The sequence below is a fragment of the Diabrotica virgifera genome, chromosome 3 (genome assembly GCF_917563875.1).
Source record: "Diabrotica virgifera virgifera chromosome 3, PGI_DIABVI_V3a".
In the NCBI taxonomy this organism is placed as follows: Eukaryota; Metazoa; Arthropoda; class Insecta; order Coleoptera; family Chrysomelidae; genus Diabrotica; species Diabrotica virgifera.
The window spans coordinates 178,625,570-178,769,748 of NC_065445.1; the positions used below are offsets into that span (position 1 = coordinate 178,625,570).

The window sequence follows — 144,179 nt, forward strand, 5'->3', positions numbered from 1 at the left end:
TGATGTATAATACCATTTACAGTTAAATATTCTTCAAATTCTTTTGAACAAAACTCTCCACCATTGTCACTTCGCAAAGTTTTTATATGGACACCCTTCTGGTTTTCTGCCATACTTTTAAAATTTTTAAAACAATTAAAAACTTCACTTTTTGTTTTAATAAAATAAATGAATACCATTTTACTAAAATCATCTTGGAAAGTAACAAAATATTTAGAGCCACCTAATGATTTGTTTTCCATGGGCCCGCATACATCGCTGTGAATAAGCTGTAATAAACTACTGGCCCTGTGACCTTTTTCTGGAAACGGTAATCTCGTTTGTTTCCCCTCACAACAAACTATACAGTTTTGCTTGTTAATATCAATTTTCCCAGTCACATTCAGTCCATCTACTATTCCATCTTTCATTTTATTTAGATATAGGCTATTTAGATGACCGAAACGTCTGTGCCAGGTATCCCCAGTTACAAATAAACAATTTTTACGATCTGAAATACATTCAGTATTCAATTTATAAACACCATCTATCAATTCAGCTGTTGCAATAATTCCATTTTTATTGTATATTTTGCAACCTGCATTTTCAAATATAACTTCATTTCCATTTTTAATCAATTGAGAAACAGATAAAAGATTTGTCGTCAGATCAGGAACATATAATATATTATTGATGCTTACCTCTAATCTCTTTTTATCGACAATTGTGGTTACCATCATATCACCAGCACATTTCACTTCCAAACTTTCACTGTTAGCCACAGTTATATTGGACGAACTTGCATCTCGGATATTTGTCAACCAATCTTTTCTCGCTGTAAGATGCGTGCTGCATCCAGAATCGACATAAAAATCTGTAGATTTAAAGTTTCCACTTAAGAATGTTGCACTAAACGCATTATTATTAGCACTAGGGCACTTATTCATATAATGACCTTTTTGTTTACACCGGAAGCAGGTTATGTTTTTCTTGTTAACTTTTTTGACATGCTTAGTGCTAACTTCACTCGACTTTGACATAAAAGCTGTCTGCTTTTCACTGTTAGTGCTGTCTATCTGCATATCTAGCAATTTAGATTTGATTACATCAGTGGTAATAGATATCCCCGAATGTTCAATTGCCAGTAACATTGGAGTATACTGTTCCGGAAGTCCCGCTAGGAGAAGCGATCCCAACCACAAGTCATCAATTTGGAAACCAGTCCTATTCAACTTCTGTGCAGTTTCGATCACCTGATTCACATAGGATTCCATGGAACTGCAATTTTCCAACCTTAGTGATATGAGTGTTCGAAGCAATCCTATTTTCCTCGAAAAACCTGAGTCTTCGAATAACTTTTTCAGCTTATCCCATACATCTTTCGCCGTTTCAGCTTCTTTCACATGCAAATATATGGATGGATCCAAAGTCAATATTAACTTCGCTTTGGCTTTGGCAACAAGCGTTGTGTCTTGTTCAGTTCCCTGAATACACTTTGATAGTCCTTCTAGAACAAAGACATTCTCAACCGCGAACGACCAGTCCTGGTAGTTATCTCTACCGGTTAAACGCGGCACACTTGTAAGATAATTCACCGCCATTTTCGATACTGTTAATAACCACGTTGTTAACCAACAAACCGACTAACTAACTTTTTATCGAATGAACACACACTGTTTTGATTTGAACGACCAGAAAATCTTCCACTTAATCGTTTGAGCCCATAACCTGTTCGTAAATTGTAGAGTTGAGGAACAAAAATGGGAGATTTAAGGAACAAATAAAACGTTGTTTACCCAATGGCTGTATTTTAAGGACTGCTTGTTAAACAAACGTTGAAAGCAACACACTATACAGTAAATAGTAAAGCGGCCAGTAGATGGCACTGCTATAAAAATATTTAATTTATTTATCTATATCCAACAGGTATGAGGCCTGGGTTCAAGCCTGGTGCCGCGTATGTTCAAGCAAATCACCACACAAGTGACATTACTGATACTATAACATTTAGAAATTTGTCTGAACCAAATATATCAACATTGCAAACAAGGTTGAATCTTGAGGATTTTAAGGGTGTTTATGAAAATCTCGACAACATTGATTCTGCTTATACTGATTTTGTAAATATTCTATTATATCATATTGAAATATGTTGTCCTATGGTTGTAAAAAAATTAGGTCAAAATAATAATAATAACTGGATCTCTAAAGAAATCTTGAAGATGGGAGTTGATTTAAAAAACCTTTTCTGGTTGACAAAAAATTCGACAGACCCTGATGTACATTTAAAATATAAAGAAGACAAAAAGAAATATACTCATAAAATTCAAGAAGCAAAAAAGCACTGGTTCCAGAATGTTTTTCATAACAAAAATAACCATCAAAAGCAAAAATTTATTTGGAAAACAGTTAATATAAAAACTGGAAAAAAAGGACAGTATAACAACATAGAAAAAATCGAGCACTCAGGAAGTTTTATAAACGATAAAAAAGAGATGGCAAATGCTTTCGGCGTATTCTTTACATCATTTTCAAAAAATGCATTAAATACCAAATATGGGGATTCACAATTTAAAAACTATACGACTTTAAATGTTGGCCAAACATTCTACTTCTATCCTATAGACTACAGCGATGTTGCTGAAGCTGTTTCATCCTTAAAAAATGTAAATTCAGTGGGTATTGATTGCATTTCCACAAAGCTAGTTAAACATATGAGCGTATACATTATTCAACCGTTAACTGATTTAATAAATAAATCTGTGGAGATGGGTGTTTTTCCCACTGATTTAAAAGTTGGTATAGTTTCCCCAATATTTAAAAAAGGAAACAAAACTATGTTAGAAAATTATAGACCAATTACCGTACCAACTGTCTTGTGTAAGGTTATTGAAAAATGCATTCATAAAAGGATGTTGTCATTTCTTAGTAAATATAACATAATAAGTTCATATCAAAATGGTTTTCTTCCGGGTAAATCAACTGAGAGTGCATCAACAACATTTTTTAAATTCATTTATAATTCATTAGATCAGAAGAAGTTTGTTGGAGCCCTCTTTTTTGATTTAACTAAAGCTTTTGACTCTATTAATTTAAATGTAGCAATTTGTAAACTAAACGGCCTTGGATTTCGAGGTAATTTTTTAAAGTGGTTACAATCATATCTAGAATGTCGACAGATGTATGTCAAAATTGGACATTATCAATCAGATTTGTATGACGTTGATCTTGGCGTTCCACAAGGATCAATACTGGGTCCTTTGTTATTTCTTTGTTATATCAATGATATGCCCAAATATATGAGTACGGAAAATATTTTTTTATATGCTGATGACACGACTTTAGCGACATCTGCAGAAAATGCTGAGGAATTGAGGTTAAAACTCAATACCTTTACGTCTTGGTGCGAAAAAAACTCCTTAATAGTAAATTCGAGTAAAACAGTATGTATGCAATTTTATATAAAAACTCCAATTAAGGAAAATTTCTCTATCAAAGTCGACAACGATTTTATCACTTTATCTGATACTACAAAGTTTCTGGGACTACATCTTAACAGTAATATGAGCTGGGAGGCACATATTAATCATGTATGTTGGAAAATTAATTCTGGATACTATGCTCTTTTGCAACTTAAATACTTATTCACAACGGAACAGATACTTAATGTTTATTACGCTATCATCTATTCACATTTGTCATACAATATTGTTCTATGGGGCAGTGCAACAAATGTCTCAAAAGTTTTTATAGCCCAAAAACGCATAATCCGCTTGATTTTTAATTTACCATATGGACATACGTGTAGAGACCATTTTAGAAAATACCAAATACTTACTGTTCCCTCAATTTTTATATACAGATGTATTCTGTACACAAAAGCTAATATTAATTCATTGACATCAAATTCAGATGTACACAATTATCGTACTAGACAAAAAGATTTCTTTAGGGCTCCTAAACATTACACTTCCATGTTTGAAAAAAGCCCTGAATATAGCGGCATAAGGTTTTTTAATCAGCTCCCATCCAAAATAAAAAGTGAGGCAGATGATGTTAGAATATTTAAGAATAAATTGAAGACTTATCTCTTTGAGTCATGTTTTTATAGTGTCTCGGAATTTATGCTTAGTATGTTGTTTCTATGTTTGTGTGTATGTTTATATTGTATAGGTAGTCTTTAACTTTTCTATTTTTTAAATGTCTATATTCTTTACTTTGACATGTCCTATATTATGTAAATAATCTGTAAGGATGAATAAAGTATTATTATTATTATTATTATAGACCATTTCAGACATTTTTTTAGTTTTGTTATGGTATATTAAGCCTTTATTTTGACTCGTGGTCTCTCAGATGCGCTCTGCCTGACTCAATCTCCACTACATATAAATAGAATGGGATCAATATTGAGAAAACAAGTGTAAATTAGTTGGGTTTCAATTAATAGGAATTAAACAAACAAATAAACAAAAAATATCAGTATATTATTTTTCAGTGCTAACATTACAGTATTGTGAATGTGATATCATCAGTATCTACTTTATTATTTAGTTCTACAAAAAACAATGCTAAACAATTTGAAGAAACTTAAGCATATGTACCAGCTAGAACTTTCGCCTTTGCAATGTATTGTTCTTTAGCGGAGCTAATAGCGATTCCTTTTTTAGCGTTCCAAGCCTCCCATTTCTTTACGTCTTCCAAGCCTGAAGGTTTAGCTAAAACAAAAAAAATTAATAAGCAAAATCAACGTAATAACTACGTATAGTCCATTCTTTCACGGTTTTTTGCTCTAAATTTTAAAGAACCGCTTGGATTGACATGAAATTTGGCATACGCATAGCTTACATATGTCAAAGAAAAAAAGTGATATTGTGCCGATGTGTGCTTTTGCCCTGGGGGTGACTTTCACCCCAATTAAAAAAATACAAGTCAAAAATAAGTCCGGAAATGGATAAACTGACTAATTTTAAGTAACTTTTTTTATATAGAGCTTTTTCGCCAAGTCAACGCTTTTCGAGTTATTTGCGAGTGAATATGTTCATTTTTCAACAAAATAACTACATTTTTAGACGGTTTTTCGCAAATAACTCAAAAAGTATGTATTTTGTCGAAAAAAACGTCCTTAGCAAAAATATAGCCTGTAAAATAGTAAAAAAAAGGTGTACGCGTTAGATCTCTGGACCTCGTAAAACCAGAGTTATAGCCAATGAAAAATCGATTCATATTCACCAAATTTCAAATAGAATACTTCGAAGTGAAATATCCAAAAAAATTAAAAAATTAAAAATATAGTTATATATTTCATATATATGTATCATTTTTGTAATATTATTTCTTCAGAAATGAAATTTCACATATAAAAGTTTATCAAGAAAAACAAATACAGTGGTAAATAGACTGTATATTCTCCTTTTCATGAACATTTTTCAGTGCGTCACAAATTATAGAAAAAAAGGTAAGTCCGTGATAATACACATTTATGACATTTATTCTAACGTGACATTTTTGTTAAATCTAACAGTTGCCAAATTTTATTTTCAATTTGGAATAAAACCAAATCAATTGTGTCTATTGCATTTATAAAATGGTATTTTCTTTCATTTGTATAGTCTTATAAATTGTACAGATTATATTGATAATATTATTATTTTATTTAATTAATAATTCTTTTTTGGTTATGGCGCCATCTATCGACAACTAGAATAATCACCGAACTAGAATAATTACCAAAGTATTCAAAGACGTGCCTTTTTTTCTGTCACATACAATTTAATGTGTTAGAGAGAAATCGAAAAACTGTGACGCACTGAAAGATGATCATGAGAAAAAGAATATCATAATGGTAATATTATTAAATTGTTTTCTGTCAAAATTTAATACAAGCTACGTAAAAATTTTCCGACCGCGCGGATTTGAAGCGAGCCGGGCGATTTGCAAAATTCGGCCGCTCGCAAAAGCACCGATTTTAAAAATAATTTTTAATAATTCAGTGTAATTATATTTTATAATAATTTTTATTTAAAAATTATATTAAAAAATTAAAAAATTAAAAATATAGTTATATATTTCATATATATGTATCATTTTTGTAATATTATTTCTTCAGAAATGAAATTTCACATATAAAAGTTTATCAAGAAAAACAAATACAGTGGTAAATAGACTGTATATTCTCCTTTTCATGAACATTTTTCAGTGCGTCACAAATTATAGAAAAAAAGGTAAGTCCGTGATAATACACATTTATGACCTCCATAAATATATTTATGGAGGATTTCGAAACTAATATTATTTCTAAACAAAATTTAAAACCCACAGTATGGTGGAGATATGTAGATGATGTGTTTTCAATATGGCCTCATAGATCAGAATTGTTGGATACGTTCCTGAATATTATAAACGATCAAGAAGAGACAATAAAATTTACAATGGAAAAGGAATACAATAACAGCCTACCTTTCCTCGATGTTTTGATCTCAAAGAAGGATATTGGATATGAGACTCAAGTGTATAGAAAACCAACACACACCAACAGATATCTCAATTACAAGTCAAATCACAACATCAACGTTAAAAAGGGAATCATTAAATCCTTATATGATAGAGCCAAAATTACTTGTTCTAACGAAAATTCCTTTTTAGCAGAAAAACAATTGTTAACATCTGTTTTATTAAAAAATGATTATCCTTTATCGTTTATAAATAAGGAATTGTCAAGATTGGATCGAATGGAACAGAACAACTTAGAACGGGATCCTACAACATTCACCAGAAATAATACGAGGAAAATATCAATACCATATATAAAAGGACTATCCGAGAAACTTAAAACAATAGGAAATAAATTCAACATTTCAACAACATTCAAAACAACAAACACATTGAGATCTATTCTATCTAAAACTAAACCTAACAATGATCAAGAAAGAACAAAGAATTGCATTTATAAAATACCTTGTGAATGCGAACAATTTTATTTAGGTGAGACATCAAGACCATTAGACGTTAGAATAAGTGAACATCAATCTTATATTAAAAATAGAGAATTTGAGAGATCTCAAATATGTCAACACGCATGGGATAATGAACATAGAGTTCAGTGGAGAGATTCAAGTATAGTCCTGAAAGAATCAGATAGTAAAAAGAGAAAAATCAAAGAAGCGGCTCTAATTATGCTAAATGAAACCAATTGTGTCGCAAATTCCTCGGTAGAATGCAGTAGGATGTGGTTACCCATACTGAAAGAGGAAGTCAATAGAAAGAAAATACCAAGATTAGTAAGTCAATAATATCGAGCTAGTACATATTTTATATTTTAGTATTACTTATATATCTAGTATTATTAATATTATTTATAATTTAAACATGTTACAAGTCAGAATTTGGTATTATTTTTTGAGAGTAAATTAATGTAAGACCAAATACTTACGATGTCGGGATAGTATCACAGGTTTTTCCTGGTTTTCCCTTGTGATTTACTATGAAGTCTCTAACGCGAGAATTTTACTGTCGTTGCATTTGGTTGTCTTTTTAAAGACATATCACATGCTATAATTTTTTATGACGGATATTCTTGAGTTGGGGTTAATTTCATGTAATCGAATGAACTATCTTTCAGTAAGTCGTCCCAGGAACGCAACTCATAAATATTGGCAATATCATTTTAAAGTCTTCTACTTTAAAATGTATAATATATGTCTGAATTGCCAATATAAATGAGTGAGATTAAATAAATTATTAGAAGAATTTTTTTTGCTTAGCAACAACACTTTAGTTTATTTTAGTAATATTTTGTATTTTGACAACGGCACCCGATTTGGGCGTCGAAACGTTAATAAAATTATTTTTATCATTTTAATTGTGGCTTATTTCCCATATAAATAATTAATCATAAAAATGCCACAAGGAAATAGCTTCAGAACAGCTTTATTTTCAGTCCTGTAACATTTTGAAAAAATGAATTTTTTTTACGAAAGCTGGATTGCAAAATTTATTTTGCAAAATCTATTGAACCGATCTTAACGAAATTTACAGTATTATTTTACTGTATCATAAAGTTTTTCTGAGTGAAATATGAGGGTCGTAAGTGTAGCATAAATGGTTGAAAAACGTAAAATGCGCATACTTGTTTTTGTATGGTTTTTTCGCAATTATTGCTATTTTGCAACAAGGGTGACTATTTTTTTAAATTTTTAGCCAATTATATATTGTAGGAAATTTAATTATGCAACTTTTATGTCAGTACAACTTTTCTCGGAAATGAATACTTTTAAAGTTATAATCAAAAAACGAAGAAAAAAATCGAATTTTTCCTTAATTTTTTGACATTTTGATTATTTAAACAATGTTCCGGACCTTTTTGAGAGGGAGGATAACTCAAATATTATTATTTGATTTATTTTCAAGCAATTTCTGCAAAAAAATTTGAGTCACCTCTCAACGTCCAAATGTATTAATATTTTTACAGATCCGCCCTGGTCTATAATACGATTTTTAGAATGGTGCAACTCGTTTGAAAAATAACCAATGATGATTTTGATTTAAATTGTCCAATAGGGCTTTTCATCGATTGTCATTTATTTCGAGCTTCTGTCATATGTTGTATAATCTGTGTATAGTATTAATATACACGGATTATACGACATATGACCGAAGTTCGACACAAATGACTGTGAATGAAAAGCCCTATTAGCGGTTATCAAATCAGTTGATAAACATCTGATGGTGCAACTGGGCGTAAGAGCAATGTCAGGGACCAACCAAAATAAATGAACATGAATTTAGACAAAGAACAAAGGTTGAGCTACTGGAAGAAATTAAGAAAGATATGGTGTGTAAAATAAAATAGCAAAGAGCAAAATAGCTACAAAATCTATCATCAGAAATCAGGATCATCTACGTCAATATTCTCAATATTGAAATAAACACAGGTTGCAAAAGAAGGCATGGAAGATCAAGATCTACTGGACCTTAAGCTAGCAACGTCGAAAAAAAGAGTATTTTAAGACAGCTGGTTCTTTAATAAACCCCATGCTTCCTCGAACACCGTACCGGGCAGCTGGCTACTGATACAGGTTGCGTTTATTACTGCGCAGCACACTTGTACAGGTAAATATATCGAATTTAAAATTATTGTAAAACGAAAAATTTTTTGTCATTAGTTTTTAAACATTATTAGAAATATGAACTATAATTTCCAGACATTTCTGTGGTTTAAAAAGTAATGACAAAACAATTTTTCGTCCTAAAATAATTTAAATTCAATGTACATGGTGATTGATGAATGTGATAAAGCTCAGTAGATCCGCTATAGTAATAGATAGCAACAAAAGTTAATAACAAAAATTGTAGCCAACTTATGTTTTGTGACAGACCAAATATGTTTTTTAAATAGCTATAAATAGCTATATATAGCTATAAATAGCTATGAATATAGACCCTATATTTTATTTTGTATTCGAAATCCTCTTAACTTTCCCATCACAAAAATATAAAGGTTTGTTATGTTATATAGGGCTTTTATAAAGTTATAACCAATTTTTTATGAAAATCGTAACAAGTTAATGTTACAGGTATGTATAAATAAAAATAAGCACAACAGCAATGGTTTATTGGTGCCATATTTTTTTATTGATTGTGAAAATTTTTAAGAATTGTTGATATTGCTAGTTTTCCTTATATCGAATACAGAGTGAGTCAAAACGCAAGTACATTCTTTTCTCAGAAATTTTAAATGCAAATGGTATTTTATATCACTATCAAAAAGTATCATTACCGTACTCTAATTTTTGTATAATATTCCTTATGCCTAAATTTGTTAGTTTTCGAGATATTTTCATGTTACAGAGCAAGTTTAATTTAATTAATTAGAGTATTCTATTTAAAATTACTGAGAAAATAATGTACTTCGTTTTGACTCACCCTGTATTCGATATAAAGAAAATTAGCAATACATATCAACCATTTTTATAAATTTTGACAATCAACAAAAAAATATGGTATTCTTGTTCTCATGATCATTTTTCAGTGCGTCATTAATTATGACGTCATATACTGTATTGGCTGTGTCGAGACTTATTTCATGTAATTATTGACGAATCTGACAGATGCCACAATCGTACTTAGCCATAGGTGAAAAGCTTGTGGAATTAGTAATTTAGTAGATTTGATTTTTACACAATATGTTAACATGTAGGTATTTTTTATAAAGGGAATAGAATTAAAAAGTAAACAATATTGTTAATTACATTTATAAATATGGAAACATTAAAAAATGACACAAAACTATCCATAAACTGTGTTTTTATCTTCTTCTCTAGGTGCTGTCTCCGCTTCAAAAGTTAGCAATCATCAGAGAGATCTTTATTTCTGAAACAGCGGCTCTAAATAATTCATTGTTATTACATCCAAACCAGTTCCTAAGGTTCTTCAGCCATGAGTTACGTCTCCTTACTATGGATCTTTTTCTTGCATAATCACCTGGAGTATTAGATGTACATCTCTCATCACATGTCCCATATATCTCAGTTTTCTTCTTATTTGTTAGTTCTCGTTCCTTATGCGTAAGTCTCATTACCTCCACGTTGGCTATTCTATCTACTCATGAGATATTTAAGCACTCTTCGGTACATCTCGAATGTCTCTAGTCTCCTCACGTCAATGACTAACTTTTAACAAACTAAATTCTAAACCAAAACACAAAATAATGCACAAAGACGTTGTGAAACACAAGTGAAGTCGAATTTGAAATTTCAAAATGACAGGTACACAAAATACTGACCTGAATAATAACCGTCACTTGACTCTTTGACACTTCTAAAAAATGGCCAAAAAGTGTATTTGATTGGCTAGAAAAAACGCGCATTCTAAATATCAACGAATCAAACGTAGGTTAGGAATAGACATCTTATGTATATAACCATTGTAATGCTGCATTATTTTTGTGTTTAATCACGGAGCTACCGCTTTTTCCGTCTCATCTAACTGAATGCATTAGAGAGAAATCGAAAAACTGTGACGCACTGAAAAATGATCATGAGAACAAGAATATTATATTCTTGTTCTCATGATCATTTTTCAGTGCGTCATTAATTATGACGTCATAAACTGTATTGGGTGTGTCGAGACTTATTTCATGTAATTATTGACGAATCTGACAGATGCCAGAATCGTACTTTAGATGAATAAAGCTAATTAGTAATTTAGTAGATTTGATTTTTACACAATATGTTAACATGTAGGTATTTTTTATAAAGGGGAATAAAATTAAAAAGTAAACAATAATGTTAATTAAATTTATAAATATGAAAACATTAAGAAATGACACAAAACTATCCATAAACTGTGTTTTTATCTTCTTCTCTAGGTGCTGTCTCCACTTAAAAAGTTGGTAATCATCAGAGCGATCTTTATTTCTGAAACCGCGGCTCTAAATAATTCATTGTTATTACATCCAAACCAGTTCCTAAGGTTCTTCAGCCATGAGTTACGTCTCCTTACTATGGATATTTTTCTTGCATAATGACCTGGAGTATAAACTAACTTCTAACGAATTAAAGTCTAAACCAAAATACAAAACTAACTTTTAACGAACTAAATTCTCAACCAAAACACCAAATAATGTACAAAAAAGTTGTGAAACACAAGGGAAGTCGAATTCGAAATTTCAAAATGACAGGTACACAAAATACTGACCTGAATAATAACCGTCACTTGACTCTTTGACACTTCTAAAAAATGGCCAAAATTGACGAAGTTTTCGTCAAATGTTCGTAATACGTGTATTTGATTGGCTAGAAAAAACGCGCATTCTAAATGTCAACGAATCAAACGTAGGTTAGGAATAGACATCTTATGTATATAACTATTGTAATGCTGCATTATTTTTGTGTTTAATCACGGAGCTACCGCTTTTTCCGTCTCATCAAACTTAATGCATTAGAGAGAAATCGAAAAACTGTGACACACTGAAAAATGATCATGAGAACAAGAATACCAATAACAAAGATCTTATACGCATAGATTTGGCCAACTCGGAAAAATAGCGTAAGGCGGAGCAGTTCGGGTCGGTGGTCTATCTATCTCCCTCTACCGGCGCTTAGCTTTCTCTCTCTCTAGCATATGATGGCCGCCGCCTGTGTGTCACTGTCGTTCCGTTACTCCCACCTCTTGGTAGATAAGCTCACACTCGCACGACAGACAAAGATAGCTAAACCACCGTACTTGATATCGACGTTACACCCTGATGCATTGAGTGGCATATCAGTAGCCAAGTCTATTTTCCTTACATGTCTCGGACCAATAAACCATTGCTGTTGTGCTTATTTTTATTTATACAGGGAGCTGAACTTTTACGATTTTCATAGAACAGTGATTATAACTATGTACATACCCTGTATAATATAACAAACCTTTATATTTTTATGATGGGGAAGTTAAGAAGATTTCGAATATAAAATAAAATATGGGGTGTTCCATTTAAAAAAACAAAAGTTTGGTCTGCCACTATATGTTATCGAACACCCTATACGCTCTGAGCTTCGCTGGTGTCGCTCCTAGCGGACTACTAATTCAACTTTCACCGGTAATTTTTAAATTTATTATTTAATTGTTATCGCTTAATATTTACAACGCAAAAAAGTAATTAAATTGTAATCGATTTTTTTAATATTTTGCTAATCATTTTGACGTTCTATTGATGAAATAATAATTTCTTACTTTGGATACTTTCACAATTATCGTGTAGATGGCGCTAAGATTAATAGATTAATTTATAATTACATATTACGGAACATTAAAAAAACTTAAATTCAGTATTTAAAACGTAAGTATATTTAAGGTAAAAATATATACCACAGTTTTGACCAACTAATATTTTTTATAATTAATGTTTTTAATTTTAATTTTAAATTAATCACTTTGACATTTATGTCAAATTTCCCTCTGTAAATATCCCCTCTACGTACGAGCTCACAGCGTATAACATTTTAACTAATTTTGTAATGTGAAGCTCAAAGTTGACTACAATTTTTGTTATTAACTATTATATTGCTATCTATTACTATAGCGGATCTACTAAGCTTTATCACACTAATCAATCACCCTGATTTTGTATTTACTACCTAGTACCTGTATACGCTCTGAGCTTCGCTGGTGGCGCTCCTAGCGGATTACTAATTCAACTTTCACCGGTAATTTTTAAATCTATTATTTAATTGTTATCGCTTAACATTTACAACGCAAAAAAGTAATTAAATTGTAATCGATTTTTTTAAGATTTTGCTACCTAATCATTTTGACGTTCTATTGATAAAATATGAATTTCTTACTTCGGATACTTTCACAATTATCGTGTAGATGGCGCTAAGATTTTTAGATTAAATTATAATTACATATTACGGAACATTAAAAAAACTTAAATTCAGTATTTAAAACGTAAGTATATTTAAAGTAAAAATATATACCACAGCTTTGACCAACTAATATTTTTTATAATTAATGTTTTTAATTTTAATTTTAAATTAATCACTTTGACATTTATGTCAAATTTCCGGTAAACGTTTACAGACTTGTCACTACTGGCGCTCGCGAATTTGTAAATATCCCCTCTACGTACGAGCTCACAGCGTATACGCTCTGAGCTTCGCTGGTGGCGCTCCTAGCGGATTACTAATTCAACTTTCACCGGTAATTTTTAAATTTATTATTTAATTGTTATCGCGTAAGATTTACAACGCAAAAAAATAATTAAATTGTAATCGATTTTTTTAAGATTTTGCTAATCATTTTGACGTTCTATTGGTAAAATATGAATTTCTTACTTCGGATACTTTCACAATTATCGTGTAGATGGCGCTAAGATTATTAGAATAATTTATAATTACATATTACGGAACACATTAAACCAGTGGCGACGCGTGAGTTTTTCTAAAGTGTTACCAAAACCAGATGTAAAAAAATCTTATTTAAAAAAATATTTTGAACCGCCCAAATATAAGTTTTTGTTTTCAATCCTGTGGGATAAAATTAAACAAATCACTATTCCCAAATTATATGTATGTAATTATGTATATGCAACAGGTATAACAATAAATAATAAACAAACTAAACATATTATTCTACCATAAAATTAACATAAAAAATGAACAAGTAGGAAAAAGAACAGATTTTGAAAACTATTGTTTATATTTTAATTCTTCCATTTTCAATAATATCATTTTTTTCTTTAAAATAATATATAAAATAAATATAGAAGTAGAATGACTTTTCAAGTAGTTGATCAATTACGCAATACGTAGCAACACTCTTCCATGTTTGAATGCACGCACACTGTAATCTGTAATAGGTACTAAACATACTAAACCAACGTTTTACCATTCTTCAAAATGGTAACAATACGATATGCACCGCGTGCCCGCGCGCCGTCTCTAGACCCGTCGGTTCTTCAAAATTTTCAGAGCTAGTCCCGACCGATAGCGAGGTTTCTCCTGCGTACCGTTTACCAGTGCCAGTATTGGTAACAGCATAATAATATTATGATAACGTGCCATGGATTCACATTATCTCGCCAATATTTTCGTGCGTCTAGTTGGCTATTTACTGAATTAGGTACTATTAACAAGTATTTCTGTTGGTAAAAAATATAAATGGAATTATTTCGTAGTAGTCATAAAATATTTATTTGTAAGATTTGTAACTGTTACCAATGGTAACAGTGGTTACATGGACGCTTCGCCACTGCATTAAACATTAAAAGTATATCCCACAGCTTTGACCAACTAATATTTTTTATAATTAATGTTTTTAATTTTAAATTAATCACTTTAACATTTATGTCAAATTTCCGGTAAAGGTTTACAGACTTGTCACTACTGGCGCTCGCGAATTTGTAAATATCCCCTCTACGTACGAGCTCAAAGCGTATAGGTGTGCTGCGCGGTAATGAAGGCAACCTGTATCAGCAGCCAGATGGCCGGTACGGTGTCCGAGGAAGCATAGGGATCAATATATGAAAAAATCAGCTGTCTTAAAATACTTTCTCGAAAACGTTGTTAGCTCTTAGATTATACTTGGTTAGAAGAAATAATAAATGACCTCGATAGGGCGGGTATCGGACAATGAAACTGGAGAAAAATATAACTGAGAAAATAGGAACTAATCTACCTCATAACATATTACCCCAGGCTGTGGGTGAAAAAACGTGATATAATTCAGGAATTTTTGAAACCTATCAGATGTTGTAAAGGACGATGCCCCAAGTAGCAATTTGTCGACGCGACAACGTTGTCTACTGCGTGGCAACGTTTTCTTACAACGTTGTTATTGCCTAGAAGACGACCCTATTCTGCACTGATTTGGTGGACGATTTTTGAGTTGTCTTAACGTTGCCTAGGCAACCTCCTGTAAGCAACATCGTTTCGTAAGCGTTGCATAAGACAACTGAAGCGACTATAAAAAGCACCTGCGCGTGCAATGGTTGCTCAAGGAGTCAGACTAGTTATGTTTTTTTACCTATATTTTTAACACCTGTATGGTGAATGCGAAAACCAAAAAGTAAACTGTTTTGACATCGTATTGGGTATTTAAATTTATATAAATACATAAAGGATTTATTACCTGATGTGAAATTTATAAACGCATCTCAGATTACCGTCAAATATGGATATTTCACCTTTAAAAAACACACGCGCTCCTTTTTTTATGACATTTTTGACATAAATATGCAAATTTAAAAAATCAAATTTTAATATAAATGTCAAAATTTATGTTAAAGATGTTCTGTATAAATTTAATGTATTGATGGTGCTTTTAAAGGTATCAGAAAATGCCTGCATTTTTTATATTCTGTGTTTTCATTTTCTTTACATCCCAAAAATCTCAAGTAAAACCAAAATGGCGCATTAAACAATATTACCAATATTACTAAAAAATACCTTATAACCAACCTTAGACGGACAATACAACTTAGAAGTCCAATCGCCAACCGAACCCGACCGCGCCGACTATCAAAACCATTTTAGAACGCACCCTCTTATTGGGCGACAGAGGTCATGTGACCAGTGTCAAAAGTGTATCATTCTCATTAACAGCGTTGCCACATTTAGTAGATTTCTACTTTTTTTAATAGATTTTTGATATTTTTTTATAAAATTCTATAGTTTATTTTTTAACCAGGAGGAGTAAACTTAAAAGGCAGATTCACGCCTAAGAAAGTCACTAGAATATCAACCAAATACATCTTATTTTTTGGTTGATCATGTCGGCCCTCAACGGTAATCCATAAATATTATATTATATTAATACGTCGCTAAAGAGTTCTAAAAATGACTGCTTTTTATATAAAAGCAGACTAACAATCATTAAAGGAATAACACAGTTAACACACAAAATCGCCGGTATAACTTAAAGGCTGTATGACACTATGCATTTTCTTGTATCATTTCTAATATCGTTTCTGATATCGTTTCTTGTATACATTTTCTTGTATCATTTCTTGTACGAACATTTGTGCCCTGTATGACACTATGCAAGTTCTTGTATCGAAAACTGTATGAAACTCGGCACGTGATTGGTCGAAATTTTGTTTGTCACCCTGTCACGTTACATTGGTATGGTAGTACTGCGTCTACAGCTGATTTTAAGGATTTTATAAAATTTATAAACTTTTAAAAACAAATATTTTAATGTTATAATAACTAGAATTTTTACGTTGACTGTTGATTATTTGTGTTTTTTATTTTGTTTTGATATTTGTGCTAAAATGTTTGCATTATTATTATCTTCAGTTTGATCCAAATTGGAACTATTGTATTTTCCTCTATTAAAAAATTATGCAATATGAAACCCAAAGATATTCTAAATATATGGTTATTAGTAGAACAGTAGTCCATACCAAACGGTATATTAAGTATCAATAAAATATTTATAAATAATACCTACAAAACACAAATAAATTCATCAAGACATAAATCATATGATCTCATTTTCAGCCGCCATTATGACATTTAGAAGTTTTACCAGCAGGTTTTACGTTTTTGCTCTTTGCGCAGAAATTGGCGCAGTTATTGTACAAGAATCTGTGCCTGACACAAATTCTTGTATCGTTTCTGATATCGTTTCTTGTATCTGTGTATGACACTATACATTTTTTTGACATATCAGAAACGATATTATAGTCTGTTCGCTAAACTCAGACGCAACTTTCTAGATATTTTAGTCGGTAATTTTGCCAATTTTAGTAAAATTGGCAAAAAATAATTACTAAATAGTTAATAATAACTAAATAGTTACTAATTTTGCCAATTTTTGCAAAATTGGCTAAAAACAAAAAAAAATATTGACTAAAATATCTAGCCAGTTGCGTCTGAGTTTAGCGAACCGACTATAGAAATGATACAAGAAAATGCATAGTGTCATACAGCCATAACTAACCTATGAAATTCCACTAGTGTCAAAATTTGATAAATGTCATTACTGTCAAAATTTTGAATTTGAATCACTCCTCTTGGTTAAAAACAAACCATTAGTAGGCAATATTTTTTAGTAGATTTTTGGTATATTTTACGCTGTGTCTAGGTACACGCTAACGTGTACGCAAATAAAAAAGTTAGGTACACGCTTAAACGTCATCAAGTCAGTGACGTCATTATTTAGCGTGTACTGACTGGGTTTTTTTGGTACACGCTAATTTGAGCCACGTGTATGCTGTGGTATTAAGTATCTGCAAGTATCGCGAGTGTCAGAGTGTGGTTAGAATTTGTCTAATCGCTTTATGTTTACACTTTAATATTGATTTGTAAAGAGTTTCCTTATGTTTTACTTGTTTAGTGTTTTTTTTTTAAATTAACTATATGGAGTGTGGACAATTATTTAGTTCTTTTAAGGAGTTTAACAACATTCTAAAACAGTATGAAAAAGATAAGAGACAAAAATTCGTGATTAACGGTAGCAGAAGTAATAAGATAAAATATGCGGGGCGATTGATTAGTCTGATAAAGCTCAGTAGATCCGCTATAGTAATAGATAGCAATAAAAGTTAGTATCAAAAATTTTAGCAAACTTTGAGCTTCATATTACAAAATTACTAAAATTAGTTAGAATGTTACACGGAGTTCGATAATATACTGGCGGACCAAACTTATGTTTTTTAAATGGAACACCCTATATTTTATTTTATGTTCGAAATCTTCTTAACTTCCATATCACAAAAATATAAAGATTTATTATGTTATACAGGGTATTTACAAAGTTATAACCAATTTTCTATAAAAATCGTAAAAATTTCAACTCCCTGTATAAATAAAAATCAACACCAATATAAACTGGTATAATTAACTTACGTATAAAAATTATTTTAGCAGTATTTTGTATATATCATGTTAACTAATATTTATTTTGCTAACCTGAATATATACTTTTATATGCATATTGTTTTCTTACAATTAAGCTTGAAACATCTGAATAGTTTTGCTTCCCTTCCCCTTCCCTTAATAAAAGTATATTTTATCAAACAAACAACAAACACTAAAAATATCAAAATAGCGTGTACCAAAATATAAAGTCACCGCGCACGCTAAATAATGACGTCACTGGCTTGATGAAGTTTAATTCGCGTGTACCTAACTTTTTTATTTGCGTACACGTTAGCGTGTACCTAGACACAGCGTATATTTTAACAGAATTTAATCCATTTTTTCGAATCATGAGGAAACTGTAATAAGTATTTTTGAAAAATTTAAACGCAGAATGAAAGACTGCATTATTTAGAAAAACCGAAACGTTTCTTTTGAACGAGATATTTGGAATTAAAAGTCACACTAAATTTTTTCTTTTTTTCACCCCTGTAACTTATCAAAATAAACATTATAGAAGTTTTCAGGGACTTTCGGTCCTCGGTAATAACGTAATCTTTCTTTGTGCGTTTAAATTTTTCAAAAATACTTATTAGTTTTCTAAGGATTCGCAAAAAATGAAAACATTTAAAATACATTGAACATTTTAACAGACGATTTGCGCCTATCCCCTTAAGTTAGCTGTTGTTTTTATTATAAAAAATCCCAAATATATCCCAAAAATCCTTAAGTATATTTTAGTTTTTGATTTAGTAGATTTTAGCTAAAAAATGGTAATTACCAGTTAGTGGTTTGGAATAATTAGGTTTCCAATTTTGTGGAATTCCTCTTGGGACATTTAGGACGGATGTGCATATCACTGTATTACTGTATATGTATTTACATGGCCTAAAAAGAATCTACTGATTTTGTGAAAACAAAACTACTGAAAGAGTAAAAACTGACCTGGCAACCCTGTCTACGAAAGCTGATACAAAGATTAAGGTTATCAAATCTCAAATCTACTGATAAAACAATGGAATGGAAACCAGCTATTAAAAAAACAAATAAACAGGTTGTTAAATAAATCGAAAATTTCCATCAAAATAAAATATATAATAATAAGAAAAAAATAAGGTTATACTAAAGTAAATTCTTTTTTCCTGTGGAAATTGCCGCAAACGTATCACACCTCTAACTCTAGAACAACACAGGATCGTGACGTGACAGACAATTCTACTCAAACTCAACTACAGAGTCGGCCAGGGCGTAAATTAGTTTAGCATTATAACATTTTTAAGTCGTTGCGATTGTTGAAAAAACTGAACTGTGATATGTAGTTGTCACAATGGTAATAAATTAGTTGCCCGTAAAACTAAAGGTTGTAACATCGTAATGTCAGTTGGGGTAGGGGACGTTGGCCGAAATAACTGAAAATGCTCTCGGGCAACGTTGTATACAGTGCATTTGTTTGTACTGACAACCAATGCGTCGAAAAATTGCTACTTGGGGCGAGGAATAACTTCTACTAAAATGTAACCAAAAATATTGTGCGCTTTTTTTTTAATTGCGATTTTCATTTGTTAAATTTGCAATTTTTATTGATTTTTAATTTTGTAGCTTAGGATATTGATTTTAGAGAAAAACTTTTTAATAGAAAGTTGTAGCAAATTAAAAAACCTACAATTTGAGCTAGGTAAGTTTAATTTTGTTAATTGGTTATTGCAAAACAGCCTGCGAAAGGTCCAAAATGGCCGTTTTTTACAATTGCATTATTTATTGTACAAATAATTTTTTTTTATTTTTTATAGCTTTAAATTGAAGATCTTTCAATTCCAAACATAAAAAAAATTGTAAGGCCGGATTAACGAATTTGTTGCTTAGATATTATAAATTGTTTATCCCAAGAGGTCAAATGTCGAAGGCTATAACTTTTTGAAAAAAAAATCGTAGAAAGTTGGTGAAACATCCAATCTCCTTCTAAAGAGTTATATTTTCATATTCTGATGTAAATAAATGCGTAAAACATTTTTAAAACTCTAATTTTTGGATTTGAAAATAAGGGGGGCAAATTTCGTTATAAACATTTAGAGCTAAAGCGGCCCTGTACATACTATAAGTTTTTAACTTACATATTATTGTTGCTGAAGATGAAATAAAGATTTTTAAAAAAATAAAAAATTTCTACGACCAAACGAAGCGGAGATAATTTTTGGGTTTGAAAATAAGGAGGCAAATTTCGTTATAAACATTTAGAGCTGAAGCGGCCCTGTATATCCTATGAGTTTCTAACTTATAGATTATTGTTGCTAAAGACGAAACGAAGATTTATAAAAAAATTTAAATTTTCTACAACCAACTGAAGCCGAGAAAATTGTTTTTTTTTTTCTTAAATCATAGTGCCTTTATTTACAACAATTAAGAAATTATTTTACAGTCATTGACTAAAGAAATACTTATACAATATAAGTACAGTAATACAGTGTAATGACTTATACTTATATAATTACATTTAATTATTAAAAATTATTTTTTAAATCGGTGCTTTTGCAAGCGGCCGAATTTTGCAAATCGCCCGGCTTGCTTCAAATTCGCGCGCTCGAAAAATTTTTACGTAACTTGTATTAAATTTTGACAGAAAACAATTTAATAAAATTACCATTATAAAATACAGTCTATTTACCACTGTATTTGTTTTTCTTGATAAACTTTTATATGTGAAATCCAAAAAGAATAGTCACTACAAGAAGAAAAAGTTTTATATTGTATATTATAGTAAGAAGTAACATTATTATTATTATATTTATATAACAATGAAAAAATTAAAAATATAGTTATATATTTCATATATATGTATCATTTTTGTAATATTATTTCTTCAGAAATGAAATTTCACATATAAAAGTTTATCAAGAAAAACAAATACAGTGGTAAATAGACTGTATAATAATGGTAATATTATTAAATTGTTTTCTGTCAAAATTTAATACAAGCTACGTAAAAATTTTCCGACCGCGCGGATTTGAAGCGAGCCGGGCGATTTGCAAAATTCGGCCGCTCGCAAAAGCACCGATTTTAAAAATAATTTTTAATAATTCAGTGTAATTATATTTTATAATAATTTTTATTTTAAGATAATATAAGTCTTTCTTTAGTCAATGACTGTAAAATAATTTCTTAATTGTTATAAATAAAGGCACTACGACTTAAGAAAAAAAAAACAATTATCTCGGCTTCAGTTGGTTGTAGAAAATTTTTATTTTTTTTATAAATCTTCGTTCTGTCTTCAGCAACAATAATCTGTAAGTCAGAAACTCATATGATGTACAGCGCCGCTTCAGCTCTAAATGTTTATAACGAAATTTGCCCCCTTATTTTCAAACCCAAAAGTTATCTCGGCTTCAGTTGGTCCTAGAATTTTTTTATTTTTTTATAAATCTTTGTTTCAACTTCAGCAACAATAATCTGTAAGTTAAAAACTCATAGGATGTACAGGGCCGCTTCAGCTCTAAATGTTTATATCGAAATTTGCCCCCTTATTTTCAAACCCAAAAATTAGAGGTTTAAAAATGTTTTACGCATTTATTTACATCAGAATATGAAAATATAACTCTTTAGAAGGAGATTAGATGTTTCACCAACTCTATACGATTTTTTTTTCAAAAAGTTATAGCTTTCGACATTTGACCTCTTGGGATAAACAATTTATAATATCTAAGCAACAAATTCGTTAATCTGGCTTTACCATTTTTTTATGTTTGGAATTGAAAGGTCTTCATTTTAAAGCTTTAAAAAAATAAAAAGAAAATATCTGTACAATAAATAATGCAATTGTAAAAAACGGCCATTTTGGACCTTTCGCAGGCTGTTTTGCAATAACTAATTAACAAAATTAAACATACCGTAGCTCAAATTGTAGGTTTTTTAATTTGCTACAACTTTCTATTAAAAAGTTTTTTTCTAAAATCAATATCCTAATATAAGCTACAAAATTAAAAATCAATAAAAATTGCAAATTTAACAAATGAAAACCGCAATTAAAAAAAAAGCGTACAATATTTTTGGTTACATTTTAGTAGAAGTTATTCCTGGCATCGTCCTTTATAACACCTGATAGGTTTCAAAAATTCCTGAATTATATCCTGAAATCGACCTATCTTTCACCTACAGCCTGGGGTATATATCTAGAGAGCTTAAACGGCGTAACCCGTAAAGTGGTGTTTAGCCACACACTTGGAGGTTTGCTTGATATGACGAACTTGCTAAAAATATTCCTGAGTGTCCTTCTTTGAGATCCTGATAAGCATTTTCAAAATACCTTACGTTTCTCTGTGTTTTCTATAACAGTACACAAATGGGTTGGATTCCTTTCCGATGTTATGGACACTGGTACCTCCTCCTTAATTAGCTGGAATGTATCTTGTCTCGAAATAATTTTATTAGTTTTTGGGACCAAGGCCTCTGTATGTTATTTTTGTTCATATTTTCCATTCTAGTTTCCAGAATATGGGGGAAATAAGGTTCTGTCCATATTAGAGCTTTCAATCTAGGTATGAGGCCTGGGTTCAAGCCTGGTGCCGCGTATAGACCATTTCAGACATTTTTTTAGTTTTGTTATGGTATATTAAGCCTTTATTTTGACTCGTGGTCCCTCAGATGCGCTCTGCCTGACTCAATCTCCACTACATATAAGTAGAATGGGATCAATATTGAGAAAACAAGTGTAAATTAGTTGGGTTTCAATTAATAGGAATTAAACAAACAAATAAACAAAAAATATCAGTATATTATTTTTCAGTGCTAACATTACAGTATTGTGAATGTGATATCATCAGTATCTACTTTATTATTTAGTTCTACAAAAAACAATGCTAAACAATTTGAAGAAACTTAAGCATATGTACCAGCTAGAACTTTCGCCTTTGCAATGTATTGTTCTTTAGCGGAGCTAATAGCGATTCCTTTTTTAGCGTTCCAAGCCTCCCATTTCTTTACGTCTTCCAAGCCTGAAGGTTTAGCTAAAACAAAAAAAATTAATAAGCAAAATCAACGTAACAACTACGTATAGTCCATTCTTTCACGGTTTTTTGCTCTAAATTTTAAAGAACCGCTTGGATTGACATGAAATTTGGCATACGCATAGCTTACATAGGGTAAACCATACAGTTATTGGACACTTAAGAAAATTTCAACTTTAAAAATTCGTAATTCACATTGTTCTCTGCAGATTGAATTGAAATTTATACAAAACGTAGTCTAAACAGTTTATTACAATATGGCTTAAAGGATTTAAAGAAAGGGTTAAATCTTTTCTGTCAATATATATTTATTAAAAATAGTTACAAAAATTATAGTTATTGGACAGTTTATTTAGTTACAGGACACTCAAAATTAGTTATTGGACAACTGCTTTAACACAATACAAACCTAAAAATAAATGAAAATTACAAGAAAAACCAAAATTTCTGTGCGGTATGGGGTACCTATTATGTACAGTTGTTGACACAATTAAATTTTATAATTGCTTCTGTGCTTCTTTGTATTGAGTGAAAAGTTCGTCAATATCTTCATCCTCACTGTCTTGGTTACTGTTATTAGCATCGGAATCACTATCCTGCAGATTGAAGCAGTTGTGACATATAAATAGATCACCATCGTTAGGTATATGCTGTCTATGCTTAACAGGAATACAACATTCGTGATAATAAAGACTACAGTCATCGCATTTTAATTTATTCGATTGAATATCATTTGAACAAATAGAACATTTGACTTTTTTTGAATTCTTTTTGTTGCTACACTGGTTTTTGGTTAATTTTTCTTCTCTTTTCCGTTTCCTTTCTTGTTTTTGTTTTTCCTGCTCTTCTTTTAACTCCTCCTTTTTTCGTAACATTTCTTGATATCGTGCAGATGTAATAGCAAAAGGAAGTCTTTCCGTGTTACGTTTATTTTTTCTTTCCGGTACAGTAGGAGAAGTTAAAAAATTGCCCAACAATTCGTGTTTAACAATAATTTTACTTGTAGAGGGTAAGTCATAAACATTAGTTTTATATTGTTAAATATGGATATCATTGGTACTATTACTCTCAGAAATATTTACATTTTCAATACCACTTTTTTCTGATGTTTTTATTTAAGTATTTTTAACCGGAGATGTGATAGCTATATTTTGAATAATATTAATGTTTGTGTCTCTATTTTTTAGAACCATTTGGTTATCAGAATGTTTTGGATCATGTTCAAAAAAATTCCAGATTTTGAACAACAAATTCAAATTATCGTCGCTAGGTAGATTATTCTTTTGATTTTCTTTTAAATTCTCTAAGCTATGAACTTTTTCAGGACCTAAGATATTTACGAAAGTATTATAGTCCATCTTGGGTTTCTTTTGATGATCCGAAATGATTAAATTTTTTACTACTTCTTTACCTAAACATTTTGTGTAGTCAATAGCATCTGCTTTAAATGGAAACAATCCGCAAACCTTGAAACCATTTACTACTGTTTCAGTTTTACAACTTTTTTTTGTAGCTTGCTCCAATATAGAAGCAAATACAACCTTATTGACTACCCCTCCTGGATGCTGTTCTTCCCATTCTCTTACTGACTACCGCCAAGCTTCTTTTAGTGGACGGAAAATAGAGACGTCACATGGTTGTAAAATCCTTGTGGCGTTAGGATAAAGTGCAATTACTTCAATTTGCAGTTCATTACACAATAGACTTAATTGGTAACTTAAGTGACTCTTGTGCCCATCTACAAAAAGAATAACTGGAAGCTTAATATTATTTTCAATTAGGTGGGGGTAAAAAACATTCGCAATATACTGATAGAATGTCTCTGCCGTCATCCAACCATTATCGCTTCTGCCCACACCCCATTTAGGATTAATGCCTTTAGCAACTTTTTCTGGAATACGTTGATAAGGATAAATAACCATAGGCACGCAAATTTTACCGTCTGCTGAAAACGTAAACATCACAGTGACGTTTTCTTTTGAACAGCTTTTTTCAACATTATAAACATTTTTTGAACCTTTCATAGCAAATACTTTTCCAGTAGATGGACATATTTGAAATCCTGACTCATCTCCATTAAAAATTCTTGATGGATCAGTTAGAACTTCTTCTAGATGTTTTTCTTTGACATAGGTTTCAATATTTTTAAACCAGTTTTTGATGTCTCGTTCAGATACACAAGCGCTAGCTGCCGTTACACCTTCACTTGTCCTTTTAGAAACCTCTGGATGTCGCTTCAAAAATCCCTAAAAAAATCAAACGATAAATACCGATTAAAATACATTTTTTTGGCGACTGACTTTTAACCATCCATCTCCAGGTCGATTATCTTTAAAGTTATTGGGGCGAGGATTTTCGGTTAAAAATTTTTGCACGCTGCTTTTTAAATCGTTAGCCTTTTTGGGGAAACCTTTTGAAGCGGTTTCTTGTATCCATCTGGAATATTGAATGTAAAATCAAATAATGCTATGGATTAAGATAAATTTAATGAACGTACCTAACCAGAGTATTCTCCTCCTCGCAAGTTAAAATAGGAGACGGTCCAAGTGTATCTTTATGTTCCGGATGTTTTAATTTAAATTCTATAGTGGACTTCGGAATTCCATATTTTTTTTCAGCTGTTCTATACGATTCAGTGCCATTTTGGACATCCTTAACAGCTTCTATAAGTTTATTCTTATCGTATTTTCTAAGTTTAGGCATTTTACTACAATCCTAAAAAATCAATTTAGTGATTGGACGGTCAAATTTAGTTATTGGACAGCTATCCAATAACTGTCAAATCGATTACTAAATTAATTTTACTGCTATCTCCAGTTAATTATACATAAACACGTTGAAAATTGTAGAAATATGTGGTAAGTATAGTTATCTAGTGATTGGACAGGTGTCCCATAATAGAATTCAGCAAGTTTTCTAGTTTAGTTATTGGACAGGCGTAATTAAATCCAAATTAAAATCCCTATTACTGTACGCGATCTACCTTAGGGACTATAAGTGTCTTAACTACACGCTTTTAAATAAAAATACAATCTTACCTTAAAAATAACACGTAGTTTTGAAAAAAAAGCCAGAGCAGATGCTTAACACAATGCTTAAATGTCACTTCACTCACATAACCTAAAAACATGCCCCGCTAACTCTAATAAAAAACATGTAATCGTATTTATTTTCCTTCCGTTTAGTCAGAGGCGCTGATGTCGGCATTGTGATTGGTGGAACATGACTTTTGACAAATCCTGCGCTATCTGTGAATCTGTAATCTGTATTCGTGTTCGTTCGTTCGTTGTCGTTCACTTATTTTATATGGTCGGTTATGTGATGTGTTTGGTGTTTGTGTTTAGTTTGTAAAAGCTGATATTCAGTCGTGTTTTTTGATATTTTTGTTATTTCATAATCGAGTACCTTTTTAAAGGTAAGTTTTTCTGATTGTAGGTACTGTTTATCCAACAGTTTTAAAATACACATTTTATTTCGCGTTTTGTTGTTGGCTCTAATGGCCGATCAGCTGTTGTGTGCAGCCGATAAATTCAACAAGTAAACATATATTTAATCGAAATTAAATACTCATATTTCTATGTAAAATGTCACATTATTGTATAAATAAATAATTAAGAAACAAAAGTTGTTTGTGTTTTACCTTTATTGTCCACTTGAATAAAATAATATTAAATATTGGAAGTACCGTATCGAGGCTATGGTGTACCTAGCGTGGAGGCTAGATAACGCTACCCTTCCTATCCAATCAACAGCAAGAACGTTTAAAATTTCACACCTATCATGTCGAAGCTACAGACCACTTATGTGGAGGCCAGATTTGTAGTATCCTTCCAATTTTCCAGGTGCTGAAATACGTGACATATTTTTTGAAGGATAAGATCGCATTCTACCAAATCACACAACACTTTTTTCTATGCCTAAAAATATTTACCGCCAAAATCACAGAACCCGTTAAAGGCAGAACATAGACATAAGAATGTACGTAATATAGAAGCGAGTAGTGCCACCTAGTGAAATATACTCTTATTAGCACTTGCAGAAATCTTATAATCGTAAGTTAACACTGTAATGTCCAATAACTGTCTCGTGTCCAATAACTGGCGTTTTACCCTATGTCAAAGAAAAAAAGTGATATTGTGCCGATGTGTGCTTTTGCCCTGGGGGTGACTTTCACCCCTTCTTGGGGTTGAAAAAATATAAGTCAAAAATAAGTCCGGAAATGGATAAACTGACTAATTTTAAGTAACTTTTTTTATATAGAGCTTTTTCGCCAAGTCAACGCTTTTCGAGTTATTTGCGAGTGAATATGTTCATTTTTCAACAAAATAACTACATTTTTAGACGGTTTTTCGCAAATAACTCAAAAAGTATGTATTTTGTCGAAAAAAACGTTCTTAGCAAAAATATAGCCTGTAAAATAGTAAAAAAAAGGTGTACGCGTTAGATCTTTGGACCTCGTAAAACCAGAGTTATAGCCAATGAAAAATCGATTCATATTCACCAAATTTCAAATAGAATACTTCGAAGTGAAATATCCAAAAAAATTAAAAAATTAAAAATATAGTTATATATTTCATATATATGTATCATTTTTGTAATATTATTTCTTCAGAAATGAAATTTCACATATAAAAGTTTATCAAGAAAAACAAATACAGTGGTAAATAGACTGTATATTCTCCTTTTCATGAACATTTTTCAGTGCGTCACAAATTATAGAAAAAAAGGTAAGTCCGTGATAATACACATTTATGACATTTATTCTAACGTGACATTTTTGTTAAATCTAACAGTTGTCAAATTTTGTTTTCAATTTGGAATAAAACCAAATCAATTGTGTCTATTGCATTTATAAAATGGTATTTTCTTTCATTTGTATAGTCTTATAAATTGTACAGATTATATTGATAATATTATTATTTTATTTAATTAATAATTCTTTTTTGGTTATGGCGCCATCTATCGACAACTAGAATAATCACCGAACTAGAATAATTACCAAAGTATTCAAAGACGTGCCTTTTTTTCTGTCACATACAATTTAATGTGTTAGAGAGAAATCGAAAAACTGTGACGCACTGAAAGATGATCATGAGAAAAAGAATATCATAATGGTAATATTATTAAATTGTTTTCTGTCAAAATTTAATACAAGCTACGTAAAAATTTTCCGACCGCGCGGATTTGAAGCGAGCCGGGCGATTTGCAAAATTCGGCCGCTCGCAAAAGCACCGATTTTAAAAATAATTTTTAATAATTCAGTGTAATTATATTTTATAATAATTTTTATTTTAAGATAATATAAGTCTTTCTTTAGTCAATGACTGTAAAATAATTTCTTAATTGTTATAAATAAAGGCACTACGACTTAAGCAAAAAAAAACAATTATCTCGGCTTCAGTTGGTTGTAGAAAATTTTTATTTTTTTTATAAATCTTCGTTCTGTCTTCAGCAACAATAATCTGTAAGTCAGAAACTCATATGATGTACAGCGCCGCTTCAGCTCTAAATGTTTATAACGAAATTTGCCCCCTTATTTTCAAACCCAAAAGTTATCTCGGCTTCAGTTGGTCCTAGAATTTTTTTATTTTTTTATAAATCTTTGTTTCAACTTCAGCAACAATAATCTGTAAGTTAAAAACTCATAGGATGTACAGGGCCGCTTCAGCTCTAAATGTTTATATCGAAATTTGCCCCCTTATTTTCAAACCCAAAAATTAGAGGTTTAAAAATGTGTTACGCATTTATTTACATCAGAATATGAAAATATAACTCTTTAGAAGGAGATTAAATGTTTCACCAACTCTATACGATTTTTTTTTCAAAAAGTTATAGCTTTCGACATTTGACCTCTTGGGATAAACAATTTATAATATCTAAGCAACAAATTCGTTAATCTGGCTTTACCATTTTTTTTTATGTTTGGAATTGAAAGGTCTTCATTTTAAAGCTTTAAAAAAATAAAAAGAAAATATCTGTACAATAAATAATGCAATTGTAAAAAACGGCCATTTTGGACCTTTCGCAGGCTGTTTTGCAATAACTAATTAACAAAATTAAACATACCGTAGCTCAAATTGTAGGTTTTTTAATTTGCTACAACTTTCTATTAAAAAGTTTTTTTCTAAAATCAATATCCTAATAGGTCTGGATCCCGCGTATGAAAAAAAAGTTGATTAATAGCAAGCTGAAAATTTGTTAATAGCTTAAGAGTGTCTAGTCGGACAAACTTTGATATATGGGAACACTGGAACAGGGGAAGTTTTAATTGTGGAACAGGTTAAAAATTTGGAACGGTCAGACCACGAAAACGGCACATGTATTTTGTCCGACAGAACAGACTTAAACTCTCCGAACAGAGATTAAACTCTCATGCAAAAATCCTACTGCTATTTATCACCAAATGGGCGTTTTACTTAGTGGAACATGTAGAATATGTCAAATGACAGGAATTATGACAGGTGATAAATAGCAGTCTGATTTTTGCATGAGAGTTTAATCTCTGTTCAGAGAGTTTAAGTCTATTCTGTCGGACAAAATAAATGTGCCGTTTTCGTGGTCTGACCGTTCCAAATTTTTAACCTGTTCCACAATTAAAACTGCCCCTGTTCCAGTGTTCCCATATATCAAAGTTTATCCGACTAGACACCCTTAAGCTATTAACAAATTTTCAGCTTGCTATTAATCAACTTTTTTTTCATACGCGGGATCCAGACCTATAAGCTACAAAATTAAAAATCAATAAAAATTGCAAATTTAACAAATGAAAATCGCAATTAAAAAAAAGCGTACAATATTTTTGGTTACATTTTAGTAGAAGTTATTCCTGGCATCGTCCTTTATAACACCTGATAGGTTTCAAAAATTCCTGAATTATATCCTGAAATCGACCTATCTTTCACCTACAGCCTGGGGTATATATCTAGAGAGCTTAAACGGCGTAACCCGTAAAGTGGTGTTTAGCCACACACTTGGAGGTTTGCTTGATATGACGAACTTGCTAAAAATATTCCTGAGTGTCCTTCTTTGAGATCCTGATAAGCATTTTCAAAATACCTTACGTTTCTCTGTGTTTTCTATAACAGTACACAAATGGGTTGGATTCCTTTCCGATGTTATGGACACTGGTACCTCCTCCTTAATTAGCTGGAATGTATCTTGTCTCGAAATAATTTTATTAGTTTTTGGGACCAAGGCCTCTGTATGTTATTTTTGTTCATATTTTCCATTCTAGTTTCCAGAATATGGGGGAAATAAGGTTCTGTCCATATTAGAGCTTTCAATCTAGGTATGAGGCCTGGGTTCAAGCCTGGTGCCGCGTATAGACCATTTCAGACATTTTTTTAGTTTTGTTATGGTATATTAAGCCTTTATTTTGACTCGTGGTCCCTCAGATGCGCTCTGCCTGACTCAATCTCCACTACATATAAGTAGAATGGGATCAATATTGAGAAAACAAGTGTAAATTAGTTGGGTTTCAATTAATAGGAATTAAACAAACAAATAAACAAAAAATATCAGTATATTATTTTTCAGTGCTAACATTACAGTATTGTGAATGTGATATCATCAGTATCTACTTTATTATTTAGTTCTACAAAAAACAATGCTAAACAATTTGAAGAAACTTAAGCATATGTACCAGCTAGAACTTTCGCCTTTGCAATGTATTGTTCTTTAGCGGAGCTAATAGCGATTCCTTTTTTAGCGTTCCAAGCCTCCCATTTCTTTACGTCTTCCAAGCCTGAAGGTTTAGCTAAAACAAAAAAAATTAATAAGCAAAATCAACGTAATAACTACGTATAGTCCATTCTTTCACGGTTTTTTGCTCTAAATTTTAAAGAACCGCTTGGATTGACATGAAATTTGGCATACGCATAGCTTACATATGTCAAAGAAAAAAAGTGATATTGTGCCGATGTGTGCTTTTGCCCTGGGGGTGACTTTCACCCCTTCTTGGGGTTGAAAAAATACAAGTCAAAAATAAGTCCGGAAATGGATAAACTGACTAATTTTAAGTAACTTTTTTTATATAGAGCTTTTTCGCCAAGTCAACGCTTTTCGAGTTATTTGCGAGTGAATATGTTCATTTTTCAACAAAATAACTACATTTTTAGACGGTTTTTCGCAAATAACTCAAAAAGTATGTATTTTGTCGAAAAAAACGTTCTTAGCAAAAATATAGCCTGTAAAATAGTAAAAAAAAAGGTGTACGCGTTAGATCTCTGGACCTCGTAAAACCAGAGTTATAGCCAATGAAAAATCGATTCATATTCACCAAATTTCAAATAGAATACTTCGAAGTGAAATATCCAAAAAATTAAGCACTTTTTGGGGAAAACCCATTAAAACTTTTTTAAAGTGTTTAAAAAAATCTTTATTTCTGTTTTTATAAAAAGTTTCTAGCCTTAAATTTAAGCAAGTTACGCTCAAAATAAAGTTGGTCCCTTTTGTTTTGGCAAAAAAAAATCGGGAAGACCACGCCCTAATTAGCAACTTAAATGAAATTAATCTTTACCGCTCCACAAATTATTTTACTTATAAAAAATGAATAACCATTTTCAATTTCGAGAGAAGGTTCCCATTGTTTTCATTCTGGTGGGATATGTTATATGCCATTAGAGTGAAAACTTAGTCTTTTTATTTTACTTATGTTGTGTTTATATGATCTGTAAGTTTCATCGATTCAAAGTGCTTATTTTGGAAAAAATTTGGGTTTAAAGTAAAATTTTTAAAAATTTTAATTTTGAAAAATTTGTTTTTTTTTCAAAATAACTTAAAAATTGTTAGAGATACCAAAAATCTCGAAAAACAAAAAAAGTCAGCATTGCTTTTCTGAATATCATGTACTTTTTTGGTTTTTCTGTTAGACAAAAATTGATTAAGATTTGATGTTTCTAAATTTGCATACATTCGTGATCAGTGACTTGTTCAACCCCTTTTGACTACAGCCCTTTCAAAAATAAGGACTTTGAACCGATGAAACTTACAGATCATATAAACAATACTTACACGAGTCAAGAAATTTGTGAAGTCGTAACGATTAAGTTCATTTAGTGGAGTCACTGAAGGTGGATATGAGCTATTACCTCCGATTTCGTTGAACCTCCATCGATTTGCATGAAAATTGGTGAGTGGTTAGAGGATATCTCAAGGAACAAAGGTGACATGGTGCCAACTTGCGCTTTTACCCTGGGGTGGATGCCACCCCTTCTCGGGGATGAAAATTATTTTATTAAAAATAACCCCATAATTTGATAGAGGCAAATTTCAAGCAAAATGTGTTATCTAAAGTTATTAAAATAAATCAAAACTTTTTGAGTTATTAAAGACCAAAGATTTTAATTTTTCTTGAGAAAAATGCATGTTTTTAACCAATTTTTCATCAATAACTCAAAAAGTGTAAGCTAATAAAAAATTAAATAAACCTCTTACTAGAAAAACCTTTTAATGTTAACCAAAAGTGAGTTACAGGTAGTTGAATGTATATTTTTTTCGGCGAGTAAAAAACTCATAAGTTTTCAAGATGAAATAACGGGACATTAATTTATGCATTTTATAACATAATCTTATTAAACATTTGTCAAAGTACTTAAAAATATCTATCAAATGAGCCCCCGAACATGTTGATAGGGTTAAAATGTATGCACCAAATTTTTTTCAAAATTTATCTTTTAAAAATTTTTCTAAAAAATGTTATTGTTTTCTTTAATAACTCTGTTTGTGTTTACGATATCAGGTTCATCTAAAAACTGTTTGAAAGTTAATTCCAAGTGCTATTTAAGAACGTTGAACATAATCTTTTAAACCCCTTGCTTTTTTAAAAATAAAAGGTTAAACGGCCCTGGTTGCACGGTTCCCACAGCAAAATTTAAGATTTAAACGTTTCTATCTCGGTTATTTTTGACCCTATAGAAATAGTAAAACAGGTAAAATATTTCGCACAAAAAAAAACTAAAATTTGGTTATATATAATTTTTACGTATATTGAGTATTTTTGTAGAATTATCAAAAGAATATGAGAATTACAATAATTTTAAAAATTATGACTCTTTTAAATATCTTTTTTTCAAAAATATGCATTTTAAACCGGTCAAAATTATCGAAAACATTACTTATGCTAATATGAAAAAGTTTTTGTAAGGATTACTATAAATTTTAATTTTTGTGGAAATGGCGTATGATTTATTTTTCGCTTTTTCCTAAAAAATTCGAAACGGTTCTTTTATTTTCATTATAACTTACTTAATTTTGACGCTATTACGTTGTACTGAAACTCATTTGATAGGTATTCTGAAGTAATTTGACAAATGTTAAGCAGGAATATTTTATACATTGCATCGTTTTCCCGTTATTTAAGCTTGAATACTTAGATTTGAGTACTCGTCGAAAAAAATACACATTCAATTGCCAATAACTCACTTTGAACTAACATTAGTTTAGTTCTTTATGGAAGAAATGTATTTAGTTTTTTATTGTCTTCAATTTCAGTAATAACAACTTTTTTGTAAAAGCTTACAGTTTTTGATTTATACGTGAAAAACCGATTTAAAACATGCATTTTTTACGAAAAAATAAAATCTTTGGTCTTTAATAACTCAAAAAGTGTTGATTTATTTTAATAACTTTATATAACAAATTTTGCTTAAAATTTGTCCCTCTATCAACTTATGGTATTATTTTTAATAAAATAATTTTCACCCTCGAGAAGGGATGGCATCCACCCCCAGGGTAAAAGCGCAAGTTGGCATCATGTCACCTTTGTTATTTCAGGTATCCTCTAATTACTTAACAATTTTCATGAAAATCGATGGAGGTTCAACGAAATCGGAGGTGAAAACCTTCAGTGACTGCACTAATTTGAGATACTAATTAGGGGGTGATTTTCCCGATTTTTTTACCAAAAAAAAGGGACTAACTTTATTTTGAGCGTAACTTGTTTACTTTTGATGCTAGAATTTTTTTTTTAACAAAAATGAACCTTTTTTAAACACTTTAAATAAGTTGTAATGAGTTTTCCCCGAAATGTGTTTCATTTTTGGTTATTTCACCTTAAAGTATTCCATTTGGAATTTGACGAATATGAACCTATTTTTAATTAGCTATAACTCTGCTTCTACGAGGTATAGAAACGTGATATATACATCATTTTTTTAAATTTTTTACAGGCTATATTTTTGCTACGAATGTTTTTTCGACAAAATACTTACTATTTGAGTTATTTGCAAAAAACCGTATAAAAGCGTGGTTATTTTGTTGAAAAAATGAACATATTCACTGGCAAATAACTCGAAAAGTATTGACTTAGTGAAAAAACTCTATAGAACAAAAGTTACTTAAAATTAGTCAGTTTATCATTTCCGGACTTACTTTGGACGAATACTTTTTCACCCATAAGAGGTGGTGAAAACCACCCCCGGGGCAAAAGCACATATCGGCACAATATCACTTTTTTCTTTGACTTGTTAGCTATGTGTATGCCAAATTTCATGTCAATCCAAGCGGTTCTTTAAAATTTAGAGGCTTTGCAATATTTTACCGTTAAAGAACGTACTAATATGGTTTAATAAAATATTGACGCTAGCGGTTACAGCCATAGATTTATAATACTCTAGATTGCGCCTTACGATCTTAAAATGGGTGACGGTTGCGACAGAGATAAATGAGCCTATGCCTATTTGGTCGGTAGTCTCTTTCTAATTCAAGGGGAGTATTGACGACGTCACTATCCTACTCTGTCGTCGAGTATTTTAGATGGTTTGACAGTTCGAGCGGATGGCGACGAGAACAGGGCCCGGATTACGTACACTCGATACGCATCGTATCCGCCATGTTTTCCCATAGCGCCTTACGGGAAAACATGGCGGATACGATGCGTATCGAGTGTACGTAATCCCTATGCTGGGCCCGGATTACGGACACTCGATACGCATCGTATCCGCCATGTTTTCCCATAGCGCCTTACGGGAAAACATGGCGGATACGATGCGTATCGAGTGTACGTAATCCCTATGCTGGTCGTTTGTCTTCGGACGTGGATAATCCTGGTTCGAATCCCATGCCAATCTTTACTTTTTTTTATTTTTAATTTAATCAATATTGCGTTTATTAGATATTATTACATCTCTAAAATAAATCTATGCAAAGAAATATATAACAAATAAGAAAAACTGTGTAGGTCTATAGATTTTTAAAAATATAAAAGCCAATGTTATTTTTTTTTAATAAGTTAATGGTAGAATAGTATAAAGTAATTAAAAATATTCGTAAAAAATTACCAATAATTAATATCAACATAATGTACTATCGATTTATTAATTGAATCGGTCATTTAAAAAACAACACGAGTCACATGTTCCTAATTTTACAGAAGAGCAAAGAAAACTTAACTATATAGTCGAAAGATGGATGAAATGGATGACATCAAAATTCAGAGTTATATTGTAGTTTTGTTCCTAATGTTTTTACTGGACTGGTGTCGTTTTTGCACACAACGTTTATCTTAAAGGAGTCTATTCCTCTCAAAAAGTTAGTTTCTCAAAATTGTGGACTTTGCTGTTTTTGAAATGACCGATTCAATTATAAGTAATTAGACATTATTTTTATTTATGAAACTATTGTTACAATTTTTTAAAAAAGTAGAAGCAAAACAAATATTACTCACATCATTCGAATAAGGACGAATTTATATTAATAACGAATGACTTTTATTTTACTATGCAGTTCACAAATTATGTATTCCAATATTAACTTACTATAATACATAGGTACATTTATTATCTGCTAGATTTACTTAGGTCCATTTTTCAGATGTAAAAATATCTAATAAACACAATATTGATTAAATAAAAATAAAAAAGGTAAAGTTGGTATGGGATTCGAACCACGATTATCCACGTCCGAAGACCTAAGACCATTTCCCGTCACCACCCGCTCCAACTGTCAACACATATTACTCGATAAAGTGGGATAGTCACGTCGTCGATATTCCCCTTAAATTAAAAAGAGACTACCGACCAAATAGGCTCATTTATCTCTGTCGCAACCGTCACCCATTTTAAGATCGCAGGGCGCAATCTAGAGTATTATATATCTATGGTTACAGCCGGTATTTCCAACCTCACTTAAGCCAAAGCTTACTTTGCCTTTGCTTAAGCTTAGATGCCTGTATTTCCACTTCAATTTGAGGTTTAAGCCTAGGCTTAAACCAAATAATTTTAAGGTCGCGCGGGAGTTGGTTTAAGCGTTTGCTTAAAATTTGTTTTCTGTTTTTTGAGGTTATTTCTATAGATTATCAATTATAGAGTTATTTTGAAAACCAACTTTTGAGTAATACCGTAATTATTAGATTATTAATTGTAATAACGATTAACAGAATTCTCACTACTTTTGGAAGGTGTAGGCACATGAAAATTATTTATTTCTACAATGCTTGGTAGGTATATTTATTTTACAAAAATAAACTTACATTCCAATTTGACATTTAGGAATATATGCAATAAACAAAATTACAAAGACGGATCTATTGCTTATGCAAAATAACAATAAAAATATAACCAGAGAAAATGATACAGATGACAAGATAAAATTAAATGTCAACAGTAGTGGTTTTTACCTCAGAACAGTAGTTAGTTCTAGCATTTTGACGTATTCAGAGGTACCAAACCAATTAACTTTACAGTTGAGCATCAGTTTAGTTAAGGGAATGATGGAAATACGGCACCCAGCTTAAGCTTCTCCTTAAACTTTGACACAGGCTTAGCTAAGCAAAAGCTTAAGTAGCTATTGAAATACCGGCCCTAAGTGTCACATCTTTTAATAATAAACTTATAAGACTTGAGATTCTGTTTAGAATTTTCCTTGATTTATGTCAAATGCAAATGTAAATAATTTCGACTGATCAGTTTGATAAGCCAAACCTAAAACACATCAAAAATGGTCTCGGTGCAAAAAAATTGATCCACTAAAAATTTGGTCATTTTTGATGTTTTGAATTTCCAAAACCTGTTGTCCGATTTCGATTTAAGTGTTTTTTTACCACGTTATAGCCTTATCCATTGACAATATCGACGTAATAATATTGTTGCTAGACAGTTAAACTGTCATTGTATACTAGGTGTACGAATCAAACTGTGTTTTTTTTCTCAAAGTTCGCATCACCCTGTGGACTATTCTAGCAGTGATAAAATACTGAAATTAAAACCCAACTATAGCCTCAGGTTTTCTTAACATTTTGTCTTTCGATTCATTCGCTTATGTTGAATAATAAAAAAGTTAGGTACTTTAACAACTGGCCATGTTCGTTATCAGTACAGGGTGTTTCTAAATAAGTGCGACAAACTTTAAGGGGTAATTTTACATGAGAAAATAATGACAATTTGCTTTATAATCATATGTCCGCAAACGCTTCGTTTCTGAGATACGGGATGTTCAATTTTTTTTACAAACAGACGATTTATTTATTGCTTTAAAACCCGTTGTGATATGCAGATCAAATTCGGTGGGTTTTAAAACGTAGTTATTGCACATTTTTTGAGATACAATTTATTAAAAATTTAATATTCACCAGTGGCGCGCAAACGGGTATTATGACCGATAATATTACCCGTGCGCACACCAATGGTGAATATAAAATTTTTAATTGTATGTCAAAAAATGTGCAATAACTACGTCTTAAAACCCATCAAATTTGATTTGCACATCTCAACTGGTTTTAAAGCAATAAGTAAATCATCAGTTTGTAAAAATAAATTGAACATCCCGTATCTCGGAAACGAAGCTTTGCGGGCATATGATTATAAAGCAAATTGTCATTATTTTCTCATGTACAATAACCCCTTAAAGTTTTGCGCAAATATTTTAGAAACACCCTGTACTGATGACGAACATGACCAGTTGTTAAAGTGCCTAACTTTTTTATTATCCAACATAAGCGAATGAATCGAAAGACAAAATGTTAAGAAAACCTGAGGCTATAGTTGGGTTTTAATTTCAGTATTTTATAAATGCCAGAATAGTCCACAGGGTGATGCGAACTTTGAGAAAAAACACAGTTTGATTCATTCACCCGGTATACAATGATAGTTTGACTGTCTAGCAATAACATTATTACAGAGATATTGTCAATGAATGAGGCTATAACGTGATAAAATATCACTTAAATCGGACAACAGGTTTAGGAAATTGGAAAACATCAAAAATGACCAACTATGACCCGGTATACAATATACCTATGTACAGAGTGTTCTGAGTTATGTTGATTTTCTTAAAATGTAAAAGAAGGCTTATTCTCAAGTTATTTACGAAGTTATAAAAAATATTACTTTTACATCTAAATAGTTGGATATTGGTTGAATGTATTCCATGATTAATTATTACACATTTGTCTACAGGGTGTTCAAAATTTACAGTTTTATTAGTGGAGTATTCAATGTGTCATATGATGCTTATTTTAAATGGAACACCATGTATATTAATAAATAATTATACTAAGCAAATTTACCTCTTTCGAATGGTATACGGATGTTCTATACCTAGGTCATAGTTTTTGCGTAATTTACAATTATTTAAATTCTTAATCTGTAAATCGATTTTAAAACAAAAGATGTAGTTAATTAAAGTTGTGTATGACATTGTCAGTTTATAACAGTACGGTCTGGTAACTATCTTATAATTAATGCATTCCATGCTTGATTATTACACATTTATTTACAGGGTGTTCAAAATTTACAGTTTCATTATTGGATTATTCAATATAGCATAATATGATGCTATTTTATTAGAACACCATGTATATTAATCAAGGATTATACTAAACACATGTTTTTCCTCTTTAGAATGGTATATGGTAATGTTCTATAACTAGAAGTCATAGTTTTTGCGTAATTTACAATTTTCTTAAACGGTACACCGATATTAAAAATATGTATAGTCACTCTCGATTTTTAACTCTCGATTTTTAAACCCATCATCTTGGCATAGTTGTTATAGAGTGTAGTTGTAAATAAATATGTAGATATATTTTTATTTGCTGATTTGTAAAATAAATTTTTTCGTTATTAAGTAATAATATTAAGAAAATAACTAAATACAAAAGGAACCTCAATTTATTATAAGTAAAAAATTATCAGTAGTAATTGCACAAGAGCTCTAAAATTATTGAATTTTTCCCGAGTGTCACTTTGACAGTTTTAATTTCACGAGCCAAAGGCGAGTGAAATTATTTCAAAGTGTCACGAGGGCAAAAATTCTATATTAATTTTAGAGATCGAGTGCAATTTGTTGCGATTATTTCAGGAATAAAACTGTTCAAAACCAAAATTGTATTGTAATTTATTTATGTAAGTACAAATTAGTAGAGCCTATTTTACTTCAAATCAGGCCCGACGCACTACATAATTTTCGAGTCCCTAACAAAAATTTAATAGTAATAATAATATTTTTTTAAATGTATTAATTATTTAATAGAAATATTGATGTTAACAACATGTTTGTAGACTTTAAACAGGCATATGACTCAGTCAAAAGGAACAGACTATACTACATGAACAGCTTATTTCAGAAAGGGACTCGAGTCATGTTAACTAACTTTCGACTTATATGCAAAAAACTGTCTGGATATGAAGTACTTTTCTGTAGTAACCAAAGAGTACGCCATACGATTTCTACCCGATCCCTTTCTACCATAAACGATATGTATACCATCATAGTGAATGAATCCACTCTTAACAAAGAATAACAAAATACTGACTCAGGTCCCTTTCTGAAATAAGCTGTTCATATTTTGGCTGAATTGGCAATACCACACAAGCTAATTAGACTCATTAAAGCCTAGCCACAATGTATGAAACTCAGGCATGTGTACGAGTACAAAACCACCGGACAGACTTTTTCAAAATCTTGCAGGGATTGAAGCAAGGAGATGGGCTGGCCTCAACATTGTTTAACCTGGCACTGGAGTATGTGGTTAGGCAAATACAAACTGGACGAGGAAACCTCCTGACCAACAGAACCATGAACCATTTAACTGGCCGCTTATGCCGATGATATTAATATTGTGAGTAGAACATGAACAGGAGTACAGGACACTTGCACAAAACACGCAGAGTTAACAACGCAAACGAAAAAGCTAGGTCTGGAAATTAACACAGAAAAAACCAAAAATAATGATACAGACGAGAAGAAATATAGTCCCACAAAACATTATACCTACATGAAGATGACATTGAAACGGTTGGAAAGCATACATACCTGGGAGTAGAAATATATGCCGAAAGATCGGAAGATGGAGAAATACGGAAGAGAATAACGCAGGCAAACAGAGCTTATTTTGCCCCCTCCGATATATTTCGGTCTAAAAGTGTCTACCGAAATACAAAGATGAGAATCTATAAAACCTTAACTCGACCAATACCATGCTATAGCAGTGAAGTATGGGTCCTGACAGAAACATCCAAAAACAAACTCGACACATTCGAAAGGAAAGTGCTGAGGAGAATACTAGGACTTGTGAGGGAAAACGGAATCTTCACAATTCGATACAACAACGAGCTTTATCAACTTTATAAGGAAACGCCCCTGTCAGACTTCATTATAATACAAAGATTGCAATGGGCTGGACATGTGATAAGAATGAAAGAGGACAGGCTACCAAAAAGAGCAATGAACGCTAGGATGCGGGGAAAGAGACCGGTTGGAAAGCCAAGAAAGCGCTGGGAAGACACAGTAACCAGCGATGCACAAGCATTTTTAGGAGTCCATGTATGGATAAGAGCAGCCACCGATAAAAAAGGATGAAGGCAACAAATAAAGGAGGCCAAGACTCAATTTGGGCTGTAGTGCGATAGAAGAACTGAATGAGAGGACGGACTTACTTTTTGCGCACAGTTTTGAGGTGTAAAATAAGATAATATTGCATCTTTTTGTGCCTGTCGTTCCTGTTCTCTTAATTCTTGCTTTTTTTCGTTTTTCACTGCCACTTGAATGATTGTAACTCATGATAATAACGAAACGATTACTTAGTTAAGAAAAATAAGTGTTTAAAGAAATTTAATAAAACGATTAATGATTAATGAATTGATTAGTTGAACTAACTTAAAAAGCACAGATGAAAACTAATACATACATGCAAGCAATACCTTATCTTTTCATAAAACGGCATCAAACTAAATATTAAATTTAAAAGTGCATTCTGAATAAGTGTTATGAAAATACTTCTTGCTAATCCTTCGGAGTGGTGTATAAATTTTGTTTATTGTTATAGGTGCCGACAAGGCAGTCTATTATACCTAATCTTATAGCAGTTTTATGATAAGAATGGTTTATGGTTTATGAATATAACTCTAATCTAATTTGTTATCATTTCTTGTTCGTAAAATGAAATAATTTTAAAATTTATTTTGTTTTTTCAATAAAAATTTTCTTTTAGTGATCTTTTCGGGCCCCATTAAAATACGGGCCCGAGGCAGGGGCCTCATGGGCCTAGTGGTAAAATAGGCCATGCAAATTAGTACAATTAAACACATAGTTGTTATAAATATTTCACGGTTGAAAGTCATCACTTTTATAATTTTAAAAAATTAATTGTCATTAATGTCACTGAATGTATTTTTTCGTAGCAACGAAGGGCATCTGACGTAATATACTTGACGACGGGAAATTATCAAAAACTATCGATTTAATTTAGATTTCTGTAGCTTTCTATTGGTCAGAATCTCCTATGAATGAAATAATCAGTTATGTAATACATGTTCAAAATGTTTATATTACAAAAAGCGATTTTAAATGATTTGTTTACTTTATATACTATTTACTTACACATAGCTGGTGTTATAGACGCAAAAGCGTTCGAAATTCTTAATTTAATAAAATTATCATCTGAAGTACTTAGTAGGGTAGGAAGTGCATTACAATATTTTTATTATAACCCCATTTAAAAAAATTCATCTTGGTCAATCCTGGTGACCTAGGTGGCCACATATATGGACCGAATCTATCTATCCATTTATTTCTAAATTTTATGTAGAGGTTGTTCTTAACATCACGTCAAAAATAAGCAGGAGCTCCGTCCAATTGGAGCCACATGTTTGTTCGCACGCTAAGTGGAAGATTTTAAGAAGGATCCAAAAAACTTGTTTTAAGAAATTTAAAAAAGCTGCTCTATTCAGATTTTCGTCAAAAAAATATGGATCGATAACGTACTCGCTCAGAATACTGCCCCAAACATTAACACTTCATCGCAGGGCCGTAACTACGATGTTGGGGGCCCCGGGGCACACGTAATCTAGGGGCCCCCTACCCCCCAGCGCAAGGGGGGTCCGGAAAAATGTTTGATATTTAACCCCTTGAAAACGCATTTTCCCTCCTGTGTGAACACCACACTCTCTTCTTTCTTTTTTTTTTTTTCAGCATGTCTTGCAATAATAATAAAATTGGCAGCGCTAATGAATACATCTTCATCTGTATCTGACATTGTGGACGGATCATCAACGAATGCGTTCGTACGCTACAATGTAAATGGTCTTACTTTGTAGCGAACGAATAACCAAGCAAACGTAAATGCACCTTAAGGTCCCTTAAGCAACTGCAATGTGAGCCAAGATGTGGCCTGGGAAAATTGGTTAAGACAAAGTAGCTGGGCACCTGGGGCCCCTATTCCTGTTACATTTTAATTTTTATTTCGCCAAAATATCTAATTTCCTCAGCAACAATTTATATCTTTACGAAAGGTCTCGGAGCCCCAGCTTAGCCCGGGTCCCCTTTTCCAATGGCATTTTAGGTTTTGTTACGCCGAAATAACTAATTTCCTAACTAATAATTTAAATTTTTATGTTATGGTCTCGGGAGTCCCAGCTTAGCTCAGGCCTCAGGGCCAATTGCATTTTAGTCGAAAAGACTAATTTCCGCAGTGAAAAATTAAGACTTTATGTTGCTGTCTTATTAAAATTGTGTCATTTGAAAATATTTCGTTGATATCGGCTTTTAAATTACATGTTTTTATTTTCCTCGTTAAAATCTATGCACGGCCAACCAAAAGGAGGCCTCTGTGGGGCCCCCTTGGTCGGGGGCCCCGGGGCACTGCCCCGGTTGCCCCAATGGTAGTTATGGCCCTGCTTCATCGGTGTTGGTGATCAACAGTAAAATGTTTGTTTACTATATCATAATAAAATGAAAGCTATGTCTATTAACTAGACGATTATTATGAAAAATAGGTAGATTCGTCTGTACACAATACATTCTTAAAAAAAATCAGGATCTTCTCCAAATTCTTAAGTCTATAAACGAAAAGTTAAACGTTCCTGTTCTGTCTTATGCTGGTGTAGTTGAGTTTTATTGAGACCGTGCAAGTTCGGCAAAGCGACACATGGTTTCTACGCTCTGAAACTTTATTCGCACTTTTAATTATTTCGGCCAATTGTATTAGTCCTGGTTACTGGATAATTGTCAAGGCCATAGTCCAAAAAAATGATAAGAAGAAAAAATAAGATTCAGGTTATGTTATTAAAACGTAAACAATTGTATGTAGTAAATAAAATTAGTTATTAAAATGCAGTACTGCAAACAAAATACAATTAATTATATTTACCTTTATATAATAATAATTGCATATCATATCAATATTGTGGAGCAAGATATAATTTTTCTTCTTCAACGATAGTAGGTATGAAATGTACGTCAATTTGACAATTTCAATTGACAACGATTGACAATATGAATTCTTTAAGAAAGTTGCAATATTTCTCCGCTATTCGCGCACGATCGTTTCTCGTATGCCTTCATTGCCTTCCAAGTACCTACTTGCACACCGCGAATACGGATGATAGTGGTTTTTCTTGTGTATTGTACATACACTCGTTTGACTGATTTCCAATTGACTCGAAATTTTTCACGTACTAGTATTTGGGTTTTCCGTAACAGAAAGCAGGATATCAAGTTCGTTGACGTCATTAAAAATAAATGGTTTATTTTTATTTAACTTTTCGTATCTATGCAACATTACCAGTAGCACGGAATCTATCAAGAAATCTCTCAAAAACGTCCTTTTTTGGGTGTCTTCTATCAGGATACTTTAAGCGTAAACTTTAGAAGCTAAGGGACAATTTTAAAAATATTCCCCAATGAAAAGTAGAATGTCTACTCTTTCATAGACATCGTGATTATTCATTTTTAGGAACAATTAAATTTGAATGTATTCTCCTTTTCATGAACATTTTTCAGTGCGTCACAAATTATAGAAAAAAAGGTAAGTCCGTGATAATACACATTTATGACATTTATTCTAACGTGACATTTTAGTTAAATCTGACAGTTGTCAAATTTTATTTTTAATTTGGAATAAAACCAAATCAATTGTGTCTATTGCATTTATAAAATGGTATTTTCTTTCATTTGTATAGTCTTATAAATTGTACAGATTATATTGATAATAGTATTATTTTATTTAATAAATAATTCTTTTTTGATTATGGCGCCATCTATCGACAACTAGAATAATCACCAAACTAGAATAATTACCAAAGTATTCACAGACGTGCCTTTTTTCCTGTCACATACAATTTAATGCGTTAGAGAGAAATCGAAAAACTGTGACGCACTGAAAGATGATCATGAGAAAAAGAATAATTGGCTCTGCCAAAGCCATTTTTAAGTAAAAAAAAATTTGAATATCATACACCGATGTTTATAGTTTTGATAATTACCAGACCGTACTGTCATAAACTGACAATGTCATACAATGACATTAATTAACTACATCTTTTGTTTTAAAATCGATTTACTGATTAAGAATTTAAATAATTGTAAATTACGCAAAAACTATGACACGCCTAGGAATAGGACATCCATATACCATTCGAAAGAGGTAAGTTTGTTTAGTATAATTATTTATTAATATACATGGTGTTCCATTTAAAATAAGCATCATATGACACATTGAATACTCCACTAATAAAACTGTAAATTTTGAACACCCTGTAGACAAATGTGTAATAATTAATCATGGAATACATTCAACCAATATCCAACTATTTAGATGTAAAAGTAAGTTTTTTATAATTTCGTAAATAACTTGAGAATAAGCCTTCTTTTAAAACTTTACATTTTAAGAAAAGTCAACATAACTCAGAACACTCTGTACATAGGTATAGGGAAGCCTTATGAAACTATACCTTATTTTTTGCTGACAATTAAAAATTTCAATAAAATACAGGGTGTTCCATAAGAAAAAATTAAACTTTGATACGTCGCCATTTATTGGGATACCCTGTATATTTCAAAATAATTTTAAAATGTAGCTTTTATCATTTTAAAACTATTCAATTTAAATTTTTTTCAAATCTTTTACCATTTTGCTGTAATCTTCCGTCGCGTTAGTGGTGACTCACCCTGTATATTGTGTATACCTTATACTATACCTACACATCGACGTACGTTTCACTTTATGTTTTGATTCAATTTTCTTGAAAATAAATCATGACGTATTTGAAAAGATAAAATTGAACTACTATATGTGGAAATTACTCTATAATTAAATAAAATATTACAAAAACGAATCTGTACCGCCATTAAGAAGAACAAAAAAATACAATTCCTTCGAATAAACTTTTTTATCCCATGCTTAGATTTTGTGCGATTTTGTTTTCGATTTTCTAAATAGAAGCGTTCTGGAGGTATTTTAAAAAAAAACTAATTAAAAGACGCCATCTTCAATGAGCTCTAGCTCCCTTAGGAAGCATTTCCGTACTAGGTCGAATTGGATTAAATTGTCTTAAAATTATCTAAGGAATCTCTAGTTTTCGTTTGTCTGGAGAGTTTCTGGACACCCTGTATACATAAATTTTTATTGATATGATGTCTAATACTTTTTTAGTAACTTTTAATCGTAGTTTACTAATTCATTGTAATAAAAGTCAACATAATTTTTCGATACTAATTTAAATTCCACATTTTCAAAATAAAGTACTTTCAAGTTTTATAACGTTTATTTTACTTGTCTCGTAATGTTTTCGTCTGTTTAATACAATTATTAGCATCTGTCTATTTTCAAAATGCTAAAATAAAATGCTAAAAATACCCTAAAAGCAATTTATAATGTAAACATCAATCATTTTTGGCGTGTGTACTAAAAAATGATAATTATTTTATTATAGTCATCGCGAAACGTTACATTCGTGTTATAAAGAAAAATTTCGAAGATATGTCCTCATAATATGTGGTTTTTAACCTTTCATTATTGTTAGAAATATGCTAAACTATTGTTTACAATAAAAATAACCTTATTCATAGAAAAAAATGTGTTACCGAACTGTATAAGCATTTGTGCGATATGACCAATGCTGTAATTTGCCGGTTGTTTTTTTAAATATATTATATCTTTTCAAAAATAAACGTTTTTGTTCATTTTTCCTTTTGTAAAACAATTGCTTGAGAAAATTGAGAATCATGCTTGATATTGATTGCATGATCTGCTATCTGCTAAGACACAAGCATTTAATTTTTTGGTGTTTATGTCACTTATGCATGCGTATATTATCCTATTATGTAGTATTCGAGATGTCTCTCCTATACAGTGTGTCAATTTTAAAACTTACAATGGGCTATACCTCACGAACAAAAGCTGATATTGAAAAATGCTTGAAACCGTTTCTAGGAAAGTACGGGGGAACTAAAATGACATGAAAGAGACCCCCATCAACCCCCTATGCCCCACCCACCACAACCAAAAAATTTTAAATTGCAAACCCCTACTTGTGATACATCATTTAAAAGACTATAAAAAATGCTATCCAATGGTATAAATAATAATTATACAGGGTGTTGATATCAGGCGGTTTACTATGACTTTTATATTTGTAGGTAATGCTACCTCCCGGACTATTATTTTGAATGATAAATGTCCGTCGGTACATTTTTTTGTATAAAAATTTAATTTGCCGTTTTTGCAAAATAAGTTAAAAACATCTGTTTTTTTGTTTCAAAACAAAGGTGTTGAAATTACATAAGTTTCACCCGTACAAAACACAAATTCTTCAAGAACTAGACGATGATGATCCAGACCGACGAATTGAGTTTTGTGAACTCATGACTGAAAGAATTCGCGTTGAACCGAGATTGTTAAAAAATATTTGTTTCACTGATGAATGTACTTTTATGCTGAATGGTAATGTAAATAAACAAAACTGTCGGTACTGCAGTGATGCGAACCCGCATCGATTCAGAGAAAGTCACACTTAATATCCTGAAAAGCTGAATGTTTGGGCAGGAATATTAGGCGATGCTATAATTGGTTCCTTGTTCATATCAGGCAATTTAAGTGGCGACATTTATCTCGATATGCTGGAAAACACCATCGAACCTTTAATTGTGCATGAATTAGAGAACCAAAGGGACGACCAAGGCAACCTAGCTTTAGACGAAGATTTGCTGCACTTCCAACAAGATGGAGCACCTCCTCACTATGCAGCTCCAGTTAGGCACTGGTTAGATACTAATTATCCGAACAAATGGATTGGAAGGAGAGGTCCTATTGAGTGGCCACCGAGATCACCAGACTTACCGCCACCTGACTTTTTTCTATGGGGTTACCTCAAGTCAGTTGTTTATAAAACTCAACCTGCGTCACTTGAGGAATTGCGAGAAAGAATTACGCAAGCATGTCGCGCTATTACAAGAATAACATTTGCCAAAGTTCGTGCAGAATTTGCAAATAGGCTGTATTATTGTTTACAAAACAACGGAAGCCACTTTGAACATTTATTTAATTGACATTTTTAACAAATTTGTAGTTCAACAAAAACCCTATTAAATTTTTCATTTAAGCCAAAGTTTCACAATTATTGCTTCACCCTGTATAATTATTATTTATACCATTGGATAGAATTTTTTATAGTCTTTTTAATGATGTATCACAAGTAGGGGTTTGCAATTTAAACTTTTTTGGTTGTGGTGGGTGGACCCTAGGGGGTTGATGGGGGTGAGTTCTCCTTCATGTCATTTTAGTTCCCCCTTACTATCATAGAAACTGTTTCAAGCATTTTTCGATATCAGCTTTTGGTCGTGAGATATAGCCCATTGTAAGTTTTAAAATTGACACACTATATAAACTCTATCACAATAATTCAAACATGCTATTTGACACACAATTTTATTTCAGGTGGTGAGGCCGCTCCCGTATGAAAAATGTTTCTGATCCGGTTTCTTTGCGGATTCCTGTTTAAAAATGCCCCTTAAATAAAAAATCTAAAGGGTGGTGTCGAAATTTTTTGACAGAAATTGTTTAATCCAAATTCCAAAAATCACCTTTTTTGCGAAAAATATTTTTCTAGATATTTTGAGTCATTATAAACAAAACATTAGAGCGTGGCACTTGCAGAGTGCCGACAGAAGTGAATGCTTCTTATAGATTTGATTATATTCGGTTCGATTTAATTCGATTCCATTCGATTAGATTTAATTTTATTTAATTTACAGGGTGTTTCATTGGGAAACGGAAATACTATAATGGTGAATAGAGGTCACCAAGCCGGTTCAAGATATACTACATTTTTTGCCCTACCGACTTTTATAACCGAGTTACAGGGTGTTTTATCGATTTTGCCCATTTCTTTCCTAATCCATAACTTTAGAACCACCCTGTAGATTTTTTTGATATTTGGTACACTTATGTCTCATTCAAAAACAAAACGACTGATATACTAACCATAAGAAAAATCCAGGTCCGGATTAACAAAAAATTATAAAGTAATTGTGACCTTAAAACAACACCCTGTATATTCAAATTTTGAAAATCTGTTTACATATTTAAAAAGAGCACAAAAAACTAAGTTTAAGGGTTCGCTTCAATTTTTCGGTCAGACAATTTTATGATTTTAATTTTGAAATTATATTGTATTTTTTAAGAACTCTGACATTAAAAAGCAGATATTATTAACTTTTAGTTATAAATTATTAAAGTTAATGAATAAATACTCAGTTTAAAAATAATCAATACTTATTTACTACATTGGAACGACCCAATTATTAATCACAAGAAAAATCCAGGTCCGGATTAACAAAAAAAAATATGAAGTAATTGTGACCTTGAAACAACACACTGTGTATTGAAATTTTGAAAATTTGTTTGCGTATTTTAAAAGAGCATAAAAAACTCCGTTAAAAGGTGCATGTCAAATTTTTTCGCAGATAATTTAATTACGGAAATTTTTAAATCATATTGATGATTAATTCTGTGAAGGTGACAAGAATCTGCCAGAAAAATTAAGAAAAACCCAATGTAATTAGAAAATCGATTCGAAATGTTTTAAAACGAGCAAGGAAATGCATCGAACAAAATAGCGGACAATTTGAGCAACTGTTTTAGTTCAAATATTTTTAATTTATGTTAAATTGTTGAATTTTTTAACGATTTCTTTTATTAGATATAGCTGTTTTTTTTTAATTTTGTACTAAATCATTAAAAGATCCCAATTCTCGCAATTCTAATTTTTAATGATGTGCATACAGCTACAAATCCAGAGAATCCATGAAGACAGCGTAGTAAATAAGTATTAAGTATTTTTAAAATAAGTATTGATTCATTAACATTAAATTATTAACAGTTAATAATACAGAGTTCTTTAAAATTTCAATATAATTTCAAACTTGATGTAATTAAATCAACGGCGCAAAAAATTAAAATGAACATTTAATCACAGTTTTTTATGCTCTTTTAAAATACTAAGACAAATTTTCAAAATTTCAATATACAGGGTGTTGGTTCCAGGTCACAATTACTTTATATTTTTTTGTTAATCCGGACCTGGATCTTTCTTGTCATTAGTAATTGGGTCGTTTCAATGTGGTAAATAAGTATTGAATTATTTTTAAAATGAGTATTTATTCATTAACTTTAATAATTTATAACTAAAAGTTAATAATATCTGCTTTTTAATGAGGTCCATGTCACCAGCCCCCCTTTTTCGATTTGAAGGTTGAAAAAAAACTCATTCGTTTGTATTGCGTTAGTACTGGATTGTATCACCCTTCATTCGTTTGTAGTGCCCCCACCCTTTTAAATCTGCCCGGAGGGGCTGGTGACATGCTATCCCCCCTTTTTCGATCTGGGAGCCCGGGATGGGTATGTTCGTTTGTACTGCGTTAGTATCGGATTGTACCACCCTTATTTTGTTTGTACTGCCCCCACCCTTTTAAATCTGTCTGGAGGGGCTGGTGACATGCTATCCCCCCTTTTTCGATCTGGGGGTCCGGGATGGGTATGTGCGTTTGTACAGCATTAGTATCGGATTGTATCGCCCTTATTTCGTTTTTACCGCCCCCACCTGTCTTGATTGGCCTTGGGGGGGGGCAGTGATATGCTACCCCTCTACTCTGCACTTTTTGCCATCTGACGTCGAAAATAGGTTATTTCGTTTGTACTGCGTTAGTACTGGCTTGTATCACCCCTCATTCGTTTGTACTGCCCCCACGCTTTTAAATCTGCCTGGAGGGGCTGGTGACATGCTACCCACCCTTTTTCTATCTCGGGGTCCGGAATGGGTATGTTCGTTTGCACTGCGTTGGTATCGGATTGCACCGCCCTTATTTGGTTTGTACTGCCCCCACTCTTTTAAATCTGTCTGCTACCCGTTCTCGGGGGTGAAAATATATTTTATTAAAAATAACCCCATAATTCGATAGAGGGGCAAATTATAAGCAAAATTTGTTATATAGAGTTATTCAATTAAATCAAAACTTTTTGAGTTATTAAAGATCAAAGATTTTAATTTTTTCGTGAAAAAGTGCATGTTTTTAACCCTTTTTTCATAAATAGCTCAAAAACTATAAGTTTTTACAAAAAGACAATCTTAATAAAATTGAAGCTAGTAAAAAATGAAATAAACTACTTACTAAAAACACCTATTTTTAACTAAAAGGAGGTAATTGAATGTAATTTTTTTTCGACGAGTAGTCAAATCTAAGTATTTAATCTTAAATAACGGGTAAATAGTACATTTATAACATAAACTTATAAAACATTTTTCAAAGTACTTAGAAATATCTATCAAATGAGCCCCCAAACAAATCGATAGCATTAAAATGTATACTTCAAAAATGTTTCAAAATTTATCTTAAAAAAAATCTTTTCCAAAAAATGTTATTGTCTTTTTTAATAGCTCCGTTAATTTTTACGATATCAGGTTTGCCTAAAAACCATTTAAAAGTTAGTTCTAAGGGCTATTAAACAGCGTTGAATTTAATCCTTTATACCCCTTACCTTTTTAAAAATAAAAGGTTAAATGGCCCCGGTTACATGGTTCTCGCAGCAAAATTTATATTGCTTTAAACGTTTCTATCTTGGTTATTTTTTACCCTACAGAAATAGTAAACAAGGTAAAATATTTGATACAGAAAAACTAAAATTCGGTTATATATCATTTTTTACGTATATTGAGTACTTTTGGAGTTATTATCAAAAGAAAAGAAAAATTACGATATTTTTAAAAGTTCTGATTTTTTTAAATAATATTTTATTTCAAAAATATGCGTTCTAAACCAGTCAAAATTGTTGAAATGGCTACTTATGCTAATATAAAGAAATTTTTGTAAGGATTACTATAAATTTTAATTTTTGTGGAAATGGCGTGTGTTTTATTTTTCACTTTTTCCTAAAAAATACAAAAGGGTTCTCTTATTTTCATCATAACTTGCATAAATTTGATGCAATTAACTTCTTTTGGAACTCCTTTGATAGGTATTCTGAAGTACTCTGACAAGTGTTTAGTAGGTATATTTTATAAAATTCACCGTTTTCCCGTTATTTCAGCTTGAATCCTTAGATTTGAGTACATACATTTAATTAACCGTAACTCACTTCAAATTAACATTAGTTTAGTTCTTTAAGTGAGGAGTGTATTAAATTTTTTATTGTCTTCATTTTTGGTAATAATTACTTTTTTATAAAGGCTTACAGTTTTTGAGGTATACGTGAAAAACAGCTCTAAAACATGCATTCTTTTTACGAAAAAGTAAAATCTTTGATCTTTAATAACTCAAAAAATATTGAAATGTATTAATAACTTTAAATACCAAATATTATTTAGAATTTGTTCCTCTATCGATTTATGGTATTATTTTTAATAAAATAATTTTCACCTACGTGAAGGGGTGGGTGGCATCTATACCACCAGGGTAAAAACGCAAGTTGACATCATATCACCTTTGTTCCTTCAGGTATCCTCTAAGTATCCACCAATTTCCCATGAAAATCGATGGAGGTTCAACGAAATCGGAGGTGAAAATCTTCAGTGACTGCACTATTTATTGCAGTCAACAATGAACAATACAAAACTTTCTAGAAAACACATTACCATAACATAGCAGCGGCAATTATTGTTATCTGGTGTCTGGCATTAGATGGTAAGAAAGATATTTAGGTATTGTGGGAATTTTTCGTTTAATGTTCCAAATACTTTTAATAATTTTCGATTCCAAGGAATTCTCCCGTATTTATGTTTCAGTTATTCAGTTATTTTTAATCGTAATTATCTCTTTCTTAAAATAAGTGTCAGTATGACCATGCGACGTCTCAAGGGGGGCGCCTGTTACAAAGTGGTTTTTACCCCCAATGGGAAGACACAGAGGTTGAAATTATACAACGAAGAGTTCATTTCGGGATGCGCCACATGAGATCTATGAGTTTCATATCGATAGGGTGTGAAACTGTAAATTTTTTTAAGGGGATGGATACATTTCTCCCTAGTAGGAAGAGGAATGTCGCTCCTCTGATTTCTGATCGAAAATGGTGTCTGACGAATTTACCAAAGTTACATCCGCGGTGTTACTATGTGCAAGGTTTGGCTGATTTTGTGTCCTAACTACTAGCACTAATCCTCCCCTGTTTTAAATGTAGAAGGGTACGGGTAGTACAAACAAAATGAGGGCGGTAGAATCGGATACTAACGCAGTACAAACGAACATACCCATCCCGGACCCCCAGATCGAAAAGGGGGATAGCATGTCACCAGCCCCTCCAGGCAGATTTAAAAGGGTGGGGCAGTACAAACGAATGAAGGGTGGTACAATCCAGTACTAACGCAGTACAAACGAAATAGCCTATTTTCGACGTCAGATGGCAAAAAGTGCAGAGTAGAGGGGTAGCATGTCACTTCCCCCCCCCCAGACCAATCTAGACGGGTGTGGGCGGTACAAACAAAATAAGGGCAGTACAATCCGATACTAACACAGTACAAACGAACATGCCCATCCCGGACCCCCAGATCGAAAAAGGGGGGATAGCATGTCACCAGCCCCTCCAGGCAGATTTAAAAGGGTGAGGGCAGTACAAACGAATGAAGGGTGATACAATCCAGTACTAACGCAATACAAACGAATGAGCTTTTTTTCGACCCTCAAATCGAAAAAGGGGGGGGCTGGTGACATGGACCTTTTTTAATGTCAGAGTTCTTAAAAAATACAATATAAAATCAAAATTAAAATCATAAAATTGTTTGGCCAAAAATTGAAGCGAACCCATAAACTTAGTTTTTTGTGCTCTTTTTAAATATGTAAACAGATTTCCAAAATTTGAATATACAGGGTGTTGTTTTAAGGCCACAATTTATTACTTTATAATTTTTTGTTAATCCGGACCTGGATTTTTTTTAAGGTTAGTATGTCGGTCGTTTGGGTTTTGAATGAGACATATGTGTACCAAATATCAAAAAAATATACAGGGTGGTTCTAACGTTATGGGTTAGTAAAGAAATGGGCAAAATCGATAAAACACCCTATAACTCGGTTATAAAAGTCGATAGGGCAAAAAATGTAGTATATCTAGAACCGGCTCGGTGACCTCTATTCACCGTTAAAGTTTTTCCGTTTCCCAATGAAACACCCTATATTATATTATGCCTATAATTTGATATTAGGGGTCACCAAGTTCTTGAAAATTTCAAGATCTTGTCTTGATTTCAAGACAAGATCAAGCCAAGAAGTAATTTTAGATTTCAAGATAAGACAAGAAATTTTATGTCAATACCAATATTTCTTGTCAAGAAAACAATAAATCTTGAAATATCTTGACCAATAATGAAAACTTGAAAAACAGGCGGAAAAAAGAATTTTTTCTGCCTGTAGTGTCAGCAAAGAATATAGACGTTAAGTAGAAGAGTACTGTCCTGTAACGTTTTGGCATGGGATTTTATATTCCCAATGAGTAGAAGCCACGTGACCTGACAACGACTACGGAGCTTATGCAGTCGTCCTCTACACGAGTATCAACGAGTATTTTGAAGTGACAAAAACGTGACCATCTGTTCCACATAAACTCTTCTTCTAGGAGAGTATATATTCTTTGGTGCCAGTATCGCCACCAGTATTACTACTATGGGTCATTCCACGAACATACGCCTGTTTTGGATTACTTCGACAACGAATATTTTACTGTGCAACATAAGAAGTACGAAAGTAAATGGCGCTAATAATTATTCCAATAAACAACAATGTAATTTGCAATTTACTTTCGTCCTTCTTATTTTACACAGTAAAATATTCGTTGTCGAAGTAATCCAAAACAGGCGTATGTTCGTGGAATAGGGTATACCACTATCCTGCAGTGGTAAGTGCTGCTGCCACTATCGCGGACACTACAGTACTACAGTCTCACTGGCCACTGGTTTCAGTTTTGTCATTCTCAGTTTTCACACTCGCACTAGTAGTCGCATTAGTCTCACTCATTTTTTTCATATTGACCGAAGTCTCAGCGCTTACATTTCTTTCTATTACGTTTTGGTAAATATTCTGAGCCAGGATCAGAGCCAAATGACTCAGCACTATTTACCGAAGAGCCGATGTTACTCATGGTAAAATAAGAGCTAATTATTTAATATATAATGTACCTACTATTTATCACCAATATTAACAAGCTCGCATCAAATATATAACGAAACCGATACAGATTACCACTTTGTAATATTAACCTAAACAAATGCAGATCGGGGACTCCCCGGGGTCGGGAGTCAGTAACAGTGAAAGCAGTGTTAGCATGCAGCACAATAAAAAGGTTGCCGAAGAATCACCAGACCAGGTAATCAAGAAATTTCAAGATCTTGAAATTTTTTGAGTCAAGACAAGATATAATATGTCAATAAATCGTCAAGACAAGATTTCATAAAATTTCTTGATTTTTTCTCACGATAAGACAAGAAGTTGTTATCAAGATAAGAATTCTTGCATTGTCGACCCCTATTTGATATACAGTATGGTGTAAATGAAAGGAATAAATTCGTTATTTCGTAAACCGGCACCTAACACGTCTTCTTCTTTTGGGCCTATTCGTTTCGAATATTGGCGATCCTTCTGGTTATAATTATTTTAATAACTGATGCTTTGAGTATGAGACTTTGACCTAACACTGTCTGGGGTAATTGCGGGGCGCATCGAGTAGCTCTGCGGTTACCACAGCCGGTCCCAAGCCCGGATAAAATGTGAAGGGTTGATTGGCAAGGTTAGCAGCCTACCAATTGTAAAAACGAATACTGCTCAAAGAAACCAATGTTAAGCCTCGGAACCGGATTGATCATATGAAGGCGACCATGGCAAGAAATAAGGAAAAAAGAAAAACATTGATGAGAATTACCATAATATGGAACATCAGATCACTCAGCACTATTAGAGGTCAAGAAATCACCCGAGTATTAAAAGAGAAACAAATAGATACATGCACTTTACAAGAAACAAATAAGAATGGAAAAGGAAAATCAAGATTAGGTAAATATATTCTAATCTACAGTGGAATAGTAAAAGAAAACAGGGCCAAAATAGGTGTAGCATTATTAATATATCAAAAGTACCAAAATCACATCAAAGAGTGTCAATATATATCAGAAAGAATTGTCACGCTTAATAACCTCACAGGACAGGCTAGTGGAAAGTGGAATGCCTCAGGGTTCTATCCTTGGACCCCCGCTTTTTACGGTTTACACTAGCGTTGTTCTTTATTATGTTTCAAGTAAAATATGCTGATGACACAAAAATATATGCCAATCCTATCACAAACCAGTTAATCCTGTAATATAGTGTGGACAACCTATATAAATTAAGTTGTAAATATCTTTATCAAAATATAATGTAGTGTATTAGCCATGCTCGAAGACAATGACTCCTGACCGTGAATTAATACGTGAGGTTTACATATTATGTCGTGTATAAAAATGCAGTGTAGGTAAATTCAAGAGTTGTTATAATTAGATACTTGATATGTACAAATGTGTGGTATAGGTAATGATTTGTATTTGTAAACAACTATGGTTGAATCACCGTTTATACGATGTAAATATAAAGTTATCCAAACAATAGAGTTTTAATTAGTTTGGACCAAAAAGACATTAACATCACACTATTTATTACATGGCGATCCTGCCAGGATAGCTACTGCCTTCTTGATAAGGTAGTACAAATCTTCTGGTAGATCAGGGGCAAGACCCATAGCTTTCATGATACGCAAGATTTTGTTTCCAGAAACAAACCTTACTTGGGCGACACCATATGAATCCCTGAGGATAACACCAATTTGTGATGGAGTCAAGCCTTTCTTGCCAAGTTTAAAAATATGGTCTTTTACTTCTTCTGGTGTGACTTTCAACCATGTTGGTACACTCCTTCTGTATGGCAATGCCGACTGGGCAATACCTTTTCCTGGTGCGTGCATACGACCCATTTTGAAAAAATTTAAGTTTTATTTCACGTTACTAACGTTTGCCAAGATGGCTTCACTGAGAAAAGAGTCAACGATGTTATACCCGCTTCTGTTAAGGTAGATTGTAGAGGTTTCGTGGCTAGTATTGAGTATTATGATTGTTATATGGAATATGTAGAAGAATTGGAACTTTTCTCTCGAGTAAAGCCACTTTGATTAGTCGAACGTAGGCATTGAGGGATAAGTAAAGGAAGTGATTATTATGATGTTATATTATGAAATGATATATTGATGATTAAATGACAAATGATTGTTATATGAAGATGTATATGAAGATGAATTATGTACACTGTAGAAGTGTTATTATGTGGAGAAAATGAAGAAATATAGTTGTAGTACCAGACAAGAAGAAGAAGAGAAAAAAAGATAATTTTTTTATTAAAATATGTGGGAAAAATGAAAGAAGACACATAAAAATTGCAAGAAAAGAAGCAAAATTAAGAAGATACTAAGCAAATAAGTAGCTAATCATTGAATTTTTGTCTAAGAATTAAAGTTGAAATTTTCTCTAAAGTAACGTAAACTATAAATAACTTATTTTTAAATGTATATAATGAATTCAGGTTAAATTTTCGTGGAAAATGGAAGTGTTTGAATTAAGGATAGACAATATCTTACAATAGTGTTAGTAGATAGTAAGCAAAGGGACACAAAAAGTGAAGTTCTTAGAGAGATTAAATCTTTATTATAGGTACAAGAGAGTTATTAGAAGTTTTTTTAGAGACACATATTAAAAGTTTTAGAGAGATTACATTTCTATTATAGGTACAATATTTTAAAGTTAGTAAGGCGTATATAAATAAATCAAAATAAGACTGAAATAATAAGATGAAATAGTAAAGTAACGTTAAATTCTTTTTTTATATACCATTTAATAGCAGTTTAGGTAATATTTAGCTTAGCTTAGGAAGTATTAAAGTCGAGATTTTATTACAATTAGATTAGTTACGGCTTATAGGCACTAAAAGACTATTTAAAAGTTAGGATCAATTTCATTCACTGTGGACACTGTTTTGATGAAGTGAATTAGTGAACGAAAAAAAAAGGACGAAAAGACACGACGTGAAAGTACGTGAACTAGTAATAGGTTATAAAATACCAGTTTTAGTATAGGGAAAATATGAACTTTTGTGTAAAATAGGAAAAAGAATATACATGTTTAGGGAAAAATTGATTGATCTGAAATGTACCATGTTACAGTTAGTTAGCATAGTTAGGAAATTTAATTTTTGAAAATAGTATTAGGTAACCATAAACATTTTGTAAAAGGGAAAGAGAAATATATCCCATTTTAAAACAGGGAGATGTAATATAGTGCGGACAACCTATATAAATTAAGTTGTAAATATCTTTATCAAAATATAATGTAGTGTATTAGCCATGCTCGAAGACAATGACTCCTGACCGTGAATTAATACGTGAGGTTTACATATTATGTCGTGTATAAAAATTCAGTGTAGGTAAATTCAAGAGTTGTTATAATTAGATACTTGATATGTACAAATGTGTGGTATAGGTAATGATTTGTATTTGTAAACAACTATGGTTGAATCACCGTTTATACGATGTAAATATAAAGTTATCCAAACAATAGAGTTTTAATTAGTTCCAAAGGGACTTTGACTCTATTTTTACTTGGTGTTCAAAGTGGTTACTACCTTAAACGCGGAAAAATGTGTAGTGCTTAGAATAGGTAAAAATAACTCACTTGTGCCATACTTTGTTAACTTGCAACCATTAGATTCAGTGTTCTCGTATATCTCAATGTTATCGTAAACAGCAGCCTAACGTGGTCAGACCATATTACCTCTATTTGTAAACCTGCGAACTCCAGACTATTTCTTATTCGGAGGTGTTTTTCGAGAGTTTCAATGCAATCATTCTGTAAATTTTAAACTACGTAAGACCGATTCTTGAATATGCTGGTCCAACGTGGTATTATGATTTGGTTCGAGACAAAACTTTGTTGGAGAACGTCCAAAGAAAAGCCACTTCAGTTCCATTGGGACTGAGAATACCTCATGCAGGGAGACTCAGTATGGCCAACCTAACTTCTTTAGAACTCCGCCGACAACGTGAAGACTTAATAACCACAATTAAAATTTTAAAATTCAATTTCGGAAATCTCGAAAAAATTTTTACCATAAATCAAGATGAACGCCTCAGAGGTCACCAGTTTAAACTTAAAAAAGAGAACTTTTTTACGAGATCAAGACAGAACTTTCTACTCGAGCGTAATGGGGACCTATTGAGTTGTGAAGATTAGGTCATAAAACCAAAAAAAGTTAAGTAAAGTTATCCATAAAGGGGGGGGGGACTTTCCATTTTTTAAATTAATTTTCCATTTCCAACAATCGTTTTTAAGTACCTATTTTTACGTAAAGAATCCAAATCTGCAATAAAAAATGGGGGCTCCTATTTAAGATTTTAAAGTCGCCCCCACCCCACCTCCGTAGGGGTCGTGTTTGGTACCATTTGATAGATTTTTGAAAAATATTGAATACGTGTTTTTTCGATAGATTTTTTTTTCGAATCCCCCTTAACGAACTTCCCTGTATTAAGAGCCAATATGTGATAATCTGACGCGCTTGAGCAACTGCAAAAATCCCCGCTTGGGCTCCCCTATGGGCTATTCCACGAACATACGCCTATTTTGGATTACTTCGACAACGAATATTTTACTGTGCAACCTAAGAAGTACGAAGTAAATGGCGCTAATAATTATTCCAATAAACAACAATGTAATTTGCAATTTACTTTCGTTCTTCTTATTTTGCACAGTAAAATATTCGTTGTCGAAGTAATCCAAAACAGGCGTATGTTCGTGGAATAGGGCATACCATTTATAATTTGATGATATTTTTTTCAAAAACCAAGCATTTCAATTAAACCAGTCCAACTTGTTGTACATAGAAATAACACTAGAATAAAAGGTATTGTAGAAGGATAACGATGTATTTAAATTCTGGTGGATGCGAGGTATATACAGTGATGAGTAAAGCTCGGATTATAGGCAAAATGCCTTTTTTGCCTATTTTGTCTATTATAATTGTTTTTTGCACTTTTTGCCTTTTTCGTAAATTCCGCCTATTTGTGCCTTTTTTAAAATTTCATGGTACTATCCATGATATTATTCTATTACTAAACCATTCTATAATAAAATTTTGGGTCAATAATAAAATATCAATGGTTTGTTTATATAACAGATTTCTAGGAAAATGTACCTGATCGAGACTTGAGGGTTAACTATTTGGAAATCCCTAAGCTTTATTAGTTTATTATCAGTTGTACAGTCGGTTACTGTATCAGAGTTTAGTCACAAATTGCTATATCCTAGTTTAGTTTTGTTGCGTATACCGAAAAGCAAAGAACACGTTTTAAAACGTTTTAGACATTTGTGTGAAAAGATGACATCTAAATTAAGGCTATGGATCGCACCTTATTCGGAACTTTCTCTAGAAGGAGATGGAGCATTTTGTAAACCATGCGGCAAATCGGTAAGTTTTATTTTTTCTCTTTTGTTCTCGTCCCACAACATAACTAAATTCTAAAGCGGTTTTAGAATTATAATTTTTTTTTAAATTCTCAGATTTCAAGTAGAAAAAAGTACTTTATTGACCAGCATTGTGGAACCCCACTTCATAAACGTAATTTGGAAAAATTAAATTCCTCTAAGTTAGCCCAAATATCTCTGCGGGATAGTTTAAGCAGTTAAAAAAAAAGGAGGAAGACGCATTTAAATTTGATTTATGCCAGATGATGATTCCATCCAACATTCCTCTATATCAGCGTTTCTCAACCTTTTACCCTTTGCGACCCAATCTTCCATAATTATTTTCACCGCGCCCCCCCTAGTTCAGTAATTTTGACAAAAAACAGTAAAATCTTACTTTTTAGTATTGAGTGCTCTTTATGATTATAACTCCTGTTCAGTGTTCATGTGTATTTCATTTTTTATTTTGTCAGAATTTTGTTTTGATTTGATTTTAGTAAATTAGTTAATGATGTTGGTATATTTTTTTATATGCTTACGCCCCCCCATTACAAAAAGCGCGCCCCCTAGGGGGGCGCGCCCCACAGGTTGAGAAACGCTGCTCTATATAAAGTTAATAACCCTAGTTTTAAATGCTTTTTCGAAAAATATCTTAATAAATCCTTACCGGACGAGAGTACATTGAGAAAACATACTGTGGAAAAATGTTATGTGGAATGTATTTCAAAAATTAAGCGGGAGTTAGAGGGCAATTTTTTGTATATAATCGTGGATGAAACGACAGATGTATGCGGCAGGTATATAGCTAATTTAATGATTGGAATTTTGAACGAAAACTTTGCGAGAAAACCTTATTTAGTTGCCGTTAAAGAATTGGAAAAAACAAACAATTTAACAATAAGTCGATTTATACAAGATAGTTTAACAAACCTCTTTTTACCCAACCCTATACCAGTGAATAAAATAGTTTTAATGCTTTCAGATGCTGCGTCATATATGTTAAAAGCTGCTGTTAATTTAAAGATTTTTTATCCTAATTTAATTCATTGCACTTGTGTAGCCCACGGGGTAAATAGAATTGCTGAAGAAATAAGAAATCTGTTTCCGTTGGTAAATAATTTTATAAATTTTATGAAAAAAGTTTTTGTAAAGGCTCTGTTGAGGGTGCAAATATATAAAGAAAGACTTCCCGGTGTCCCTTTGCCACCTAAACCAGTAATTACAAGGTGGGGAACCTGGCTCGAAGCAGTTTTTTTTACTTTGAACACTGCAATGAAATAGAATTAGTTATGTCAGAATTTGATGATGATATTTCCGAAGCCATTCGAGAAGCAAAAAAAATATTAAAAAATCCCAAATTGAAACAGGAACTCGCTTATATCAATGACAATTATAAATTAATAGTTACCACAATTACCTTTTTAGAAAAACAAGAGATAAATTTATGTGAGTCAGTAAAATTAATAGATAATTTAAAGACGAAAATTAAATCGGCACCTAAAAGTAACGGTCAATTAATTTTTAAAAAAATGAAATATGTTTTCGACAAGAATGAAGGTTTTTCGTTTTTATCTAATGTTGCTAAAGTTTTGAATGGGACATTTTCCGAGGAATTACAAATTATTCCAGATTTATTATCCGCTCTGAAATATGCTCCAATTACATCTGTCGATGTCGAACGTTCGTTTTCAATGTACAAATTAATTTTAAGTGATCGAAGACATAGTTTTAAGACCGAAAATATTGAAAAACATTTAGTTGTTTCTATTAATGATAAAATTTTAAGTGGTTATAAATAATAAGTTATATTCCTTTATTGCCTATATTTTGCCTAAATGTTAATATTCCTGCCTTTTTTAATAAAAATCTTTGCCTATATAGGCGCCTTTTTCTTCAATTTTTGTTGCCTATAAATCCGAGCTTTAGTGATGAGCGTGCTTAGAACGGGCAAAATAATGCAAAAGATGGAAAACATATGTTGTGAGATAAAAAGAAATGAAACTAGTAGAGATGGGAAATTTAGCGATAAAAACCTATAAACTTACATTCTATTTATTGTTTCCCACCTTCAGACGTATCAGAGGAGTATATCAACTAAAACTGTCACTCTCACAGTGGCAGTTGCTAAATTCGTTCGATACGTCTAAAGGCGGGAAACAATAAATATAATGTAAATTTATACATTTTTATCGCAAAATTCCCCACCTCTACTAGTTTCATGTCTTTTTATCTCACAATATGTTTTCCATCTTTTGCGGTATTTTGTCAGTTATTAAGGCGCTCATCACTGTATATTGATCATTTTTGCTTAAAATATATGAGTCATCAATTTTTTTGCACCATATCTCGCTTAGTTTGAATGTAATCGACATTTAACAAGGCTCATTTTAAAGAGTTTTTCAAGCACTACAAAAAGTGTTAGTAGCATTATACCCGTACAATCGGCCATTTTTCTGTTATTTCGAGTTGAGTGAAAGACTTACCAGTATTAACATTTCCAACTGTAGCTTGTTTGTAAAGCGAATACAATTCTAGAAGATCATTATCTGGAGGTCTTTTTGAAAATTTTCTGACTTGATCACAAGCCGATTTAAATTTCTAAAAAAAAAGAACAACACTTTATAATATTTCAACCTCATTCAAAGTAACAAACCGTATTGGGACCGTGCAAGTTCGGAAAAGCGACACCTGGTTTCTACGCTCTACACTTTTATTCGCACTTTTAATTATATTGGCCAATCATATGGTCCTGGTTACTGGATAATTGTCAAGGCCATAGTCCAAAAAAAATAATAAGAAGAAAAAATAAGATTTAGGTTATGTTATTAAAACGTAAACAATTGTATGTAGTAAATAAAATTAGTTATTAAAATGCAGTACTGCAAGCAAAATACAATTAATTAATTTACCTTTATATAATAATTGCATATCATATCAATATTGTGGAGCAATATATAATATTTCTTCTTAAATGACAATAGGTATGCAATGTACGTCAATTTGACAATTTCAATTGACAATATGAATTATTTAAGAAAGTTGCAATATTTCTCCGCTATTCGCGCACGATCGTTTCGCGTATCCCTTCCAAGTACTTCCACACTGCGAATACTATCGAAATATACAGTGCTAGTCAAAAGTCCGTACCCCCCTCTTATCTTTTGAACGGCTATACCTATAATAGTGAAATTTGGAGAGAGGAAATAAACGGACGTAAGCTTCTTAACTAGTCATGAGAGGTGACGTAATAGTGACAGATGACGTTACAGAGCCACTGTGACCGATAATTTTAAATGGGACCTTATGGCAAGTGATACCTCGTTTGAAAGGTATTCAAAATACCTATTCAGTCATACTAATTTTTTTGGGTTTAAGTTGATTTTGATTTTGGTGAATATATTAAATAAATATAATATTGTAGTTTCGCATTTAATTAATAAAAATTCAAATGTCCGCCTATGGTTTTTTTGTCAAAAAAGTTGACTTTTTCAATTCTCTAGTAGTTTTTATGTCAACGTAAACCTTTTTGACAAGTAATCATAGGCGGAATTTTTAATTTTTATTAATTAAATGCGAAACTACAATTTTATATTTATTTATTTATTTATCAAAATTAGCTTAAATTCAAACAAAATTAGTATGACTGAATAGGTATTTTCAATACCTTTCAATCGAGGTATCACTTGCCATAAGGTCTCATTTAAAATTATCTGTCACAGTGGCGCTGTAAAGTCATCTGCCACTATTACGTCACTTGTCATGACTAGTTAAGAAGCTTACGTCCGTTTATTTTCTCCCTCCAAATTTCATCATTATAGGTATAACCGTTCAAAAGATACCAGTGGGGGTACGGACTTTTGACTAGCACTGTATATTATGTAGTAAAGTATACATTTTAAGTTTATCTATGTGACAACTTCCGAAAATGTGACCTAAAAGCATAATATAATATTAGCTAATACCAGTTTACACAAAAACACTCTGAATAGTAAGAGATCCCACTGCAGACTCTCTACGTTCATATTAGTTTCCTAATTAAAATCACATTTTTATACACTGACCGGCGCGAAAAACGGGCACCCTACAAAATGGGTAATTTTTGATATCTCGAATTTTCTAAACCTGTTGTCCGATTTAAGTGATTTTTTAATATGTTATAGTCTTATTCTTTAACAATATCGTTGTAATAATATTGTTGCTAGACAGGTAAATTGTCATTGTATACTGGGTGCACCAATCAAACTGTGTTTTTTTCTCAAAGTTCACCACGCCTTGTGGAATATTCTAGCATTTATAAAATACTGAAATTAAAACCCAACTATAGCCATAGTCTAACGATTTCTTAACATTATGTTTTTTGATTCATTCGCTTATGTTGGATAATAAAAAAGTTAGGTGTCTACTTTAACAACTACCTCGGTCCTTCATCAATACAGAGGGTGTTTCTAAATAAGTGCGACAAACTTTAAGGGGTGCGACAAACTTTAAGGGGTGCGACAAACTTTAACTGCATGAAAACATATTGACCGTTTGCTTTATAAACATAAGCCCGCAAATGCTTCGTTTACGAGGTACATCATGTTGAAATTTCTCTTAAAAACTGACGATTTATTTATTGCTCTAAAACCGATTGAGATAGGAAAATGAAATTTACTCGGTTTGGCGGGCATACGGGTAACATGACGGGTCATATTACCCGTATGCACGCCAATCAATGGTGAATATAAAGTTCTTAATTGTATTTAAAAAAATGCGCAATAACTACCTCTTAAAACCTACTAAATTACATTTGCATACCTATCTCAACCGGCTTTAGGGCAATAAATAAATCGTCAGTTTGTAAGAAAAAATTCAAAATCCTTTATCTCGTAAACGAAACATTTGCGGTTATATGTTAAAAAGCAAACGGTCATTATTTTTTCATTCAGAATTACCTTCTCAATTGGTCGCAATTATTTAACAACACTCTGTATTGATGAAGAACATGGCTAGTTGTTAAAGTAGGTACCTAACTTTTTATTATCCAACATAAGCGAATGAATCAAAAAACAGTATGTTAAGAAAACATGAGGCTATAGTTGGGTTTTAATTTCAGTATTTTATAACGGCTAGAATATTCCACAAGGTGTGGTGAACTTTGAGAAAAAACAGTTTGATTAGTACACCTGGTACTTATACAATGACAATTTATAAATTGCCATTGTCATCAAATATTACCCACAAAATGGGTAATATTTGATTGTTCGAATTTCCAAAATCTGTTGTCCAATTTAAGTGATTTTTTAATATGTTATAGCCTTATTCTTCGCTGTATCACTGTAATAATATTGTTGCTAGATAGTATACACCCCATTTTGTGGGGTGCCCGTGTTTCGTGCAGTTCAGTGTACAGGGTGAGGCAAATAAAGGGCCTATTAGAAATATCTCGAGAACTAAAGGCAACAGAATCATGAAAATTGGAATAAAGGGGTTTTGAAGGATGATCTATTAAATGAAAATATTTTCATCTCTTTGCAACTTCCGGTTATACCGGAAGTTGCTTATAACTTCGTTTTTTTTTAAAGGGGACACCCTGTATATTTTTACATTTTTGGATTCTCTTCGATGTCTTCTTTATACAGGGTATTTTAAAAGATAATTACGTTTTTTTATTAATTTCGTAGCAAAATTAACACCATGTAGAATTGTAGTAGTTTGACATCTAAAACTCTACTTACGTTCAAATGATTTTTAATATACTCTACTATTGTTAAGAATCATTAGTATAGCTAAATTTTTTATTTTAGTATACAGGGTTGGTCGAAACTCGGAATGAGTATTTTCTGAGTTTTCTTAACCCTAGGATGCATAACATGAGTCTAAGAGACTCGAGCGTACATTTACATCTTCGTAAAATGTGATTAAATTCATACCAATCATTGCCGATTTAGGAATTCGTTTTTGACATGTATGACTGTTTGTTAGTGTATAAAAATTTAAGTAGTATGCACAAGAAAAACTAAAAAAAAAATAATTTCCATTCATACCCCCATAATGCATACCATGAGTCCGGGAGACTCTTATCGAATTACTGGTCAAAGGTTTATCGTGAATCACCGCGATCCTTCGGTACTATTTCATTACGCATATTTATCTATTGCCTAAACTGTAAAGCTAAGAAAAGGGATTAGTCACGTTTTGAAGTGTCAAGGTATTAGCGTTAGTACGTTGTCTGCTTTCATAGTATTTGTGTTATTAGGACATTATTCAAGTAAGTGCACTAATTTTGGATCAGTTTATTACTTAGTCAATAGTTTCATCCACAATTTTATTTTTATAAAAAAGTAAAATTTATTTTTATAAGTGAGATAGTAGAAAATTGATAATAAATATTGATAAATATTTTTTGGGCTCACTTCTTAGAAAAATCATTTTATATAACGAGTGCTCTTTCGCGACAGACTTCTGTGTTTTTGTTTTTACAAATTATCAAAACAGAAGTAGTATACAAAAATTGTATTTTCAAATGCAAAAAGTTGGCTTTCAAGTAAAATACTCTATATTTTCAGGCCAGCATCATGGCATCCTCGAGTAGAAAAAGATCCGTTCACCCCAACGATAATAGTTATGAGGAAATCTTACGTACGTGGTATGAGGAGGATGACAACGATTCCATAACTAGTGAAAGTGAAGTATCGGAAGCTGGTCAAGAATACGAGCAGCCTGCAGTATACAAAAATAGTTCAGACGAGTATTCCGAAAATTCTTCGAGTAGTGATGATATGAACTGGAATCAAAATAATTCAACAATTGAAATAGCAGGTACATCATTTATTAGCAGAAACAATTTTGAATGGAGATCCACGCCTCCTTTGCAAGGAAGAACAAAAATTCACAATCTATATCGTTTCACGGCGGGACCGAAAGTAAGAAACGAAATGTTGTCCATTTTTTGGCCTGCTGCTACTGGCTGGTGTCGAGAAGAACTGGGATACGCCTGTCAGAGAGTTGTTCTTATATAAATCATCAAATCCACTGTATAAAGCTACAATGGCAGTAAATCGTTTTGAAAATATAAGACGATTCATGCGATTTGACGACCGACGAACACGTTCAACTAGGTTGGAAACTGACAAATTTACTTATGTCCGGTATGTATGGGAGTTGTTTGTGAAACAGTGCCGAACAGTTATGGTACCAGAATTGGATGTAATCATTGACGAACAGTTACTTGCATTTAGAGGTCGTTGTAATTTTATTCAATACATGCCATCGAAACCTGCAAAATACGGCATTAAATTTTTTTGGCTTTGTGAAAGTGACACAGTGACTTAGGTCGTCAACCTGGTGAAAATATTCAACAAAATGTAGGGGAAAATGTTGTAAAGTCCTTGACCGCTTCCATAAAAAATTCTGGTCGCAACTTGACAATTGACAACTTTTTTACTAGCATCCCTTTAGCACAGCATTTACTGTCTATAGGAATAACTTGTGTTGGGACATTACGAAAAAATAAGAAAGAGATCCCCTACGAATTTCAAGCTTCAAAAGAAAAATGCGTTTTTTCCTCTATTTTTGGATTCAATGATAATTTGACTTTGAAAATAAAGCTGTCATTCTTCTTAGTTCAACGCACCATGATCAATCTGTAGATATTGAGAGTCAAGCAAAGAAGCCCGAAATTATCAAATTTTACAACCAAACAAAAGGTGGGGTTGATAAAATGGACCAGATGATCGGTAACTACACGGTAAAGCGTCAAACTAGACGTTGGACTCTTGTCGTTTGGTACAATATTATGGATGTAGCAGCTCTTAACGCGTTTCTCCTTTATACAAATCAAAATAAAAATTTTGCTGCAGGAAAAACAAATAAAAGACTATACTTTCTCAAAGATTTAGTAAGTGAGTTAGTTTTACCATGTATAAAGAAGGGCTAGACACCCTAAACTTACAAACACAATCCGAAGACATATGGGTAATGTTCCGAGTGCCCTTCACACATTGCAAGAATGAGCACACAAATTTGTCAGAAGTGTAAGTGTCCAATTTGCAAAGAACACAGTGTTTTAATATGCAAGAATTGTATTGAATAGTTCCTTACCAGGTATTTATTATTTGTTTATGCTTATATTATTATAAATAAAGAAATATTAAATACATATTTGACAACAAATAAAGAAAATGTCTATTTTAGTACTTTATTTACAAAGCGAGTCTGCGAGACTCATGTTATGCCATAACGTATAAAAATTTGCGTATGCATCCTAGGGTTAAATGGAACACCCTGTATTTTAGTATTGTAATGAAATGATATTTTATGGTACTTTTTTATTTCTTAAGCATTCCCTATACCTAAATTTCCCTGCATTTTTTCTTTAAGCATTCCCTGCTTTAATTTGTGCTTAATTGTTAATCGCACCAACAATCTTAACTAAGTAGGTATTTCGATAGCTAAACCATTATTGGTAATTTTAAGGACCAGTCTGGATTAATATGTATTTATTTCTGAAAAATTATTTGGGATTGAGTATTTTCACGGCCAACCTAATAAAATTTTACGTATTTTTTGTTGCAATTAATGTTTAGCTTGAATCAACAATAACTCACAAATTAAAGCAGTTAGGTATAGGGAATGCTTAAGAAATAAAAAAGTACTATAAAATATCATTTCACTACAATAAAAAAATACATTTAAGAAAACTCAGAAAATACTGATTCCGAGTTTCGACAAACCCTGTATACTAAAATTAAAAATTTAGCTATACTAATGATTCTTAACAATAGTAGAGTATATTAAAAATCATTTGAACGTAAGTAGAGTTTTAGATGTCAAACTACTACAATTCTACAGAGTGTGAATGTTGCTACGAAATTAATAAAAAAACGTAATTATCTTTTACAATACCCTGTATAATATTACAAAACCTTATATTTTAAGAAAGAAGACATCGAAAAGAGTCCAAAAATGTAAAAATATACAGGGTGTCCCATTTTAAAAAACGAAGTTATAAGCAACTTCCGGTATAACCGGAAGTTGCAAAGAGATGAAAATATTTTCATTTAATAGATCATTCTTCAAAACCCCTTTATTCCAATTTTCATGATTCTGTTGCCTTTAGTTCTCGAGATATTTCTAATAGGCCAGTTATCTGCCCCACCCTATATACATTTAAGAATATATTGATAACAGGTTGCCAGTCACAAAGTCACCGCAAATAGTTTTTAATTAAATTAATAGTAATTCATTTTTGAATCAAAATTTCGTTCATGGCGTACTTTCTTCTAGTGTTTGTTCCTTATAATTGTAATTATTTCCACAGTTTGTCCTTTCGATGGTTAATGGTTTTCTTCATTTATCGATTTTCTGTTGTGTCTGTCCATATTAATTTAAACATTTGAAGAAGAATTTATATTTTTCCGAAAATTAGTTTATAAAAGACGTGCCTTTTGGTGTTTCTGTTTACACTTCGTATAACAGTTACCTACCTAAATCTTAAAAAGTTGAGTTTCTGCGTGGGTATAAAACACTTTGGCATCTATTAAAATTTATATTTTAATGATTTCGATTATTAATATTTTTAAACATGATTTTCTTTTCGTTTTTATTTGTTGTTTTTAAAAACTAGAATATGTCTGATATATCAATGGAGTAATACCGGGTGTCCACTTATATTTTCCCCCATTTTAATTGCCTATAACTTCTAAACGGCTTAAGATAGAAATATGCGGTTTTCGATGAAATGTTTTATTTTAGTAAAAGTTTTGTCTGAATGGATTGAATTTTTTTATATCGCTTTCAAATACGACAAAAAAAATGGCGGATTTTTAAAAAAAAACGTTGTTGACTTTTTTCTTGATAGAACACTCAGTATATTTTTTGTAAATTGAAAGAAAGGTCATTCACCTATCCAGCGATATAAAGTTTTTCAAAATCGGTTGTCAAATCACTGAGTAATTAGTTTTTAAAATGAGCGGTGCAACGTGGATATCACACACCTAAATAACATACTACAAAACTGTAAGCAAAATGATATTATGTTATGTGATTTCCACATTGCATCTTTCATTTTAAAAATTATTTGCTCAGTCATTTGACAACCGATTTAAAAAAATTTAATATCGCTGGATAGGTAAATGACCGTTTTTTCAAGTTACAAAAAAATATACTGGGTGTTTCAATAAAAAAAAGTCAACAACGTTTTTTTTCAAAAATCCGCCATTTTTTATTTAAAAGCGACATAAAAAATGGTCATTTACCTAAAAACGGTCATTTCCCTATCCAACGATATAGATTTTTTAAAAATCGGTGGTCAAATGACTGAGCAATTTTAAAAATTAATTACTCAGTGATTTGACAACCGATTTTGAAAAACTTTATATCGCTAGATAGGTGAATGACCTTTCTTTCAATTAAAAAAAATATACTACGTGTTCCATTAAAAAAAGTCAACAACGTTTTTTTCAAAAATCCGCCATTTTTCTTTTCGTATTTGAAAGCGATATAAAAATTCAGTCCATTCAGACAAAACTTTTACTAAAATAAAACATTTCAGTGAAAACCGCATATTTCTATCTTGAGCCGTTTAGTTATAGGCAGTTAAAAAGGGGGAAAATATAAGTGGACACCCGGTATTTTGTATACAAGTATATTTAATTTATTTTAAAAATAATCATATTAGACTTGTATATAATTATTATTATAACAACTATTAGAGATATATCGCAAATGCATTTTTGTCGCAAGCTAATAGCGAAATACGCTATTTTGACATGTACGCAAGCGCAGTGTGAATTTTACGCTAATAGGGAGTTTTTGTAACTGCCTAACGTAACGTATCTCCCTATACGTAAAGCACTAACGTAACGTAAGAATGATAAACGTTAATAGAGAGTTTTTGTAACTGAGTAACGTAACGTAAAGCCATTTTTAAATTCCGTTGACATTTAAAAAATAAAACAAACAAAACAATATACAGTTAATATACAAATGTTAAAACAGTTCAGAGAAATAAGGAAAAAAAATATCGTGTTGGTGACACATCCCCCTCCAGGCTGAAACCAAATTTTTCGAGTAATATGGTCATCTATAATAATAACCTATATGTTTCCTGCTGCCGATTTTGATGATATACATAGTTATAAACAAATGAAGATCAAAAAACGGTAAATTTTCGCTTTTTTCGTCTCTTACTAAAAAATTGGGCATTCTAAACAAATTTGAGAGTAATAAGCTCATAAACCGTATAAAAAACTTCAATATGGCGTTCGCTGAATATGTCTATCCTTATTGGTTACTTAGAAAATTGCCCAAAAAATCATAAATTTTGAGTTTTTATAAATATTCATAACTTATGTAAAAATTAACTTAGAACCTTCTTGTTACATGGATTGCTGAGACTTATGGTGCTTAAATTTCACCCTAAATTCCAAAGCAATTGGTCAAATAGTTTAAAAGTTATTTAATTTGTTTTTCCAAAATTAATTTTTTTTGCAACACTGTAAGTCAGAAAATGATGAAGTTACAGTAATATTTTGGATAGTTTATGAAAGAAGAAAATTTACAGTGTTAATTTAATTTAAAAAAAATGACAAAAAATAATTATAGATATTGCAAAATAATTTTGCAAAAACATGTGAATTAAAAAAGTGGGGGGGCTAACTTTGTCCCTAAATGTCCTAGAACAGTTGTTTTTCTTTCTAAATATGTATAAAAATTCAGTCTTTCTAAATATGAAAAAATAATTTTTCTATGGGTAACGGTTAAAAAGTTATTCTAATTGTTTATAAGTAAACAAAAAATGGACATGTTTTTGCAAAATAATTTTACACTGTTTAAAATTATTTTTTGTCACTTATTTTTAATTAAGGTAATAGTATAAATGTTCTTCTTTCATAAACTGTCCGAAGTATTATTGTAACCTCATAATTTTCTGACTTATAGTGTTGCAAAAAAATGAATTTGGGAAAAATAAATTAAATAACTTTTAAACTATTTGCTTCGAAATTTAAAATATAATTTAAGTACAAGAAGTCTCGGCATTCCGCGTAATAAGAAGATTCTGAGTTAATTTTTACCTAAGTTACGAATATTTATAAAAACTCAATATTTATGATTTATTTTGCAATTTTCTAAGCAACCAATAAGGTTGGACATATTCAGCGAATGCCATATTGAAGTTTTTTATACGATTTATGAGTTTCTTACTCTCAAATTTGTTTAAAGTTCTTAACTTTTTGGTAATAGACGAAAAAAGCGATAATTTACCGTTTTTCGATCTTCATTTGTTTATAACTATGTATATCATCAAAATCGGCTGCAGGAAACATATAGGTTAATAATATAGATGTCCATACTACTCAAAAAATTTGGTTTCGGCCTGGAGGGGGATGTGTCACGAGAAAAACCTTATTTCTCTGGACTAAAAAAGATAAATGTGAATGATGAAATTGTATGGTTAATTGCTTCTATTTAAATATAAAAATATTATTTTTCCTTATAGTCGGAGACATAGAAGCGGATTTTGTGCGTGATAAGTAATATGGAAAAACTATACGGGGATATGTTGAATTAGTTGTGTACATGACTTTCACCAACGACCGGAAACCAGAGTGGGGGCCGAGGGTAGTTATAAGGGGTCAAAGTCGCGGTTTTTATTATTTTTTTTGTGACGCTCATGATCGAGATGCACCAAAGTTTGGGAATAAGTAGGTCATGACGTAACTAAGTAAAATCTCTAGGGGCGGAACGCTACGTGGTCGACAAAGGGGTAAGGGTAGGGGTGAATATAAAAAATATAAAGGGTTCTTTGCGACGTTCGTGATTGAGATAGCGGACCAAAATCTGGGAATAAGTAGATCATGACATTACTAAGTAAAATCCCCAGAGCCGGAAACCAGAGGGGGGACGAGGGTAGTTATAAGGGTCAAAGTCGCCGTTTTTATTATTTTTTTTGTGACGCTCATGATCGAGATAGTGCACCAAAATTTGGGAATAAGTAGGTCATGACGTAACTAAGTAAAATCTCCAGGGGTGACACGCTGCGTGGCCGACAAAGGGGTGGGGCAGGGATGAATACAAAAAATAAAAGGGGTTTTTTGCGACGTTCGTGATTGACAGAGTGCACCAAAATTTGGAAATAAGTAGACCATGACATAACTAAGTAAAATCCTCAGAGCCGGAAACCAGAGTTGGGGATGAGGGTAGTTATAGGGGGTCAAAGTCGCCGTTTTTATTATTTTTTTTTGTGAATCGAGATAGTGCACCAAAATTTGGGAATAAGTAGGTCATCAGGTAACTAAGTACAATCTCCAGGGGTGGAACGCTGCGTGGCCGATAAAGGGGTGGGGGTAGGTGTGAATATAAAAAATATAAGGGTTTTTTGCGACCTGCTAGATTGAGATAGTGCACCAAAATTTGGGAATAAGTAGACCATGACTTAGCTAAGTAAAATCCCCAGAGCCGGAAACCAGAGTTGGGGATGAGGGTAGTTTTAAGGGATCAAAGTCGCAGTGTGTATAATTTTTTTTGACCCGGCACAACATTTGTCCCCCCTGGAGATTTTACTTAGTAATGTCATGATCTACTTATTCCCAAATTTCGGTGCACCATCTCGATCACGAACGGCAAAAAACCCCCATATATTTTTATACTCACCCCTGCCTACCACCCCTTTATACCCCAAGCAGTGTTCCGCCCCTGAAGATTTTACTTAGTTGCGCCATGACCTACTTACTCCCAAATTTTGGTGCACTATCTCCATCATGAGCGCCACAAAAAAAATAATAAAAACCGCGACTTTTACCCCTTATAACTACCCTCCTCCGCCACTCTGGTTTCCGCCTCTGGGGATATTACTTAGTTATGTCATGGTCTACTTATTCCCAAATTTTGGTGCACTATATCAATCACGAACGTCGCAAAAAACCCCTTACATTTTTTTATATTCACCCGTGCCCCACCCCTTCGTCGACCACGCAGCGTTCCATTCCTGGAGATTTTACTTAGTTACGTCATGACCTACTTATTCCCAAATTTTGGTGCACTGTCTCGATCATGAGCGTCACAAAAAAAATAATAAAAAACGGGATTTTGAGCCCTTATAACTACCTTCCTCCCCCACTCTGGTTTCCGGCTCTGGGGATTTTACTTATTTATGTCATGGTCTACTTACACCCAAATTTTGGTGCACTATCTCAATCATGAACGGCGCAAAAAACCCCTTATATTTTTTATATTCACCTCTACCCCCCACCCCTTTGTCGGCCACGCAGCGTTGCGCCACTAGAAATTTTACTTAGGAACGTCATGACCTACCTATTCCCAAATTTTGGTTTACTATCTCGATCATGAGCGTCATAAAAAAAATAATAAAAACCGCGACTTTGACCCCTTATAACTACCCTCGGCCCCCACTCTGGTTTCCGGCCGTTGGTGAAAGTCATGTACACAGCTAATTCAACATATTCCCGTATAGTTTTTCCATATTACTTATCACGCACAAAATCCTCTCCCAGCTCTTAGACTATTAGTTTTAAAATTTTTATTTTTGTTTATACCTACCTATCTACTTTTTAGTCGTAAATTATTGTACCTACATCAGAATTCCCGTATAATGTAAAGATTTTGTTCATATTTATTTAAAAATTTTACTGAAATTAGGTCATTTGTTTATCTAGTTATTGTGGTGATCACTGTATTTCTTAAATACAAGATTTGTTTGTCTGGCTTTATTAATAGACAACTTAAAAAACAAGCAAATTATAAATTTATTCTGAAGTTCCAATTTCCAATAACAAACAAAGAATAATTTTACTCAAATAGACTAAACCAATATAACCTTAAATGTTTATGGCGGTCAGCTGATGAAATTAATGTTGATTTTGATTTGGTAATCGGGCAAGATCACGGGCAAGATGCAAGATCCTCTTGTGCATTCGGCAACTTTCGCCTCGATAGGGATGCGTTTTAACGTACGTATCAGACCGTTATGTTTCAATTATTTTATTAAGATATTTCAATTTTTGGTATTTTTTATAGGTACATATAATACAAATATAATGTGTTTAAGCAAACTAAGAAACATACCTTAGGTAATACGTATCGAGATATGCGAGTTCAACCATTAATGCGCATGCCTATACAGTCGAACTCGCTTATTGGAATAGCCTTCGTACCAAGCAAAAATATTCTTATATCCGGGATATTCTAATAACCGATCATTGGTGGCTAGCCGTAATAAGTGTACCGAATATACGTAATAATAGAACATACTATGTTAATATGTTTATGTATATGGTTTTAGGTTTTTTATGTCAATAATACAATAGCGTAACGTATTTATAAAATGAAATTACATTATTTTATGTGGATGCATACAGTAATTAATATGAAATGTATGCAATATATAGATTATGTAAATATTTTCGTATTAAAATACATAATATACTTAATAAGAAAATTATTTATTTAGTCATGAAAAATAATCGGTAATTGTAGCTTGTTTTTTTGTTACATAAAATACTAGTCACTTTTGTTGCTCTGTTATAAAAATTAGAAAAATTTACAATGGTTTGGCCATCCCGAAAACGTTTTATAACTTTACAAGCGACTAAGATGGCGAACTGTTTCTTAAAAATTTTATATCAGGCAACTGGGTGGCAATATGTATAGTTTGTAAACAAAGAAAATTATTTTACGACTGAATTTGTCGGTAAACGATTGAATTGGTACGCATAACAACGCAATAAAATATTTATTACCTATCTGACCAACGCAAATAATATAAATAAAACAGCACTACAGGCCTTCGAAGCCCTTGGCGAGAAACCATAGTACAAGACATAATTTAAATTTTTATGAAATTCGAAATTGTAGGTAAAAATTTATTCGTTGACCTGAAAAATATTCTAATAAGCGGTATTGCTTTATTAATATGTATTCCAATAAACAGATAAATTTATTAAGGAGTAAATGGAAACGTTTCGGGACCTCGAATTTATATTCCATAAACCGGGATATTCCTATAACCGGTACTCTAATAAGCAGGTTCGACTGTATGTCAAAAAGATACGTTACGTACACGTATTTGGCTGCACAAAAACTCTCTAATACCGGATAACGTGTCCCGCTATTTAGGTCGAAATAAGGGACGGTAATAACGTTAACGCTAATTTGACATTTGGGATGGAACATAAAAATAATTTATAGAATACAAATTTTATTAAGTAAAAACTGTGAATCATCTTGTTTCTTGTGTTCAGAAACCTGCGTGTTCTTATTTTGTCTACAATAGACTACTTTTTGTGGTTAGGGTATTAGTTATTCAGATATTTTATATTATTTTTATACTGATTAGGGTAGGTGGGGGCAAAGGTACGCATTTTCTAAATTTTCATCTCTAGTGAATCTCCAAATGCTTGAATTGGCACAGAGTATAGATGAAAGTGAAATTGATACATTTTATAAGCATATTAGACAAATTGAAATTCTTCAATATTATTTTTGTAGTGTTGATAACTTTTTGAAAAAAAAAATGTAAATGCGTACTTTTGCCCCACCCAGTGGGGCAAAAGTACGCATGTGCGTACTTTTGCGGATTTGCGACATTTTGCAATTGAGACAAAATTAGCTGATAGAGTATCAAGCTCAACTTGATATTCACTTTGAAGATTGACTTGAAACATGCATTTGCCAAGTCTACCTCACTGGGGACAAAGGTACCTACGCACTGCGAACGTTTGCCTCATTTGTGTGATTGCTTTTGCCCCATCCGGCAACCAATAATATATCTAACCTCAATATGAAACTATGCACATGTGAACTTCAAACTGTCATGTAGAAGAAGTCTTCTAACAATAAATTTTCAACATGCCTAACCAATAATAATCTGAGTTTGAAAGATTAAGAATTAGAATCAATCAATTTTTAAGAAAAATTAGATCAAAAGATACAAAATTAATTTTTCCACCTACCTCTACCGAAAGTAAACTTTTCCGGACCTGATTGTAGGGAGCAAAGTTGTTCTTTTCCTCCCTAGGGAGGAAAAGTAAAAGTGACGTCATGGTATTTCATTCATGAAATATAACTTATTGACGCTCTGTACAATATCTATTTTCTATTACGTAAGTATCTATACATTTTAACGTTTATTTATAAAAAAAAAATACCCTGTATTTTGCAGAATGGTAAAAAAACAGTAAATTGTTATTTTGATTTAACAATGTTTACATTAATAATTTGACTTATATTTGACAGTTGACAGTTATATTGCACCTACTTGTTAGTTTTAGATTTAATAGATTTTGTTGGTTAGTTACATAAATAAATTAAGTAAAAATGAAAAATGACTTGTTATTAATTTGAGGAAGGTCGAAAAACCATATGTGTAACATGGGAGTAAAGTGCCTTTTCCTCCCTTGAATGATTAGTCTCAGCATCCGTTATGGCTTGCAAATTGTAGAAGCCTCGAAGGTGTTACCAGAGAAGGTTCCCATTGTTTTCAGTCTGGTAGGATGTAGAATAGCATTTTTGGATGTTGTTTTATGTGCTATTAGATTGAAAACTTAGTTTTTTGATAGCAGTTGCCGCTAGGGCATCCCTGCCATTTCGTTCGTTGCAATCCGTGACTGCACGCCGGGGTTTGTCCTAGTTGGGTCAGAGAGAGCAGCATATGTGCCTCCTGATGAGAGACTAATAAGTTTCAAAACCGGTAGTGGTGCTTGCTGCACTCTCTGATTGAACTGGAATGATGATGCGGCTGTAGTTTCGTGTTGCAACGAAATTGAAAATGGATATTTATTTTTGATTTACATGTTTACTCCCATTGGAGTACGAAGGGAACCATTCTGGTTGGAACTTTACCGCGCTGAGCAGATGGGACGTGAATTATATATTGTCAAATTCCCGCATCTTCCTTAGTCTCAGCATCCGTTATCGCTTGCAAATTGTAGAAGCCTCGGAGGTGTTACCAGAGAAGGTTCCGATTGTTTTCAGTCTGGTATTATGTAGAATAGCATTTTTTAATGTTGTTTTATGTGCTATTAGATTGAAAACTTAGTTTTTTTTCTAAAAAATTTCGAACTTCAGGAAGAATACAAAGTTGGCTGTCATTACTATTAGTGAAGTAAAAAAAGAAAAGGCGAAGAACTTAGGTATAACATTTAGGTCGAGAGATATTACGTTTTCCTGTAAAGAAGCTTAGGATAATACAGTAGGCATAATAGGTATAGTCCAGAGAATTAAGCTTTTTGTCGGGACACTTGACCAGCCAGGTTGCAAAAGGGTTTTTTGAGTACTATATACATAGATTATAAATATAAAAATGCCCGTCACAGTTCGGACGAGAACTTTGATATTAACAAATAATAAAGGTCAAAATGGCAATTTTTCGATTAAATCGCTTCTTCTTCTAAAAGTGCCTATCTTCTGGAGATGTTGGCGACCACATTGAACCATCTTCTTCTATTTACGGCAGCTCGAAATAGATCAGTTGACGTTAGACCAGTCCACTTCCTAAGATTAGCCAGCCAGGATATACGTCTAAGCCCAGGGCCTCTCCTGCCCTCAATCTTGCCTTGTAGAATCAACTGTAGCAGTCGGTATTTTTCATTACGCATAATGTGGCCGAAGTAAGCCAATTTTTTGTTCTTTACGGTGTTAATTATTTCTTTGTCTTTTCTTAGCCTCTGGAGAAAAGTTATATTACTTGTGTGGTGTATATATGAGACCCTCAACATACGTCGGTAGCACCACAGTTCAAACGCCTCTAACCGTTTTATGGCATCTTCTGTCAGGCTCCAGCTTTCAACTCCGTAGAGGAGGACACTAAAGACGTAATATCTAAGTTACATTAAATCGGTACAGGTAAAAATTGGGTAATTAAATATTTTTTTTGAGTATTCATCTTTTAGTAGATGAGCAAACTTTAAAATTGCAGTTTCTGAATTTGTTTTTGAAATTGTAAAGTAAGACAAAGTTCGAAAATGAAAAATTTGCTGTAACTTTTGCGAAAATGAACTTAAGACTTTGTTATTGCACGAAAAGTTGAGCCAAATAAAAAATTTCAAGACGATTCGTCAATTTTATATGATAAATAATGACAGTTATTATTTTCCCCCACAACTCTGAAAATATCGACCGCAGGAAAAAATTTTAATGAAAGAAATTATAAACAATCACATTTTCAATCATTTTAGTTTTTATACTTTTTGTCTAGAAGTGGAAAATGGCGGAGATATTGAGCAAAAACCAGTGGCGGCTCGTCAGAGGAGGCTTAGCCTCCCCATAAATTTTTTACACACGCTACACTATTTTCTTTATCTTGAATCGTGAAAAACAACAAGCACACTCACTATTATACAACGTCTAAATTCCATATTATCACTAAATATCCATACGCACGGAGCATTAGCATTAGAACGCATGATTACGTCACAGTTCTAATGCTCCGCGCAGCCCAGCAGGCGTTTAAGGAGACCCGGTCTCATAACAGTGGCATCATACGCTGCCCGGAGATTTACCAACGGAGGCTAACTAGCTTCTCGGCTCCGTTGCGTGCATCTCGGGACAACGAATTTTAGGGTCCTGAGTCCTGACTAAAAATAATGAAAAAACTAAAAGTGCGAATATTGTTATGAAATTTGGTATGTGGGGTTAGAATAATATTTGGAACAACTTGTTCAAATAAGTTTTTCGATATCTGTAACGCAAAGCAAAACAAGTGATTGGACTTCGTAAGTCCTAGGTTTTCACCCAAAGTAATCGAAAGTAGAACTGGAAGTCGATACTTGAACGCTTCGTGTACTTTGCGCCGATTGATAAACGATTTTACTAATTTTGAGTCATTTTTACTAAACTTTGGGTCATCATTGTTTAAACAGAAATGACTTTAAAACCGAAACTAAAGATTCAAACTCAACTTTTCAATATGCTTCGATTGATGTGTCACATGTAATATTTCTGCACTTCTGGTTAGAACTTTTTAACCGGAAATGATATAAAAACCAAAATTTTACATTTGTTCTTATCTTGCTAAGGCACGTCGAATGATATATCGCTTATACTATTTCGGTGACTTTAAAACAGTTCATACGGTTGCAACTCTAAAACCGGAAGTCCGATGTCAAATTTCTCATTCTTAATACCATCCTTGGGTTATAAGCTTTTATTCGACACCTCATCTGTCCTTCTATCTGTATTAATAACGGAGGAGATAGACATACAGGCAGACAGTCATGAAACCGGAAGTATATATTTGTTCTCTTATTGTTAAGTCGCGTCGAATAATATATCACTTGTATTATTCCGGTAACTCTAAATCAGTACTTCTGGTCGCATTTATAAAACCGGAAGTCCTATGTCAAGTTTCTCAACTTTCTTGGCATTCTGCCTGTTATAGCGGAGGACTTATATTCGCAGTCGGACGGACATACAGCCTAGGTCAAATTTCTCACCTTTAGTTTAGTACCATCCTTGGATTATAAGATTTCATTTTACATCTCATTTGTCATTCTATCTGGTAAAATGACGAAGGAATTATATTCGCGGTCGGACGGACAGACGGACAGACAGCCTAGGTAAAATTTCTTACCTTTATTACCATCCTTGGATTATAAGCTTTCATTTGACACCTCATTTGTCATTCTACCTGGTATAAGGACGGAGGAATTATATTCGCGGTCAGACAGACCGACGGCCAGACAGCCTAGTTAAAATTTCTCACCTTTGTTGCTATCCTCGAATTATAAGCTTTCATTTGACACCTCATTTGTCATTCTACCTGGTACAATGAAGTAGGAGTTATATTCGCGGTCGGACAGACAGACAGCCTAGATCAAATTTCTCACCTTTAGTACCATCCTTGGATTATAAGCTTTCATTTGACAGCGCATTTGTCATTCTACCTGGTATAAAGACGGAGGAGTTATATTCGCGGTCGGAGAGACCGACGCACAGACAGTTTAAGTAAAATTTCTCACCTTTAGTACCATCCTTGGATTATAGGCTTTCATTTGACACCTCATTTGTCATTCTAGCTGATATAAGGACGGATGAGTTATATTCGCGGTCGGACAGACCGACTGTCAGACAGCCTAGGTAAAATTTCTCACCTTTAGTACCATCCTTGGATTATAAGCATTCATTTGACACCTCATTTGTCGTTCTAGCTGGTATATTGACGGAGGAGTTCTGATCACAGACAGACAGACAGACGGACAGACGGACGTGGATAATTCAAAGTTTTCACATTTTGTCAAAATTCGGTGAAAACAATATCGGTAATTTATCGTGTTTTTGGATTCGCAGTAGTCCGCGTTTAGAATTAAAAAAAAATCAGTTGAGTATCTTAAAAAATGTGAACCTTCAACCTATATGGACTGCAAAACTTCAAATCTGTATTTATTTTGATATGCATATCTACTTACAAAGATGGAATTGTTAACAAATAAACGACACAAACATTGGTATTAAACTTTGACAATTAGACTAACTATTTATAAATTGTTATGATATTATGAATTATGATGATATTATGAAATGTAAATAAAAAATTGTCAAAAAAACGGTGCCTCAAATTACATTTTTTGTCGCATTTTTTTGCTAATGTAAATTTGTCTAGATATTTTACAGTTAGGTATAGCCTCCCCTATTGTAAAAATCACGAGCCGCCACTGGCAAAAACGGTTCCCGTTTTCAAATCAAACTGATGGCTAACGCAACGGCGGAATTTAGTCGAGATTTTAAATTTACACTACTATTGACACTCCCTAAGGATTAAAAATACAAAATTTGGGCAGTGCCGGATTAACCATTAGGCAAAATAGGCAGTGTTGCCTGGGGGCCGCACTGAACCCAAAATAAATAATAATAATAATTAGAATTAAATAAAAACTATAAATCATATTATTACGTTAAAAAATTCAAATATCTAAAGATAAATTGGATCCTGAATTCGGAAACGACATAGAATTATGGAAGACCATAAGTGAAGAAGTACAAACATTTTGGATTAGGAAGGGTTATTCAGAATTTAGAATGTTGATCGAAGTTTTTCAGCAGCAAAAAGAAATTTTGAAGGCATTACAATATTTTTTTCCACCTACCTCTACCGAAAGTATACTTTTCCTGACCTGATTTTAGGGAGCAAAGTCGTACTTTTCCTCCCTAGGGAGTAAAAGTAAAAGTGACGTCATGCTATTTCATTGATGAAATAACTGATTGACGCCCTATACAATATTCTATTGTTATCTATTAAGTAAGTAGCTATAAATTTTAAAGTTTATGTAGTACCTACATCCTGTATTTTGCAGAATGGTAAAAACAGTAAATTGTTATTTTGGTTTAACAATGTTGAAATTTGAGGTATATTTGACAGTTGACATTTCTACTGTACCTACTTTTAGTTCTCTAGTTAGTTTTAGTTCTCTAATAAATTTTGTTAGTTACATAAATAAATTATTTAAAACTGAAAAATGACCTATTTGAGGAAGGTGGAAAAATCATATGTATAACGTGGGAGTATATAAAGTACCTTTTCCTCCCTTGAATGATTACTGCCCTCCGCTACTCGTCGGGCAGTAAACCACATTCTCGGGAGGAAAAGTAGCACTTTCCTCCCTTGTTATACAAATAGCTATTACATAAACTATGGTTTTTCGAAAACATATCAGTGGAACAAAAACTAAACAGATTATCTAACGTACAAATGGAAATGTTTACTTCTTTCCATGTATTCTTTTTGTTGAACATGACACAAACTTCACAACTTGTCACTTCACAAGTCAAGCTCACCGATTATGTGTGAAAACACTTATCGACAGGCAACGCCTTCATGGTCGAATTGACAGCTCTTTAAAAATTGAATTTAATCAAGAACGGGATTACTGGATGCAAGTTATAATAAGAGTAGTCTCTCTGGTTAAGTTTCTATCTTCTCGCGGATTTAGAGGTGTTGCAGATATCCTTGGTTCACAAAATAATGGGAACCACTTAGGCATTTTAGAGCTACTTGCAGAGGATGATCCTTTTTTTAAGCGCTATTTAGCTAAGTATGGCAATAAGGGTACTGGAAAACCTCTTACTTATCTTCAAAAATCTATAAAAAAAGTAATGGGAAAACATGTTTTGAATACAACTGTTAAAAAAATTAAGAAAGCCAAATACTAGTTCTTAAGTGTCGATTCAATACCAGTGTGCGATCTTTGATGTTAGGATCTCAAATAGGGGCTGATTCTTTGTTTTCTAAAGGAGTTTTGACACCGGTTCAATAAAAAAACTTAAACATGAGCAAAAAAGGAATAAAATGATGAATTAAATGAGGCGCAAAGAGGTCCACTTACCAATTCAATCCCTGCATTTGGTCTTCAAGAGGGCCCTCACCTGCATTTAACACTGCACCAAGTCCGTACACAAAAAAAGCCTTACAAGCTAGGCTTTTACACCGGCAAACTAGCGAGCCGTTGGTTGAGTAGCAACTTACGAGCTGTTGATTGTAGAGCAACTTGCGAGCCATTTATTGTAGAGGCACTAGCTTCTCTTACTTTTTGACGAACACTACCAGGCTCCAGTTTTTGCACTCATTAAAGCAAACCTCTTTTCTATCGCGATAAAAGGCAAAATAACTAGAGTTGGGACTATTTGCCTTCCTCGTGTAAATACGCTAATTCAAATTTAAATGAAAATACAACATTCTCCCCCACCAAAATGCAGCTTTGAATGGTGCATTTTAAAACTATTACAAGCTAATAAACAAAAAAAAAATAACTTAAATCATGGCACTTTGGAATAAATCCCAAAAAAAATTAAACAATATCATACTAATAACAAGATCATCAAAAAAACTAAGGAATTATTTAGATAGGCAGAGGACACAGCTTGACCAGGGGGCGTCGAAGAATTCCCTTTGTGGTCTTAACATCCGCAACTCTTATAATTCCATCCTGTCCCGGAAATACTTGGGATATTCGTCCCAAACGCCATTGCGACGGAGGGATATTATCATCCTTTATAAGGATCATCGTTCCTAGTTCGATAGGTTTTAAATTATCGGATGAAGTCCATTTACTGCGCTGATGCAAAGTATGCAAATATTCTTTACTCCAGCGTTCCCAAAAAGTTTTATGCATTTGATTTATTAACTTCCATCTCATCAAATGAGATGCAGGAATATACGCTCCATCAAGAGGTTCAAACACAGCCGTAAGAGGTTCTAGATTTAAAAAATGACCCGGCGTTAGAACTGACAAATCATTAGGATCAGAACTTATAGGGGTCAAGGGCCTAGAATTAAGATAAGATTCAATCTGAATTACGACCGTGTTTAGTTCCTCATATGACAAGATCTGATCGCCTATAACGCGAGCTAGGTGCGTCTTTACTGACTTTATTCCCGCCTCCCATAAACCGCCAAAGTGGGCAGCAGATGCAGCATTAAAATGGAAGGAAATATTTTCATTTGAAGCAGCATTTTTCATGAGGTTAAGGTATTTAGCAGCGCCAACAAAATTACTGCCACGATCAGAATATAAATTATCAACCCTACCACGACGAGCTATGAAACGCTGCAAAGCAGAGAGAAAAGTCTCACTCGATAAATCACTAGCTAACTCTAAATGAAGAGCTTTGGTGGCCATGCAAACAAATAGGCAAAGATACACCTTACAAGATTTAGCTCCTCGATAGCGATTCATCACAACATAAAACGGTCCACCAAAATCCATACCTGAATTCAGAAAGGGTTTAACCTGGGAAATTCTAACTAGGGGTAAGTTACCCATTGGAGGTTGGTAATTTCTAGGATTGGGCCTCCAACACTGTATACATTTTGACAAAACCGAGCGTATAGCACGCTTAGGAGACAAAATCCAAAATGACTGGGCAAGCAAAAAACTAACTGTACGCAGCCCAGCATGACAGTATCGTTTATGGTAATAATCAATCAGCAAATAAGTTAATGGACTTTCGCGAGGTAGGATGCAAGGAAATTTCTTATCAATCGAAACAGACAAATATCTAAGACGACTGCCAACCCGTAATACTCCTTGATCATCGATAAAGCAGGACAACTTTCGCAAAGGTTTGGAAAAAACATTTCCCTCGAACTCCCTTTCAAAATATCGATGTTGAGTATATTTAACTAGCATAATCAACGACTCATAAAGTTCCTTTGAACTTAAGGGACCTTATCTCTTATCATTGGGGAATTTTGAATTCCAAGCAAACCTCAAGATCCAAGCTATAAGTCGTCGTATAAACGAGAAATCGGAAATGTCATTCAATAGATTCTCAAGAAAATTATCATCATTAACACAAGCCAAAGTTACCGTACGCTCCTCATCAAGCATTTCAGCACACTCAGAAAAGCAACAGGAAGCGTCTGGAATGGGATCGGTGTTATACAAAAACTCAGGACCTGCAAACCAATGAGATTGCTCCAACATTAGAGCAGGTAAAACACCTCTGGAAGCCAAATCAGCGGGATTCTGAGCAGAAGGAACATAAAACCAACTATTAGGAGAAAGGCGTTCCTGTATATATGAAACCCGGTTAGAAACAAAAGTTTTCCAACGATGAGGAGAGGATTTTATCCAACTTAGAGCTACCTGAGAATCGGACCAAGCTACAAATTTTGCGATTTTAAGTTTAGGATCTAATACTCTGACTACAAACTGCATGAGTTTAGATAGTAGAACTGCAGCGGACAGCTCCAAACGTGGAATGCTTACAGTTCTTATGGGAGCCACTTTTGACTTCGCGCAAACAAAAAAGACACAAACCTGACCATCTGGTAGAACAAAACGCAAATAAATAACAGCGGCATAACCCTTTTCACTACTGTCACAAAACCCATGTACCTCACAACAAATATACCTGGACACGAACATGCACCTAGGTATTTCAAGCTGTGCAAGGGATAACAGTTGTTCCTTATACTGGTTCCAAACTTTACAAATTGAGTCTGGAGGAGAGTCATCCCAGTCGATTCCAGACAACCATAAACGTTGGATAAGGTGCTTCGTGAACAAAGTCATGGGAGCTAGAAACCCTACAGGATCAAACACTCGGGCCAATTCAGACAACATACTTCTCTTAGTACAAGATTTGTCCAGAGCTGTCACTTCAAAAGAAAAACAATCCAACTGTGCATTCCATACAAGTCCAAGGATTTTTTGAGGTGACGAACAACTATTATCATCAAAGGAATTAGGTTTCTTACCAATATGCGACTCCGGTAGACCTTCTAATAATCGCATATCATTGCTCGACCACTTACGCAATTCAAACTGACCTCGAGATAACAAGGATATCAACTCATTCCGAAGATCTAGCGCAATTTCTAAGGTATCACCACCACACACTATATCGTCAACATAAGTACTCGTACGCAAAACTTCAGCGGCAAGGGGAAACTCTCTACCTTCATCTTCACTCAGCTGCAACAAAGTCCTTAAAGCAAGAAAAGGAGCAGACGATACACCATAAGTTACTGTTAATAGCCGAAATTCCTGTAACTCTTCATCAGGAGAGAATCTAAAAACAATCCTCTGATAATCACAATGACTTTTCTCAACTCGTATCTGCCTATACATCTGCTTAATATCCGTGGATAAGACATATTTATGAAGTCGAAAACCCAATAAAATAGTTAAAATATCTTGTTGTAGTTCCTTTCCAGTAAACAAGCACTGATTAAGAGAATTCTGATTTCCAATTCGAGCAGAAGCATTAAATACAACTCGCAACTTGGTAGTCAAACTATCAGGTTTTAATACAGCATGGTGAGGAATATAGTAACAAGATAATGGACGAGAAGTTTCTGACACAAGCTCCATATGATGCAAATCCAAATAATCTTTCATAAAGGTACAATATTCCTGATAAACACTAGGATTTTTCAAAAGCCTCTTTTCTAAGGAAAGAAAACGATTTACAGCTAACTCAAACATTCCTGGAAAAACAGGAGATAATTCCCTGAAAGGTAGAGCAACGGTATAACGACCAGAGCCGTCTCGACAAACATTCTCAACAAAATTTTTCTCACAAAGAATATCTTCAGGAGCTGAACATTCTACTTCAGGAACAGTTTCTAAACTCCAAAACTGCTTTACAGACTCCTCCAACGAAACCATTTGATCCACGTGACAAAACAACGAGGTGGCAGATGTCATAGGAACCGAACTACAGGGACCCATAAGGACATAGCCAAAATCCGTAGGTTCAGAGTTCAAAAGATTTGTAACGATGTTTTGATGATTTTTATTAAAACTCTCCAAAACATCGTCTAACTCTGAGTACCGAACACGAAAAAGCGACTGCTTATGAACCTCTGTAAGAGAAGAATGGGATAAACGCAATAACGTTTCTAAATCGTTCATTGCCATTCTCCTTTGAAACGTATATTTTTTCAATTTATCAGCCATTATGGAGAAAAAAGAATAAAAATTTGTTTAACGTAATCAACGATAAAATTAAAAATACAAATAATCAACGATCCCCTGGTCAAGCTGCCACTGGCATAAAGAGAACGCAATTTTAACTATAATTAAATTCAAATAGCTAATATTTTACAAGTTTAATGACCTAAACAATTGAATTTAATAATTTATCAAAAAACAAGAATCCTTATCAAGCTGCCGTAAAGGCGAGGACTTTAAAATTTGAAAACTCACAAAATTCTGTGTATTGAATACCTGAAAACCATTCAAGGTCAACCAATTAACATTACCTGCTACACGAAATAAAGAGGCAAAAAACTGTAGGCAATGTTTTTTTTTGGGCGTTATTCCAAAATGCAAATTTTTTTATAATACTCAAAAATTAATTGTTAACAAGCAATTGCATACAAACGAGGAAAAACAAGTCACCCCAACAATTAATGAACAATTAATTATAAAAACAATAAAGTTTAAATTCTTTAAAAAACCGACTATCAAAACACCTCAAAAAAACAATATCCACGTTCGAAGTGACCAAAATGTGCGATCTTTGATGTTAGGATCTCAAATAGGGGCTGATTCTTTGTTTTCTAAAGGAGTTTTGACACCGGTTCAATAAAAAAACTTAAACATGAGCAAAAAAGGAATAAAATGATGAATTAAATGAGGCGCAAAGAGGTCCACTTACCAATTCAATCCCTGCATTTGGTCTTCAAGAGGGCCCTCACCTGCATTTAACACTGCACCAAGTCCGTACACAAAAAAAGCCTTACAAGCTAGGCTTTTACACCGGCAAACTAGCGAGCCGTTGGTTGAGTAGCAACTTACGAGCTGTTGATTGTAGAGCAACTTGCGAGCCATTTATTGTAGAGGCACTAGCTTCTCTTACTTTTTGACGAACACTACCAGGCTCCAGTTTTTGCACTCATTAAAGCAAACCTCTTTTCTATCGCGATAAAAGGCAAAATAACTAGAGTTGGGACTATTTGCCTTCCTCGTGTAAATAAGTTAATTCAAATTTAAATGAAAATACAACAACCAGATTTGTTTCATATTGACCAGTTGACTATTTTATATTAAGATAATAGTTCATCTGATGGTAAAGTGTATAAGTGTTTTCTCACCTTCATACCCATAAGTAGCCATACTGGAGAAAATCTTTTTAAACGACTATGGTATTTATGTAAAATATGAATCTGCAATCAATCACAAACAAGTCTGGCTAATTGGCTCTGCCAAAGCCATTTTTCAAAAAAAAAACATGAGGGGATAATCATAGGACAATGCAGCAAACATGTCAGGCTAATACAATAGTCTCCAGGCTTATTTATCTAACATTAACAAACTTGCAATTTACATTCCTTGTGCCGTACACTCGCTCAATTTAGTTGGAGTAAGTGCTGCTGAAAGTTGCGTTGAAGCAATTTCGTATTTTGTATTTGTTCAGTCTGTGTACATTTTTTTCCAGCCTCTACCCACCATTATAACGTTATGGCCATAGGCGTAACCAGGGGGGTTTTGGGGGTTATAACCCCCCTTTGGGATGGACTTTGAGCTCTATTCGCTTAACACCATACCCCTTAGAGACCTTCCAGTAGTTGTAACCCCCCCCCCTTTCCAGTAATTGTAACCCCCTTAGGATCATCCTGGTTACGCCTATGGTTATGACCAAATGCTTAAATGATACTCCACTAAGCGATCCTATTCGCCATTCCTTAAAACAATAGCAGCACTAGATAGAGCGCAAGAGCTCATGCAACAAGAGCTTTGTCTAAAGATTACAACCCCCTCAATTCTGCTCTTTATACTCTTGCTGAAGACGCTAATCAGAAAGCTGAAACAGTTCATTAGGCTACAAATTTGTTGGAGAAATGACAAAAAAATATTCATAATGAACGAGTTTTGGGCAACAATTTTAGAACGGATCAACACTGTCAGTAAATCATTACAGACAGAAGAGATCGAACTTCAAACTAGAGTGCAGCTTCTAAATTCACTTTTAGAGTTCTTAAAATCCCAAAGAGACAATTTTGCTTACTACCGGCGGAAGGCCTGCGATCTGCAATACTCTGAATATTCCGACGAGAGTAAACGAAAGCGAACAATAAAACTATGTACATTTTGATGATGCCAATTCCAATGAACGAATAACAGATGAAGAAATCCTGGGAAGAATTGGTACAGAACGACAACTGCTATTCACAATTAAACAGAGAAAAACGGGATACATGGGTCACCTAATTAGAAACGAAAGATACCAGTTTCTGCAAACCTTAATTGAAGGAAAAATCGAAGGAAGAATGGGAGTGGGCAGGAAGAAAATGTCAAGAAAATGACTCCGTAATGTCAAACAATGGACAGGGTTAAGAAACATAGAATACCTAATACATTCTACAAGGGATAGAGAAAATGGTCAAACGTGATCGCGAACATCCATTAGTAGATTGCATAAGAACACGAAGAATTCCAATGAAGCTTTTTATGGGGTGGAGAAAAGTTAAAGGTTCAAACGTGTCCACTACTTTTGTATTAGTTAATTACTATTCTGAATCGTCGGTTGCCATTGTACGAGTAAGTGAACTAAGTAAGTATTTGGTGTTTTGTGTGTTTTTCCAAAACTGAGTGATACTCAAATAAAGAAAAATGTCACAAAACTAGTAAAACTACATGAAAACTATCCTGATGATATATAGGTGAAATATATATATATATATAATTATATATATATATATATATATATATATAGATATATAATTTTTATATAGGTGAAACATCAAGTCCATTAAACGTTAGAATAAGTGAACATCAATCTTATATTAAAAATAGAGAATTTGATAGATCTCAAATATGTCAACACGCATGGGATAATGAACATAGAGTTCAGTGGAGAGATTCAAGTATAGTCCTGAAAGAAACAGATAGTAAAAAGAGAAAAATCAAAGAAGCGGCTCTAATTATGCTAAACGAAACCAATTGTGTCGCAAATTCCTCGGTGGAATGCAGTAGGATGTGGATACCCATACTGAAAGAGGAAGTCAATAGAAAGAAAATACCACAATTAGTAAGTCAATAGTCGAGTTAGTACATATTTTATATTTTAGTATTACTTATATACCCATGTATTATTGGTATTATTTATAATTTAAACAAAATTATAGTAAAGTCAGAATTTGGTATTAATTTTGAGAGTAAATTAAATGTAAGACCAAATACTTACGATGTCGGGATAGTATCACGAGGTTTTTCCTGGTTTTCCCTCGTGATTTACTATGAGATCTCTAACGCGAGAATTTTAATGTCACCGTTGCATGTGGTTGTCTTTTTAAAGACAGATCACATGCTATGATTTTTTTGTGACGGATATTCTTGAGTTGGGGTTGATTTCATGTAATCGAATGAACTATCTTTCAGTAAAGTCGTCCCAGGAACGCAACTCATAAATATTGGCAATATCATTTTAAAGTCTTCTACTTTAAAATGTATCATATGTATCTGAATTGCCGATATAAATGAGTCAAATTAAATAAATTATTAGAAGAATTTTTTTACTAAGCAACAACATTTTTGTTTATATTAATAGTATTTTGTATTTTGACAACGGCACCCGATTTGGGCGTCGAAACGTTAATAAAAATCATTTTTTAATAATATTGTGGCTTATTTCCCATTCTAAATAGTTAAAATTATAAAAATGCCACAAGAAAATAGCTTCAGAACAATATCCTGATGATGTTGAACCTGAAACTGAAAATGAACTAGTGCAGTTGAAATATTTTATAGCCCAGCTTCAAGACTTGCAGAAAATATGCTTCACAGTAATGTTGAGCTGTGTATGAGAACAAACTCGAATCGAAGCTTCCAAATGTGTCAGTACCTTTTAAGATTTATCTTACGCTAATGATTACAAATACAACAAGTGAACGGTCTATTTAAAAATGAAAATGATTACATTTGTCACAAAATTAAACAAAACTTAAATTTCGGTCTACAAAACGTCCACTAGTATATCTAAGGAATACCTATCGGTGATGGAGGGGTTCTCCGAGGTTTTGGATGGAGAAAGTGGAGGTTTCTTAAGGGGCCTCATAGCTTGGGTTGCCTAGCGGCCTCAAAATTCTTAATCCGGGACTGCATTTGGGGTAGCTCCGCATGCAAGGTTAGACCTCTTATTTGTCTAACCCGACTGGACTATCCCTGCTATCTTTGTTATCTACCAGGGCGCATCTGTAAAAATATTAGTACATTTGGACGTTGAGAGGTGACTCAAATTTTTTTGCATAAATTGCTTGAAAATAAATCAAATAATAATATTTGAGTTATCCTCCCTCTCAAAAAGGTCCGGAACATTGTTTAAATAATCAAAATGTCAAAAAATTAAGGAAAAATTCGATTTTTTTCTTGGTTTTTTGATTATAACTTTAAAAGTATTCATTTCCGAGAAAAGTTGTACAAACATAAAAGTTGCGCAATTAAATTTACTATAATATACAGTTAGTTAAAAATTTAAAAAATGGTCACCCTTGTTGCAAAATAGCAATAATTGTGAAAAAAACATACAAAAACAAGTATTCACATTTTACGTTTTTTAGCCATTTATGCTACACTTAGGACCTTCATATTTCACGCTGAAAAACTTTATGATACAGTAAAATAATACTGTAAATTTCATTAAGATCGGTTCAATAGATTTTGCAAAATAAATTTTGCAATCCAGCTTTCGTAAAAAAAATTCATTTTTTCAAAATGTTACAGGACTGAAAATAAAGCAGATAGCAAGTTGAAAATATTTTTGCGTATAGAAGTGTACCGTACCTTTCATTTGCAATTTTGTAAAAATAAAATCGATTAACACCACGGCCTCAGGAATTTTTTTAAATAAACATTAGTTATTGGTGCTACGCGCAGGACAGCGGATAGTTTGCTCTGATTGGGCATTCCAATGACCTTTAATAATGATTGATACATTTTAATTTTTGTTACATTTCGATATAAATAAATAAATTTGTTTATTACAAAATAAAAACACATACTCTATCCTTTGAAATAACACTTTTATTAGCAAAAACTTTCTTTGTTCATATATTTTAACTTAAATAATAAAAGTTTATTATTTTTAAACATATGCAATTGTTTAAACAATATTTCACAAACAATAATAAAATTAGTTTGGTTTTTGTGGAATTAAAACATTAAAATACAACAAAATATAGAGTAAGCAAATAATATATTAGATAAAGATTGGAAGAAATATTGATGGAAATCAACTTGTGTGAATCGAACACCGCTGTCCTGCGCGTAGCACCAAAAATTATTGTTTATTTCAAACATTTTCTGACGCCGTGGTGATTAATCGATTTTAATTTTGAAAATTGCAAATGAAAGGTACAGAACACTTCTATAAGCAGAAAAAAATTCAACTTGCTATCTGCTTTATTTTCAGTCCTGTAACATTTTGAAAAAATGAATTTTTTTTGCGAAAGCTGGATTGCAAAATTTATTTTGCAAAATTTGTTGAACCTATCTTAATAAAATTTGTAGTATTGTTTTGCTGTATCATAAGTTTTACTGGGTGAAATATGAAGGTCCTAAGTGTAGCATAAATTTTTGAAAAACGTAAAATGCAAATACTTGTTTTTGTATGGTTTTTTCGCAGTAATTGCTATTTTGCAACTAGGGTGACTATTTTTTAAATTTTTAACCAATTTTATGTTGTAGAAAATTTAATTATGCAACTTTTATGTCAGTACAACTTTTCTCGAAAATGAATACTTTTAAAGTTATAATCAAAAAACGAAAAAAAATATCGATTTTTTCCTTCAATTTTTGACATTTTGATTATTTAAACAATGTTCCGGACCTTTTTGGGAGGGAGGATAACTCAAATATTATTATTTGATTTATTTTTAAGCAATTTCTGCAAAAAAATTTGAGTCACCTCTTAACGTCCATCTCAAAACAGATGCGCCCTAGACTAATCTACCACATACGGAATTTGTTGTAAGGAGAAAAGCTGTTCGTCTCGTCAAAATTAAGCTAAATGGTGAAAATAGGCCTGGAATCCCTGATCTAGATTTCTGGGAACCTAAGTAAAACTATGGTTACCACAATTACGTTAAGACTATTGCTGGTAAATGTACTTATTTGAAACCTAATTAATTCAAAATTCATTAAAACTTTTTGCATAATATAAAGAATATTTAGTCGGACATTAAACGTTGAAGGTCCCACCTCCCACCGGTATTATGGATAATTAAATAACGCTCTCGGTCAACGTATCAACACACCATTGACCTCAAGCGTTATTATATTTTTCTATTTTCATACTCCCTAATAGCACACGACGTCCTTTGGACGTCCAAAATAGGTCCATTTTTGGTCCTTACGTCCATGGACTATAAACGGACGTCCTTTGGACGTCCCGTGTTGGACGTCCTTCGGAAGGAATAAATATGGACGTCCTTTGGACGTCCGACGTTGGACGTCCTTCGGACGGAATAAATATGGACGTCCGACGTTGGACGTCCTTCGGACGGAATAAATATGGACGTCCTTTGGACGTCCGACGTTGAACGTCCTTTGGACGTCCATACTGGACGAAATACGGACGTTTTATGAACGCTTATATATTATATTGGACACATTATACCAATTACGGGATCAAATAGCAAAATAATTCAATAAAATATTAACTTACGCGTTAACTTTACGTTAATGAAATACAGTCAAACCTGTCAGTAACGGCCACTAAAATGAAAGAACTATTGGCCGATATAGAAAGGTGGCCGTTATTGCCAGTTTTTGTAGTCTAGATATACAGTAAAACTTGTGTTACTGGCCACCTGATAAAATCGGCCACCTGTACTAACGGTCAGTTTAAATATTCCCCAAACCAATTATATCTAGACTACAAAAACTGGCAATACCGGTCACCTTTCTATATCGGCCAATAGCTTTTTCATTTTTAGTAGCCGTTACTGACAGGTTTTACTGTAATTGGTTTGGGGAATTTTTAAACTGACCGTTAGTACAGGTGGCCGGTGTTTGCAGGGGGCCGGTAACACAGGTTTTACTGTAGTTTAAATCGAAAAGATTAAATCTTAATTCAAAATTGTATATACAATATTAGAATTATAAACAAACTATATAGTTTAATATCCAAAACATGTTTTTGATTTTATGTAATGTAATGAAAATCTTATTTGTAAATTATTGGTTACAATGTTTAACAATAGGAAATATTCAAGAATAAATAAAATAAAAGTTTAATCCTAACAACACAAAACATTCCAGGAATGTAGGTAGGTACTACCGTTCTATTCCGTGAACATCTATCTGATTAAATTATGGGTGGAAAGTTACCACAAGATATTCTATGAACATAGTACAATGTCTTCCTGGAGGGGTAAAATTTTCCATTACAAGGTTTTAAGAGAGGCCATTTACTGTTCAATTTGCGTTCATTTTCAAATTTGCCGCGCGAGTATCTATGAAGCGTCGCGTGGTCATTGGTCATCACTATTTTCATAAGATAACCGATAACCTAAAAATTTAGTAAAAATTTTGATTGGAAAAAAATGCATCGATAAGGGGGTGTGGGAAATGGAAATTAGTGGCTTTTTTGCTGTACTGTCTCCTAGTTTTTGCTCTGGGCTCTGGCTTAATCTCTTGTTTAAACAATTTTGTAAGTATTATAAAATCCGTTTTCAATTTTCTTTATTCTTTATGAAACGAATCATTTATGCATGCATATTATTACCTGTAAATAGTACCTATGTATTTCTTTTGATTTTTAATTGTAAAGAATAGAAAAATTACCGTTCATTTTAATTTTTTTTAGAATCAGCTGAAAGTGGCCCTACAAAAAAAAACCAAGAAGGAAATGTATAGCCTTGTGGCTATGAAAGGCAAAAGAGAGATATAAAAAGTGTATTGGCTAGTTGGAAGAAAGTCCACATTGTCCATGCATAATAAGTTATTACTTTATCAACAAATATCAAGAAGATAGCAGGATCAGGAGCAACAACTTCATAAGTTCAAGAATATCGAGGAAATCCAGCTCCTCGATACTACTGGGCAAACTAGAAGATTGAAGAGGACCAAGCCTTTTGAACTAGTTTGAGTGATAGGTGATAGTGAAAAACGGAGCATAGTGCTTGTGTGCTGTGCCTGTGTATGTTAGAATAGTGCACGATCTTGTTAGATAAGAGACGCTATGGGGTAAGCTCTTCATTTTAAGAAACAGTAGTAATTTAGGTTAAATTAAAATTGCTCATTGGTCAGTTATGACCAGATTGTTTTTTTATGTTTGGCAAAAAGGACTTAAGTCAGAATTGCACATTGATAATGTTTTGATGATTTCTGGACCAGAAAAAAACTGTTGTAGATGTAAACTGTATGTACAGTAGAATCTACTACAGTACTGTAGAAATCATCAAAACATTATCGATGTGCAATTCTGACTTAAGCCCTTTTTCCCAAACATCAGAGAATTGTAATGTACAATAATTCTCCTATCTGCTTTTTCATGAATTTTGTAGGAGACGAAAAACCATTTTTAGGATCATCTGCTTTCACATGTAAATTTTGACATGTTTTGTAGTAAATAGATAGTTGAATTTACTACAAAACATGTCAAAAAATATATGAAAACAGGAGGTGACTATAAAAAAAGTTTTTAGTCTCTCTTACAAAACTCATGAAAAAACAAATCGGAGGTATGTCACATCAGTGACTATATCTAGGGAATGTCTAAAAAATATACTTTGATGTCGTAAGAACCAAATATAACCTACAGTCCATCTAATTTACTTACTGTTGCACGTCATTATCTACGCCAGAGATCTAAGTTGACATAGTTGCCAAAGTATAAAAAGATCCTGAATCCATTTTAAATCAAATATATCACATAATTATTGTAAACGTGGATTATACAACAAAACAAATTAATATTCAATGTAAATAAGTAAAAACTTAAGAAATAGAGAACAAGAATTAAGTTATAATCTTTTAAGATTTGCAGTGCAAGAGTTTTTGCACTGCATTGTTAATAATTAAAAAACGGCTCCGAACTCTTGGCAAAAAGCCGGTAGGTTTCTTTGTATAAGTATGTCTACAATAACAACTAAAAAAGTTGTCAGATACCTCGATTATTCCAAGTCGTTATAAAATTAGGTGAAATTTATATTTTTATAGTAGAGGATCTTTTTATAGTAAAGTAAATAATAAAAACAGTAAATATAATAAATAAAACAGATACTTATAGTAAAGAATATAAACAAATATGAAGTGTCATCACCGTAACTGTCAAATAAATGTTACCAATTTATTCTAAAATGTTACCTTTGTTCGATTACAGTTACAGTGTGATCCGAACAAATCTGCTTCATAAAAACGCTTTATAATCCATTTATACAAATTAAATGAAACATATTATTGTGTATTTCTTTAGGTTAACATTAATAGAAATCTTCAAATAATATTTCTACGCGTATATAATAAAATATGTCTAGTGGCTGTAATTCCAGTGTACTCGGCAAAGTGATTCTAAAAAAGAACACACCTACCGCCTAAATATTTCGTGTTGGTATCATGCGACCTCACAGGCTACGACGTGGATGACACGCAACAGTTAGTAAATTAGACGAAGTATGTAGATATATACAGGGTGTAACAAAAATACAGGTCATAAATTGAATCACATATTTTGGGACCAAAAATAGTTTGATTGGACCTAACTTACCTTAGTACAAATGTGCACACAAGAAAAGTTACAGCCCCTTGAAGTTATATATATATAATAGCACTAAGGGCTTTAGAGGCCCATGGCTTGAAAAGTTTGTTTTTTTTCTTCATTTTCACGTTTCTTTATGTACTGAGATCTTCTCTGGCTTGATATGTGATTTTTCTCCATTCCTTCCTGTTATTCATTTTTCTTTTCTGACCCTGTAGCACCATTCTTTCCAAATCTTTTTCGACCTCTTGCTTCCATCTATTTTTCGGCCATCCTCTTCTCTTTCTTGAAGCTGTAGTGTAGTTTAGTACCATTTTTGGAGTCCTCGTGTTTGGCATCCTTTCAATGTGACCTCGCCATCTAAGTCTCTGTGCCTTTATCACTCATTTGAAGTTACAAGATGAAGTGATTTTTTCCAATATATCGAAAACTATTAGAGATTTTTTATTGAAAATGGACATGTGGCATTATTATGGCAGCAGTATCTTACGAAAAAACTATAGTAAAATTTGGACACCCCATAAAAATTTTATGGGGGTTTTGTTCCTTTAAACCCCCCCAAACTTTTGTGCACGTTTCAATTTAATTATTATTGTAGTACCATTTAAACACAACGTTTTAAAAACTTTTTTGCCTCTTATTGCTTTTTCGAAAAGTCAATTTTTATCGAAATATTTTGAATATTTGTCAAATTAACCACATATTTGTATATGGTTAAGTACGATTATGGAGACTTGGTAATAATATTCAGACTTATTTATGCTTTATATTTTTAGGTATATTTTGAACCATATTAAAAAAGAAGCCAGATCTCGATAAAATGTGCCTTATCGAAAAAATACAAAGAGGCAAAAAAGTTTTAAAAACATTCTGTTTAACTAATGGTACCTCAGTAATAGTTTAATTGGAACGTACACAAACATTTGGGGGGTTTAAAGGAACAAAACCCCCATAAAATTTTTATGTAGACATGTTAAAAAAGAAGTCACAACTCGATAAAAAACTGCCTTATCTGAAAAATACTAAGAAACAAAAATATTGAATTTAACTAATGGTACCACAATAATAAAATTGAATTGGAACGTACAGACAAGTTTGGGAGGATCTAAGGGATCAAAACCCCCATAAAATTTTTATGGGGTGCACAAATTTCACCATAATTTTTCTTTAAGATATTCCTGCCATAATACTGCCACATGTCCATTTTCAATAAAAAATCGCTAATAGTTTTCGATATAATCGAAAAAGTCTATTTTCATTTTGTAATTTCAAAGGGCTGTAACTTTTTTTATGTGCATATTTGTACTAAGGTAAGTTCAAAACTATTATATGACATATATAAACTTATGACATATAAGGTCATTCAAACTATTTTTGGTTCCAGAATATGTGATTTAATTTATGACGTGTATTTTTGTTACACCCTGTATATACAGCCGATTACGCACCACCTTAAAAATTGGGCATTTTTGATGTCTCGAATTTCCTAAACCTGTTGTTGCATCTAAGTGATTTTTTTTATAATATTCTAGCCTAGGCCCTAGGCTATAGGTTAAGTACCTCCTTATGCTTGTCATGCACGAGGAGCTATACTGTAATATATATCACATCGCACTCTATAGTAATGAGTGAGCCTGCACATACGGTTCCATTTGTTTCCTGTCTGCAGGCTCACTCATTACTATAGAGAGCGATATGATATAATGTACATATATTACAGCATAGCTCCCTGTGCATGACAAGCTTAAGGAGGTAACCTATAGCCTAGGCTATAATATTATAAAAAAATCACTTAGATGAAACAACAGGTTTAGGAAATACGAGACATCAAAAATATCCCATATTTAAGGTGGCGCGTTAATTTCTTGGAGAAGTGTATTGTAATTTAATGTAAATAATGTAATATCCAATAATTGTAATTTAATATAAGATGTAATATAAGTTCCTTAAAAAATATATTTTTTATTTCCCACGACATTAGATGGATGTTCGGCAGCAAGACATTGGACCAAACTGGGACGTCCTATGAAGGCCCAATTGACGTCCACTGAACATCCCTTCGGATGTTAAGTGGACCTCCATTGGGCGTTTGGCAACGTGGCATTTGGACCAAAATTGGACGTCCTGTTAAGGTCCAATTCACGTCCCCATAGAACGTCCGGTTAAGGTCCAATTTACTTCCGATTAAGGTCCAATTTACGTCCGATTAAGGTCCCATTTACGTCCGATTAAGGTCCAATTTACGTCCTATTAAGGTCCAATTTATGTCCGATTAAGGTCCAATTTACGTCCGATTAAGGTCCAATATACGTCCGATTAAGGTCCCATTTACGTCCGATTAACGTCCAATTTACGTCCTATTAAGGTCCAATTTACATCCGGTTAAGGTCCAATTTACGTCCGATTAAGGTCCCATTTACGTCCCATTAAGGTCCAATTTACGTCCTATTAAGGTCCAATTTACGTCCGATTAAGGTCCAATTTTCGTCCGATTAAGGTCCAATTTACGTCCGATTAAGGTCCAATTTATGTCCGATTAAGGTCCAATTTACGTCCGATTAAGGTCCAATTTACGTCCGATTAAGGTCCAATTTACGTCCGATTAAGGTCCAATTTACGTCCGATTAAGGTCCAATTTACGTCCCCTAGGACGTCCGATCAAGGTCCAAATTACGTCCGATTAAGGTCCAATATACGTCCCCTCGGACCTTAGATGGACGTCCAATAGACGTTCGGTAGCGCGACATTTGGACCAAAATAGGACGTATAAAGGACGTTCCTCGGACGAAAACGGACGTCCAATGGACGTCCCTAAAGTCCGTGAAGGACGTCCAATGGACGTCCATTGGACGTCCTTGTGCTATTAGGGCTATAATACAGCGGTGCTCAAAGGGTCGATCTCGATCGACCGGTCGATCGCCAAAGTTTTTGAAGTTGATCGCGATTCACGAAAAAAAGCAAATGGTCAAAAGACGGGGACAAAAAAATCGCGGAGAAGATATATACAACGTTTTTATAAATTTTGTATACGAGCTGCCGATGTACAAACTAGTGTGTATTACAACAGATGGTGCACTATTCATAACTGGCGTTAACAATAGATTTGTTGCATTATGTCGAGCTAACGATGACTTTCCATCGTTTTTCCATTTCATTACATCATTCACCAGCAAGTTTTGTGTTCCAAAATTTTAAATATGAACGACGTCATGAAGATGGCAAAAAAATTGTGAATTCATTCAGAGGGCGAAGCTTGCAACACCTTTTTAAAGTGCAATTAGAAGCTAGCGACTCTGCAGAACACACTGATTTACTTCTGGATACAGGTGTGAGGTAGTTGAGCCGTGGAAAATTTTTAGATAGAAGAATATTAACCTCCCGAAATAATTTCTTTTCTAGAAGAACGAGGGGACGACACTCATCTACTTCAAAACGAAAAATAGCTCAGTGATTTGGCTTTCGCATCAGATTTAGCAGATCTGAACCTCCTTAATTTGAAACTGCAGGGTAAAAATAAAACAATTATCGATATGATGAGCGCAGTACATTTTTCTGTCAACAAACTTAAATTATTGATTAATCAAATGAACAGAAAGGGATTTAAATAACTTTCAATCGTAAAAAAGAAGTAAACTCTCATCTGGATTAAGTTTATTACGAGACGGAGCTACAAGCAGTTCATAGCGAGTTTGAAAGACGTTTCGCAGTTTCGCTAACTTTAAAAAACTGACAGATATTGTAACATTTATGTTCATTCATTTTATTGTGAAGATGTGGAAAAAATTGCCACTGAAATATCCATTTCTTTCAATATGGCGATCATTTCCGTCCAAAACGATGTACTGAAAATAATTTCGGATATACAGAATATACACCTTAAGTCTAGAGCGACCAATACAAAATTTTGGTCTTTCAAATCGTCTGACAAATATCTGTCTTTGAGATAAGTAGCTCTGTAGCTCACAGCATTCTTTGGATAAACGTACTTGTGTGAGTCTGCATTTTTCCAAATGTAGGTAGTGAAATCAAAGTTTCGTAATCGGCTAATTGACGAATATATCTCTCATCATGCTTGCGGTTGGCCCTTGGTAATTACGTACCATCATATTTTGATGATATGAGTTGTGGATGTGATATGATGATATGACTTGTAAATGATATGCAGTGCAATTCACTCTCTACACTCTCTGTTGATACGACTTTTTATCAAATAGAAATGTGAAATTAGACGCTTGCAGCGTATGTGGTAGATCCAACGCGGTGTAAGTCTGAGCACCACTGCTATAATATATTAATTATGATTTCACTACCTGTATCATAATGAACTTCATTATGATACAGACTTTCATTATGATACAGATTTTTAACCAATAGAATTGCGATATGTCATTTTCGATGAAAATGGCACTCCCGCAGTGACCAGTGGCGAGTCAAATACATACGCTTTGACAGTTCTCAAATGTAAACAAACTGACAAACTACTTAATTTGTTTGCGTTACAAAATTAATAAATTTGAATATATCTTTCATTGTGAATGATCATAGAAAATATTACCGTGTATACGACTTGCATTTAATTATCATTATGAAGCTCGTACTCTATACGAAACTCGCCACTAGGCGGCTCGTTTCGTATCCCTCATACTCGCTTCATAATGACCATCATTAAATGCTCGTTGCATAATATACTATTATAATACCCTTGGTACCTTAATAACTATAAAAACATTGACCCATTGCCAAAAACTGCATAAGAAAGCCCTAAAATTAGTTTTCCCACCACCACAGAAAAATCCCAGTACCTTCTGCTATATCAAATATACAGGCAACAAAAATAGCCAAACACATAAAAAAGAACGGAATAACACCAGCTTTCAGAACAAACAACAGGTTTGTTCGTAGTATGATCCAAACGATCAGCAACCGTTGCCAACCATCAGGCGCATGCGCAGTTAACAGTTTGAGTTCGTAAACTACGAACGCGCATGCGTCTGATGGTTGGCAACGGTTGCTGATCGTTCTACGAACAAACCTAACAACTTAAGCAAATACATTAAAGTAATGTATTTAAGTAAGGTAAGGCAATCAAATGGTTGATAATGAGTCCTAGGGATGGTTAAAGTTACCGAAGCCTTAGCCACACAAAAAACCCTATGAGATGCTCACAGTCTCAAGAGAAAAATCAACAAATCCTACTTCCACGTCCTCGTCGTGATTGCTAGGCAATGCATAGCGTATATACAATGGAATGGGTGTGCGTTATATAGCAGACGGAAGAGGGAGAAAGGCAAGTTTAAAACGCCTAAAAAAATGGAATATCTCGGCTAAGGGAAAAACCCCTAACAGAAAATTCTAACCCTCCATATCATAGGCGCAACCAGGATGATCCTAAGGGGGGGTTACAACTACCTGAAAGGGGGGGTTACAACTACTGGAAGGTCTCTGAGGGCTATGGTGTTAAGCGTATAGAGCTCAAACTACATCCCAATGGGGGGGTTATAACCCCCAAAACCCCCTGGTTACGCCTATGCTCCAGGTTGGGGGTTAGGCGATGGGCTAACAACTCATTCCCGTAAAATACTAAAATTGTTACAAATCCACACGCTACGCCTCGGATAACTTACGGAAAACGAAACAGGCTACGGAAACGGACAATGATTTTCGGTACATGGAATATTCAAGGAATCTCTACAAAACATAATATTTTTGAAGGACTAAAAATGAATCGTATACCCTAACAACACACAACATTCCAGGAATGTACTACCAAAGTTCTATCAATATTTGAATGTCCTGGACATTTAGGGAACATTCGGTGAACATCTGTTTAAATTATTCCTGGAATGTTACCATAAGACATTCTGTGAACATACTACCAATGTTCCTATATTTTAAGTTGCGAAATAATACATACGTGTAAGAGATACAACATTACTTATAACATACCAGACAAACTAAGTGACATTTTAGGCCTACAGTGCAATAATATGTCAAATTTAAAGAGTTTCCCAAGTACAATTAATACAATATTATAAACATACAAATGTAATAAAAATTATTGTTCGCGAATATTCAATTTGGAATGCGATTTTGTTAATAAAAAAAATACTTATAACTTATGCAAAACCCAAGAGAGGCATTTATATTTATTTCTTTTGCGTTCATTTTCAAATTCGCCGTGCATACATTTTTGTGCATGGCGCTTGAGAGGGCATCACGTGACTAAAAACGACCAACCAACGACCTCGCTTCGGCCATCTTGGCATCTTCATCTTGGCGACTTTGCATTGCCGTGGATTATTGTTTGTATTATTTGTGCTTTTTAAGAATATTTTTTTAATTCGGATACTTTTATAATAGCTTTAATAGTATTATTAACATAGTGCATAAAATGGTGTCCTGTTTTTAACGCAGTTGGAGTAGCAGAAACAAATGTAGATAAAAAAATCTGCAGGAATAACGTTTCAATTATGACAGAAGCTCAAAACAAATGACTGTGAATGAAAAGCCCTATTAAAAGGTTAGTATGCAAATATGTAAACGAAAGCATGCCCTGTATTTCAGAAAATAAATTAATACTATTAATACCCTAATAATACTATTCATAAAAAATCTTTTAAGTAATGTAGATATAACAAAGTGAATAAAAGGCATAAATCAGAAGAATTATTATTTTATTTTATAAGTTAATAATTGGTCATATCCATTTATTATTTTAATAATAATTGTGAATAAGCCACAAACTTCGCTTATTCCTAACTAAAATAGTAAATAGAGATAGGTAATAACAAAAGGATTTGTAAAACTAAAATAATTCTTTTTGCGTTTTTGCTAGTGTATGCGTTTATAAATAGCATGGTAGACCACACACTATAATATGCAGTACCAACTAATGAATACACAGAATATTATAGTCGATTTGCTAAACTCAGTCTCAGTACTAATTACTGTAATTTTGGCAAAATTGGCCAAAAACAAAAAAAATTACCTACTAAAATCACTAGCCAGTTGTGTCTGAGTTTGGGGAACCGACTATACTAATAAACAATTTCTAAGCTGTTTTATAATAATTTTGTGAGTTCATTAATCATATTTTTTATTTAAAACTAAAATTTGTTAATAATGCTTAGTAATGCATATATTTTGTATTTTTAGCTTTCCAGAAGATCCTGGGAAGAAGACATGAAGTATAGATCAGATTTGTTAATAGAGGAGTATGTTCAAAACACTTTTTAGAAAAAGATATTGACAGAACTTCACTTTCATCTGTTCGTTTGAGAGACTGTGCTGTTCCAATAGCTTATGTCACACAGGTATATGCATAACCTAATTAATAATACAGTCCGTACAATATAGATACTGTTGTAATTCATTATCTACATCGGAGATCTAAGTTGACGTTGTTGCCCAACTACAAAAAATTTTTGAATTCATTTTAAGTCAAATATATCACATAATTATTGCAAAGTAGATTATACAACAAAATAGATTAATATTCAATGTAAATAAATAAAAACATCAGAAATCGAAAACAAGAATTAAGGTATAATCTTATGTTACAGTTATTAAGGTACCAAGGGTATTATAGGGATATACGTTGACCGAAAGCGTTATTATTATAATACCTGTGGTGCCTTTAACGTTTAATGTCCGACTAAATTATTCTTTATATGCGAAAAATTTGAATGAATTTTGAATTGATTAGTTTTTAAATAAGTACATTTACCAGTAACAGTAGTAATGTAATTGTGGTAACCATAGTTTTACTTAGGTTGATATTTGTCAACTTGACAGTATCTAAGTCGTTATTTAAATTTAATGCCCAAGGGCGTTATATCGTACTTAACAGACTTCGAAATGTCATTATTTGTCAAATAATGTACCAGTAGGACATTAAAGTAAATAATAAAAACAATAAATATAATGAATATTAAATACTTATTTGTTTGTGAAAAATCTATTTCTTTGTGGCTTTTTTGTAATTAATTATTTTAATGGGGAAATAAGCCACAATTTACTTGAAAAAATAATTTTATTAAGGTTTCTACTTCCACATCGGATGTCGTTGTCAAAATACAAAATGTTCATTATTATTATTTTATTTATTAAATATTATTTATTATTTATTTAAATATTATTTAATATTTATTTTTTTATTATTATTATTTATGCATATTATTACCTGTAAATAATATTTCTTCTGATTGTTAATTGTAAAGGATAGAAAAATTACCTTTTATTTTATTTTCTTTTAGAATCAGCTGAGAGAAGTGGTCTACAAAAAACCAGAAAGGAAACGGAATATGTGGCTACGAAAAGCAAAAGATCGGTTTACAAAGCAAATGTGACACATTTTTTTATAATATTTAGGAATGTCAGCAAATTACATTAAAAAATGTATGTAAAGATTTTTTGCAATAAAAATGTTTATATTTATCAAGGATGTATTATTTGGTATGGCCATATATCGTCAGTGATGTGACAGTACCTCCTATCTGTTTTTTTCAAGAGATTTGTAAGATAGACTAAAAACTTGTTTCGGCCACCTCCTGTTTTCATATATTTTTTGACTTGTTTTGCAGTAAATTCAACTATCTATTTACTACAAAAAAAGTCAGAATACGTACGAAACCAGAAAGTGACCTTAAAAAATGTTTTTCGTCTCCTGCAAACCTCATGAAAAAACAGGAGATATTGTCACATTACTGACGATATATTTCAGTGAATGTCTAAAAAATATACTGTGAATGTTCAAAGAACGTTCGTAGACATTCATGGAATGTTCTAACAAGACATTCAGTCTAAAAATATACTGTGAATGTCCAAAGAACATTCATGGAATGTTCCAACAAGACAATCAGTCTAAAAAATAGACTGTGAATGTCCAAAGAACATTCGTAGACATTCATGGAATGTTCCAACAGAACATTCTAAGAATATTTAAAATGCTGACACAGCACTTTCCTGGTACTTTCCAGGGACATTCGTGTGCATTTGGGGACATTCCAGGAATGTTTTCAATGTCCTGTGTGTACATTCTAGGAACATTCATGGAATGTTTTGTGTTATTAGGGTAGATGTCTGCGCTCTAACAGAAACAAAAAAGAAAGGAACTGGAATGGAACAAAAGGAAAACTACATTCATATCTACAGCGGAGTGAAGAAGGAGAAAAGAGCAAAGTCAGGAGTATCATTTGCCATATGCAAGAAATATAAGAAAAGTATACAAGATTGGGAATACGTAAATGAACGAATTTTAAGAGTGGGTCTAAAACTCTATAACAGAGAATTAGAAATATTCGTTGTATATGCTCCTACCGATGACTCAAACCAGGATGTAAAAGATAAATTTGAGGAAAGCCTAGCGGACACCATCTCAAAAATCAGCAACAGAAAACAGATTATCATGATGGGCGACTTCAATGCCAGAACTGGGTCAAAGATAAATGACGGCATTGTGGGAAGATTTGGCGAAGAAACTGTTAATAACAATGGAACAAGACTTGTAGGACTATGTGAAGCTTATTCCTTACGTATAACGAACGGATTTTTTCAACACAAATCCATCCTGTACAATTCGGAAGTATGGGAAGTAAAAGGCCGACAAAATAAAAGACTTCAAGCTTTAGAAATGGACGAGCTTAGAAGAAGCTGCAGAATATCTAAACTACAGCATATCCCAAACGTTGAAATAAAAGAAAGAATGTAAGTAGAAAAGGATATTATACACAGAATAGAACAAAAAAGATTAATATGGTACGGACATTCCAGAGAATGGGACCAACAAGATGGCCCAAGAAAATGATCCAGTATGCACCACCCGAGAGAAGAAAAAGAGGCAGACCGAAGAGAACATGGATACAAGATGTAGAGAAAGAGAAAGCAATGAACAGTAGACAACTCAACGAGGAAGATATTCGTGACCGAAAAGCATGACGAATAGGATGCGGAAAACGGCGAATGCTGTAGAAAACCCGATATATACAGGGTGAGGCAGATAAAGGGCCTATTAGAAATATCTCGAGAACTAAAGGTAAGAAAATCATGAAAATTGTTATACAGGGGTTTTGAGGTGTGAGCTATTTAATGAAAATATTTTGGTCTCTTTGCTACTTCCGGTTATACCGGAAGTTGATTGTAACTTCGTTTTTTTAAATGGGACACCCTGTATATTTTTACATTTTTGGACTGTCCTCGATTTCTTCTTTCTTTAAATATAAGCTTTTGTAATATTATACAGGGTAGGTTAAAAGATAATTACGTTTTCTTATTAATTTCGTAGCAACATTCACACCCTGTAGGCTTGTAGTAGTTTGACATAATAAACTCTATTTATCTTCAAATGATTTTTAATATAGTCTTCTATTGTTAACAATTATTAGAATAGCTAAATTTTTCGTTTTAGTGTACAGGGTTGGTCGAAACACGGAATGAGTATTTTCTGAGTTTTCTTAAATAGAACACCCTGTATTTTAGTATTGTAATGAAATGTTGTTTTATGGTACATTTTAATTACTTAAGCACTCCCTATACCTAACTGCTTTAATTTGTGAGTTATTGGTGATTCAAGCAAAACATTAATTGCAACACAAAATATGTGAAATTGTATTACGTTGGCCGTGAAAATATTCAATCACAAATAATTTTTTGGAAATAAATACATATTAATCTAGACTGATACTTAAAATTGCCAATAATGGTTGAACTGTCAAAATACCATCGAAGTTAAGATTGTTGGTGCGATTAACAATTAACCACAAATTAAAGCAGTTAGGTATAGGGAATGCTTAAGAAATAAAAAAGTACCATGAAATATCATTTCATTACAATACTAAAATAAAGGGTGTTCCATTTAAGGAAACTCAGAAAATACTCATTCCGAGTTTAGACCCACCCTATATACTAAAATTAAAAATTTAGCTATACTAATAATTGCTAACAGTAGTAGACTATATTGAAAATTATTTGAACATAAATAGAGTTAACTATGTCAAACTACTACAATCCTACAGGATGTGAATATTGCTACGAAATTAATAAGAAAACGTAATTATCTTTTAACCTACCCTGTATAATGTTACAAAACATTATATTTTAAGAAAGAAGAAATCGAGGAAAATCCAAAAATGTCAAAATATACAGGGTGTCCCATTAAAAAAAACGAAGTTATAAGCAACTTCCGGTATAACCGGAAGTACCAAGTAGATGAAAATATTTTCATTAAATAGATCAGTCTTCAAAACCCCATTATTCCAATTTTCATAATTCAGTTACCTTTAGTTCTCGAGATATTTCTAATAGGCCCTTTATCTGCCTCACCCTATATATATATAACAATAAGAGCCAAAAGAAAAGCAATTACAGAGTGGTGTTTACAAAGTAACAGGTGGTGACTGTCCCAAAAACTTACATCGGTCAAACTGACAGAGCCTTTGACAAACGTATAGCCGAACGCAAACGGGCTTTCAATAATAGAAAACCAGATTCTACGTTCCCACTTCAACGTCAAGAGTCTAGACATAATCATTCTTTTAATGAACAGTTTCAAATTCTTCATAATATTCAAAATAAAGACCTTATTATAAAGATATAATTCTGAATGGAAAACTTAGACAAACAGCTCCCCTCAACCTATTCAGTTAGAGACTTTAAAGTGCAGACACAGAGTAAAATACATCACTTTTGAGAAAGGCAATACACATACCGAAACAGCTGACATTAACTTGTAAGTGGTAAATTTTGGGAAAGTATTGAAAACAAATGTTTTCAGTGTTTTGTTGTTAGATAAAATGAATTTCCCTCAAGTAACGGTTGAATCTCTTATTTCATCCTACTTACCTTTTCGCTTACATGTCCAAAATAAAGTTATCTTGAAAACAACTAATAAAAAGCAATATGAAAGGTCTTACCTCATCCAACGACATATTGAAACTTACATAAAACAGTTAGATCTGAATATATCATACCAAAATATTTCTTTTTATAGGCAAAGTGAACTAATATAAATTATATAAAACGTCAAACGTTTATGTCAGTTAAGTAAAATACATCAGTATTTTATCAGTATAAAAGTAGACTTTAAAGTTTGACAACTAGGTCGAACTTTTAAACTTTCAATATAAAAAAGTTTTAATTCACTTTTTCCTTTCAAATGATATTACCTATTTAAAAGAAAAATATGGGGTTTTCAAACAGAAAAGTGTATTATTTTAATATGGTAATAGAATACTAGTTTAAAGTTTATTCGAAAATATAATATTACAATAATTTTATAATCTGTAATAAAGATAAATAACCGTTTATATACATCCTACTTTTCAGAGATTATAGTTATTAAGGTACCAAGGGTATTATAATGATAATAACGCTTGAGGTCAATGGTGTATATACCGAGGGCCTTTGGCCCGATGAATAAACGTTGACCGAAAGCGTTATTATCTATAATACCCGTGGTGCCTTCAACGTTTAATGTCCGACTAAATTATTTTTTATATTATACAAAAAATTTGAATGAATTTTGAATTAATTAGTTTTCAAATAAGTACATTTACCAGCAATAGTCGTAACGTAATTGTGGTAACCATAATTTTACTTAGGTTGTTATTTGTCAACTTAACAGTATTTAACTAGTTATTTAAATTTAATGCCCTAGGGCGTTATATCATACTTAACTGACTTCGAAATCATGTCATTGACAATTATATTATCAACACACAATTCAGATAATGCACTTTATAACGGGTCTGTTATACGTGTATCTACCTACGTCTTCTTGTTTTCATCTATTTTGAAAAAATGGGAAAGCCTTGAATTTTCCATGTCTGTCTGGCCCAGAAATTTTTTAGACGTTTTAGAGTTGCCTCCGGAAATATTGTTTTAAAGCCGCTGAAATAGTACAAGCTTATTATTCGACGCGCCTTAGTAAGACGAAAACAAAAATCTGTCTGTCCGCGAATATTACTCCCCCGTTATTAAAACAGAATAACAAATGAGGTGTCGAATGAGAGCTTATAACTCAAAGATGGCATTTAATATGAAAAATTTAACCTCGGACTTCCAGTTTTAGAGTTGAAACTGGAACTACTGTTTTAAAGGTGCCGAAATAATACAAGCGATATATTATTCGAGCATTTTATGAAAAATAACTTTTTTTCGTAAAATTTATGATAAAAAAGTTTCCCATATGGTTCCAAGTTACCAAGACATACTTTATAAGTGCTCAAAAAAATGTTTTTTTGAATTTTCAAATCGTAATGTCAGATTGGGATCCAGCATACTCAAAAAGAAAATAGAAACATTTTTGTTCAAAGTAAAATGATAAATTCACCGATATTTTAAAAATTATTTATACAAAACAGTTTTTATTGTTTAAACAATTAATAAACTACTATCACCAGATATCTAAAACTATACACCATAAACAACTTTTGAACCACTGATTTTTAGAAAAACGTAAAACCTCGTCAAATAATACTTGAAGGGGGAGACTTTATGCCATATTTAGGCTTACTTGGAAAGGCACCTTCTCACCCCCTGTATCATCCCTTATTTTTTTTTAAATTACTTCCATCTTTTTTATTTTATATTATGGATTCTCCTCTTTGTACTGATTTCAAAAATGTATAAGTAACACATGATGATTAAAGTGATTAGTTTATAAGAAAAATAAATACAAAAGCAAGAAAATTGGATTGAAAAAAAATATTTAACAAGTTTATAGCATACAAACATTTAGAATGAAGATTTCACTACCAAAATTTTAACAACAATGATTCAAAATGACTTGAAGTTTTGAATAATTATTGTTAAAATTTTAAATAATTATTTTTAAAATTTTTGGTAGTGAAATGTTCATTCTAAAGGTTATAAAATTGTTTAAAAAATAATTTTTATTTAATCAAGTTTTCTTGTTTTTGTATTTAATTTTCTCATAAACTAATCACTTTAAGCATCAAGTGTTATACATGTTTAAAATCAGTACAAAGGGAAGAATCCAAATGTCAAATAAAAAAGGTGGAAGTAATTTAAAAAAAATTTAGTGATGATATGGGGGTGCCTTTCCCGGCAACAGTAAATATGGCATAATGTCTCCCCTTCAAGTATTATTTGCCGTGTTTTTGCGTTTTTTCTAAAAATCAGTGGTAGTTATTTAAGGTGGATAGTTTTATCTGAAGAGCACTGTGTAAACTGTCAAAAAGGTTTTAGATAAATATAAACTTATTTGATTTTCAAAAATGAATAACTATTTTCAATTTCGTTGCAACACGAAACTACAGCCGCATCATTATTCCAGTTCAATCAGGGAGTGCAGCAAGCACCTCTACCGGTTTCGAAACGTATTAGTCTCTCATCAGGAGGCACATATGCTGCTCTCTCTGACCCAACTAGGACAAACCCCAGCGTGCAGTCACGGATTGCAACGAACGAAATGGCAGGGATGCCCTAGCGGCAACTGCTAGCAAAAAACTAAGTTTTCAATCTAATAGCACATAAAACAACATCCAAAAATGTTATTCTACATCCTACCAGACTGAAAACAATGGGAACCTTCTCTGGTAACACCTCCGCGGCTTCTACAATTTGATTTTTCTCGAAACAATGCAAGTTTTCGACCTACATTGACTCCCCTATACTAGGTCTCTATAATCCTAATTACCTAACCATTTAAAAATATGTGGTGGATTTTACAAATATTCAAAATATCTCGATAAAAACTGGCTTATGGAAAAAGTAATAAGAGGTAAAAAAGTTTTAAAAACATTGTTTTTAACTAATGGTATCACAATAATAATGTACACAATATTTGGGAGGATTTAAGTGAACAAAACTCCCATACATTTTTTATAGGGTGCACAGATTTTATTGTTATATTTTTTAAAATGTTCCTGCCATGAGAATGCCCCATGTCCATTTTTAATGAAGAATGTCTAATAGTTTTCGATATGTTTTAAAAAAAATCTATTTTCATTGTGTAACATCAAAAGGCTGTAACTTTTTTTTGTGTGCACATTTGTACTAAAGTAAGTTAGGTTCAATTGAACTATTTTTGCTTACAGAATATGTGATTTAATTTATGACCTGCCTTTCTGTTACATCCTGTATATCTCAACAGCTAATAATAGATAGAGTTACATAAAACGGTAATATAAAATTACTTGTTAAATTATAATGTATCAAATTAATGTACACAAAATGTATGATTTACTTTGAAATTAAATTGCTAAACGCTACAGTAAATGCCTAATATTTGATACATAGAAGTTATAAAATAATATGCACTGCGTTGCGAGGCATAAGTTAAGGATATAGAAAATGTATGCTCATTTTCATAGTTGATTTTTTCGTGAACGGATTAACGGATTCCACCAATTTTTTTTACTATTTTGTTACTAAAGAAATATTTTTCTTATGTTAAGTTTGACACATTCCGTAGGGAGTATGAGGTACAAATCTGAGTATACATCAGAATCATATTGTAGTCTAATGTTTTGTGAACATTTTGTTTTTTGAATCTCCTGGATACCTTTAGAAACAAAGAAAATAGATGGTTTTACTCTTTAACATGTGTTTTAACTGAAACAAAACTAAATTAACAATAAAAAATAAGTTAACAAAATTTTAAAAACAGAAAGGCACATAACGTAAACAGTTCTTATCGACACCTAGAAGAGTTATTTGTCAACCAGGTAAGCGGTATGCACCGCGCAACATAAGAGAGACGAGATTGTTTAATGGAGGCTTTATGATGTTTTTAGGGTGGAATTTCCCTAAAAGTAATGCGCATTTGGTGTCTACGTGGAGGTTCTTTAAATAGCAAAAGGTACATTACATATATTTTTTTCTTTGAACACTCTTGTCCTTTTGTACTGCAGATAGGAAATAATTTCATCTTAGTGGTATGGTAAGACATAGCCTCCTCACGTAACTCGGTCGTCAGTTGAAACAGATATTAAAGAGTAAAACCATCTAGATTCTTTGTTATGCAGTCAAATATATCTGTACACCCTGTATTAGAGGTTCTACTTGATAACGTGGAGCACCGAGTGCAATGTTTTGGATTTCAGAAAGGGAAAATAACAAAAGGGTCAGGTAGCAGACGGTCATGTTTTTCAAGGCGAACCCTTTTTTAGTTCATGATTTGCTATCTCGACTCGAGATAGACAAGACGTAGATTAGTTTTTGATACACAAATATTATATTGTTAACAAGTGTAATAGGTAATAGTGATTATTACAGATACTTATTGCAACTCCGTAGTTTTATTTAACATTAGGACTACAGTTATTAAAGATATCAGAGAAATTAAAAAAATTAAAAGGTTCACAAAATATGAGACTATAACATGGTCTCGATGCATAACCACATTTTTACCCTTTCCTCCCTACAGGGTGTCTCAAACTTTTGTTTCGGTTAAAACACATGTTAAAGTACAAAACCGCCTAATTTCTTTGTTTCTAAAGATATCAGATTCAAAAAACAAAGTGTTCACAAAACATAAAACTACAATATGATTTTGATGTATACTCAGATTTGTACCTCGTCATTCCTACAGGGTGTTTCAAACTTAACATAAGAAAAACATTTCTTTTCTTCCACCCGGTATAAGTACAAAAAAGAAGTTTGAGTAAATCTTTGTACAACTGTACAAATACTAAAGAAATATCTAAAATAATAAAACAAATAGTGGAATCCGTTCACGAAAAAATCAACTATGAAAATGAGCATACATTTTCTATATCCCTAACTTATGCCTCGCAGTACCTATAGCTACCAAACTTTTACAATAAACAAAAATATATACATCCAGTGGATGCCAAAGTAAAACATGAAAGAACTTAAAACTTTAATTACAATTACCTAGGAAGTTATAGATCAGCTGGAAGAATTTTGGAATAGATGAGAAATACATATTTACGTACTTTTTCACTTTCTGTTTTATAGTAAACGCCCAGGAAGAGCATATTTAACCAGTTCAACTGACACTTTTATTCCAAAAATAACACACCTCGATTATATACACGGTTTCGGCCAAGAACAAATTACGAATAAAGCGGAAAAATGGTTTAACAGCAACGTTCCTTGTTTTTGATCTATTATAAGAAATTTTAATTGTTTTCGCCCTCCCTCCCAGAAGATGTTTTCGGGATTTGCCAGTGTAAAATGAATGGTATGGAAGTTTTGTGTATGTAGTTTTTTTTTTATTTTACAGAAATAGTCGCATCAACCTCTGAGGTTATTAACGACATATATAACTATACATTCAAGAGATACTTTACTTAATATAATTTACTTACCTATCCTCTTCGTTCCCACTGGAATATAGGGCATCTACTGCCACTCTCCATTTTTGACGATCTTGTGCTTTTTCTACGACTTCTTTCCAGGTTATGCCGACGTTTTCTGATTCTTTAATAATTGTTTTCTTCCATGTATGTATCGCTCTCCCCTGTTTCCTTTTTCCTGGAGGTTCGAATTCCAATGTTGTTATGTCTGTGTCCGGTTTTCGCAGAGTATGACCCAACCATTTCCATATTCCCTTTCTCATTTCTGTTTGTATTAGTTCTTGTTTCGTTTTTTTTTTCATAAGTTTGAATTTGGGACCCGGTTGGGCCAAAATATTCTTAGAATTTTTCTTAAGAATATATTGATGAAGGATTGAATCTTTCCAGTGGTATGTTTTGTTATTGCCTTTCTCTATTTGAGTTGTTTGATACTCTCTATTATTTTCTCTTGGCTGAAGTTGGAGACATCAATATCTAACGGTTCCGGGTTTTCTTCTTTCTCAATATTTTCTACTGAATTCACATTGTAGTTAAACAAGTCTGTGAAATATTTCATCAATCGTCTTGCTATTTCTTTTTCTGCTGTTAGTATTTGATTATCTTTATCTCTATTATGTGTGTTATGTAGTGTCCATTTCCTGGCTAGTTTCCTTGTGTTTTCATAAAGTTTCCTCATAACATTAGTTGCCGCAGCTTATTCGGTGTCGGTTGCTAATATCGTAGTTGTTCTTTTGTCTTTTCTTGAACTTTTTTTGACTTCGATGTCTTTTCTCTTGTAATCCTCTTTTAGTTCATCGTTTTTTATATCTTCCTTTGTTGTTAATATTTTTTAATATTTTTTGTTTAATTTCTCTTCTTTGTACAATCTTGTCCCAAGTATCCTTTGAAATCCATGGTTTATTGTTTCCGAGTTTTTTGCCAAGGACGTATCCGGCTGTATCTTTGATAGCTGTTTTAAGTTTGGCCAGGATTCTTCGATATTTTCGTTAACTATCTCTTTTCCTCCTATATTATTGTCGAATTCCTCCTGGTATCTTTTTCTTGCTTCTTTATTGTCAAGTCTTTGCGTGTTATATCCGATGCTGTTGTTATGCTTGTGCTTCTTTTTGGCAGTTAAAAACGAGCAATGACACGGTTCGGGCTCGATGCTACTTTCAAACGTTATGTGATGGACTCGTACACGAACTGTCGTACGTATATCACCGCCGGCAGCGAGTCGACTAATAACATGACGATGAGTAGAGGTGTTAAGCAGGGCGACCCGCTGTCACCCTACTTATTTAACATGGTGGTCGATGAGCTGATATGCAGGCTCGAAGAAGGTGTGCTTGGTTTGTCGATTGCGGATGGCAGAGCAAATGTCTCAGTGTTGGGTTACGCTGATGACTTGGTTCTGTTATCGGAATCAGCCCGTGACGGGAACAAGCAACTCCGGACAGCTGTCGATTTCTTCGAGAAGAGAGGAATGTCGCTGAACGCTGGTAAGAGTGCCGCTATTACGGTTAGCGTAAACCGTGGTAATAAGCACTCTTATTGCGTAACGCGTTCGCTCTTCTCTGTCGGCAACGACAGAATTAGGCAGTTGAAACCGAGCGAGTTGTTTGGGTACCTAGGTAGAAAATATAACGCACTCGGTCAGACCAAGGTGGCCTTCCAAGATCTGCAGACCCAGCTCGATCGAATTCAACGATCAGGTTTAAAACCCGCTCAAAAATTGAACGTGGTTAAAACATACTTGCTGCCGCGATACATCGATATGCTTCAATCACCGACGATTACAATGAAAGCTCTGAAGGGTTTTGACAGGACTGTGCGTATAGCCGTGCGTAAGATCTGTCGTCTCAATCGAACGTGCGCCGACGCTTATATTCACACGCCGATCAAAGAAGGTGGTCTGGGCGTGATGGCTATGGCCTTACACGTCCCAGCCATCATGAGAAGGAGGATGACTAAACTGATCATCTCAGCACAAGGCATGAATGCCGCTATCATGTCCACAAACTACGTTATTCACCTCTGGGAAAAAGTTTTGAAGTGGACACAGAACAACGGAGGCAGTTCAGCGTTGATCGCACGTGAGTTGAGCGAGAGACTAGGCACTGGCTATTGCGGTAACGGTCTTGCTCAAGGGTCCAGCCACAGTGAGAGCTCAGCCTGGATACATAATCCACCTCCCTACTGGTCGGGGCGAGATTATGTTAAAGCAATACAGCTGCGAGGAAACCTTCTACCAACGAAGGGCATCCCATCAAATCCACCACACCTGCGGCGATGTAGAATGGGATGTGACAGAAACGAGTCTCTTAGTCACGTCTTGCAAAAGTGCTCTCGGGCACATTGGCAAAGATGTAAGAGACACGACCAGCTCGTTTCTTATCTACGAAAGACAACCGAAAAGAAAGGGTGGTTATGTGAGGTTGAGCCTCGGATTACAATGCCGAGTGGCGAGTTAAAAATACCTGACTTTGTCGCTGTGCTGGGTGACACAGTACTGGTTGCAGACGTTGGCGTTCACTGGGAAGGCCCAGATCCGTTAAGTGTCGCCGCCGCACATAAGACGGCGAAATATACGGAGCCTTTATTCCTTCAGACCATGCAAGCCCGGTATCCTGGGAAAATCATCTGCATGGCACCTCTCATAATAGGGGCAAGAGGTACTTGGTGTCAATCGAATTCGAAGATTCAGCGAATTCTTAGTCTATCACGGCTAGACATTAGGAATCTCATTCTAAAGACCATTCAAGGCAGCCTGTTCATTCATAGTCACTTCATGAAGTCCTAACATGAGTGTACTTATGGAACAAATTCCGAGTCATCCCCCCGGCTTTTCCTAAGAGGGGATATACGTTTCGTCAGGGTCATATTTTTAAACTTTACCCACTAAGACTAATTAATGTTATGTGCATGTCTTTATGTTATTGTGAATGTCGGCGCTTCACGCCATTTTTGACCGGTTCTCGTAAGGGGTCCATTATTTATTATTTTACCTCGCTAATTTTTAATGTCAGAGCATTTCTCTTGGGAGTGGCGTAGCTACGCAACGGATGCGAGCGATAATACTAACACGCCGATATTGTCTGCTGAAACATCACAGCAAAAAGAGCCGAACATCACTAGTTGGTCGGATCAGCGATTCGGAGCGCGGGTGCGACCAACCAGTGAAAGAGTGCTAGATCGATGACGAGGGGGGCTGATGATGAATTTGCCCCTCGACCGGCATGCCTAGGCACGCCAACTGAGGTTTGGCTCCACTCTATATATCTATAATCTATATCTAATATATACATACACGGTTTCGACCAAGAACAAATTACGAATAAAGCGGAAAAATGGTTTAACAGCAACGTTCCTTATTTTTGATCTATTATAAGACATTTTAATTGTTTTCGCCCTCCCTTCCAGAAGATGTTTTCGGGATTTGCCAATGTGTATCAGGGTAAAATGAATGGTATGTAAGCTTTGTGTAGGTATATAGTTATTTTTTTTATTTGACAGAAATAGTCGCATCAACCTTTGGGGTTATTAGCGACATATAGGTATTATAGGTACATGATATAATTTAGTTAGGATAAATACTTATTAAATTTTGTTAAGTATACATATCAATGTTTTTAACGGAATTTTATTAAATGTTCAATTTTACAATTTTCTCCTAAGATTTCACTTGTTGATCCGATGATGTGGTTGTTCTGTCTCTGCAACTAGTATCTTGGACACTCTACAAGTAGGTACGTGCTTAAGTGTAAATACTTAGTGGAATATTACAGTTGTAACCATAGAGTGAGATTAGTGCGACCAACACCAGTCAATGAGAGCAAGAACAGGATATTACCTCCAAATTCTATCCTATTGCATGGATTTTAATGAAATTTTGGGAACAGCCTCTACTTATCTCCTAATTCAAAGTCTACCCTATATACTATGGCCCTTTTATCTTTGGGGCGGTTCCCACCCCTTTTCGGGAGTGAAAAATTCTTTAGTTAAAATAACTACGTAAGTGGCTAGAGAACCTAATTCTAAGCAAAAACTGTTGTATAATTTTTTTGAAAACTCAATACTTTTTGAGTTATTTGTGGTTGAAAATTAGCCTTTTTGATTGAAACGTAACACCTTTTCGAGCTTTTTTTGCGAATACCTTAAAAACAGATCTAATTGAAAAACTATATAAAACATTTTTGTAGCTTATAAAAAAATCAAAGAGATTCATTTCAAACAGAGTTTATTTTTTTGGTGGATGCTTAAATCGGTGTACCAACCCGCTCTGTGGCTCAGTGGTAAAAGCGCCTACCTTTGGATCGAAAGGTCCGAATGGTCGTGAGTTCGAATCTCACCAGGGTCAGAGATTTTTCGTTAATTATATATTAATAAATGAAAATAGTTTCTGTCCTTGTGGGATCGGTACTCACCGGAGGGACCGCAGACGTTCGGATACAATTAGCGTCTCTTTGCAAAGACAATGACGTCGACTTTGCAAAGTAACAAGACACTTACTCAACACACACTACACACTACACACCTACCATGCCAATGGCCATTAGTTGTCGAGGCATTAGCTAAATAAAAAAAACCCGTTAAACTTTTTGAACATAGAAATAACACTATAATAAAAGGTATTGTAAAAGGAAAACGATGCATTTAAATTCTGGTGAATGAGGCGTTAAATATACTTCTCATTTTTTCTTGGAATACATTAGTCTCTCATTTTTTTTTTGCAGCATATCACGCTTAGTTTGAATATAATCGACATTTAATATTGCTCATCTTAAATGTCTTTTTAAGCTCTATAAAAGGTATTGGTAGCACTATACACCTAAAATCGACCGTTTCTGTGTTATTTCAAGTTGAATACACCGATTTCAGCATGCACCAAAAAAACAAACTCATTTCACCTTGTAACGGGCACGTTACTAACTTAGCTCTTTAATTATTTTTATAATTATTTTCCCTCGCTCTCCCATTTAAATTCTCTAATTTCTCGTATAGGACCACTGACGTGACGTCATACCTCGGTGATGGAACGTACTCCACCTATCGAGAATTATTTCGCGTTCTGTGAGTTTGACGTCGTACTCTTGGAAGGAGAGACGAATGTTCATCATAGAAAAAAGTGTTGTGTGATTTGGTAGAATGCGATCTTACTCTTTAAAAAACATGTCACGTATTTCAGCGCCATCTCAGCACCTGGTTAAATGGAAGGATACTACAAATCTGGCCTCCACATAAGTGGTCTGTAGCTTCGACATGATAGGTGTGAAATTTTAAACGTTCTTGTTGTTGATTGGATAGGAAGGGTGCCATAATCTAGCCTCCATGCTAGGTACATAGCCTCCATACGGTACTTCCAATATTTAATATTTTATTCAAGTGGACAATAAAGGTAAAACACAAACAACTTTTGTTTCTTACTTATTTATTTATAAAATAATGTGGCATTTTACATAGAAATATGAGTATTTAATTTGGATTAAATAAATGTTTACTTGTTGAACTTTTCCACCGTCTGCATACAACAGCTGAACGGAGCCATTAGACCTAACAACAAAACGCGAAATAAAGTGTGTATTTTAAAACTGTTGGATAAACAGTACCTACAATCAGAAAAACTTACCTTTAAAAAGGTACTCGATTACAAAATATCAAAAAACACGACTGAATATCAGCTTTTTATGGTGACACAAACACATCACATAACCGACCATATAAAATAACTGAACGACAACGAACGAACGAACACGAACACTGAGCACAGATTCACAGATAGCGCAGGATTTGTCAAAAGTCATGTTCCACCAATCACAATGCCGACATCAGCGCCTCTGACAAAATGGAAGGAAAATAAATACGATTACATGTTTTTTATTAGAGTGCGCGGGGCATGATGTTCATCACTTGATTTGTGGCTGTAGGTGAAGTTGGTTGCTACCATGGAATATTAGAATGGCGGTTGATTTTTTATTTTATAACATCAGTGAAAAGTGAAAAAGTTACCACAAATGGTTTTCTACAGTAGGGAGGCATGTGGGTAGAACAACCCCTCTTGGAATCGGAATAGAAATCACAGCCATTTTGGAGTAACCACATGGTGAACTCATAGCCCTTTGACACCTAGGGAAACCACTACAGCCACAGTCAAGTCACCATGGGAATATGTCGATTTGGCAGCAAGCGATGGGACATTCCAGTCCCACTTTTGTCATCTTTACACCGGTATCTACGGGAAACATGGTTCAGCACCTCCTCTGGTGCTAATTTTATGGGTTGCAGCATCAGACTTCACCTTGAGGTCGTCCGATGAAGGGATTGGTTTGGGAACATTTAGTGTTGTACTTTAAGTAACTACGGGTTTTTACGTTTCAGACATTTGGTTTAATGAAATATGTTTTTTTTCCAGATTTAGTTTACCTCTGGTTTTTTTTTATATGACATTCGTATAGTATGGTATTAAGTTCCCAAACTCATGTATAAACCTGCGGTATCGTATGTTGAGCTCGGCATATTTGCCAAAAAGGTACAGTGGAACCTCGATTATCCGTCAGGGCACCGGACCAAGGGTATGACGGATAATCGAAAAGACGGTTAACAGAACATTAGAAAAAAAAAAACTAAAAATTCATAGTACAACTCTCAAATTTTATTTGTATGTGGGTTCTCGTAAACTCAGACACAACTGGCGAGTGATTTTAGTAGGCAATTATTTTGTTTTTGGACAATTTTATCAAAATTTGCAAAATTACTAACTATTTAGTAATTATTAACTATTAAGTAATTTTTTTTGCCAATTTTACGAAATTGGCAAAATTACTTACTAAAAGCAATAGCCAGTTGTGTCTGAGTTTAGCGAACCGCCATATGTTTTGTTTAAAAATATAAGAGGTATTTGTGTTTGTACAGTCAAATCAATTTGAATAAAATCTAATGGTAATCTTTGTTTTACTGGTTCTTCACTTTAAATATAAAATTCACATTTGCGGTTCATTTGCAATTTCACATAAAATTCACTTTTGAATTTCTTAATCGGCGTAAGATCATACAATCTACTTTATTGGCTTCTTCATCTCGAGCACTTACTCGAGATTACCACTCGATGAATTGTTGCATTTGTGATGCTGCTTTTCTAGTTACTTTACGTAAATTCCAAGTCTGTCAGCTTCTCAATCTGTTTCATCCGCCTCTGTTGCCATTTCATCGATCACCTGTTAGCAATCGATAGCCGTTTTCCTCCTTATCACAAATTAACGATTCGTTGACTTATCGAAATGCTCAAACAAAATGAATTGATGACTCAATTTTTGCTTATGTAGGCAATACAACTTATGTACGGACTCTGACGGTTAAGAGAGGTGACGGTTAATGGAGAGACGGATAATCGAGGTTCTACTGTATTAGGTTTTATATTTTATTGGCAATTTAGACGATTTTATGTCATTATGTAAATTTAGGTTGTATTATTTGCTTGTTTCCCAAATATTTTATTGTTATTCGCTTTATTTTGTTTGTTCGGTTAATTCGTCGCTACTTTATTTCATTTCATTTGCTCGGTTAATTTAGGTCATCGATTTGATATGTATCTCAACTTCTTTTAGTATTTTCCCTTAGTCAGGCTCATGCCTCTATACATATATATATATATATATATATATATATATATATATATATATATATATATATATATAAAAAATCAAACAGATGAAATAGAGAATGTGGAAAAATCCCCTTACGAACAATTCACACATACATATATATATATATATATATATATATATATATATATATATATATATACATATATATATATATATATATATATATATATATATATATATATATATATATATATATATATACAGATATATTCTGTCAATCTGGCACCATTTTTTAGCAAAACATGTCAATGTCGCACCCAATTTGACGATATGGCACCCGATTTTGGGTGCCAGTACGACAGCGTGTGTATTTTCGTCCTAGGAGAGTACAAGTGTTCCTAATGCAGAATATGTAAAAAACATAATGGTGCCAGATTGAGACTTTTTCTAAACGGACATATTGATTTGTTCAGGCATTTTTCGATAGAGGGCGCTCTACTATATACAACTGTATGTAACTATATAATTTTAGTCAATTTGGCACCAACAAAAAAAGTGGCATAGTGGCACCATAAATCTGACAACCCCGCCTTTCCCTAATATATCCTAACTCATGTTAGGCACCGATTTGTTATACCGCTTAAATCGCTGCGATCAATGGAGATATACGAGTATATCCGATTCTATGTAACAAAGTATTTTTAAAGGTGCTCTTTGTGTACAGTAAATCAAAGTAAGTGCAATAAACAATAAATTGGATGTTAACATGAGAGACAGAACGAAAGAATACTTAAATTATTAGACAACAAAGTACAAGATAACTAACCTAATCTAATTAAAATAATAGTAATAAAGTATTAACTTTAACGTTTAGTGTTTATATTTGAAGCCACTAATGGTAGGCGAGCCCTAGCGGAGATTTTTGCAGTTACTCGAGCGCGTCAGATTATCATATGGGGAAAAACCTGGTACCCTACAGATGTACGTCTACCATATATTGGCTCTTACAGGGCGGTTCGTTAAGGGGGGCCCGAAAAAAAAATCTATCCTTAAAAAAACTCCAAATTGTCAGATTAAAAGGGTAAGTTAAATAAAAGAAAAAGAGTGTATATTTCAAAAATCTGACGATTTGGGCCGGGCGTAAGGAAATGGGCGAGTTCCAAAGTTTCGAAAGATCGAAAAACTAAAAAATTTGTGCTCAATATTTTTTAAACCTCTATCGAATGATACTATACACGACTTCCCACGGAGAGGGGTGGGGGGCAAATTTAATATTTTAAATAAGAATCCTGCGATATTTCGCGAAATGAACATCAGATCAAAAAACTGTAAAATACACTTATTCAATATTTTTGAAAAGCTATAGAATGGCACCACACACGACCTCCCACGGAGGTGGGGTGGGGGGTTACTTTAAAATCCTAAATAGGAGCCCCCATTTTTATTGCAGATTTGGATTCCATACATAAAAATAAGTAACTTTTATGCGAAACATTTTTTCGAATTATGGATAGATGGCGTTGTAATCGGAAAAAACGATTGTTGGAAATGGAAAATTAAATTAAAAAATGGCAAGCGCCTACTAAAATTGAAAACTTTACTTAACTTTTTTTGGTTTTGGGACCTTCTCTTCACAACCCAATACCCCAAAGCGCTTGAGTGACTGCAAATTTAGCATACTTTGCTCCCCTTCCACAAAGAATAGGTACTCTAAAAGCATTAATTTTTTTCTTGTAAGAACTGAGTCATTCTAATGTGGAATGAAGTGGAGAAACTAACGAGGTTTTTATCTAATGAAATTTTTTATTTATTTGATAAAATAGAATCGCCAAGATAAATATACAGATTTAAAATCAATATACAGAGAGATTCTAAATTATGGAATACATTCATTTTATGGCCACTTTGGAGAAAAATCCCAAGACAGGTCGATTTTTAATTTTAAAGTATGATTTTTGACATATATGCCATAATAGTAACGTCATCCATTAGGGCATGATGACGTAATCGATTATTTTTTTAAATGGGAATACTGGTTGTGTAGTAGCTCATTTAAAAGGTTATTTAATTCTCCATTCGGTAATATAAACATAATCCTTAATTAAAAAGGGTGGCCAAAAAAAATATTTTTGAATTAAATGATTTGCTGCAAAAAGAAGAATGTATGTATTTTATTTAACTCAAAATACATTCTACTACTGTGAGAAAAGAGAAAAAATAATTTATTAAGCTACTTCAAATGTAGCTGTAATTCTGCACCAAAATTTTAAAGCAAAACTTGCATTTGCCATTTTATTTATTTGATAACGTCATATTTTAACCCGTGATTGGAACAGTAGCTACTTAGTGTCACTTGCTGTTGCGTTTAGTACATTTCCGACTTATTTCGTATGCTTTAACTATAAAGGATGATGCACGGGTAAAGACTCGTGGACTCATAGAGGACTCATCTGTATAGAGATGTTTAAAATAATGGAATAAATTCAATTTATCGAAAACAGTCCACTTTGGAGAAAAATCCCGAGACAGGTCGATTTTATTTCTAAATTATGATTTTTTTTGACATATTATATACTATAATAGTGACTTCATTCATTTGGGCGTTTGATGTAATCGATGATTTTTTTAAAATGGAAACGGGGGTAGTGTGGTACCTCATTTAAAAGGTTAGTCAATTCTCTAGTCAGTAATATAAACAATAACATTATTCTTTATACAGGGTGGCCAAAATATATTTTTTTGGAATAAATTAATTGGCGCAAAAAGAAGAATATAATTAGATATGTAATTTATTTAACTCAAAATACACTTTACTGATGTAAGAAAATATAAAAAAAATGTTTATTTCATACATAAACATTGCTTTTCGCATAAATTAAATGTCAAATAGCCACTCACTTACTTGTTGGCAGTTTGAACATTTAATTTAAGCGAAAAGCAATGTTTGTTTATCAAATAAACATATTTATTATCATTGATTAATAAATAAATAAGCAATTTATAAAAAATTTAATAACATATTTTCTTTTTGATATTTTATTCACTTTGGCGGAACATTGAACACAAGCATTCCTTAACTGTGTCAATGAGGTTAGTTGTCAAAATTAATCGTAAAATAACAGAAACTTATCATAAAATTTCAAACTCCAATATAAAATTAGTTGGGAAAACAACTGTTTGTATACTATAAAAAACTTCAACAAACTGACAGCCATAAATGTAAACAAACCAAAAGGTCAGAAATTGTACTTAAAATATGTGAAAACATCCCCAATCGTCCTTTTTGTACCTATCTCTTTTCATTGTACTGAGCGTAGATCGTTCATAAAAATAACATGTGTTTTTACTTAATAAGAGACGGTAACTGCATGGTTTGTCATTAGTTTCATGATTGGAACAGAATGATGCTAGATAAAAAGTATGTGTTTTATAAAAGGCATAAGGCTCATAACGCACGGGTAAAGGCTCGTGGACTCAAGTGTATATACAGTGATGAACGCAAAATCACGTAAAAGATGGAAAACATATTAAGTTATTAGATAAAACAATGAAACTAGTAGATGTGGGAAGTTTAGCGACAAAAACCTATAAATTTACATTATATTTACTGGTTCCCACCTTTAGACGTATCGCACGAGTTTAGCTACTGCCACTGTGAGAGTGACTGTTTTAGTTGACATTCTCCTCTGATACATCTAAAAGTGGGAAACAATAAATAGAATTTAAATTTATACGTTTTTATCACAAAATTTCCCAACTCTACTAGTTTCATTTCATTCTATCTCACAACTTAATATGTTTTCCATCTTTTGCGTTATTTTGCCGATTATTAGCGCGTTCATCAATGTATACAAAAGTGACTACATATTAGGTACAGTTATTATTGTTGGAGTGGAAATGATAGTTTTTTTCTCTAGCTTTGAAATTTACAAGACTTCAAAAATTGTCCTGTGGATAAGATCAGTATATCAAAAAAATATAGTTTTTATATACTTGGAAAGCAAAAATTCTATAGAAAATTATATTAAAAAATAAAATTTTTGTCTTCAAAGAAAAACAAACACCAGCGCAATAAGAAACAACAAGCCATGGTTTTGTCAAGAAGTCAAAGAACTCGCAGAACAAAAGAGAAAATGCTATATGGGTTACAAAAGCACCGGAACGCAGGAACAACGCGCCATCTATATAGAAAAAACAAACAGAATAAATTCGCTAATAAGAACAATAAAAAGAGAGCATTGAATCAAGTTCACAAGTGACATGGATCACTACATCTACGGCGCACAGAGGAAAGTTTGGAAAATGCTAAAAAAACAGAAAAAAAGACAATAAATGAATTTCTACAGACAATAGGGATACCAACTGAGACATGGGAAAATATTTCAAAGAACCCTACGAAGGTGAAGAAGCCAATGACGAACACGATTACAAAACAGAAGACAGGTATATCACTAAAGAAACTGAAAGAGAAACGAGAATGAAGATCTTAAAGAATAGACGGTCGCCAGGTACTGAGGGAATACCGAACGAACTGCTGAAATACAGCGGCCAGAAAGTCACTAATTAATGTCTCACAACATTGCTTGACAACATTTTAGACAGAGCAGAGATACCACAAGATTGGCACACCAGTATCATAATACCCATTTTTAAGAAAGGACAAAGATCATATCCGGACAACCACAGAGGAATAACTCTCTTAAATACGACAATAAATTTATTCACAGGCATATTCAAGGATAAATTGGATTCACAGACAAAGAGCAGAGAAGAACAGGAAGGATTCAGAAAACACAGGTCTACGACAGGTGCAATATTTGTTATGAAACAAGTGAAAGAGAAGTATATAAAATACAACAAACCCGCATATATTTGTTTCGTAGACCTAACGAAAGCATTTGACAGTCATAAAACAAATGAACAATAACAGCACGACAAAAATTAAAACAGACGACAGCACTACGGCCAACATACCAACACCAGGGGGAATCAGACAGGGAGAAAGCCTCAGTCCATTTCTATTCAATATACTAATGGATGAAATAATAGAAGATGTGGAATTGCTACAACTAGGATACAGACTTGGTCACAGTAGAATCAGTGTAGTGTGCTATGCGGATGATGCAGCCCTGATTTCAGAGGATGAGGATGACCTACAAAGACAACTTTATCGATTCTACCAAGCATGTCGACGACTCACATGAACATATCCACGCAGAAAATGGGTGTACATGGGTGGTAAATGATTTTAAATTTCACTTAAAGAAAGTGCTAAAAAGTCTAAAACATTTATGGTACTGTTCTGCATCTGGTTTCCAGGCAATCTGTTATACCGACGGTTAGTTTTTTTAATATTTTGAGTAGTAACTATGTTGGTTATCAACAATTTGATGTCAAAAATGCACATTTTGCCATTTTTTGTCTACCAGTAAGAAGAAAAACATTCAAAACAAAATTTAAGATAACCGCATTATAGAGCATGTAAAACAATTTAAACAAGGTTTTATAAATTTCGCTATACTTAATTGTTGCTTATAAAACTATAAATTAAGTCAGTTTAACGTTAATATAACTTATGTAAAAAATACAACTTATATCTCGATATTACGTGAAATAGCTCAAAGAAATGAGTAAAAATACACGGTTTTTATGACACTCAGTGTAACTACGTAACAATTGTTTTAGTTTCTCTATGGACGGAATAACAAAATTTATGTAAATCTGACCAATCTTTTCTCAATTTAACTATTTATTGACAATTTAAATGAAAAATAGCCAATTTTAAGAATTTTCGTCTATAAGTTACAATGTTTTACCAAAAAACTGAAAAAAGAACCGATTAGTTTATTGAAATAGCCTTAAAATGAGTTGAAGTAAAATAGAATTGGAGCTTTGTTTATCAATAAACATTAACTATTCAAATTTATTTCTTACGTTTTAAGCTAACTACCTGAGGTACCCCTAAACCCTAAAAATGTCATCAAAACGACGATTTTGAAGCTCTTTCGACTGGATTAAAGAAGCTATTATCGATTCAAACAAAAGTTGTGTATTTTTAATTCTAAATTTCAACTATTTAATTAAAAATAAAGTGTTTCAGTTGAAAATTCAAAGTTGCTACACCCACCGCTTTCGCAGGCAGAATAAGAACCCTGCTATTGCATAAGTATATAGATTTTGAAAAACCATTCAAAAAGCATTCCAAAGTTTTTTCGATATGCCGTCTAGTTCTCGAGATATTTGACAATCGCCTTTCTGGACAGAGCCCTTAAATAATGTAAACATTCTTATTCAAGCTAGACATAAGCCGAGTGAGACAGCTGACCGTGAAATTCATTTGCGATGTTTCCAAATTTACCGGATCTCGGATTGTCTGCAAAATATATATTTACCATATACACAACGGATCGCGCGCGCTGCCCTCTACAGCGGATTTAGTGGAACCACTGCAATATAAAATTCACCAAAAGGGGTGCAAAATGAGGTCCAGACAAAAATCGATTTCCTTGTACCCTAACCATTGTTACATCGAGATGTCACTATATACACGTGAATACAAGGTGAGATCCAAAATCGGATCTCGCCTTGCAAAACGGATCTCATCTTGTATAGCTTATGATACAAACGGATCTCGCCTTGATATGAAGACATATATATATATATATATATATATATATATATATATATATATATATATATATATATATATATATATATATATATATATATATATTAACTGTAGCTAGAGGCACCCAGTAAACCGACGTCAATGTAGCTCCCGGTGTATATTGTATATAGTAAATATTGATATTTAGGCACCCAGAAACTATTTGATAAATAGGCACCCAAGCTGTATAAAGTTTTGATAATATATTACAAACAAGCACCATGCAGCATTGCCACATTTATGGGGGTCACATTGACTGTTTTTCTGATTAAAGTGTATATTAGTTATTTAAACTCGACACTGATTTTACATGTTCATAAAATATGTATGTAAAAGTGGGTGCCACTAATTATCGTAATAAAAAAATATGCAATTTTATTCGAATGAAGAAAGACCTCAAACGCATTAAACTTTATTTTATTTTAAATTTGTGCGTATATAATATGTTCATCAAAAATAAACTATCAAAACTGCATAACAGAAAGACATACTTGCTCAACTAACAAAATATACACTAAAAACAAAATAAATATTAATAAACTACGGAATACCTTCTTCTTATATTTGTTGTAGATCTGTCGGTTTCTTAATTCCGGCGTTGAAGTATTTTTTGAGAGGTCGACTACCAGCTATCACTCCATCTTTTTGGTGCTCTCCCCGGTGGACGCTTGCCTGCTGGCTTTCCTTCTAGTGCAATTCTTTATAGTCTGTGCTCCTCCATTCTTTATACATGACTGAACCATTTTTTTCATTTTTGCCTACCCGATCTGACTACATCTTGAACACCACATTGTTCCCTGATGAAGTTGTTTCGTATTATATCTCTTCTTGTCTTCCCTGCTATTGCTCTTAGAGTCTTCATTTCGGCTGTCCGTAGCATACTTTTGGTTTTAATGGTGTCTTCTCTTGATTCAATGCCATAGCTCATAACAGGTCTGATGCAAGTTTTATAAATTCTAACTTTGCTGTCCATTGTCATATATGGGTTATTCCAGACCACATCTCTCAAACATCCGGACAAGACGGCGGCCTTGTTAATTTGTCCTCTTAGGCCTCTGGTTGGAGCATATTTTGATAAGTCCAAACCTAGATATTTAAACTGGTTTAGCCGTTCTATGGGTTTCCTCTTTACCACGAGCTTGCACCTAATTTAACGTTTCGCAATGGTAATGCATTTTGTTTTCTGCGTGGATATGTTCATGTGAGTCGTCGACATGCTTGGTAGAATCGATAAAGTTGTCTTTGTAGGTCATCCTCATCCTCTGAAATCAGGGCTGCATCATCCGCATAGCACACTACACTGATTCTACTGTGACCAAGTCTGTATCCTAGTTGTAGCAATTCCACATCTTCTATTATTTCATCCATTAGTATATTGAATAGAAATGGACTGAGGCTTTCTCCCTGTCTGATTCCCCCTGGTGTTGGTATGTTGGCCGTAGTGCTGTCGTCTGTTTTAATTTTTGTCGTGCTGTTATTGTTCATTTGTTTTATGACTGTCAAATGCTTTCGTTAGGTCTACGAAACAAATATATGCGGGTTTGTTGTATTTTATATACTTCTCTTTCACTTGTTTCATAACAAATATTGCACCTGTCGTAGACCTGTGTTTTCTGAATCCTTCCTGTTCTTCTCTGCTCTTTGTCTGTGAATCCAATTTATCCTTGAATATGCCTGTGAATAAATTTATTGTCGTATTTAAGAGAGTTATTCCTCTGTGGTTGTCCGGATATGATCTTTGTCCTTTCTTAAAAATGGGTATTATGATACTGGTGTGCCAATCTTGTGGTATCTCTGCTCTGTCTAAAATGTTGTCAAGCAATGTTGTGAGACATTAATTAGTGACTTTCTGGCCGCTGTATTTCAGCAGTTCGTTCGGTATTCCCTCAGTACCTGGCGACCGTCTATTCTTTAAGATCTTCATTCTCGTTTCTCTTTCAGTTTCTTTAGTGATATACCTGTCTTCTGTTTTGTAATCGTGTTCGTCATTGGCTTCTTCACCTTCGTAGGGTTCTTTGAAATATTTTCCCATGTCTCAGTTGGTATCCCTATTGTCTGTAGAAATTCATTTATTGTCTTTTTTTCTGTTTTTTTAGCATTTTCCAAACTTTCCTCTGTGCGCCGTAGATGTAGTGATCCATGTCACTTGTGAACTTGATTCAATGCTCTCTTTTTATTGTTCTTATTAGCGAATTTATTCTGTTTGTTTTTTCTATATAGATGGCGCGTTGTTCCTGCGTTCCGGTGCTTTTGTAACCCATATAGCATTTTCTCTTTTGTTCTGCGAGTTCTTTGACTTCTTGACAAAACCATGGTTTGTTGTTTCTTATTGCGCTGGTGTTTGTTTTTCTTTGAAGACAAAAATTTTATTTTTTAATATAATTTTCTATAGAATTTGTCGACTCCAGCTCGACTGACTGATGAGAGGGAGACCTTGAAATATCGATATATCAGTCTATTGGTACCAGTTAAATCGCGGAAGGTTTGACGAATTTGTGCTCCAATGCCATGTATTATGGCGTTTTAATTCATAAAAGCAATAGCAAGCTTTGCTAGAAGCTTTATTCTTTTTGCACATTCCGATAGCTCAGAGGATAGGAGACGATATTATTAAATCGTCGTCGTTCCCTGCCATCAAAAGAGATGGCGCCTCTGTAAGCTGCCACTAGAGTGGCGAAATTTTTGGAGACGTTCTGAGAACCTTCCGTGATTTAATTTGTAGTACCAGCTCGACTGACTAATGAGAGGGAGACCTTGAAATATCGATATATCAGTTTATTGGTACCAGTTAAATCGCGGAAGGTTTGACGAATTTGTGCTCCAATGCCATGTATTATGGCGTTTTAATTCATAAAAGCAATAGCAAGCTTTGCTAGAAGCTTTATTCTTTTTGCACATTCCGATAGCTCAGAGGATAGGAGACGATATTATTAAATCGTCGTCGTTCCCTGCCATTAAAAGAGATGGCGCCTCTGTAAGCTGCCACTAGAGTGGCGAAATTTTTTAAGACGTTCTGAGAACCTTCCGTGATTTAATTTGTAGTACCAGCTCGACTGACTGATGAGAGGGAGACCTTGAAATATCGATATATTAGTCTATTGGTACCAGTTAAATCGCGGAAGGTTTGACAAATTTGTGCTCCAATGCCATGTATTATGGCGTTTTAATTCATAAAAGCAATAGCAAGCTTTGCTAGAAGCTTTATTCTTTTTGCACATTCCGATAGCTCAGAGGATAGAGGACGATATTATTAAATCGTCGTCGTTCCCTGCCATCAAAAGAGATGGCGCCTCTGTAAGCCTCCCTCTCATCAGTCAGTCGAGCTGGTACTACAAATTAAATCACGGAAGGTTCTCAGAACGTCTCCAAAAATTTCGTCACTCTAGTGGCAGCTTACAGAGGCGCCATCTCTTTTGATGGCAGGGAACGACGACGATTTAATAATATCGTCTCCTATCCTCTGAGCTATCGGAATGTGCAAAAAGAATAAAGCTTCTAGCAAAGCTTGCTATTGCTTTTATGAATTAAAACGCCATAATACATGGTATTGGAGCACAAATTCGTCAAACCTTCCGCGATTTAACTGGTACCAATAGACTGATATATCGATATTTCAAGGTCTCCCTCTCATCAGTCAGTCGAGCTGGTACTACAAATTAAATCACGGAAGGTTCTCAGAACGTCTCCAAAAATTTCGCCACTCTAGTGGCAACTTACAGAGGCGCCATCTCTTTTGATGGCAGGGAACGACGACGATTTAATAATATCGTCTCCTATCCTCTGAGCTATCGGAATGTGCAAAAAGAATAAAGCTTCTAGCAAAGCTTGCTATTGCTTTTATGAATTAAAACGCCATAATACATGGTATTTGAGCACAAATTCGTCAAACCTTCCGCGATTTAACTGGTACCAGGTTTAAGGTCTCCCTCTCATCAGTCAGTCGAGCTGGTACTACAAATTAAATCACGGAAGGTTCTCAGAACGTCTCCAAAAATTTCGCCACTCTAGTGGCAGCTTACAGAGGCGCCATCTCTTTTGATGGCAGGGACCGACGACGATTTAATAATATCGTCTCCTATCCTCTGAGCTATCGGAATGTGCAAAAAGAATAAAACTTCTAGCAAAGCTTGCTATTGCTTTTATGAATTAAAACGCCATAATACATGGCATTGGAGCACAAATTCGTCAAACCTTCCGCGATTTAACTGGTACCAATAGACTGATATATCGATATTTCAAGGTCTCCCTCTCATCAGTCAGTCGAGCTGGTACTACAAATTAAATCACGGAAGGTTCTCAGAACGTCTCCAAAAATTTCGCCACTCTAGTGGCAGCTTACAGAGGCGCCATCTCTTTTGATGGCAGGGAACGACTACGATTTAATAATATCGTCTCCTATCCTCTGAGCTATCGGAATGTGCAAAAAGAATAAAGCTTCTAGCAAAGCTTGCTATTGCTTTTATGAATTAAAACGCCATAATACATGGCATTGGAGCACAAATTCGTCAAACCTTCCGCGATTTAACTGGTACCAATGGACTGATATATCGATATTTCAAGGTCTCCCTCTCACCAGTCAGTCGAGCTGGTACTACAAATTAAATCACGGAAGGTTCTCAGGACGTCTCCAAAAATTTCGCCACTCTAGTGGCAGCTTACAGAGGCGCCATCTCTTTTGATGGCAGGGAACGACGACGATTTAATAATATCGTCTCCTATCCTCTGAGCTATCGGAATGTGCAAAAAGAATAAAGCTTCTAGCAAAGCTTGCTAATGCTTTTATGAATTAAAACGCCATAATACATGGCATTGGAGCACAAATTCGTCAAACCTTCCGCGATTTAACTGGTACCAATAGACTGATATATCGATATTTCAAGGTCTCCCTCTCATCAGTCAGTCGAGCTGGTACTACAAATTAAATCACGGAAGGTTCTCAGAACGTCTCCAAAAATTTAGCCACTCTAGTGGCAGCTTACAGAGGCGCCATCTCTTTTGATGGCAGGGACCGACGACGATTTAATAATATCGTCTCCTATCCTCTGAGCTATCGGAATGTGCAAAAATAATAAAGCTTCTAGCAAAGCTTGCTATTGCTTTTATGAATTAAAACGCCATAAAACATGGCATTGGAGCACAAATTCGTCAAACCTTCCGCGATTTAACTGGTACCAATAGACTGATATATCGATATTTCAAGGTCTCCCTCTCATCAGTCAGTCGAGCTGGTACTACAAATTAAATCACGGAAGGTTCTCAGAACGTCTCCAAAAATTTCGCCACTCTAGTGGCAGCTTACAGAGGCGCCATCTCTTTTGATGGCAGGGACCGACGACGATTTAATAATATCGTCTCCTATCCTCTGAGCTATCGGAATGTGCAAAAATAATAAAGCTTCTAGCAAAGCTTGCTATTGCTTTTATGAATTAAAACGCCATAATACATGGCATTGGAGCACAAATTCGTCAAACCTTCCGCGATTTAACTGGTACCAATAGACTGATATATCGATATTTCAAGGTCTCCCTCTCATCAGTCAGTCGAGCTGGTACTACAAATTAAATCAAGGAAGGTTCTCAGAACGTCTCCAAAAATTTCGCCACTCTAGTGGCAGCTTACAGAGGCGCCATCTCTTTTGATGGCAGGGAACGACGACGATTTAATAATATCGTCTCCTATCCTCTGAGCTATCGGAATGTGCAAAAAGAATAAAGCTTCTAGCAAAGCTTGCTATTGCTTTTATGAATTAAAACGCCATAATATATGGCATTGGAGCACAAATTCGTCAAACCTTCCGCGATTTAACTGGTACCAATAGACTGATATATCGATATTTCAAGGTCTCCCTCTCATCAGTCAGTCGAGCTGGTACTACAAATTAAATCACGGAAGGTTCTCAGAACGTCTCCAAAAATTTCGCCACTCTAGTGGCAGCTTACAGAGGCGCCATCTCTTTTGATGGCAGGGAACGACGACGATTTAATAATATCGTCTCCTATCCTCTGAGCTATCGGAATGTGCAAAAAGAATAAAGCTTCTAGCAAAGCTTGCTATTGCTTTTATGAATTAAAATGCCATAATACATGGCATTGGAGCACAAATTCGTCAAACCTTCCGCGATTTAACTGGTACCAATAGACTGATATATCGATATTTCAAGGTCTCCCTCTTATCAGTCAGTCGAGTTGGTACTACAAATTAAATCACGGAAGGTTCTCAGAACGTCTCCAAAAATTTCGCCACTCTAGTGGCAGCTTACAGAGGCGCCATCTCTTTTGATGGCAGGGAACGACGACGATTTAATAATATCGTCCTCTATCCTCTGAGCTATCGGAATGTGCAAAAAGAATAAAGCTTCTAGCAAAGCTTGCTATTGCTTTTATGAATTAAAACGCCATAATACATGGCATTGGAGCACAAATTCGTCAAACCTTCCGCGATTTAACTGGTACCAATAGACTGATATATCGATATTTCAAGGTCTCCCTCTCATCAGTCAGTCGAGCTGGTACTACAAATTAAATCACGGAAGGTTCTCAGAACGTCTTCAAAAATTTCGCCACTCTAGTGGCAGCTTACAGAGGCGCCATCTCTTTTGATGGCAGGGAACGACGACGATTTAATAATATCGTCTCCTATCCTCTGAGCTATCGGAATGTGCAAAAAGAATAAAGCTTCTAGCAAAGCTTGCTATTGCTTTTATGAATTAAAACGCCATAATACATGGCATTGGAGCACAAATTCGTCAAACCTTCCGCGATTTAACTGGTACCAATAAACTGATATATCGATATTTCAAGGTCTCCCTCTCATTAGTCAGTCGAGCTGGTACTACAAATTAAATCACGGAAGGTTCTCAGAACGTCTCCAAAAATTTCGCCACTCTAGTGGCAGCTTACAGAGGCGCCATCTCTTTTGATGGCAGGGAACGACGACGATTTAATAATATCGTCTCCTATCCTCTGAGCTATCGGAATGTGCAAAAAGAATAAAGCTTCTAGCAAAGCTTGCTATTGCTTTTATGAATTAAAACGCCATAATACATGGCATTGGAGCACAAATTCGTCAAACCTTCCGCGATTTAACTGGTACCAATAGACTGATATATCGATATTTCAAGGTCTCCCTCTCATCAGTCAGTCGAGCTGGTACTACAAATTAAATCACGGAAGGTTCTCAGAACGTCTCCAAAAATTTCGTCACTCTAGTGGCAGCTTACAGAGGCGCCATCTCTTTTGATGGCAGGGACCGACGACGATTTAATAATATCGTCTCCTATCCTCTGAGCTATCGGAATGTGCAAAAATAATAAAGCTTCTAGCAAAGCTTGCTATTGCTTTTATGAATTACAACGCCATAAAACATGGCATTGGAGCACAAATTCGTCAAACCTTCCGCGATTTAACTGGTACCAATAGACTGATATATCGATATTTCAAGGTCTCCCTCTCATCAGTCAGTCGAGCTGGTACTACAAATTAAATCACGGAAGGTTCTCAGAACGTCTCCAAAAATTTCGCCACTCTAGTGGCAGCTTACAGAGGCGCCATCTCTTTTGATGGCAGGGACCGACGACGATTTAATAATATCGTCTCCTATCCTCTGAGCTATCGGAATGTGCAAAAATAATAAAGCTTCTAGCAAAGCTTGCTATTGCTTTTATGAATTAAAACGCCATAATACATGGTATTGGAGCACAAATTCGTCAAACCTTCCGCGATTTAACTGGTACGAATAGACTGATATATCGATATTTCAAGGTCTCCCTCTCATCAGTCAGTCGAGCTGGTACTACAAATTAAATCACGGAAGGTTCTCAGAACGTCTCCAAAAATTTCGCCACTCTAGTGGCAGCTTACAGAGGCGCCATCTTTTTGATGGCAGGGAACGACGACGATTTAATAATATCGTCTTCTATCCTCTGAGCTATCGGAATGTGCAAAAAGAATAAAGCTTCTAGCAAAGCTTGCTATTGCTTTTATGAATTAAAACGCCATAATACATGGCATTGGAGCACAAATTCGTCAAACCTTCCGCGATTTAACTGGTACCAATAGACTGATATATCGATATTTCAAGGTCTCCCTCTCATCAGTCAGTCGAGCTGGTACTACAAATTAAATCACGGAAGGTTCTCAGAACGTCTCCAAAAATTTCGCCACTCTAGTGGCAGCTTACAGAGGCGCCATATCTTTTGATGGCAGGGAAGGACTACGATTTAATAATATCGTCTCCTATCCTCTGAGCTATCGGAATGTGCAAAAAGAATAAAGCTTCTAGCAAAGCTTGCTATTGCTTATATGAATTAAAACCCCATAATACATGGCATTGGAGCACAAATTCGTCAAACCTTCCGCGATTTAACTGGTACCAATGGACTGATATATCGATATTTCAAGGTCTCCCTCTCACCAGTCAGTCGAGCTGGTACTACAAATTAAATCACGGAAGGTTCTCAGGACGTCTCCAAAAATTTCGCCACCCTAGTGGCAGCTTACAGAGGCGCCATCTCTTTTGATGGCAGGGAACGACGACGATTTAATAATATCGTCTCCTATCCTCTGAGCTATCGGAATGTGCAAAAAGAATAAAGCTTCTAGCAAAGCTTGCTAATGCTTTTATGAATTAAAACGCCATAATACATGGCATTGGAGCACAAATTCGTCAAACCTTCCGCGATTTAACTGGTACCAATAGACTGATATATCGATATTTCAAGGTCTCCCTCTCATCAGTCAGTCGAGCTGGTACTACAAATTAAATCACGGAAGGTTCTCAGAACGTCTCCAAAAATTTAGCCACTCTAGTGGCAGCTTACAGAGGCGCCATCTCTTTTGATGGCAGGGACCGACGACGATTTAATAATATCGTCTCCTATCCTCTGAGCTATCGGAATGTGCAAAAATAATAAAGCTTCTAGCAAAGCTTGCTATTGCTTTTATGAATTAAAACGCCATAAAACATGGCATTGGAGCACAAATTCGTCAAACCTTCCGCGATTTAACTGGTACCAATAGACTGATATATCGATATTTCAAGGTCTCCCTCTCATCAGTCAGTCGAGCTGGTACTACAAATTAAATCACGGAAGGTTCTCAGAACGTCTCCAAAAATTTCGCCACTCTAGTGGCAGCTTACAGAGGCGCCATCTCTTTTGATGGCAGGGACCGACGACGATTTAATAATATCGTCTCCTATCCTCTGAGCTATCGGAATGTGCAAAAATAATAAAGCTTCTAGCAAAGCTTGCTATTGCTTTTATGAATTAAAACGCCATAATACATGGCATTGGAGCACAAATTCGTCAAACCTTCCGCGATTTAACTGGTACCAATAGACTGATATATCGATATTTCAAGGTCTCCCTCTCATCAGTCAGTCGAGCTGGTACTACAAATTAAATCAAGCAAGGTTCTCAGAACGTCTCCAAAAATTTCGCCACTCTAGTGGCAGCTTACAGAGGCGCCATCTCTTTTGATGGCAGGGACCGACGACGATTTAATAATATCGTCTCCTATCCTCTGAGCTATCGGAATGTGCAAAAATAATAAAGCTTCTAGCAAAGCTTGCTATTGCTTTTATGAATTAAAACGCCATAATACATGGTATTGGAGCACAAATTCGTCAAACCTTCCGCGATTTAACTGGTACGAATAGACTGATATATCGATATTTCAAGGTCTCCCTCTCATCAGTCAGTCGAGCTGGGTACTACAAATTAAATCACGGAAGGTTCTCAGAACGTCTCCAAAAATTTCGCCACTCTAGTGGCAGCTTACAGAGGCGCCATCTTTTTGATGCAGGGAACGACGACGATTTAATAATATCGTCTTCTATCCTCTGAGCTATCGGAATGTGCAAAAAGAATAAAGCTTCTAGCAAAGCTTGCTATTGCTTTTATGAATTAAAACGCCATAATACATGGCATTGGAGCACAAATTCGTCAAACCTTCCGCGATTTAACTGGTACCAATAGACTGATATATCGATATTTCAAGGTCTCCCTCTCATCAGTCAGTCGAGCTGGTACTACAAATTAAATCACGGAAGGTTCTCAGAACGTCTCCAAAAATTTCGCCACTCTAGTGGCAGCTTACAGAGGCGCCATCTCTTTTGATGGCAGGGAAGGACTACGATTTAATAATATCGTCTCCTATCCTCTGAGCTATCGGAATGTGCAAAAAGAATAAAGCTTCTAGCAAAGCTTGCTATTGCTTATATGAATTAAAACCCCATAATACATGGCATTGGAGCACAAATTCGTCAAACCTTCCGCGATTTAACTGGTACCAATGGACTGATATATCGATATTTCAAGGTCTCCCTCTCACCAGTCAGTCGAGCTGGTACTACAAATTAAATCACGGAAGGTTCTCAGGACGTCTCCAAAAATTTCGCCACCCTAGTGGCAGCTTACAGAGGCGCCATCTCTTTTGATGGCAGGGAACGACGACGATTTAATAATATCGTCTCCTATCCTCTGAGCTATCGGAATGTGCAAAAAGAATAAAGCTTCTAGCAAAGCTTGCTAATGCTTTTATGAATTAAAACGCCATAATACATGGCATTGGAGCACAAATTCGTCAAACCTTCCGCGATTTAACTGGTACCAATAGACTGATATATCGATATTTCAAGGTCTCCCTCTCATCAGTCAGTCGAGCTGGTACTACAAATTAAATCACGGAAGGTTCTCAGAACGTCTCCAAAAATTTAGCCACTCTAGTGGCAGCTTACAGAGGCGCCATCTCTTTTGATGGCAGGGACCGACGACGATTTAATAATATCGTCTCCTATCCTCTGAGCTATCGGAATGTGCAAAAATAATAAAGCTTCTAGCAAAGCTTGCTATTGCTTTTATGAATTAAAACGCCATAAAACATGGCATTGGAGCACAAATTCGTCAAACCTTCCGCGATTTAACTGGTACCAATAGACTGATATATCGATATTTCAAGGTCTCCCTCTCATCAGTCAGTCGAGCTGGTACTACAAATTAAATCACGGAAGGTTCTCAGAACGTCTCCAAAAATTTCGCCACTCTAGTGGCAGCTTACAGAGGCGCCATCTCTTTTGATGGCAGGGACCGACGACGATTTAATAATATCGTCTCCTATCCTCTGAGCTATCGGAATGTGCAAAAATAATAAAGCTTCTAGCAAAGCTTGCTTTTGCTTTTATGAATTAAAACGCCATAATACATGGCATTGGAGCACAAATTCGTCAAACCTTCCGCGATTTAACTGGTACCAATAGACTGATATATCGATATTTCAAGGTCTCCCTCTCATCAGTCAGTCGAGCTGGTACTACAAATTAAATCAAGGAAGGTTCTCAGAACGTCTCCAAAAATTTCGCCACTCTAGTGGCAGCTTACAGAGGCGCCATCTCTTTTGATGGCAGGGAACGACGACGATTTAATAATATCGTCTCCTATCCTCTGAGCTATCGGAATGTGCAAAAAGAATAAAGCTTCTAGCAAAGCTTGCTATTGCTTTTATGAATTAAAACGCCATAATATATGGCATTGGAGCACAAATTCGTCAAACCTTCCGCGATTTAACTGGTACCAATAGACTGATATATCGATATTTCAAGGTCTCCCTCTCATCAGTCAGTCGAGCTGGTACTACAAATTAAATCACGGAAGGTTCTCAGAACGTCTCCAAAAATTTCGCCACTCTAGTGGCAGCTTACAGAGGCGCCATCTCTTTTGATGGCAGGGAACGACGACGATTTAATAATATCGTCTCCTATCCTCTGAGCTATCGGAATGTGCAAAAAGAATAAAGCTTCTAGCAAAGCTTGCTATTGCTTTTATGAATTAAAATGCCATAATACATGGCATTGGAGCACAAATTCGTCAAACCTTCCGCGATTTAACTGGTACCAATAGACTGATATATCGATATTTCAAGGTCTCCCTCTTATCAGTCAGTCGAGTTGGTACTACAAATTAAATCACGGAAGGTTCTCAGAACGTCTCCAAAAATTTCGCCACTCTAGTGGCAGCTTACAGAGGCGCCATCTCTTTTGATGGCAGGGAACGACGACGATTTAATAATATCGTCCTCTATCCTCTGAGCTATCGGAATGTGCAAAAAGAATAAAGCTTCTAGCAAAGCTTGCTATTGCTTTTATGAATTAAAACGCCATAATACATGGCATTGGAGCACAAATTCGTCAAACCTTCCGCGATTTAACTGGTACCAATAGACTGATATATCGATATTTCAAGGTCTCCCTCTCATCAGTCAGTCGAGCTGGTACTACAAATTAAATCACGGAAGGTTCTCAGAACGTCTTCAAAAATTTCGCCACTCTAGTGGCAGCTTACAGAGGCGCCATCTCTTTTGATGGCAGGGAACGACGACGATTTAATAATATCGTCTCCTATCCTCTGAGCTATCGGAATGTGCAAAAAGAATAAAGCTTCTAGCAAAGCTTGCTATTGCTTTTATGAATTAAAACGCCATAATACATGGCATTGGAGCACAAATTCGTCAAACCTTCCGCGATTTAACTGGTACCAATAAACTGATATATCGATATTTCAAGGTCTCCCTCTCATTAGTCAGTCGAGCTGGTACTACAAATTAAATCACGGAAGGTTCTCAGAACGTCTCCAAAAATTTCGCCACTCTAGTGGCAGCTTACAGAGGCGCCATCTCTTTTGATGGCAGGGAACGACGACGATTTAATAATATCGTCTCCTATCCTCTGAGCTATCGGAATGTGCAAAAAGAATAAAGCTTCTAGCAAAGCTTGCTATTGCTTTTATGAATTAAAACGCCATAATACATGGCATTGGAGCACAAATTCGTCAAACCTTCCGCGATTTAACTGGTACCAATAGACTGATATATCGATATTTCAAGGTCTCCCTCTCATCAGTCAGTCGAGCTGGTACTACAAATTAAATCACGGAAGGTTCTCAGAACGTCTCCAAAAATTTCGTCACTCTAGTGGCAGCTTACAGAGGCGCCATCTCTTTTGATGGCAGGGACCGACGACGATTTAATAATATCGTCTCCTATCCTCTGAGCTATCGGAATGTGCAAAAATAATAAAGCTTCTAGCAAAGCTTGCTATTGCTTTTATGAATTACAACGCCATAAAACATGGCATTGGAGCACAAATTCGTCAAACCTTCCGCGATTTAACTGGTACCAATAGACTGATATATCGATATTTCAAGGTCTCCCTCTCATCAGTCAGTCGAGCTGGTACTACAAATTAAATCACGGAAGGTTCTCAGAACGTCTCCAAAAATTTCGCCACTCTAGTGGCAGCTTACAGAGGCGCCATCTCTTTTGATGGCAGGGACCGACGACGATTTAATAATATCGTCTCCTATCCTCTGAGCTATCGGAATGTGCAAAAAGAATAAAGCTTCTAGCAAAGCTTGCTATTGCTTATATGAATTAAAACCCCATAATACATGGCATTGGAGCACAAATTCGTCAAACCTTCCGCGATTTAACTGGTACCAATGGACTGATATATCGATATTTCAAGGTCTCCCTCTCACCAGTCAGTCGAGCTGGTACTACAAATTAAATCACGGAAGGTTCTCAGGACGTCTCCAAAAATTTCGCCACCCTAGTGGCAGCTTACAGAGGCGCCATCTCTTTTGATGGCAGGGAACGACGACGATTTAATAATATCGTCTCCTATCCTCTGAGCTATCGGAATGTGCAAAAAGAATAAAGCTTCTAGCAAAGCTTGCTAATGCTTTTATGAATTAAAACGCCATAATACATGGCATTGGAGCACAAATTCGTCAAACCTTCCGCGATTTAACTGGTACCAATAGACTGATATATCGATATTTCAAGGTCTCCCTCTCATCAGTCAGTCGAGCTGGTACTACAAATTAAATCACGGAAGGTTCTCAGAACGTCTCCAAAAATTTAGCCACTCTAGTGGCAGCTTACAGAGGCGCCATCTCTTTTGATGGCAGGGACCGACGACGATTTAATAATATCGTCTCCTATCCTCTGAGCTATCGGAATGTGCAAAAATAATAAAGCTTCTAGCAAAGCTTGCTATTGCTTTTATGAATTAAAACGCCATAAAACATGGCATTGGAGCACAAATTCGTCAAACCTTCCGCGATTTAACTGGTACCAATAGACTGATATATCGATATTTCAAGGTCTCCCTCTCATCAGTCAGTCGAGCTGGTACTACAAATTAAATCACGGAAGGTTCTCAGAACGTCTTCAAAAATTTCGCCACTCTAGTGGCAGCTTACAGAGGCGCCATCTCTTTTGATGGCAGGGAACGACGACGATTTAATAATATCGTCTCCTATCCTCTGAGCTATCGGAATGTGCAAAAAGAATAAAGCTTCTAGCAAAGCTTGCTATTGCTTTTATGAATTAAAACGCCATAATACATGGCATTGGAGCACAAATTCGTCAAACCTTCCGCGATTTAACTGGTACCAATAAACTGATATATCGATATTTCAAGGTCTCCCTCTCATTAGTCAGTCGAGCTGGTACTACAAATTAAATCACGGAAGGTTCTCAGAACGTCTCCAAAAATTTCGCCACTCTAGTGGCAGCTTACAGAGGCGCCATCTCTTTTGATGGCAGGGAACGACGACGATTTAATAATATCGTCTCCTATCCTCTGAGCTATCGGAATGTGCAAAAAGAATAAAGCTTCTAGCAAAGCTTGCTATTGCTTTTATGAATTAAAACGCCATAATACATGGCATTGGAGCACAAATTCGTCAAACCTTCCGCGATTTAACTGGTACCAATAGACTGATATATCGATATTTCAAGGTCTCCCTCTCATCAGTCAGTCGAGCTGGTACTACAAATTAAATCACGGAAGGTTCTCAGAACGTCTCCAAAAATTTCGTCACTCTAGTGGCAGCTTACAGAGGCGCCATCTCTTTTGATGGCAGGGACCGACGACGATTTAATAATATCGTCT

At 33.7% G+C, this 144,179-nt stretch overlaps 3 protein-coding genes and 1 long non-coding RNA gene across 8 annotated transcripts; 1 reads left to right on the forward strand and 3 right to left on the reverse strand.

The window, feature by feature from the left end:
* Positions 1-4,445: 4,445 nt before the first annotated feature.
* Positions 4,446-114,795, reverse strand: LOC126882243 (putative acyl-CoA-binding protein). Of its 5 annotated transcripts, none has more exons than XM_050647067.1 (5): positions 114,615-114,783; positions 63,036-63,150; positions 30,972-31,085; positions 23,216-23,329; positions 4,446-4,697 (listed from the first exon to the last, which is right to left on the reverse strand). In XM_050647067.1, exons 1-5 carry the CDS (start codon positions 114,654-114,656, stop codon positions 4,570-4,572), a joined length of 513 nt encoding a protein of 170 aa, XP_050503024.1. In that variant the 5' UTR covers positions 114,657-114,783; the 3' UTR covers positions 4,446-4,569. The 5 variants fall into 5 exon arrangements, with proteins under 5 accessions (XP_050503024.1, XP_050503025.1, XP_050503026.1 ...); XM_050647068.1 differs by lacking the exon at positions 114,615-114,783 and adding an exon at positions 109,605-109,716; XM_050647069.1 differs by lacking the exon at positions 63,036-63,150 and having other exon boundaries at positions 114,553-114,795.
* On the reverse strand, positions 24,466-26,055 carry LOC126882242 (uncharacterized). Its single transcript, XM_050647066.1, has 3 exons — positions 25,827-26,055; positions 25,630-25,765; positions 24,466-25,575 (listed from the first exon to the last, which is right to left on the reverse strand). The coding sequence occupies exons 1-3, from the start codon at positions 26,030-26,032 to the stop codon at positions 24,919-24,921; spliced, it is 999 nt and encodes a 332-aa protein (XP_050503023.1). The 5' UTR covers positions 26,033-26,055; the 3' UTR covers positions 24,466-24,918.
* On the reverse strand, positions 56,700-57,089 carry LOC126881735 (40S ribosomal protein S13-like). Its single transcript, XM_050646204.1, has one exon. It carries the CDS (start codon positions 57,018-57,020, stop codon positions 56,700-56,702), a length of 321 nt encoding a protein of 106 aa, XP_050502161.1. The 5' UTR covers positions 57,021-57,089.
* On the forward strand, positions 103,746-106,131 carry LOC126882244 (uncharacterized). The gene is made up of 3 exons (XR_007697239.1): positions 103,746-104,215; positions 104,851-105,008; positions 105,951-106,131. It is a non-coding gene; the product is annotated as an uncharacterized LOC126882244 (long non-coding RNA).
* Positions 114,796-144,179: the final 29,384 nt, after the last annotated feature.

Coding starts and splice junctions, on each gene's coding strand:
- LOC126882242 (XM_050647066.1), bottom strand. CDS start 26,032: ATGCCTAAACTTAGAAAATACGATAAGAATAAACTTATAGAAGCTGTT. Junction 25,766..25,826: donor GAGGAGAATACTCTGGTTAG/GTACGTTCATTA, acceptor TCAATATTCCAG/ATGGATACAAGAAACCGCTT. Junction 25,576..25,629: donor CTGGAGATGGATGGTTAAAA/GTCAGTCGCCAA, acceptor TGATTTTTTTAG/GGATTTTTGAAGCGACATCC.
- LOC126881735 (XM_050646204.1), bottom strand. CDS start 57,020: ATGGGTCGTATGCACGCACCAGGAAAAGGTATTGCCCAGTCGGCATTG.
- LOC126882243 (XM_050647067.1), bottom strand. CDS start 114,656: ATGCTCTTCCTGGGCGTTTACTATAAAACAGAAAGTGAAAAA. Junction 63,151..114,614: donor ATAAAACAGAAAGTGAAAAA/GTACGTAAATAT, acceptor CTTTTTTTTTAG/AAATTTAAATCGGCTTGTGA. Junction 23,330..30,971: donor AAAGGCGAAAGTTCTAGCTG/GTACATATGCTT, acceptor TTTTTGTTTTAG/CTAAACCTTCAGGCTTGGAA.